Source organism: Euleptes europaea, chromosome 13 (assembly GCF_029931775.1).
Source record: "Euleptes europaea isolate rEulEur1 chromosome 13, rEulEur1.hap1, whole genome shotgun sequence".
Lineage (NCBI taxonomy): Eukaryota > Metazoa > Chordata > Lepidosauria > Squamata > Sphaerodactylidae > Euleptes > Euleptes europaea.
In genome coordinates this window covers 7,664,794-7,796,608 of record NC_079324.1, presented here as the reverse complement: position 1 = coordinate 7,796,608, position 131,815 = coordinate 7,664,794, and the positions used below count along the sequence as shown (strand labels likewise).

At 46.3% G+C, this 131,815-nt stretch overlaps 2 protein-coding genes across 2 annotated transcripts; one reads left to right on the top strand and one right to left on the bottom strand.

The window, feature by feature from the left end:
* Positions 1-19,269: 19,269 nt before the first annotated feature.
* On the top strand, positions 19,270-74,411 carry LOC130486467 (pre-mRNA 3'-end-processing factor FIP1-like). Its single transcript, XM_056859736.1, has 16 exons — positions 19,270-19,354; positions 28,263-28,299; positions 36,539-36,620; positions 37,289-37,395; positions 42,005-42,063; positions 44,152-44,262; positions 46,777-46,907; positions 55,112-55,236; positions 60,424-60,529; positions 61,929-62,127; positions 63,650-63,676; positions 65,571-65,628; positions 68,465-68,520; positions 70,339-70,507; positions 73,066-73,224; positions 74,261-74,411. The coding sequence occupies exons 1-16, from the start codon at positions 19,270-19,272 to the stop codon at positions 74,391-74,393; spliced, it is 1,644 nt and encodes a 547-aa protein (XP_056715714.1). The 3' UTR covers positions 74,394-74,411.
* A 5,365-nt stretch (positions 74,412-79,776) lies between these two features.
* LOC130486367 (ligand of Numb protein X 2-like) lies at positions 79,777-109,388 on the bottom strand. The gene is made up of 9 exons (XM_056859630.1): positions 109,000-109,388; positions 100,070-100,296; positions 98,457-98,653; positions 96,466-96,822; positions 91,422-91,601; positions 83,207-83,381; positions 82,762-82,993; positions 80,371-80,529; positions 79,777-79,912 (listed from the first exon to the last, which is right to left on the bottom strand). The coding sequence occupies exons 1-9, from the start codon at positions 109,386-109,388 to the stop codon at positions 79,777-79,779; spliced, it is 2,052 nt and encodes a 683-aa protein (XP_056715608.1).
* Positions 109,389-131,815: the final 22,427 nt, after the last annotated feature.

Below are 131,815 nucleotides of genomic sequence, written 5' to 3'. Positions count from 1 at the left end.
AGTGGCGACAAGGAGAGCAAGTGGCCCTTGTGATCCTGGCCAGCAGAGGGTGCACAAAGCTCCATTGCACCCGTGCAGGAAGAGAGGCCCGGTTCACGGTGAGAACATCTCTTGCCTGTGCAGCATTGCCACGGGATGCAGATGAAGCAGGAAGCTGTTGCTCCCTAGGAGCTCTGGGTGAGCATCGGAGTGCCTGTGGAATCTTTGATCTCATATCACTGGAGGGTTCTTTAGCACAGCTGCGAGTGAGAAAGTCTGTAATTTAAACAGAACGGCCAGCTTTGAAATGGGAGCCTCCTAGTATTAGCATAACACACAAACTTCCTGTCCTGGGGCAAATTCCTGATGGCAAACTGACCAGTTGTTTTTTTAAATGGAATGTCAACGATTAAAACTGCAATATGACCTTTCTAAAGTCTGAGCTGCTGTTTCTGCTCACTGTTCTGACTTCTTTTGTATAACGTGGCCATTTGTGTGGCATTAAATGCTCCGTTGAACTGTTCCCAGTATTATACAGAGGAGAGCTAGAAAGCAGAGCAGATTCTTACAAAGCCAAATATATGGTGCAAAATAGAACTGAATAGTTCTACAATCATTATCAGTAGTGTTGAGAGAGTTATATGTTGCCAACCATGGTTAAATATAGTTTCTTAGCCTCCTAATTTCTTGATGCTACTGCTGATTGAACTATCACTTCCAAATAGCACATAAAAGCCACACAATTCTCTGCCTTTTTCCATGGCAGAGTGACTCTCTTGAATAGTCATCAGTGAGAAGGACAAGTGTGTGTTTGATACACCTTGCGATGAGTTCTACCTGTCCATTTGTTGTTGTTTGTAGCTATAATTTGCAGTGTCAAGATGGTGTTGTTCACTAGTTACAGTTGGATTTTCTGTATGGGGTTTCAAATAATGTAACCACTGTTGAGCCAGGCTGAACACGAGCCAGCTTTACTCATTCCGGCACTATGTCTTAATCGAAGGCTTGCACCTTCAAAAACCAAACTGACTGCAAAGCTCAAACCTAAGCAAATTCTGCAGGCATTACTGGGAATCGCTTCCTTAAAAAAGAAGAAGAAGAAGAAGAAAAAGAAGCTCTTTCGACTGGCCAAGGTTAAAGCATGAATAGGTCTTGTGACTTCTTTAAAAACTCCATTGATATAAAAATGTTGTTTACCACAGAGGCCATACTAACAACCCACCAAAGTGTGCAAGAGCCAAATTCTTACAAGACATTTCCAATGAGGCAGACACGGTCCAATGTGGCTACAGGTAATAGCAAGCAGTGTTTTGTTATTGACCCAGTGAGGGTATCACATTTCACAAATGTTTTCCAGTCCATTTTGTGTCTTGGCTAGTATATAAGGGGGGCATAGGTAAAATGTAGGGCTTATTTATGCAGTATGACACTTCCCCCCCCCCACACAAAAAAAAGACCCTTGTGATTCATCAGCAATGGGAAACCATGTGGAGTCTTCATTTCCCTGTACTTTGCAAGGGAAATAGAGTACGTCTATAATGCATACCTCTGCTAAACTGCACAGAATGTAGTTAAGATCCAAAAGACTCCCGTCAGTGCAGTTAATGACCTGGTTACCTGTTTCTTAATATCTCAGATTTTGTTTTCCAGAACAGAGCAGGTTGCCAGCAGGCTAAATGATGTTCACTGTGCCAAGCTGATGCATCACACGATCATGAGGTTTACCCCCCAGAGGATTTGCTGCACACACCAATTCACTTTCGCTTCCTCTGTGATGCTGCAAGGGATTCTGGGGCTCCCCTCTTGGATTTCTTCCTGCTCTGTTGGCACCCTGTGTTTCTGCAGACAGGCTCCTTGCCCCCTTCCCTGGCAACAAGTTTTTTGCTTTCTTTTTCATAACCTCACTTTGTCGAGTAGATCTATAGAAACACGCCTAGTTAGCAGAGGAAGAAGTGCCTTGTGTCATTCCATCTAAACAAAAAATAACGTAGAAAGCCAAAAACCTAATGCTGTGGCATCACTTCGGCAGAGCGGGAAACCCAAACCATTTTTTTATGTTGATTCCCTACAAGGCGTGGAGCATTTTTAGGCATTCCATAACATGCTATAGCTGTCAAGTCTTGGCAAAAGCAGACTTATGGGCTGTACCACTTTAGGCTGCAGGTGGGGGTGCTGTATGAACGCTCAACGTTAAAAAAAAATCCCTGCATGTGGTAATGTGTGTATGGGTGGGCATATTCTTCCCGTTACACTATTTTACTATATGCAAGATTTTTAACAAGCACGTGGCGTAGTCGAATGGCAGTCCGTCCCCCCCACTGTTTGAAGTGGCACTGTCCAGAAGCGTACCATCTTGTTCTCTGTGTTGTGTTTGGTGATTTGGTTTTGACTCAGTCTTGCAGAGGTGGGAGACGGGGGAGGGGGCATTGTGGGGCTAGCAGCAATTTGCCAATGCTCTGATAGTCCTGCTCATCAGGGACTCTCAGCATGTCAAAATACTGTGAAAGAGACCGCTTTGTTTCTTCTCTCTCCCCCTCCCCTTCAGACTGCAGTACGTAGTTCTAGTAAACTTGCTGCACTCTAATACAAGCAGAAGTCTATGTTCTCATGCAGAAGAAGTATGAAACTCCATATGCCGAACTGTGAATATTGCATCTTAGTGTCCTGACATTGAACTATAACCTTAACCTGAAAACACTAGCATTGAGCAATAAGGGGAAAAATCAATGTGTTGATACTCAATGTATAATCATTTTAGTAAACAGTGTTGCGTATAATATGTTCATGTTCTCCAACTTTTGTGCACTTTTGTGGTTATGGTTAAAACATTCTTTGTAACTTACCATGCTTCTTGGTTTAAACTGTATACATTTTTAATTAAGTCCTTAACACTTCTGTTCTGTTTACAAAGTAAATAGCCACTTTTTCAATAGAACCTCATGCCTTGAAGTTTTTGAAATAAAAAAATCTAAATAAGTTTTGTGTCTACAGATTCATGCATTGACTGGCTCTTTGTCCAACATGGGGATATATTAGACCTTTTTGTGCAGGAATTGCTTTTAGGAAACAGTTTGGCAGTCAATCATATTAAAGAGGAACACATCTGTATGGTTACATAGGGCTCCTTGATGAACTCAAGGATCCAGAGATTGTGTTCAGGTAGCAATCCCTGTCGAATTAAATGTAGCTGTGTGCAAGTGATGTGCCCTGGCTGACTGTGTCCAGCAGGAGTGGTCAGCTGATTAGATCCAGCTCCAAAGCAACATTTTTGGTGTTACCTGTTTTGATTCAAGGCGCAGTGAGCCTTTCTGTCAGAACAGCAATGAATCATCATATGTATTTCAAATACTCATCATTATATTGTTTCTTCATGAGCAATAGGTTGAGGGGGGGTTGTTCACGGATAGAGCTTTTGCTTTGCATGCAGAAGGTCCCATTTTCAGTCCCCAGCTGCTTGAAAGTGTTAGTGAAAGACCTACCCAAGACTCTGGAAAACCGCTGGTAGATGGAGAAGCCTGACCTTGAAAGACCAGTGGTCCGACTCTGTAGAAGGCAGCTGTTGAGATCAGCATAAACACACTGACAAATGAAGCTGCCTTTAACCATATCACGCCGCTGGTCTGTCAAAGTCAGGCTTTGCCAGCTTTTCAGAATCTCAGGTAAAAGTCTTTCACGTCACTTCCCACTGAATCCTTTTAACTGGAGATGTCAGGGATTGAATGTGGTATCTTCTGCATGAAAAGTTGATGCAAGTGTCACTAAACCGTAGTTCAACCAGGGGTCTCAGTACAAATATTCTTGAAAGGTAACTTGTTGCTGGTAATCTTTTCTTAGGGGAAATCTTGCAAGCTACCCATTCTGTTTTTCTCCCTTCATCTCTGACCTCAAACATTCAGTGCTACATACTCTTTAAGGTCTTACCACTAAGTGATACAGGTTTTCTATACTGAGCTGGCCAGATTCTTCTGGCCCCAGGTGAGTGAGTGGAGAATACTGTGGCCCTGAGGATACAGAAGTTGTACTGTAAGTAACTCTGTACTTCGTCCATCTCTGAATATCAGCAATAACCCAGGTGATGTTCAAGCCCATCCGTACTGCTGTATGGAATCAGTGAGACCAAAGATCCACTTACCCAGCCCTTGGAGATCCTCTTGTGACCCTCAACGAAAACATGTTGACTGCTTGGGATAAGATGCCATTCAACAAGGCAACACTTCTGTTGAGAGAGTACTTGGTTGGCCCAGGAGAACTCAGTGGTTAAGTCCAGTTTTCTCCCCAGCTTGCTTGGCTGCAATGATTTGGAGCACAGTCTTGAACGGAGTTGTTGGTGGCCTGTTGAGACAAAACAGGAAACCGGTATATGGAGCTGAATAATGCTGAAGCCATATCTCCTAAGTAGGAGCATCCCAGATGTCATAATGTAATAGGGTAGGCTCTTGAGTTCCCCAGATCTCTTCATTACAAACACGGGGAGTGATAAAGATGTTTCAGGGCCCCAAGGATGCAGTTTGTGGCATTCTAAAATGAAGCACAGGAAGTATTGTTTATCTCCCATCAAGTCACAGCTGACTTATGGCAACCCCATGGGCTTTTCAAGCAAAAGATGAGCAGAGGTGTTTTGCCATTGCCTGTCTCTGCATCGCAACCCTGGACTTCCTTGGTGGTCTCCCATCCAAGTACTAACCAGGACCAACCCTGCTTAGCTTCCGAGATCCCATGAGATCAGGCGAGCCTGTGCCATCCAAGTCAGGGCAGAGACAGAGATGGTTTGCCATTGCCAGCCTCTGTGTAGTGACCCTGGACTGCCTTGGTCGTCTCCCATCCAAGTTCTAACCAGGGCTGACCCTGCTTGGCTTCTGAGATCTGATGAGATCAGGCTGGCCTGGGCCATCCAGGTCAGGGCAGAAGTGTTATAGATGTCATTTTAGATGGACCTGGATGCATTTCCATGCTTTGTCACCTTCAGTCTCTTTGCGAGCAGAGCGCTTCCCCCTCTCAGCATTGTATCGTGCTTTCAATATTTAAAGCAATCCTTACTCTAAGATAATTCACAGTGGGTAGCCGTGTTAGTCTGTCTGCAGTAGTAGAAAAGAGCAAGAGTCCAGTAGCACCTTAAAGACTAACAAAAATATTTTCTGGCAGGGTATGAGCTTTCATACCCTGCCAGAAAATATTTTTGTTAGTCTTTAAGGTGCTACTGGACTCTTACTCTTTAAGGTTGGCCATTTTAACATTGTTATTGTCCCCATCCTTCAGATGCAGGGGACTGAGGCTTCAATGCAGTGGTTTGCTTATGGCTCTCTACTAAGCTGATGGCAGAGGCAAGATGGAAAGCCCCAAATGCAGCTCAACCTCTCAGCCGTTGTCAGATGCCAGCAAGCAGGCGTGGGATGGCATCGTCCAGCTTTCTCTGAAGGAGGCCGGGCCTACAGCACACTTGACTTCTTCCCACCCCATTGTACATGAGCTGGATATTGCACGTTTCTGCTCAAAGAGGATTGTGCAAAGTTGTGTGTTTCAAGTGCCACTAAGTGACAGCCAATTTATGGCGGCCCTGTAGGGTTTTCAAAGGAAGAGACCGAGAGAGGTGATTTGCCATGGCCTGCCTTTGCGTAGCAACCCTGGACTTCCCTTCCAAGTACTAACCAGGGCTGACCCTGCTTAGTTCCTGAGATCTAATTAGATTGGGTGAGCCTGGGCCATCCAGGTCAGGGCTGTGAAAAGTTAGGCAAGATTAAATATGGGAGTTATCAATAGCCCCTGGGAAATCTTCCTGTACAATGAGACTGTGTGAGAGCCCTTTCTTGATATTTATTCTCCACGTCTTCTACCCAGAGGGTATATAGCCTGTAAACATGGCTGTTGCAGCGGCTGGTCACGATCCTCTTGTCAAGAACCATTTTGAATCTTTGCTAACTCGGCTTCATCCATTTTGTCTCCCTTAGATGCAGCATTCAGTAATTTTCCACTCATGCACTGATCAGATCGCTCATAACGCCAGGTGCAGCTCGTACCATCAACAAGGCCTGGTCCTCAAGGTCACTCACTCACACCACGCTTAATTGACTCAGTGAACACATCTGTGTGAGATGGGAAGGGTGAGACAGCTGCTTTCCCATGAGAGCCTGATTCTGGTTTAACCTGGCCTGAAGCACCCAGAGAGTTCTCCCCAAAGGTCATCCTGATTGGGAGCTTAGGGTCACCTGTCCTTAGTTCACTTTCCCATAAGTTTGAGTAGGCCGAAGTGCTGCCATTCCTTCTCCATCCTCGCTTGTCGGCGTGTCGCTTGGTCTCTCTGAACAATGCTTAGCTGAGCAAGATCTATAGCTTTAACATCCAGTATTTATCATGTAATGTTTCAGTAAGTAAGAAGTTAGCCAGACTTCCTTGTTTTGTCTTGCTATTGCTTCTGACTACGTAACTTGTGTTTTTATGTCTTTTTGAATACTTTTCTATGAAAAAAGCTTTTTGAGCTATTATTGTGAGTTTACTGGCCTAACCCAGGACCACTCGGTTATGTTACCAGCATGATGGCAGGGTCTCTGCCTTCATACCTCTGTATGCTTTCTCTTTACAAAAACAGTAAGCTATGATGATAGCTGTCCTAACCGCCTCCCATTTACACTGGCTGACAGTTCCACCTGGATGGCTCCAAAACCCAGAGGTGGGAGACTATCTGTGCTCCCCTAAGAGAGCCAGCGTGGTGTAGCGGTAAGAGCGGTAGACTGTAATTTGGAGAGCCGGGTTCGATTCCCCACTCCTCCACATGAGCGGCGGACTCTAATCTGGTGAACCGGGTTGGTTTCCCCACTCCTACACATGGAGTCAGCTGTATGACCTTGGGCTAGTTACAGTTCTTTCCGAACTCTCAGCCCCATCTATCTCACAAGATGCATGTTGTGGGGAGAGGAAGGGAAGGAGATTGTAAGGCGGTTTGATTCTCCTTAAAAGGTAGAGAAAATCGGCATATAAAAACCAACCCTTCTTCTTCTAAGCAGAGTTTCACCTTTCTAAGCCCACTGACTTCACTGGGCTTGGAAGAGTGCAACTCTGCTTTGGATGACACCTTGTGTGAACAATTCTCTTCTTTCTTCAAAGGACCTCTCCTCATTCTGCATCTTTCAATCTCTCTGAGGCTTATCTGTGAGTTGAGGGGCTCGCATTGGCTGATGGAGAGAGCCCCCTGAGTCCTAGGGGGCTGTGGGACAAGATATTTTGGACAAGATATTTCAATCCTCCTCCAAGGAGAGAATGAGGACTGGCCTGTCTGCAAGCCTTGCTATATCTTCCTCTCTCCCACGCATGGGGGGGGGGCTATGGACCAGCTGCTCCCTTTAAAGACCCTGCTACTGGCACTAGCCCCAGGGCTCTGTGTGTGTGTGTGTGTGGGGGGGTAATTCCAGGGGCCCTGGTGTACCGGCTGGTTGTTTTTTTTATAGTACCTCTCTGACCTTTTCCTTGTGGAGATAATATGCCTTTCCCCTTATAGAGATCTGAAACAAAGGTCTGGAGACTTGTTTTTTAAAAATGAAAGCTACGAATTCAGAGAACCTGGTACACATATTTGCTATAACATTTTACTGCTACGATAATATTCTTGTGGCAATTTTTAAAACATTTCAAATCTCCTGGGGGTGGGGAGAGGAAATGGCTGTTGCGGTGACCATCTCAGGGAAAATTTGGGGGGTGTTGGCTATGCTTTCTGTGGAGGATACGACTGACTTTTCACATCCCAAGGGATAAAAGAAATAAAGATTATATTAGAAGACTTTGAAAGGTGTTCAGGGTTAAGAGTCAATATGGCTAAATCAGAAATTATATATGTTAATGTGAACAAGGACAAAAAAAGAGAAAAATAAAATTACAAATATAGGAATGGGAGCTAAAAAGTTTAAATACTTAGGTATAGTATTACAAAAGAATATTAATAGAATATCAGAGGTCAATTATAATAACATATGGAAGAAGACAGAGAAGGATATGAAAAGATGGAGAATAAAACTTTAGGAATCTCCTCTAGAATTAGAAGTACTAAAATATTCTGGGTGCCTAAGTTAACATATTTATTTCAGACGATACCACTAGGAATTAGTACAAAAAAAATAGAACACTGGAATAGAATGATAAGAGGGTGGATATTTGATAGCAAAAAATATAGAATTCAAAAAAGGTTGGTATATAGCCACAGATCAGAATTGGGTTGGGGAGTCCCTGATTTGAATAGCTACTACGCCGTCTTTCAATTAAAGTCATTATTAGAGAATGACTTTAGGGGAAGAAAGTGACCAGAAATGGGTTAGATTTGAAAACAAGATCAACAGTGACATAGGAAGATTTGGTATTTTCTCAAAAGTTATAAGTAAATATTTAAAATTAACCATAGGGCCCAGACGCTCAGTGCTAGAGGTATGGAATAAATGGCAACTTTTATGGCTAGAAAGGACTTCAAGATGGGCACCGCTAGAGACTATGCACACCGAAATGAGGGAATGTAAATGGTGGGAAATCCTAAGGTCAAAAGGATACTATAGACTGGGAGTTATGTACAGAGGAGGAACCCTAAAACCTTTACAGGAGATAGTAGAAAAGATAGGCAAGCAACATTGGTTAAAAACAACAGGCCTCTACAGAAGGGTTAAAATTATCAATGAAAAAGGGGAAATATGGTCAGAGGAACCAATGGAAGAAATATATAAATAAATGCAAAAATCAAAACAAGGATTGGCAGGTAAAAATTTATAGGAAAATGATATCAAAAGTGAGGAGAAATGTCTGTGCGTTTTATGGAGCGAATGTGCGCACAGAGCCGGCTGGGCGCACTGGAAGGACGCAAGCCGGCTCTTTGCGCCCCATTCCAGCACGCCCAGCCGGCTCTGTGCACCCCGGGACGCACAGAGCCGGGTGGGCACGCTGGAACGACGCAAGCTGGCTTTCTCCGCCCGCCTCCCAGCTGGGAGGCGGGCGGGACGCACAGAGCTGGCTCGCATCATTCCAGCACGCCCAGCTGGCTCTGTGCGCCCCAGGACGCACAGAGCCGACTGGGCAGGACGCACAGAGCCGGCTGGGTGCACTGGAACAGCGAGCCAGCTTTCCCCGCCAGCCTCCCAGCTAGGGGGGGTGCACAGAGGCGGGGTGCACAGAGCCGGCTCGCGTTGTTCCAGCGCGAGCCGGCTTTCCCAGCCCTGACGGCCAGCTGGGGTGTGTGTGTTATGGTCAGGTGCGTGCTATGGAGTGAAAAATATGGTATACCGTTGGATATCGTCGAGACGGTGCATCAGAAGACTTCATGGGAAGATAATAACAGGGAAATCAGGAGTAGATGGAAGATCTACTTAGAGTGGATATCAATGGAAGGAAGAAAAGACATTCGGTGGAAGATCCAGACTTTGTGCCCATGGCTGGGGTTAAGAGACTAAAAATTACAAGGAGAAGGAGCGGGGTTAGGGAGGGGGTGGAAAGGGAGGGGTGGAAAGGGAATGAGAAAAGTACGATATACAATGTATGTTGAATAAGAAATATATATTTGAAACTTGTATAAAAAGAAATAATAATAATAAAAAAAGAAGGGACCCCTTCCTTGATGGATGAACAGATACCCTCTCATACCGAGGATATGCCTCTGAGGGGAGAGGGGCTTCTTGTAGTGGGAGATTCGATCCGTAGAAATGTAGACAGCTGGGTTTCTGGTGGGCACATGGACTTGCCTGCCTGGTGCGATGGTTGCAGACATAACCCATCATTTAGGTAGTCTGGTAGATAGTGCTGGGGAGGAGCCAGTGGTCGTGATGCACGTTGGCACCAACAATGTGAGGAAGTGTAGTCCGGAGGTCCTGGAATCCAAATTTAGGTTGCCCAGCAGGAAACTAAAAGCCAGGACCTCCAAGGTTTTGACAATTACAAATAGGAAATTTATATAAAGTGTCAAGAAGTGCAAATAAAGTGATAAAGGACAAATAAATTTTCTTACCAACAGAAGAATAATCATATAAACCACAATAGGTATCGTCTCACAATGGACCAGAGATACTTCTTTGTAGGTCTCAAGAGGACAAGATAAGAAGTTAAAGCACATTATCTGCAATAAGGTTTGAGGTACAGGTGTAAGTAATGAGCTAGCAATTCAAAGGCTAAATGGAGCTGCAGAAGTCTTAAGGCCATACAAATTTTATAAGAAACAAGAGTAGTCAATTTCATAGAGCTTCAGGGGACAGGGTTCTAAGAAGAAAAATAAGCTTGGTTTCCATTTGATGAAGAATTTTTTGTACATTTTGTATGTCATATGGGCAACCCCAATACTGCCATAAGACACAGAATAGCATGAGACCTACAAAGAAGTATCTCTGGTCCATTGTGAGACGATACCTATTGTGGTTTATATGATTATTCTTCTGTTGGTAAGAAAATTTATCTTTTTACGTATGATCGCATTATTAATGTTATTATACAACATAAATATACAATGTTTGGTTTTATATATATATATATTATTATGCACAGAATGTGTAGCTGATGAAGCCCATAGCGAAACGTGGTCACATGATCTAGACGACACGTCCTGGAACATCTCTTGTGGCTATGGATTATTTGTCAGTTTGCTTCCAGCCTATATATTGATTCCTGTTGGAAAAGATAATAATAACTTACTGATTTATTACTTCAGGACTTTTTAGTCTAATCAAGAAAAAAAACTACCTGTTGTATTGGGATTATTATATGAATGGTGTACAACGTGCTGGAACAACATATTTGTCTGCATTGTGCATATCCTATTTGTATATTTTGTACATAGTTATTTGTCCTTTATCACTTTATTTGCACTTCTTGACACTTTATATAAATTTCCTATTTGTAATTGTGTGCTGTTTTTGCTTGTCAAAACCTATTATACTGCACAGAGCCTTTTTGTTTGTTGGTTAGGACCTCCAAGGTAGCTTTCTCTGAAATGCTACCTGTTCCATGTTCAGGACCGGCTAGGCAAGCACAGTTGGGGGGGTCTCAATGTGTGGGTGAGATGGTAATGTAGGGAGGAGGGCATTAGATTTGTTAGGAACTGGGAAACATTTTGGGTCAAGCTGGGCCTATACAAAAAAGATGGGCTCTACTTGAACCAGGATGGAACCAGACTGCTGGTGCATAAATTAACAAGGTGGCAGAGCAGCTTTTAAACTGAACCTTGGGGGAGAGCCGGTAGGAGCTGAGAAGCATTCGGTTCAGACAGACTCAATGCAAATGGACAAAGGGAAAATTGCTACTGATTGCTCACACAGGAATGAGGTAGACATGACGGGAGATGGTAAAGTAAAGCAGGATAGCCACTTAAGGATAGCCAAGGGTACATGTTAGGCAAGTTGAAAGAGAAAGACAGTGTGGAAGTGTTTCTATGCTAATGCTAGAAGCCTCTAAGCGAAAATGGGAGAGTTAGAGTGCATAGTTTTAAGGGAAAACAGATATAGTGAGCATTACAGAAATCGGGTGGAAGGTAGAGAACCAATGGGATACAGTCATCATTTCTATAGAAATGATAGGGAAGGCTGTATTGGAGGGGTTGTTGCTATGTTTATCAAGGAAGACATAGTGTCTAATAAACTAGAAACCATAAAAAGTGCAGACTCGTCCACATAATCCTTGTGGTTGACGATTCCGGCCCCCAAAAGTAATTTAGTACTGGGGATGTTCTATTGGACGCCTGACCAAAAGGCTCAAGGTAATCTAGAGATGGAGAATGAAACCAGGGAAGCATCCAACGGTGCTGAATTAGTAATAATGGGAGACTGTAATTACCCTCATATTGACTGGATAAATGCATGCTCCAGTCAAGACAAAGAGATAAAATTTCTAGACACCCTCGAAGTGTTGGTCATGGACCCAACCAGAGGGGAGGCGATCTGTGGTGCTGCCAGAAACCTAGTGTGGGATGTGGATGTAGTAGAGCCAATTGGCAGTAGTGACCACAATGGCATCAAATTTAATTTATATGTATGTGGGAAAGTGCCTGGGAAATCTCACACAATTGCCTTTGTCTTTAAAAGAGGAAACTTCTCTAAAATGAGAAACCTGGTAAAAAGGAAGTTGAAAAGAACAGTTAGGAGGGAGGGTTAAATCTCTGGAAAAGGCTTGGGGGTTACTCAAGTCCACAATACTAGAGGCTCAGCTAGCTTGTATACCATAGGTCAGGAAAGGTGGAATTATGTCCAAGAGGTCACCACCATGGCTAAAGGGTAAGGTGAAAAGGGCAAGAGTCCAGTAGCACCTTAAAGACTAACAAAAATATTTTCTGGCAGGGTATGAGGGTAAGGTGAAGGAAGCTATTAGAGAAAAAAGAGCTTCCTTCAGAAACTGGAAGGATTGGCCAAACGAGGCAAACAAAAGCAAACACAAACTTGCACAAAGGAAATGCAAGCAAACGATTAGAGATGCAAAAAAAGATTTTGAGGGACATATTGCTAAACACATCAAAACCAGTAATAAGAAATTCTTTAAGTACAGTGGGAGTAGGAAACCAGCTGGGGAAGCAGTTGGACCATTGGATGACAATGGGAGTGAAGGAACAATAAGGGAGGATAAAGCAATGCTGAAAAACTGAATGAATTCTTCTCATCTGTCTTTACTGTTGAAGATATAGGGCAGATACCTTCTCTTGAACAGAGATTTTGGGGAAGGGAGAATTAGGAACTGGGGCAAATAGTGGTAAAAAGGCAGGAAGTCCTAGAACATCTAGACAAACTGCAAATTAACAAGTCACAGGGACCAGATGGTATTCAAGGACTCAAATGGAAAATTGATGAATTTATAACAATTATATTTAACATGTCCCTTAGATCAGCCTCTGTACCAGAGGACTGGAGAATGTAACATCCATTTATAAAAAGGGTTCCAGGGGGACCCAGGAAATTACAGGCCAGTTAGTTTAACGTCTGTTCCAGGTAAATTGATGGAAAGCATTATTAAAGATAGAATTGTCAAGCATATCAAAGGGCAAGCCCTACTGAGCCCAACATGGCTTCTGTAAAGGTAGGTCCGGTCTCACTAACATATTAGCATTTTTTGAAAGTGTCAATAAACATGTGGACAAGAATGAGTCTGTGGACATTGTGTATTTGGATTTCCAAAAGGCTTTTGACAAAGTCCCCCACCAAAGACTGCTAAGCAAACTTCTTAGTCATGGGATAAGAAGACAAAGTCCTCTTACAGATTGAGAGATGGCTGAAAAATAGGAAGCAGAGAGTAGGAATAAATGGTCGGTTCTCCCAATGGAGGGATGTGAGTAGTGGGGTCCCTCAGGGATCTGTGTTGGGACCAGGGCTTTTCAACCTGGAGTTTAATGACCTGGAGTTGGGGGTGAACAGCAAGGTGGCCAAGTTTGCAGATGACATCAAATTATTTAGGGTGGTTAAAACAAAATTGGACTGTGACGAGCTCCAAAAGGATCTCTTCAAATTGGAGGAATGGGTATTAAAATGGCAAATGAGATTCAATGTGAGCAAGTTAAAGTGATGCATATTGGGACAAAAAATCGGAAATTTCACATATACACTGATGGGATCTGTGCTGGCAGCGACAGACCAAGAAAGGGATCTTGGGGTAGTAGTGGTGGGTTCGATGAAGATGTCGACCCAATGTGCAGCTGCTAGCCATAATTAGACAAGGAATAGAGAATAAAACTGCACAGCCCTCAATTTGCAAGACCTGAGCAAGGCTGTCAAAGATAGGACATTTTGGAGGACGTTGATTAATGGGGTTGCCATGAGTCGGAAGCGACTTGATGGCACTTAACACACAACACACATCATACTGCCCTTGTACGAATCTATGGTGAGACCACACTTGGTATTCTGTGCACAGTTCTGGTTACCACACCTAAAAAAGGATATTACAGAGCATGAGAAGGTGCAGAAAAGAGCAACTGCCCTATGAGGGGCAATTAAAATGCTTAGGGCTGTTTAACTTGGAAAGAAGGAGGCTAAGGGGAGACATGATAGAGGTCTATAAAATTATGCATGGTATGGAGAGAGTGATCAGCGAGAAGCTTTTCTCTCTCTCTCATAATACTAGAATGTGGGGTCATCTGCTGAACCTGGAGGGTGGGATTCAAAACAGATAAAAGGAAGTATTTTTTCACACAACACATAGTTAAATTGTGGAACTCTCTTCCCCAGCATGTGGTGATGGCTGCCAGCTTGGAAGGCTTTAAGAGGGGAGTGGACATGTTAATGGAGGAGAGGGCTATTCATGGCTACTAGTAAAAATGGATACCAGTCATGATGCATACCTATTCTCTCCAGGATCAGAGGAACATGCCTATTATATATTATATGCTGTGGAGCATAGGCAGGATAACGCTGCTGCAGTCGTCTTGCTTGGGGGCTTCCTAGAGGCACCTGTTTGGCCTCTGTGTAAACAGACTGCTGGACTTGATGGGCCTTGGTCTGATCCAGCAGGGCTTTTCTTATGTTCTTAAGTCCAGCAGCAAAAATTATTCTAGCACTGCTATGCAGATTTTCTATATGTGGGGTGGTTTGAAATCAAATCTGGGCCTGGAAAACTGGTTTCCTAGAGATGTATAAAGGGAGCCAACCCACCAAAATGGCTAAAAGACTCAGCTCATCACTGCTTGAGGTCTTGTTCATGCAAGGATATTTGTTCTTAATCAGCCTGGTGTTCATCCTCATAAAACCCCTGTGAAATAAGTTAGGCCCAAAACTATCCAGGTAGCATGGCCAATTATGTATTTGAACCTGGGTCTCTTATGAAGAGCTGTGTCAGAGCATCTGCTTTGCATGCAGAAGATCCTGGGTATCTCCAGTTAAAAGGTTCAGGTAGGAGGTGATGTCAGAGACCTCTCCCTCAAACCCTGGAGCAGGGGTCCCCAACCTTTTAGAGCCTGTGGGCACCTTTGGAATTCTGGCCCAGAGCAGGGGGCACAATCACAAAATGGTTGCTGCAGGAGTTTGAGCAAATCATAAAATGGCTGCTGCAAGAGGTGGAGTCAACCCCAAAATGTCAGGGAGTGAGGTTATATATAAAACTCTAAGGGTACCTCATCAACATTTCAGGCAGGAGCTCTATTTAACAGGATGCCTTTTAATCTGCACAGCCAGTCAGAAGCCCTGCTGGACAAAAGTTTCACCTTGCCCCACCCACTTTCTTAAAGCACTTAGTGGGCACCAGGGAATGTGTCCATAGTGTGAGGGTTCCCAACCTCCCTGTGCAAACTCCATAAAATCACTTGCTCAGACGGTCATGCAGAAACAAGGAACTTTATTGGAAGCTTCAGGTTAGTACAGGCCTTACACTGGTAAAGTTGCAAGTGCTCACGATGTCACAAAGACAGAATTATAACCCCTACAGGGAAGCAGATGTCAAACGTATGTTATGGGAACCTACGAGATAATTGTGCATGGTACAAGAACATCAAAGACCTCAGGGAGCTCGTTATTGCTATCTACCCACCAAGGCCACAGCTGGGGGGAGGGAGTCAGAGAGAGCAAGGGAGGTGGACGTGGGAAGAGACATTCCAACCTGGGGCCTGTCAGACGCAGCGCCTGAACCAAGGAAAGGCAAAAGGCCTGGACTGCTTTTACGAGTCCAGGGGGGGGGGGAACACACAAGGCAAAGGCGTACAGACCCTCACACATAGGTGCCATGGCACCCACGGGCACCACATTGAGGACCCGTATTCTGGAGAAGCCCTGCCAGTTTGAGTAGACAATAATGGCCTTGAGAGACCAATGGTTGGATTCAGTAGAAGGCAACTTCATGTGTAAGATCTTAATCTGACCTGCTAACCCTTACCCAGGCAGCATAATATTGATCTACCTTGCAACATCAGAGGAGAGTTTTATGGATACTATAAACCCCCAAGTGAGTTCTAGATCAAATGTAGAGGTCGGGCCATGGTGGTCTATCGTGATTCCATCCATCTATTGAGGTGCCTCCTCCAGCAGTCTGTCAGTTTTTAGCATCTGCTCCTGAAGGTGGGTGACTGAGACAGGGTAGGGATTCTGCTGGTGTAGCACTCACCCCACTGCCCAGCCATCTCTCTTCCTGAGCTAGCTGAACTGTTCTCAGGTGTTCTGATGGGGACCCCCAAGACTGGTAGTCTTGGGTGACTTTAACATCTATGCCAAGGCCAAGCTGTCAAGAGTGGCTCAGGATTTCCTGGCCTCCGTGATGACCATGGACCTGTCCTATATAATCACTGGCCCTACACACTTAGCAGGGCACAGAGTGGATCTGGTCTGTTATACTGATGGGGATGCTGGTCTGGAGGTGGGGGCGTTAAAGCTGATGATGGAATAAAGGGATGATTCCTCTTGTCCCTTGCCATGGACAGATCATCCCGATAGAGGACTTACTGCTTCCTCCGCAGGGGTGCTGGACCCTTAAAGATGGTCCACCCCAGGTGCCTGATGGATCCCGATAGTTTCCTATCGGTGCCTTGGCTGCTGCTGATTCGGTTGAGGCCCTGACTGCTGTCTGGAATAAGGAGATGGCCTGGGCTGTTGACACATTTGCCCCTAAGCACCCTCTCCCCCCAGGCAGAGCCAAGGAGTCCTGGTTTATTGGGGAAGTTACGGTGATCAAAAAGGCTAAACCTCTGCTGGCCGAAAACTCAGAATGAGACTGATTGAACCCAGCATAAAGGTCGTATTAGAGCCTGTTCTGTGGCGGTGATAACGGCAAAAAGGCAACATTTCTCCACCACCATTGCGTCTGCACATAATCATCCAACTGAGCTGCTTTGCATAGTTGGGGGATTTTACATCAGAGCTCCAGGGAACTGGATTCTGACCACATGACGGCCCGCTATGATCAATTTGCTTCTTACTTTGCAGGTAAAATAGTCCAGATGCACTCTGGGTTAGATGCCAGCGTGGATGCATGCTCGTATGATGTACCTTTGGCACCTGCTTGTCCAATTTATATGAATATCTTTCAGCTAGCGGAGCCTGAGGATGTGGACAAGATCCTTGGAGAGGTTAGACCTATCACTTGTGCCCTTGACCCTTGCCCTTCCTGACTGATAAAAACTGCAAGAGGGAGGCTGGTTGGGTAAGGGGAGTGGTCAAAGAGAGCGGGTATTGTGCTCCCCGTGCTCAAACAGGCAGTGATTAGAACCGTTTTGAGGGGGGGGGGAAATCCTCCTTAAGTCCTACTACATGGAAGCTTTTTACGACCAGTCTCCCTTTCTTGGGCAAGGTGCTCGAGTGGGTGGTTGCTTCTCAGCTCCAAGGGCTTTTGGAGGAGAGTGATTTTCTGGCCCCTTTCAATCTAGCTTCAGGCCAGGGTTTGGAACAGAGACTGTTTTGGTCTCCTTGATTGATGACCTCTACCAAGAATGAATGAATGAAAAACCTTTAATGGCATAAGTAATATTACAATTGTTACAGAAGGTATATAAAATATGCAGTCATTAAGATACAAACATAGGCCAGTAAATTCCAAAAGTAGAAATTACAAACTTTGGGCTTTTTGAACTTTCATCACATCCACTAGAAAATTGGCAACATCTGCAGTAACCTCAGGATCGGAGTCATTTAATAAAAATTGACATTTTGCTTGGTGATATTTGGAAAGAAGCCAATTTTTTAACCATTTCCCACGGGGTGTTTCATATAGAGGGCAGACCAACAGAATATGATCAATTGAGTCCAGGGAATAGGTATCACAGGGACAAGTCCTTTCCTGGATCGGTATTTGTTGATACCTTCCACATAGCATCCTTGAAGGAAAGGCATTAACCCTAGCGCTCTACCAAGAATGGTTAAACTGCTGGTTGGGGCCAACTAACAGGTGAACATAAGCTCAGTTTTACAGCAGTTACATTGATCTGCTCTGGAGGCCAATTCAAGGTTTTGTTCTTTAAAGCCCTACATGGCTTAGGACCAGGGTATCTAAAGGACTGTCTTCTCCCATATGTCCTTGCCCAGGAATTAAGATCGCAGGGAGAGGCTCTCCTGACTGTCCCTTCAATCGAAGAAGCTTGTTGGGCGAGTACACAAGAGAGGGCCTTTTCAGTTGTTCCTCGATTTGGGAACCACCTCTCCTGGGAGGTGGGCCTGGCCTCCTCACTTTCAATCTTAAAGTGGCAGCTCAAAACGGTCTTATTTAGGGTTGCATTTAACTACAACCGTCCTAAACTGTGGTTTTAAATTTTTGTTTTAATACAAGGAACGGCAGCTAATAAATACTTTAAACAAATAATTAAATTCCGAATTCTTCCTAGAAACGAAAGGGACTAAACGGAGGCTATTGTACTCTGGTCCCATCCCAAGAAGGCAAGAGCCGCTGGAAAAGACAACCATGCTACGAAAATGTGAAGGCAGCGGGCAAAGAGGAAGAGCCAACGCTAGATGGATTGAGTCCATCCCGGAAGCCCCGGCCGGCCCTCATTTCGCAAGACCTGAGCGAGGCTGTTAACAGGAGGGCATGTTCGAAGTCATTCATTCGTAGGGTCGCCATAAGTCAGAGGGCAAACACACGCCTCGTATGTGCCTAGCTATTTATACAGCCTCATTCTAACCTCTTCCATTTGGCTCTTTCCAAAACCCTGGGAGGTGGGTTAGGTTCAGAGCAACGGGTCCCAGGTCACCCACCGAGCTTGTGTGGCGGAGCAGGGCGTCCGACCTGGTCGGACGCTGTAACCATTCTACCACCCTGCCCGGTGTGAAGGACACCGCCCGGGAGGCGCCGGCTGAACCAGGCCAGTCCCTCCAGCCGGGCGAGCGGCTCCTGTCCCCCCCCCCCCGGACGGCCCGCGGGATCCGTCAAGCGCGCCAAGGCCGGCGGGGCCAGAGCGAGATGCGCGTCGCGCAGGGGCAGAGGCGCGCAGCAGCAGCAGCAGCAGCAGGCGGCGGCGGCGGCGGAGGACCGGGCTGGCGGCCGGCCGCATCCTCGCAGCTCGGGGAGCCGCTCCGCCGGCGCGGGCGGAGGGGGGTCTGGCCTGCCGCCGGCTGCTGGGCGCTAGGACCTGGCCGCTCCTCTGGCCGCAGCAGCCCCGGCCGCCTCCCCGGCTCCCACGTTGCGAGGCGCCCCCCCAACCCAACCCAACCCAACCCACCGGCCGGCCGACCCTCCCTCCCTGCCTGCCTGCCTGCCTGCCGCGCCCCATCCTGCGCGCCTCTCCTGCGGGGGGGAGGCGAAGCGCGGCCGATGGCGGGGCGGTAGCCGGCGTTGCTGCCCCCTGGGCCCGCGCGGGATGGGGCTGGCGGGGGCGCGGGCCGGCCTCTGACCCCCCTCCGGCCGGGAGGCCGCCCCCTCCCCACCTCCCCCGGCCCTCGGCCCGCCGCCATGGCCACCGAGCTGGAGCCCGCCGGGGCCGGAGGCGCCGCGCCGCTGGAGGCGGACGAGGACGAGGAGCAGTGGCTCTACGGAGGTAGGCGGGCTCCTCGCGAGCCGGGCAGCGGGCGGGCGGGCGGGCGAGCGGCGCCCCTCCCACCCCGCCCCCCCCCTTTGGCCGGAGCCGTCGGGCCGGCCCAGCCCAGGCGGCCGCGATGAGGCGCCGGCCCAGCCCCGCTGCAGGTGGCCCCTCTCCTCTCCGGCCGGCGGGCGGGCGGGCAGGTGGGCGGGCGAGAGGCGCGGCGCTGGGCGCAGCGGGGCTTGGGTCCTCCTCTGCGGCGAGCAGCCCTGTGAGGCAGGCAGGCAGGCCGGCGTCGGGGTAGGGCCGGGGCATTGGTAGCCGGGCGGGGGCTTCCGAGGCCAGGCAAGGGAGGGGCGGGTGGGGACCCTGCGGCGGCGGCGGCAGCTGCAGCCCTGGAGCCAGGCTGCGGCCGGCGACCTGGGAGGGGCCGGCTGCGCCGCAGGCCACCCCCCTGGCCCACCGCTGGGCTCGGCTAGCCAGCCAGCCGGCCGCTCCCTAGGGCCTGGCCAGCGAACAGGCCAGCGGGCCCAAAGCCCCCCCACCCCACCGCACCCCAGAAGCGCTGCTCTCCCAGTGGCCCTGGGAAGGAGCCCGCTGGGGGCCCCGTCTGGGCGCTGGATGCTTTGCGGAGGAGCGCACGAAAAGAGGGGCGCCCGCCCCGAGGAGCGTACAGCCGCCGGAGTCAGCGGGGATGGGGTGGGGGTGGGGGGCAGCCCGGGGCTCCGTTCCACGTGCTTCGTGTTCAGTTGAGGAGGAAGGTTCAGCCACAGGAAAGGGGGGTCTTGACCAAGGTGGGCTTGTCCGGTTTTGGAGGAGATCTGAGAGGTGTAAGAGACAGCAGGAAGCAGAGGCCGCGCTTAAGGGAGGGGGCAGGGGCCCCCTCGATAGGGGGGCACAATACAATCAAACGCCAAGCCTGAACTGGTGTAACGTTTTCTTCTCAGCGTGCCATCGTTCAGCTGGTTTTCAAGATGATACCAGTTTGCTCAGAGGCTTAGTGAGGGCAGCAGGCCAAGCGTGGTCACGGCTTCTGATTGGCTTCTTTCTGCATTGTGTATTGTATAGTGCAGGTGAAGCAGAGGTGTTGGATGGCAGCACTCTTCGGGTATTTCTGTGCTCGTGAGCAGGACTGGGCTGGCCACATTGTAGAAATGTCTGGCTTCGGCACCAGCACTCGTAAGGGCCCGCAACTGGTCTTTATTTGCCCTGATGCTGGTTTTGGCCTGTCGTGGGCATGGACATGCAGCCAGCCTCACACCCCCCCCAACAAGCCCCATGTGGCCACTGCCGCCTCTCCTGCCACACGCCTTGATTGCCCTTAGACGGGCAAATGTGAGCCCAGCGAGTGATATTTGAGGGAGGGGGGCTGGGGGCCTCCAGTTGCTGATGCCTAAGCCAGAGGGGCCTTTGCCATAGGTTAGGCTGCTGCACGTGTTTCTCTTGCTGCAGCGAAGATGTTTCATGGGGCTGATTTGGTGCTGGAAGACCTGGCCGTGTTTGATGGCATCTGAGTCAAGGGCGGAATGCAGCCATTTTCTGTTCTGGGCACAGAAGAGTTTATTTGAGTGCTTCCCCACCCCCCACCCCCCGCTTTCAAACTGGGCCTCCTTTGTACATGCTCACGTGGTACAAAAGAGCATGGGATTGCCACTGCTTTTCTACCTTGTGTGAGAACTAAGCAAAAAAAAAAAAAAAAAATCGCCACCAAGGTTACAGTCCTGTGTGTGTTTACATGGGAGTGAGTGGTGCTGAAGTAACCTTATCCAGTGGCCATAGGCCAGTGGTCGGCAAACCGCTGTTCCCGAGCCACATGCGGCTCTTTGGCAACTTGAGTGCGGCTCTCGAGGAGGAGGCGGCGGCGCACTGCGGCTCCTCCCTGCATGTGGAGGCGGCGAGCGGCAAGCAGTCGCCTTGCCTCTGCTCCCCCCTGGCTCGCGGCTCTCCACCAGGGGGCGGAGGTGTGGGGTCACGGGGAAGCACGCCCCCTGGAGCCAGAGGGCGAGGAGCCGCAGGGAGTCGGCTGCGGCCGAGGTAGGGGCGGGGCGGGGACACGGGCTGGGGGCGCTGCCTTCTGCCTCGCCCTCCACTTCGGAGTCTCCCTCGCCGTGGCAGGGCTGGCTTCGTGGAGTCCGAGAACGTTTGGCCGGGCGTGGCTGCGGGGCACCGGGTGTGTGTGTGTGTGTGGGGGGGTTCATGTGCAGGTGACGATGGCTTTTCTCCTCGTTTGTGCATTGCCGTTGATGCACGGGAGGTTTTGCCTTGGGTTTGCTGCTCTGTAGATGCACATTACGGATACCATGGATCTCCAAAAAAACAAAAAACTAAACAAAAACAAATCAGTGGGTTTTAGATCAAATCAAGCCTGAACTGACCCTAGAAGCTAAAATGACTAAGTTGAGGCTGACGTATTTTGGTCACATCATGAGACGACAAGAGTCACTGGAAAAGACAGTCATGCTAGGAAAAGCTGAAGGTAGCAGGAAAAGAGGAAGACCCAACAAGAGATGGATGGACTCTATAAAAGAAGCCACGGCCCTAAGTTTGCAAGATCTGAGCAAGGCTGTTAAGGATAGGACACTTTGGAGGACATTGATTCATAGGGTCGCCATGAGTCGGAACGACTTGACGGCACTTAACACACACACGCACACACACACACACACAGAGAGAGAGAGAGAGAAAGAGAGAGAGATGCACATTTCCCCCCATCCAAATTCTCAAAACTCTGCAGGGGGGCTTAATTTTGAGTTTGGAGGATGCGCATGGGGGAAGATGTGCATCTACGGAGCGGCAAAGTTTAAGTTTAAGAAATTTGGCTCTCAAAAGAAATCTCAATCGTTGTACTGTTGATATTTGGCTCTGTTGACTAATGAGTTTGCCAACCACTGCCATAGGCCTTTTATGCAGGGACGTTTCCCTGCAGTCACCCCCGCCGACTGCTTCAGGGTTTCCTTTTGATTATGTATGCCTTTTCCATCCATCAGAGGTCACCTTGCTCTCCCCGTTCGTTTTGCCTGCATTTTCAAGATTCTGGCTAAAACAGCATCTGGAAAACACGGGCAAAATGCGCAGGGAGAGCGAGGCGACCTCTGACAGGCAGATAAGGCATGCATAATCAAAAGGAAGCTCCGAAGCAGCGGGGAAATGTCCCTAGGCTGTTTTTCCTTACAAACTGTCAGTGTTTCTGCATGTTTCCCACACTGGTTTGTTCAGGAAACCGTATTGAGGCTACAAAGTTAGGTTGTTGTTTTCTAAATGAGTAGATGGGTCGTTTAAAACGTTAGCTGTGTGGATCAACTTAATCAGTGAGGTCAAAATTCTAAGTGATTGGATTATAAATTGTGAGCACGCTTACTTAATTTTTGAAACTATTTCAGTCTGTTCAGCTTAATGCAGTAGATAATGAGCCAAAAGGAAAACATTAGTAACTAAATTAGAAATATAACCTGGGCCACCTAATGAGTGTGGTGTAGTGGTTAAGGTGTGAAACTAGGACCTGGGAAACCCAGGTTCGAATCCCCAAGGAAACTTGCTGGGTGACCTTGGGCCAGTCACACACTCTCAGCCCTGACCCTGGCTAGTATTTGGATGGGAGACCTCCAAGGAATACCAGGATCATGAAACGGAGGTAGGCAATGGCATACCACCTCCCAACGTCTCTGTTCTTGAAAAAAATGAGCCTGTGGTAATAAGAAAAAAGGAACAAGATTAATCAGTTGAAAATTTCACAGCCAGACATTCCCCCAAATCTTTTCTAAGTAGTTTGGATCTTTGTATCAACGTATGACCCTTTGATTTTACCTTAATTGGGAACGAGAAGATTTCAGGATGGTCTCTGCTTGCCTGCTGCTTACCTGGGTTTAAGTAAAGAATTGTCTTTGGGCAACTGGATGGGTAACATTCGCAGAAGTACTTTTTTCTTGGGTATTTAACATTCAGGCCACAAATGATTCATAAGATGGGCTGTTTCATGGCAAAAAGAAGAAAAGCTGGTTTTTATATGCCGATTTTCTCTACCTTTTAAGAAGAATCAAAGCTGCTTACAATCACCTTCTCTTCCCCTCCCCAGAACAGACACCTTGTGAGGTAGGTGAGGCTGAGAGGGTTCAGAGAGAACTGTGACTAGTCCAAGGTCACCCAGCAGGCTTCATGTGTAGGAGTGGGGAAACCAACCCGGTTCTCCAGATTAGAGTCCACCGCTCTTAACCACCACACCACGCTAGCAAGGACTTGTTCTTTGTTCTTCTGGGTGCAGACTAGACTAGATTTAACGGTCTTGGAGAACAATCCTAAGCAGGTCTCCTCAGTGCCAGGAAAGTGTTATTTGGATGGCACTGTATGTTGTTACCCAGTTGGGTGGTGGATTCCTCCTCACTGGAAGTCTTCAGGCCGAGGTTGGGCAGCTGCTTGTCAGTGTTGTGCTTGCTTTGGATTTCCTTCACTAGTTTATCAGCCACTTTCCAACACAACGATTCTAAGATATCTCACATGGTAAGAACTGGCTAGTGAGGATTTTGTGGCATAGTCGTTTGGGTGGACTGATTTTCTTGGCTGTGATAGTATTTTGGTGTTTCAAATGCCAGTCTTCCAGCGCTGTTGGATAAGCGTCTGCTGGAATTTGAGGATTGCGCTCCTGTGGGGATGCTGTTAGGACTTTGGCTGTGCCTAATTCTCCACTGGCCTGTTTGGCTGGAACTTCTGCTGCTGGTTTCCTAGTTCACACTTCCTTTACGCATCTGCCTGCTGAGCAAGCTAGTTCAGCTTTGGCAAAGTTCCTGTGTCCCGTATGGGCCAATCATAAAAGACCAGAAAGGAGAGTGGTGGGCTACCTACCAAGGTCAAAAATTTGTTCCTTGTAGAAAACTTGGTGTCAGGGAAAAGAGCTGGAGCTTAACTGTGTGTCTGTACAGGGGATTTTTTGGAGGGGGGCACTTAGGTGGCCTGTACGATTTGAAGTGCTACAGCACAGACACAGGTCTATCATCTCTGTGAGAACTAGGCCCCATCTGTGTTTTATAAGACAGTGAAGAACACAGTCCATGTAATACCTTTCATTAGGGCCAACCCAGTGACAAATAACTGTGTGCAAGCTTTTGACTTTCCCAGAACCCTTCATTAGACCAGGACACGTTTATCAGAAAATGGGCTGCTAAATGACAGCCAAGCAGAAGGCAAAGATAGTTATTCCCGACGCTTCGCCTCACGGTAGTTGCCACTGTGGTGAGGAATGCCCTGGCTAACCACTCCACCCTCGCTCATGTCTTTCCCCCCCGCCTATCACTCTTTGCACCTTCCTAGTTCCTGCTGGTAGTTCCACTCTGGACAAATGCTTGACGTTAGTTTTTTCCACCTTTCCATCTGTGTCCCAGGATATAGTGTGCTGAGACAAGCAGAGAGTACTTATGGGATATTTTACCTTTTGAGTTTGGAGCAAGTGTCAAGTTGTATTCCAGGTAGGTAGCAGATTGGGGCAATCCATGGTTCAGAGAACAAATTGGGTTCTGTACTGGCTAAATAAAGACGGGTCTTCTGCTTCTGTATACTTGGTGTATAAAACTGTATTCACTTCTTTCTACCATGCCCCTTTCCAGAGGCTCAAGGAAGGTAACTGCACTTGTTTCTAATGCTCGCGCACATGCAAATGCAGTATCTGATTAAACTTAAGTCATCCCACATCTGCTAGCTTAGTTCTGGCCTTTGACTGCTAGCCCAGGAGCTGGCAAAGCACTCTTTCACTCCTCGTATAAATGGCAGCATAGGCTGTGGCAGAGTTCTGTGATTGGTGGCCTCATCTGTTCTCCCAAGAGTTCAAACCACTGCAAAAGCAAGCGGGAGGGAGCAGCTGTGTTTCATCAGGAGAGGACCTTGTGCTAAAACCTCCATCACTGTTCCCTCTGGCAAGGAGGGAGTTAAGGAGTCTTTTGCCCAAAACTCAGCACACACTGAGCGAAATTGTTGGTCCTTTGGCCCTTGCTCAGTTCAAAATAAGCCTTCGTTAAAACTGAACTGCCGATTAATATGGTATAGGAGAACCAAAAAATGAAGCTGTGATCCACTACTCATTACTTTAAGCACTGAGTAGGGCTGTTGATTCGGTTCGGCCCGAACTGAAAAACAGCCGAATTTCTCTCAATTCGGCAGTTTTTCGGTTCGGACGAACCGAACTCAAAAAGGGGGGGACCGGGGAGCCGAATTGGCCGAGTTCGGGGTGTTCCCGAATAAATTCGGCCGATTCGGGCCCTTTCCCCCACCCCACGCGCCTTCAGGGAGCTTCCCTGGAGACGCGCGGGGTGTCCTTTAAAGGGATCTGCGCCTCCTGGCTGGGAGGCGCAGATCTGTTTAAAGGGCACCCCGCGCCTCTCCAGGAAAGCCCCCTAGAGACGCGCGGGGTGCCCTTTAAACAGATCTGGTCCTCCCGGCCGGGAGGCGCAGATCTGTTTAAAGGGCACCCCGCACCTCTCCAGGAAAGCCCCCTGAAGGGGGCGGGGTGCCCATTAAACAGATCTGCGCCTCCCGGCCGGGCCCTTTCCCCCACCCCACGCGCCTTCAGGGAGCTTCCCTGGAGACGCGCGGGGTGCCCTTTAAAGGGATCTGCGCCTCCTGGCTGGGAGGCGCAGATCTGTTTAAAGGGCACCCCGCTCCTCTCCAGGAAAGCCCCCTGAAGGGGGGCGGGGTGCCCTTTAAAGGGATCTGTGCCTCCCGGCCGGGAGGCACCGATCATTTTAAAGGGCACCCCGCGCCCCTCCAGGAAAGCCCCCTGGAGGCGCGCGGCGGGTCCCCGCCCCCCCAGCCCTGCCGGGACTCCCGTCAAGGCTGGAAGGGGGGGTCTGGAAGGGTCTGGGGGGGAGGCTTTAAGTAGATCTGCGCCTCACAGCTGGGAGGCGCAGATCTGTTTAAAGGGCCCCCCGCGGGCCTTCAGGGAATCCCCCTGAAGGCGCGCGGGGGGGCGAATTTTCCCCCGAACTCCGGATCCCCCTGAATTTCCGGGGATCCGAAGCGGTGGAGTTCGGACTTCGGCACGGCCCGAATAAAAACGGGCTGAATTCAGCCGAATCCGAACTATACCGAATTTTTTTTTTCAACAGCCCTAGCACTGAGTACTGCTGTGGAATGTGGTAGGCCCACTCTGGAATGTGTGTTGTCCAGTGTGATTGTGGCACATTTCTGAAAATAGAAACATTGCTGAGTTCACTCTGCGGGAATGTGCATAGCAGGACCTTTTATGTTGCGGCACCACAACTTCAGAATGCACTTCCTGAATGGCAGTGCCCACCCGGTTATGCCGCGCTCTAGTGAAGGCCTTCCTGTTCCATTTTCTAGTGGGATTCATTTAGGCTGCTGCCTGAGATCTCATTTTTATACTGTTATTCATTCTTTTGTATTTAAAATCTCCAAATTTTTAATTTTTTGCCTACTCCTGTTGGTATTGTTAGATGAATAAGTGGTCTTAAAGTTTTGCAAATGCGATAAAATAGCAGTTATTCACACTCCAGACGGCCTGTCTTCTGTAAGTGAATGCTGAACCTCCTCCATAGCTGCCTTTCGATGTCTTTTGTCATGCATGGCGTAACATTTTTTGCCTATTTTAAAAAAAGAAGTGATCTGGTTTCTCTCCTTCAGAAAGAAGGCCTTTGTTGTTTTCAAACTAGCTGTTTATAAGATTGAGGAATTTTGAAAATTGGGAAAACAAAACCGCAAGACAAGCTCCTCAGTTCTTAGCAAACGTTAATGAAAACCATTCATGTGTTCCCAAGATGCCGAAGTCAGTTTTGAGAGAGCAGTTTTCCCTGTTTCCAGTTGAATAGTTCCTTCCTGTACAAAACTTAACTCTGGTTTTAAGGTTTTTATTAGGGCATTTCTATGCTTTGTGTGTGTGTTTGTGTGTGTGTGTGTGTTTGCCCCAAAGTGACCCAAAGCAGCTTTTGGGGAATTCACAAGTACAATAACTCCCACTTTAATAATACAATTTAAATAAATAGATGAAAACAAAGAAAGCATTAATGTAGCCTGGGGCTGCTTCTGGTCTACCAGGCTGCCCAATGCAGGCCTTGGACTGCAAGCAGCAGCTTCCCAGCCAAGGGCTGAAGGTCCTTTGTCTGTTGCCCTTTGGCTCACACCTCTGCCTGAAGAAACGAATTCAGCCCAAATGGTACTCAGCTGCTGCTCCCTTCCCTACCAGTAGCAGTGCTGGCTCAATTTTATTGGTAAACCCAACCATTTTGAACTTTAAGGGGAAATGGTATGAAGTATCTTAAAAAAAATAACTTGGTAAATATCAAAGTCTGCTGCCTTCTCCAGCGTGGAGCCAATGGGCTCAGCTGGCTCTCAGAGTGGTTTCCACGCATCTGCTGCCAGAGATGCCAGGGGTTGGACCTCTGATATCCTAGGTGCCACACATGGGCACCAGTTCTGAAAATAGAGTGCAGGGAGGGTTCGGGCACCCCCTTGTTTGGAAAATTACTGCAATCTAGGATTTGCCGCTGTTGCACAGGATGAGAGGGTCTGGTTTCAGATCCCTAATAAGTCCACGCAGCCAGATCTTTTATCTAGGGCAGATAGCCTGTTTATGCTGTTTTGCACGCAGGTCAGCCTTGTGTGTTGGTATCACTCGGCCAAATTGCATGAAGCTGCAAATGTGTTTTAGAGCCTGAATTCACCCACCAGAGAGGAAGACTGGGAAGTGTGGGGCACACACCAGCCGGGCCCAGGGGAGGATGGCCTCTCGTTCTCTGGGGCCCTGTTCCCTTTACCGGCCAGCTCTTTGAGGGGTGTCTCTGGCCTGAGGATTGGCGTTGCCAGTCTGTGGTGCGTTTTGCAGGTAGGAATGCGTGCCACCATAGTGATCTATTGTAAGTGTTTGGAGCTTTCCTTTTTCCGATAGTTATGTGTGATTTCTCTCTTTTTTTCCTTGCTGTATTTTCAGATGACAGTGGTAAGCAAGAAGATGGACCAATCCCTGGGTAAATATTAAAAATTATTTGTTTAGCCAAATGTACATTTGTGGGAATGTCTTAGCTATGTAGCTCCACTGCTCCACGTGGCCCTGGCTTCTAAAAGATTCGAAATTCAGATATTCCAGAATGCTGGACTAGGATTTGGGTGACCCAGGTTTGAATCCTCGCTCTGTGGTGGAAACTTTCTAGGTGACCTTGGGCCAGATGCACATACTCTCGGTCTAGCGTACCTCACTGGGTTGGTGTGCGAATAAAATGGGAGGACAGGAAAACTATGTAAGCCACTTTGGGCCCTCATTGGGGAGAAGGGTAGGGTGTAAATAAAGTAAATAATAGAAATAATTATGACAATAAACCCTTTCCTCCTCCTAGCCATTGTAGCCATGTTTGCTAGTCATTGTGAGGGGAAGGTGGGGCCCACAGGCTCGGCATTACAGGGCGAAGGTGTCTGGTGCATAACACTGCAGAGCACAGATGAAAGCAAGGTCCGGTCCAAAAGATCCCACCGGAGTTCTGTGGACCAATCCTAATTGAGCAAGAGGGTTTGTGTAATTTAACAATATTTGTGTGCCGTCAACTTATGGCGACCTTGTAAGATTTTCAAGTGAAGAGATGAGCTTTGCTATAGCAAAGAGGTGCTTTGCTATTGCCTGCCTCTGCGTACCAGCCCTGGTCTTCTGGGGGTGGGGTGGGGCAGTCTGTTGTCCAAGTACCAAGTCTTCTGAGCTTCCAAGGCATTACAAGATTGGGCTAGGCTGGGCTATCAGGCTGCAAAGGTTTATGTACAAAGGAGCATTTTTTTTCCTGTTAGGGTGCTGGGAGCTCCCACTCCTTCTTGTGCCCCTAGTCTGCTAGTGTCAAATCAGGATATGTCTTTCAATTCAGAAGCTTCATAGGAGTGTTGCACTCCTGCTTCTGGGGGTGCTGAGCCTTCTCACCACTCAGTAATAACTCCCCCTGCCCTTCTTCTCTTTGTACCCACGTCCATGCGTCTGTCTGAGTCTTGGCACATGAAGATTGATGTCAGGAGCAGGCCATGAGGATGGTATGTGGTAGTGTTGTTGTGCTGCTTCCAGGTGCTGTTGTGCTATTCTGTCCAAGGCCAGTCTAAGCCCCGTGTTTAGTCTTCATAGATTCCCATACTGTGGGAATCGCCGAGTGCTCCTTCCTGCCTGTTGGGGGTTGCCTGGGTAACCGGTTATCTCCTTTTGCTCTCCCATATATACTGTGTGCCTTGCCTTTGACCCTTACTAGTGTCCTTTTGAATATGGCTTCTGAAACCTGTCGATTCTAACCAATAAAACTGCTTTCGTGGATTTGCTGTCTGCTGAAATCTGTTTATGGGTTTGCCGCAGGGCTAGAGCTTACATTAGGACACTAGTCCTATCCTTACTTGTTGACCTTGGCTGGAGCCCTGGAGGGTTCGCCTAGACACTCGTCTCCTCGGTTTGGGGCGCAGGACGAGCTCCCCGAGGACCCCGACTTTCTGCGTGCCGTCTTGGAGGAGGCGCAGCGGACTTACGCAGAGTCCACCAGGCTGGTTGGGCTGGTGATTGATCCGTGGCGTCGCCTGGCAGCGGCGACCCCCTGGAAGACTCAGGACGCTGATCTATGTGCCCACAACGACCTTTTGGGGCTAGATACTTTGCTGGAGGAGGCCCGGTTGGCGCAAGAGGACTTTGCTCTCCTAACTCAGTTGTTGGCTGAGCTTGCGCTCCGCGGGACGCGACAGGAGTCAGCGGCCCCAGTTCAGGGGCCTGAGTTCTGTTTCCCAATGGCGGGGGCTCAGGGGGGAGACGTTCCGCAAACTGTTCCGGATCCCGCCCTATGCCGCTGGGGAGTACAGAACGCTGCCGCCAGGACAGTCCTGGTTCTTATGGATTTCACTCCGACCATGGCGACGTCGGTCGACGTCGAGAAGATACTAACTCCTGAATTCGGTCCTGCCCCTGCGGATCTGGCTCAACAGGTCCAACCGCTTTTGGGCCAGCACAAGGAAATCCAAATGCTCTTGGAGTAAGCGGCCGAACCAATTGTGACGGCTGCCGCCGCCGTAAACTCGAGGCGGACCGAGCACTCGCTGACCGGAGGCGGGCGGAGGAGCAACTGTTGCGGCCGCCGCTTGGGCGCGGGTGATGGCAGAAACTGGAGCACGGTCGATAGTTAGCGGGGGACTGGACTGGTCTTTCCCCTCGTTTTCTTTGGGCTCCCCGGAACCTGGCCTGCCCCGGGAAGTGGCGCGCAGGCAACGGCTCACCTTTGCTCCTGATTTGCAAGAGTATTCGGAGGAGGAGGACTTGTATGCAGAGGAGGGCGACTGGAATACGAACTACCGAGTCAGCCAAGCCCGACGGACTGGGGGGGCTGAGGAGGAGATCCATGCCTTGAGGTTTCAAAACCGAGAGCTGTTGGATCGTATGGCCCGTATGCAGGACCAAATGGACGTGTTGATGTGTGAGTACGGTTGCCTACAGCGAGCTCAAGGGGTGCCTGCACAGGCACCGGTCCCAGGCCAACAACCCCCGGGCCAGCAGCCTCCGATGCAGCCGGCTCTGGCTCAATTGGCTCCAGGGCAACCTCTGGTGCAACCGCCTCCGGGGCAGCCGGCCCCGGCGCAACCGCCTCCGGGGCAGCCGGCCCCGGCGCAACCGCCTCCGGGGCAGCCGGCCCCGGCGCAACCGCCTCCGGGGCAGCCGGCCCCGGCGCAACCGCCTCCGGGGCAGCCGGCCCCTGGTCAACCACCAGCAGCACCACCAGTGGGACCGGTCCAGCCTTTGGTCCCGGTCATGCAGTGGAAGCAACCCCGTTTGCGAGTGACATTTGATGGCTCCGCGGATGCTTTGCCCTGTTTCCTACACCAGTTAAATGAGAGAACAAGGGCATTCCTTTCCCACGGAAGACAGCCGAGTAAGATTCGTTTCCTCACTTTTGACTGGAAAGGCTGCAGAATGGATGGTCCTCCAGTTTGATACCTGGGCCCGCTCCATACGGTCGCTTAATGAATTCATGCGAGCATTGAGAAGACGTTTTGAGGATCCATTTCAAGGGGAGAAGGCCAAAGCGGCCCTCCTACAACTCCGTCAAGGATCCTCCTCAGTCCGAGAGTTTGCGGATGAGTTCCAAAGACTCGCTAATAAAATAGTGGATTGGACTGAAGCTACCCAGGTGCATTACTTCAGAGCAGCGTTGCATCCTGAGATTCTAAACTGGGCATACATGCAGCGAGACCCAGCCACCTTGGAAGAGTGGATTTTACTGGCGGAGGAAGTGGAAAGCTGCCGCCAGCTTATTTCCCTTGCCCAACGGCAGGCCAGGGAGGGGGGAAGCCAGAGAAACCCTCCCAAACCTGCCGCTCCTCAGGCCCTGCGGAGGCCTGCGTTGCGGTTTCAAAGGGGAGCCTGCCTCGTTTGCGGTGCCATGGGTCACTTCGCTGCCACTTGTCCGTCACGTCTGGGACTGCCGAGTCCCACTCCCCAGCCAGAGGGGACTCCTCGCGGGAGAGGACGCGCTCGGGGGAGAAGCACCACAGCCGAGCAGAGCATCGCTCCAACACAAAAAGCGCCCCCAGCTCTGCACGCCAGAGAAGTGACAACGGACCTTTCGCCAGAGGACCCGTCGGGGTCCAGGATTACAGTTACTACTCCTGGGGAGGGTAGCTCCGCTTCTTCAGAGGAGGGTGACCACTGGAGCTCCCCAGCCCTTAACTTGGATTCTCCCCTTGAACAGCCAAAAAACGGACTGGGTCTGCGGTAGAAGGAGCGATACCGCAGACCTCCGCAGGTGTTCCTGCAAAACCTGAGGCTCCTTTCGTGGTGAGTGAAGTAGAAGAGACTGTATGTAGATGTGATATTATGACATTATAGAAAAGGTCCTCAATTACAAGTTAAGGCCTTAATAGACTTTGGATGTGCCCGCTCGTTAATTAACTAAACCACCTTTAAGGCGCTCCAAGTGAAATCAGTCCCTTTGCCGGCACCTGTTCAATTTTCTCAAATGGATGGCAGTGATTTCAGGGGGGGGGCAGTCGACCGTCGCACTGACGGAGTGGCGATGGGAGTTGGCCACCATTGGGAACAAATCAACTTTACTATTGTGCCCAATGTTCGATATGCTGTGGTGTTAGGAGCAAATTGGCTCAAAGGACACAGTCCCACCATAGACTGGGAAGCTGAGACTTTAACGTTCAATAGCCCGCTGTGTGAGTTACACCGACATGAAGTGGCCATTAAAACCGTAATCAAACCAACTCCTGCCCTGGCCTCGGACACCTCCAGTCCGACCCAAGTGCGGCCCGAATATCAGGACTTTGCAGACGTGTTTAATGTGCAGGAGTGTGATGTGTTACCCCCCCCCCCACCGCTGGGCAGACTGTGCTATTGAAGTGGTGGGGAATGGAAAACTGCCAAAGAATAAGATCTACCCAATGAGTCCTACGGAAAGGACGGTGCTCCGCGAATTCTTAGACAAGAACTTGGCTCGCGGTTTCATCCGACCTTCCACCGCGCCCTATTCGGCACCGGCTTTCTTCGTGTGTAAGAAAACAGGAGATTTGCGTTTGTGTATTGACTTTCGAAAACTCAATGCTGTTACTCAAACGAATGCTTATCCCATCCCCCTCATTTCTGATCTCTTGGGACAATTGGAGGGACACATTTTCACCAAATTGGACTTAGTTGAGGCTTATTACAGAGTCAGAATCCGGGAGGGGGATGAATCTTTGACAGCCTTTTCCAGTTGCTTTGGGATGTTCGAATGTATGGTAATGCCTTTTGGATTAAAAGGGGTCCCGGGGGTCTTCATGCAACTCATTAGTGAGATCCTCCATGATCTACTGTTCAAAGGAGTGGTGGTCTATTTAGATGATATTCTCATTTACTCTAAAACCGTGGATGAGCATGTTGCCTTGGTTCGAGAGGTGTTGCAATGTCTCAGAGACAATCAGTTGTATGCCAAAGTGTCTAAATGCGAGTTCCATAAAAAGCAATTGACTTTCCTAGGATATATTATCTCGCACCAGGGACTGACTATGGATCCTGAAAAAGTGCAAGCGGTGCTCGGTTGGGAACCACCCTCTACCCGTAAATAGGTCCAAAGATTTCTAGGGTTCGCGAATTTTTACAGGGCGTTCCTCCCATATTTCGCTCAGATTGCGCTACCCATCACGAACCTCCTTAAAACTAAGGGAAAGGGGAATACAGCCACCTTACCCAACGCCCGGGTGGAGTGGACCCCCCAGTGTCAAGCCGCCTTCGATAGTCTTAAGCAGCTTTTTACATCTGAACATGTTTTGCAGCACCCAGACTGCAATCAACCATTCGTAGTGCACATAGACGCTTCCGACGTAGCGATGGGGCTCCTGCAGTGGGGGGAGGATGGGCACTTGCATCCGTGCGCTTATTTTTCCAAAAAGTTCACTCAATCTGAACTCAATTGGGCCGTTTAGGAAAAGGAAGCCGCTGCGGTAAAGCATGCCCTGACAGTTTGGAGGCAGTTTTTAGACGGTTCCAAGGTGCCTTTTGAAGTGTGGTCCGATCACTAAAACCTAGAGGCCCTAACGGGGGCTCGCAAGCTGTCCGCGAAGCACATGCCCTGGGCGGATTTCTTTGCCCAATTTCGATTTGTCCTAAAATATGTACCAGGGAAGCAAAACCTTCTGGCTGACGCTTTATCCAGACTTCCCCAATATCCCACCAAGGTTGATCGGCCCACAGAGTCGCTCTTCACCCCTGCCCAACGAGGTCTATTGCCCACCTTAGCCGTACAAACCCGTTCTCAGACCCAATCCCCACCGCCGCCACTTTCGGTGGGAGTGGAAGCCCCACGCCCGGATGAGCCGGCAGTGCCACCCGCCTTGCTTCCTCCTCCCCCTGAGCGACTGACAGCCATGGTTCCCGAGGTGCGGGGGCCTGAGCGCACTTGGACCTGTGTCGTCTTTGTCCCCTGTCCAGCTGCCCGCCGGCACAACACCGGAGGGGGTGGAAGGACTGATTCCTTTACGGAGACTCTTTGCAGTTACCAAGCGGAACTTTCCTCGCAGGCCCTTCCAGCTACTCTAATTAAACACAGGGAATTTTGGTACAAAGATTCTAAATTGTATGTTCCGGAAGTGTTGTGGGGGGAGGTTTTGGGTTTGGTTCATGGAAGTGATTGCAATGGACTTCATGACGGACCTACCCCCTAGTGGGGTAAAGACAGTTCTTTGGGTGATTACTGATCTGTTTTCGAAACAGATGCATCTTGTACCCTGCGCAGGTATCCCTTCCGCCCCGAAATTGGCCCGCCTCTTTGTGTCGCATGTCTTCCGTCTCCATTCCTTTCCACGCAAGATAGTGACGGACAGGGGTTCAAATTTAGTGGCCAAATTTTGGAAAGCTTTTCTCAAATTGGTCGGAGTAGAACAAGGGCTGTCTAGTGCCTTCCATCCCCAAACGGATGGTCAAACTGAACGGGTGAATGCGGTGTTGGAATGCTATTTACGCTGTTATGTTAATTACCATCAAGATGATTGGGTAGACCTGTTGCCTTTTGCTGAATATGCTTATAATAATGCGGTTCACCAATCCACAGGGTTCAGCCCTTTCCCGGTTGTCCATGGTAAAGAGTGGCCCCGCTGGTCATGTTGATGTTTCTGAGGAGGAGGGGGGAGCTGACATGGTCGGATGGGTGCGTTCCATTCAAACAACCTCGCCATGGCTGGTTAAAAATCTGGAGCAAGCCAAACGAAAATACAAGGCTCAGGCTGACAAACATCGCTCCCCCAGTAAGAAATGCAAGGTGGGGGATCTCGTCTATCTGTCCACCAAGAACCTGCGATCCACCTGCCCATGTGATAAACTCAGTGCCAAGTACGTGGGTCCGTTCCCCATTTCCCGGATTATTAATCCAGTGACTGTAGAACTCTCCGTGCCCAAGTCTCTACGGAGAATTCATCCTGTGTTCCATGTCAGTCTTTTAAAACCAGTCTTTTAAAATTCCTTCCCAAAAATGGCATTCTGAGCCACAACCCGAAGTGCCTGAAATGGTGAGGGGGGAGGAACATTTTGAAGTAGCTAAAATACTAGATTCTCGCATTCGCTACGGTACCCTTTAATACCTGGTCCGCTGGAAACATTTTAGTCCTGCACAGGATGAATGGGTGCACGCCTGTGATGTCTCCGCCCCCCGCTTGGTACAAGAATTCCATGCCGCCTACCCTCACAAACCCACGGTGGGAGGGTGAAGGGGGGTCTTTAGGGGGGCAGAATGTCAGGAGCAGGCCATGACGATGGTATGTGGTAGTGTTGTTGTGCTGCTTCCAGGTGCTGTTGTGCTATTCTGTCCAAGGCCAGTCTAAGCCCCGTGTTTAGTCTTCATAGATTCCCATACTGTGGGAATCGCCGAGTGCTTCTTCCTGCCTGTTGGAGGGGGGGTTTCCTGGATAACCGGTTATCTCCTTTTGCTCTCCCATATATGCTATGTGCCTTGCCTTTGACCCTTACTAGTGTCCTTTTGAATATGGCTTCTGAAACCTGTCGATTCTAACCAATAAAACTGCTTTCGTGGATTTGCCGTCTGCTGAAAACTGTTTATGGGTTTGCCGCAGGGCTAGAGCTTACAGTTGATGCTATACCTTTTTGAGCCTCTGGGCAACTTTGAATTCTCATACATCATGGTGGGTGCATCCACAAAATGGCTGTCACAAAATGGCTGCAGCAGCTTTTCTTCAGTTATACAAGGAAGATGCTGTGATGCCAAAGCAGAGTTTTAAAAAATTTGCAGTGAAATCTCCAGTGGCCAGTCAGAAGCCTTGCTGGGCCCCACTTGGCACTTGGCACTGCCCACTTGCTGGGCCCCACTTGGCACTTGGCACAAGCCCCACTTGGCACTGCCCACTTTCTAGAAACACTTGGCAGGTACCTGGAAAGGTGTTGATAGGTGCCATGTGGCACTCATGCACACCATGTTGGTGACCCCTGCTATAACATGTCACTAGATTGTAAGTGTTGTATGAACTGAGAATCAGATGAGGCATAGGGCCACAACTCTTCATTGCTATGCAAATTGAGCATCAGTATAACCAACCCTGAACTGCCTTTCGTATTCAGGAAACTGCCCTTCCAGAATGATGAATATTTGGGGAGGCATCTCCCACAGCTAAACACTGCAGATGGCACTGTATTGACCTGCAAATTGTTAGCCGTTATGACTGAAATGCTTTTCAGTAGTAGGCGTAATGTGGGCCTGTTTTGTCCGTCTCTTTTGCCAGACACTCTGAGTCGCATCCTTTGCAAGATGTTCCCCAGGAGAGCAGGATTGTCAGCTGTGAAGACCGAGATCTGTTGCAGCAGGTAAGTGGGATAAGCAGAGTCTGTAGGTTACAGTCGTGGTTCTTAAACCTTCTTGTGGTCCCCAGGATGGGAGGATGCTGTGGAAAGAAGTGTGAAAACTCAGTTTGGGGCCAGCCGGCAGCCTGTCACCTCCTCCCACTGCATGGGGTTCGAGGCAAGCTAAGCCCACTCAAATCAGGTTCGTAGCAGTGTAGGTTTGGGAGGGAATTCTGTGGTGAGCACAAGTGTGGACAGAAGAAAGTGTGTCTCATACATGCCTCCATCCAAATGGGTTTGCTTTCCCATTTGGTCCCAGTTTCGCACTACCCTAACCTGAGGGTAAGGAAAAAAACCTTCTTTCTGCTGTCCCTTTCCGAATTGCTGCCAGCCGACTTGCTGCACACCCGACTTAAAGGGACCTGCTCAGTCTCAGCAAAAGATCATAAGCAGCGCATCCCGGGGTCTTTGACAAGGCGATGAGGTGTCTTACTCAACTTCAGAGGAAGTAACTGAAACCTTAAACAGGGTGAAAGCAGAGAGAGGGTACTGGAATTCTGAATACATGGAAGCGGTCCTGATAATATCAGGCGTAAAGCAGTGCTATCAAATACTACAATGCCGGCATTGAGATGCAGATATCAGAGAAACAAGGGATGAGGAAAAACACGCTTGTTGTGTGTCTGTTTTAGGCTCTTCCCAGTGGCGAAGATGACGAGGAAGACAGTGAGAGTGACAGTGACGATGATGATATCCGAGTCACCATTGGTAACATCAAAACCTGCGCCCCATCTTACATGTAGGCACCTTGGCCTTCTTGCCTGTTCTAGGTTCATTCTTTACTTCTGAGTTTAATTTACTTCCTGTTTATTTCTCCACCTCATGAACTCAAGGCATGTTACAGCTTTTTTTGTTTTTCCATGTAAGATGCAGACCTGCCTCCAGGATCTGTTTGGGGAGGTATCCCTGCCTTGCTTGCAAAAGGTCCCAAGTTCAGTCCCTGGCAGTTAAAGGATCTCGGCAGCAACTCTGGCAAAGACGTCTCTCTGCCTGAGAGCCTGGAGAGCAGCAGCTTGGAGCAACCAGGGCTGAGTCAGACTCCAGATCCTGTGTGGGTGGATAATGTCCACTGAAGTATATGGATGCAGGGTGGGGGCCTAGTGATCCAATCCAGTAGTTCTGCCCCCTCCCTATCTCCAAGTCTCACATATTTTTCCTGTTGGTCGCCCAGGGTCCTACACACCAAACATGCATCAATATGAATGTTTTCCCACTTTTCAACAGTGAACATGCAAAGACACTCTTGGAAACAGGATCATGCATGTGCTGTGCTCGAGGTCAGCCAAGGGACGGGGTCCGGGGTCCGGTGGGTGAGATTTCCACCATCACCACCCATTGCCCATGTATATTTCTACATTCTCTGACCATCTGCTTGGGATCTGGAGAACACAGTTATGTGCATTTGTAAGGAAGCCATGAACTGAGGGCTTGTGGGGAGGGAAGTGATTTAGAAATGGTGTCGCTCTCACTAAGCAAGACTGTGCTGGTGCTGATCTTGTGGGCTAGACAAGTAGCTTCCAGCTGAATTCACTTGGAACCTTGGAAGTCTGGTGCTTTGGCCCACTTTCCCAATAAGTTTCGGACTAGGTGGACAGTACTCAGCACTCAACTTCCCCCAGCATTTCAAGGCTGCTGGACAGCAAAAAGCAAGCTCACTCTGCTATGGGGAGGGGTAGTTTTACATTTAAAAACATTTAATTGTGTCTGGTGTGTTCAGAGGAATCTCCTAAGGGGGATGGAACACCTTCCCTAAGAAGAAAGGCTGAAGAATGTGGGACCTTCCAGTTTAGAAAAGAGGCAACTTAGACTCATAGAATCATAGATTTGGAAGGGACCATCAGGGTCATCTAGTCCAACCCCCTGCATAATGCAGGAAATTCACAACTACCTCCTCACCACACCCCCAGTGACCCCTACTCCATGCCCAGAAGATGGCCAAGGTGCCCTCCCTCTCATGATCTGCCTCAGGTCATAGAAGCAGCATTGCTGACAAATGGCCACCTAGCCTGTGCTTAAAAACCTCCATGGTGGGAGAGCTTACCACCTCCCGAGGAAGCCTGTTGCACTGAGGAACCGCTCTAACTGTTAGAAAATTCTTCCTAATGTCTAGACGGAAACTCTTTTGATTTAATTTCAACCCGTTGGTTCTGGTCCGACCTTCTGAGGCTACAGAAAACAACTCGGCACCATCCTCTATATGACAGCCCGTCAAGTACTAGAAGATGGTTATCATATCCCCTCTCAGTCGTCTCCTCTTCAGGCTAAACATATTCAGCTCCTTCAATTTTTCCTCATAGGACTTGGTCTCCAGACCCTTCACCATCTTTGTTGCCCTCCTCTGGACACATTCCAGCTTGTCTAGATCCTTCTTAAATTGCAATGCCCAAAACTGAACACAATACTCTAGGTGAGGTCTAACCAGAGCAGAGTAAAGTGATACCATCACTTTGCGTGATCTGGACACTATACTTCTGTTGATACAGCCCAAGATCACATTTGCCTTTTTAGCTCCCCCATCACACTGCTGACTCACGTTCAATGTTTGGTCTGCTAAGACCCCAAGATCCTTTTCACACACACTACTGCTGAGACAAGTCTCCCCATCCTAGAATTATGCATTTAATTTTTTCCTACCTAAATGCAGAACTTTACATTTACCTCTGCTGAAATGCATTTTATTGGTTTTAGCCCAATTCTCCAGCCTGTCAAGATCATCCTGTATCCTGGCTCTGTCTTCTACCATATTTGCTACCCCTCCCAATTTAGTATCATGTGCAAATTTAATAAGCATCTCCTCTATTCCTTCATCCAAATCATGTATAAAGATATTGAACAACACAGGGCCCAGAACTGATCCCTAAGGCACTCTACTAGTCACTCCTCTCCAAGTGGATGAGGAACCATTAACAAGCGCTCTTTGCGTGCGATCTGTCAACCAATTACAGATTCACCTAACAGTAACAGGATCTAAACCACATTTTCCCAATTTGTCAACAAGAATATTATCAAAAGCCTTACTAAAATCAAGATAAACTATGTCTACAGCATTCCCCTGATCCAGGAAGGTAATAACTTTCTCAAAAAAGGAGATAAGATAGTCTGACACGACTTGTTCTCGAGAAACCGGTGCTGGCTCTTAGTAATCAGATCCATCTTTTCTAAAGGCTCAAGGACTGACTGTTTGATGATTTGTTCTAAAACTTTTCCTGGTATAGAAGTCAAGCTGATGGGTCGGTAGTTACCCAGATCCTCCTTTTTCCCCTTCTTGAAGATGGGGACAACATTTGCCCACCTCCAATCTTCTGACACTTCACCTGTTCTCCAAGACTTCTCAAAAATAATGGACAGAGGCTCAGAAATGGTATCTGCAAGTTCTTTGAGTACCCTTGGATGCAATTTATCTGGCCCTGGGGACTTTGTTTCATTTAAAGAAACTTGGTGTTTTGTGCACAACCCCAATGCCAATCCTAGGCTGCAAATCCCTTCCCTGATCATGTGTTCTGTTTATGCCATGTTGAGCACCGCTTCCCTCGCAAAAAAAGACTGAGGAAAAGTAGGAATTGAGGAGTTATGCTCTCTTCATCTTCTGTTACAATGTCACTTTCCTGTCCCTGCAGTGGGCTTATCTTGTCCTTGTTCTTATTCTTACCTTGTATATAGGAAAAGAACCCTTTTTTGTTGTGTTTAGCATCTCTCGCTAGCCTAAACTCATACCGAGCTTTAGCTTTCCTAACCTTCTCCCTACAAGCACTAGTTATTTGTTTATATTATTCTTTGGTTATAAGGCCCTCCTTCCACTTCCTAAAGGAATCTTTTTTATTTCTCAACTCTTTAAAAAGCTGTTTATGGAGCCACCCTGGCTTCTTTAGGCTCCTCCCATTTTCCCTTCTCATCAGAATGGTTTGTGATTGCGCCTTCAGTATTTCATTTTTAAGAAACTCCCACCCTTCTTGAACTCCCTTTTCCTTAAGTATTTCTGACCATGGGATTTTACCCAGCATAAGTTTAAGTTTGTTAAAATTTGCTCTCCTAAATTCTGACCTATATGTCTGACTATGTATAGTTTTTCCTTTCCCCAAGATTGTAAATTCCAAGAAGGGACATGATAGAGGTTCATACTCTATGCACAAGGTGGAGAGAGTTGACAAAACTTTTCTCGGTCTCTCAAAATACTCGAACTTGAGGGGGTCCAATTAAGCTAATGGGTAGTAGATCCAGGACAGACAAAAGGAAATTGTTCTTTACACAGCAAGTGATTAAAATGTGGAATTATCTGCAAGAGAATGTAGTAATGGCCACAGGCATAGGTTGGCTTTAAAAGGGGATTAGCCAGGTTCATGTAGGAGAGGTCGATCAGTGGCTACTACCCATGGTTACTAAAGGGAACCTCCCTATTTAGAGGCAGTCAACCTCAGAATACCAGCACCAGGAGACAACATCAGGGGAAGGCCTCGGCCTCTGTGCCTTGTTGTTGGCCTTCTAGAGGAACTGGTTGGCCACTGCGTGAGACAGGATGCTGGACTGGATGGACCCTCACTGGTCTGATCCAGCAGGGCTCGTCTTATTTTCTGATGTTCTTATCCCTGAAGGTGATCTGTGGGTAGCCTTATTTTGCTGCCGTGCGACTATGGTGGGAACACTTAAGTTTGCCTCTGGATGGTTTGGTGCTGTTTTCACAGTCGTGGACAGTGCTAAACTGAAGGCGGGGTTATGCTGCAGTTCTGACCCAATTCTCCCTGCGGTGGTCAACCTTTGCTTGGGCCGCACCACTTCAGACTACAGGAGGGAGAGGTTGCATGATGGAATGTTTTTCTCTGCTTGAAGGCTCCCTCCAAACTGAAGACTTACCACGTCAGGAAGAAGGGGCGGAAGGGCTCAATATAGATGGATCTTCATGCATGGAGGAGCAGTTCAAAAAGCAGTTCGTGCTGTGAGCCAGCATGGTGTAGTGGTTACAGTGTCAGGGAAGACCCAGGTTTGAATCCCCGCTCTACTGCGGAGGCTTGCTTGGGTGACTTTGGGCCAGTCACACACTCTCAGCCTAACCTAACTTACAGGGTCATTGTGAGGATAAAACAGAGGAGAGGAGAATGATGTAAACTGGTTTGGGTCCCCATTGGGGAGAAAGGTGGGATATAAATAAAGTAAATAAAAATAACAGTAAAATGGCATGTCCCGGACCCGTGCTGATCCTCATGTGGAAGAGCCGTGTTGAAGGACCAATTAACCTTCTAGCTTCAGTACCCTGCTTGAAAATACCCCTCAGTCGGTGCAAAATATCGTGGCTCACCATGTCAGGGAACCAGCAGGCAACCCACATTTCCAGATTTGTTTTTTCCTGTTTCTAGGGGAACTCCGATGAATCTGAATCTAAAAACAGGTCGAGGCTACGGAGCATCTGCTTCAGGTATTGGTCACGTTATTCTGTCTTCATTGTCACCCAGTTCTGTCCTGTTGGGCTCCATCTAGCTATCCAAAGAAACTGTTCCCTTCTGAACCACACAGCATCATGGGGGCACCTTCCTGAAGTGGGGGTGAACACCTTTTGGGGAGTTTCCTTCAGTCTCTGCTTCTCCAGGAATGTTCCCACCCTCATCCTAGGTTACAAAATGGTATGTGGGGGCTTGCAGGGAGCCAGCTGACCTTGAGCGTGATCCCAATAGATCTATTTGGAGGTGCAACATTTTCTGATTTCCTTCTCACAGAGATCAGGAATGTACCCTGGGCTCACATTAGTTCTCTTCCTGCTGTCTTCTCACACAGATTTCCCCCCCTTTCTTCTCTTGGAGCTAACTGTGGCAAATGTTACTTGTGCACTGATTTTAGCACTAACCAGGGTTAGCCATAAACCATTGTTTGCATTATTGACATTGTCTTAATGCTCTTTTCTTGCTGAATAATCACTCTCCTGCTATACTGGAGAAAGTAGCACGATTTCTGAGACTTGCTATGAACGCTCGTCAGCAAGTTAAGTAGAGGGATTTTATTAATTCGGCCATCCTTTTATTTATTGTGCTGTATCCTTGTCAGAAATGCTCAACTGCAACAATTCTATGTTACTATGCAGACACCCCATATTTTGATTTTATGCCAATAAAGGAGATTATTTTGTTATTGTTGTTGAGATTGATGGTTTACATATGATATTTATCTCCAAGAACAGAGGGGAATGAAGGAGGGCATTGCTTTGGGGATGAGCGGGTTAGTGAGGCCATTCCCAATGGTTCACTGTGGCTAGATGAATCACGGTTACATCTGCCCAGTGTCTTTGACATCAATTTTGCTGCTCCTCATGTGTCGTTGTCTCCCAGAAATTCTGTTACCTTCCCTTGATGCAGTGTCTAAGGCCAAACTAAATGTGACAGGAGCGTCATGGCGGCCACAAGAACGTTGTCATGTTTAGTTTGGCCCGATGAATGAGGGACAGAAAAGTCACTGTGGGGGAGGAAGTTCCATTTTCTTCTCTGCCGCTTAACTCCCTGCCTGCCTTAGGTGAGCTGCGCAGTTTGTTTGTGTCGGCCTTAGTCCTGATCTTGTTAAGTGGAGGAAGATGGCATCTTCTCACTTTCCTGAGGTGTTGAGCAAATTGCAACTGTAATCATCATTTTACAGCTTTTTAATGCTCAAAGTGCATCACATAGATTCCTACAGTTGCAAGAGCTCTGCCAGTGCAGGTACCACAGAGTAGGGTCCCACAGAGCAGGGTCCTACTAGCAGATCTTGGGTCACAGGCAGGTTTCTTGGTGCTGTGCCCTTTAGGGTTTCATAGGTCAGCCCCAACACTTGGAATTAGGCCCAGAAACAAAGTGTGTCACCTGGGAAGTGGATGGCCTTAGGGGCTCCTTGCCGTGGGTCCCCATGACAATCCTTGGCTGCCTCATGCTTGTAGGATTCTCCAGGCATGAATTTATTGCAGGAATCCTGTACAGAGCAGAGTCTGTAAGGGTGTTCCTCTTAGGGAAGAAACCAGAAATAGCTCGTTCAGTGCTAAATCTCACTGGGCTGCCCTGTGACCAGTTTGCTTCCGTCTGGTGCATTCCTCAGGTTTTGGATGCATCTATTTGTAAAATAATAATAAATCTTTATTGGTGGTGTATTGTGGTGGTTTGGCATTTCTAAGCAGAGAGGTCCCTGCCCCCCAAGAAGCCTGCAGTCTAAAATGAACAGTGGGAAAAGATAATAGAGGCTGTTTCAGGATGCCTGACCATGCCAGTTAGCCCCCACATGTTGCCAGCCTGGGACCAAGTTTCTCTCTCCCTCCCTTCCTCTTCTGCTGTCAGTCAAACCCAAACCCACGGTTCTTTTGAATAATAAGCTGAGTTGGAGAAGAACTTCAACAGAAACCTTGGCTGTGGTTGAGCAGGGAAATGGGCAGAAGGTCCGTATTGGGGGCCTTGCCTTGGGTGGGCTTTCTAAAGTGGAAAAATGTGTCCGCTGAGTTAATGGCTCAGAGGCGAAGTCTTAGCACTAACAGTCTGTTTCTCTTTCTTCAAAGCCAAGCTGCAACCCAAAGGTATTGATTTAGAGGCTGCGGGGAATATAAGCGGCTTGCCTGTAATAGAAGTGGATTTAGAATCGTTTGAAGACAAACCGTGGAGGAAACCAGGTGGGGCCTCAAAGTTTCTTGTGGTAAATATTACCAGTAGATTTCTTTTTTTGGCTGTGTCTCATCACTGGTACTGGGGGTGTGGGGAGGGGGTGGATGGACAGGAAGATGTGACTCAGAGACCTCCTCCAGAATCCCCTCAGCCAGTGAAAGTCAGTAGCAGAAGAACGGGTTGTAACTAGCAGAGTGTGCTGGATTTCCTGCATTCCTCTCGGCTCCTGCAATCCCTGCCAACCACTAGAAAGATCGTTCCTGGGATGGTGAGACCCACACAGAGGAATAGTAATGTGGGTTGGGAAGGGGGGAGCCTGCAGTGAGCAGGGAGACAAAACCCTCCTCTCTTCCCTCAGCCAAAGACAAATATTTTTAAGGCGCTATCTTCAGCAAGATAACTTTAAGCATCACCTGGGTTTGATAGTAATGTAGGTCACAAAAACACATTAGATGATCATTGACAGTAAAACAATGACGTTAACTTCTGAACCATCCAAAACAAGTTGTTAATGTCTTTTGACAGATCGATGAGGTTTTGTGTAAGTTTTGGGGGTTCACTGGGCATTTTCTTTTTTGAAAAAAAAAATTCTGTTTTGAAATTACTAGCCAAATCAAGTCTCTCAAGTTTTGCAAAAATAATATTATAAGGAGATATTTAAGAGGGTTGGATGCCAAAGCTCAAGCTGGTTACTTGGTCAGGACGCATCCCATTTGAATCAGAGAAGCTGCAGCCTTTGTGCACACTTTTTAGCTTTTGTTGAGGCAAGTGTGCCTGACCTACCCCCACCCTGGACATAGCCTGGGACCAGCCACTGGTGGGAAGCAGGGGGAGGGGGCTGGAACCCCCACTGTTAGTCTTTCAGACCCCACCCTTGATTCTGGATGGAGAGATTCTTCACCCTGGCCTGTATATCAGGATTAAAAGGCAGTTATCAAGGACATTACGGTGGCTCTACTTAACAGCCAGCCAGTGAAAGGGAAAAAAGGAAATTTGAGGGGTGAAACCTCACTGTGCCCCCCCCCACTCCATCTAGCCCAGTTAGGAGTAGGGGGAAAGTACAATCTTGAGTTACGCCTGGTGTCTCAGAGTGACAGGTGGACTAAGAAAGCCCGATCTCCCTGTTCCCTCTGGAGTTGCTGCTGACTGCCAGAGGAGCAGCAGCCTTGTGAAGCCATGAATCCCACCTAGAGGGATCCAGTCCCCAGGGAGCTTCTTGTTGAGCTTGGTGAGGTGGAGCTTGTGGAAGTGGAATTCCTCATGTTTTTCCAGTCTGTGAGTGTGCTGAGATGATTGGTCAGGGCAAGGCGAGGCAGCTCTTCTCATGACTTGCTAGGAACCCCTGACCCTCCAGGCAATGGATGGTCTTCTGGTCACTGCAGTCCCCAGCTGCTGTGTTGGAAAGCGCAAGTGGAGAGTGCCCCAGTGAGAGGACAGTCTGAGCCTGAAGAAGGAGATGAATCCCCAAGCTGACCATAAAGTCTGTGAAAACTACATGGAGCCGAATTAAGATCAAATGGAAGGGCAGGGCCCCATACTGTTAGAAATGTGGGCTGCTTGAACCCTACACTGATCTGCCTGTTCTAAGGGACTTTCCCCCGCAAACAGATGTCATCCCTAAGCGTTCTTCCATTCTTCCTCTTTTTCTGTTGCCTCTTTTTTTGTTGGCTTGCTCTGACCTGGATGGCCCAGGTTATCCCGGTCTCATCAGATCTTGGGAGGCTAAGTAAGGTCAGCCCTGGTTAGTACTTGGATGGGAGGCCACCACAGAAGCCCAGGGTCAATATGCAGAGGCAGGCAATGGCAAGCCAGCTCTGAGCACCTCTTGCCTTGAAAACCCTCTGGGATCACCATACGTTGGCTGCGACTTGACAGCACTGTCCACCGCCACCAATAATCTGACTCAGCCTATTGTTTAAAATGTTAAACTTAAGTCGATGCTTTTCCAGTCGCCAAATTTCCACAGCCCCTGCTACTGTAATCAACAAACTTATCTTATTTGCATAACCCCACCTCCGTTTTCCTGTGGATGTTTTTGAGCTGCTTCCGGCATTGAAACTTCCCAAATGATATTCACTTCAGATAAGAACACTGTCGTTGTGTCAATGGTGTACCACAGTAGTTTCTTGCTATTTTCTACTGTGCCAAGTCCAGGATTAATTTCCCTGCACTAGCTTTAAATTCTTTAGGAACAATGTGCAGACTTGAGAACAGATCTCCGTATGTAGGAGCATGAGGTGGTGGAATAGACTGTGGCAATTCAGGAGGGAGACCAATTAATTGATTGAGAATGTTTAAAAAGTCACTACAAGTAGAAAATGACATTTTAGCATCATCCTATTAAGTTTCCACTTGCTTAGGCTCTGCCTGTTTCCCTCCTGTGTCTTAACACAAGGGATTTTTAAAGTGTTTTTCCTCTACAAACTGTAACAGTACAGACCATGCTGTAACAGTACACCCATTCTTCTTTAACTCAGCCCTCGGGCCACTTCCCCTTCCTCACCTTTCCTGCTTGTTCCCAGGTGCTGACCTCTCTGACTATTTCAACTATGGGTTCAACGAGGAAACGTGGAAAGCCTACTGTGAGAAGCAGCGTCGGCTTCAGCTAGGCCTGGAGCCCTCGGCCCCTGTCAACACAGAGAATAAGATCATGGTAAGAAGAGAAGCTGGAGGCAGCCAGTCCGGAGGGGTTTTGTTTCCAATCCTCACTGGCTAAGAAGTGCGCGGGCTCACTTGGCGCATAGGGGATCACTGGCTTACAGATTTGAAAGTGGTGTAGCAGTGGCCTGGGAGGCTGTAGCCAAGTGGAAGGGTGCATGCTTTGTGAGCAGGCAGTCCAGTATTTGACCCCCAGCATTTGCAGTGAAAGGAACTTGGGTAGCAGCCGTGAGGGAAGAATCGTTCTCCAACAGTCATAAAAGACTGTTAAAGGCTGGGAGGCCAAAATCCCCTTGAGCAGAGAAGGACGGCAGGTGCCATTGGCTGCAGCAGAAGCTGCTGAGAATCAGCTAGCAGGCAAGGGATTACTAATTGGTTGATTTGATTACTCTTGGCTATCAAGGAGCAAAAACTATAGCTAAACAGAGCCTTTGGGGCACCGCCCTCCAAGCTGACAGATCAAGGGCTCACTCAGTTCCCGTAGTGGAGAATCGTATTAATTTTTTGGCTCCTGCAAATTATCTCTATGCCTTAGATTACCCTAAATATCGGAGAGCCTTTACTTTGGCCCGCTTTAATGCCCTCCCATCTGCTCTTCTTGAAGGGAGATATGCCCGTCTCCCTTATGGACTCTACCTCTGTCCATGTCAATCTGGAATGGTGGAAACAATTGAACATGTTCTTTTACACTGCCCGTTTTATCAAGACATACGTAAAATGTTCATCGATCCAATTTTGTCTAGCTTCCCAGATAGAGATCGAGTTAGCCATGCTGCTTTGTTATTAGATGATTCTGTTAAAGATATTCTGTTAAAGATATTACCTATCAGGTTGCAAGTTTCTGTGCCAGGGCATGTGTAATAAGGCAGAAGAAGCTGTCATAATGTCTTTTATGTTAAACAGACCTTTTTACCAAGAGTTGTTGTAACTAAATTTTTGTTTTACTTGATCAAATACTAGACATTTTTAATTATTTATTATATTTCTTTTTGTGTAAGCTGGTCTTTGACCGTAATAAATAAATGATGATGATGATGATTTGATTACTCCACTGGGCACTCTGGCCCAAATGTTCATCTTGGTTTTTGAATGTCTTTCTTTCTTGATCAAATACTAATTTTTAATTATTTATAATTTCCTTTCCAGAGAAGGGTGACCAGAATGGTCAAAGGTCTGGAATCCATGTCCTATAAGGAGAGACTTAGGGAGTTGGGTTTGTTTAGTTTGGAGAAGAGAAGGTTGAGGGGAGACATGATAGCCATGTTTAAATATTTGAAGGGATGTCATGTTGATGAGGGAACTAGCTTGTTCCCTGTTGCTCCAGAGACTAGGACACGGAGTAATGGATTTAAACTAATAGAAAAGCGATTCCACCTAAACATTAGGAAGAACTTCCTGACGGTGAGGGCTGTTCGATGGTGGAATGCGCTGCCTCGGAGGGTGGTGGAGTCCCCGTCTTTGGAGGTCTTTAAGCAGAGGCTGGTGGCCATCTGTTGGGAGTGCTTTGATTGTGGGATCCTGCATGGTGGGGGGAGGGTTGGGGTCACTGGGGATGTGGGGGGTAGGTAGTTGTTAATTTCCTGCATTGTGCAGGGGGTTGGACTAGATGACCCTGGTAGCATCCCCAGCTAAAACCAAGGATAAAATGGCAAATCCTTTGGAGTTGGGCCTTGGCTACACACTGGCTTCTGTGTAGAACAGGGGTCTCCAACCTTTTTGAGCCTGTGGGCACTTTTGGGATTGTGACACGGAGTTGTGAGCACAAGCACAACATGGCTGCCAGAAGAGGTGGGGAAAAGGGAAAAGACTGCCCTGAAGTTCTTGGGGGCCAAGCTGAAGGGTACATTTATGAACGTGTGACTGCTGCCTCAAATGGTAGCTGTGCCTTAGTTCTCCTCCCGAATGTCTGGAGGAGGTGGGCAATGGGAGAGGTTGTTGTGGCATAAGAATAAGTTCAGTGCAGCATTATGGGTAGAGAGAAAGAACTCAGTGTCTTTGCTGACATTCTTTGGGGGGGGGGTACAATGGATTGTGCCATTTCAGACTGTGAGGGGTGTGTGGGTTTTTTAAATGTTCCTGCATATTTCTAAAAAAAAAAATGCAACTTCCTTGAAATCAGACCTTTAGCACAATAGGGAAGGATCTGACCTGGAGCCTGGTGTGCTAGTTTGCTGCTTGTAGGGATCCCTTTTTTTTTTTTTTTTTTAAGATTGCCAGTGTGGCTTAGTGGTTAAGAGCAGTGGTTTGGAGCGGTGGACTCTGATCTGGAGAACCGCGTTTGATTCCCCACTCCTCCACATGAGTGGGCGGAGGCTAATCTGGTGAACTGGATTTGTTTCCCCACTCTCTCACACGAAGCCAGCTGGGTTGTCGCGGTTCGGGCCTGAAGTCCCTCTCCTTAGGATAGAATGAGGTTAAAGCTTCCAGCTTCTCTTGTATATGGAGCTTCCATCATACAGACTCACTGATCTTTAATTCTTTTTCCAATGGCATTGGAATATACTGTAATATACTAAAGCATTATTTCTTGCTTCTTTATCATAAAGCATTTATGCTAGTCTTGCATTTTCTTCTTGGATGCAAAGTATATGAAAAATAGTTCACTGTACCTTTATCAAGGCTGTCTTCAATCCTTTGTTGAATGACGAATATGGTTGATATGGTTGTTTCTTCCATATTTCTTCTGACATGAATATTGATTCATCACATTTATGGTATCATCAGTTCCTCCAGCCCATATAAGTTTGCATTTTAGACAGTCTCTGGGGAGTTTGCCTCAAACTCATAAAGGTCTATCATGAGAGTCCTTATCTCAAAAGTCCTCCGTGCAAAGGTTTTGACTTGCTGCAATCCGATGTACACATACTGGGTGGTATCCCAAAACATCAATTGCTCACAAGCTTAGAGGTATACTTGCTTCTGAGTATATAAATGGGTTGGATGGATAAACAGTTGTTTTCACGCATAACATATATCACATCATTTTTCAGACATCAATACCTGCTTCTGATAATTGGTGTAGATAACCATTGTCGAGTCACCAAGCAGGGGTAGGTTCCAGATCAGAGTTAGTCACTTATTCTGGGGGGTGACTTTTTCTGCCAATTCAATCAGAGACTCATCAGGTTAGTCTCTGTATATCCTCTTCTTCAGCTGCACATCTTATGTAGCAGATGGATTCCAATACAGTTCAGATACAGTAGGCCTTAGACATCTGTCTGTTGTTTATAGCTGTGGAGTAAATACAGTTTTACTTACTTCTTTAACAATGATCCCTTTGGGCTGTGTTCCACCATATTATGTTCCACTATGTGGTTTTCACAACTCTTCAAAATATTCTCTTCAGATCATTGTTCAATTATTTTCTTCAAACATATATAGTCCATTATTCTCAGATGACCTCAGGCTGGTGATGGCATTTCACCAAATTCTTCTTTCACATCTGCTGGAAAGTAAGATCTAGAACACTTGTACTTTCTGAAAAGTATAGCATATACTTATATAAAATATCTTCATGTTTCTGAACATTATTATTGGTCTGAGTAACATCAGCTGAACCTTATCCAAATTCCTAGACACCAAGATTCCTTTACTCTATTTGGAGATAAAAACGAAATATTTTTACAATGAATCATTGTATATTTTCTTTCAGTCATATTTATAATGCATGATATTTACTTAGTAATTACACATTGGGGAACAAATAGGAGTTCAATCATACTACATGTCATTCTGTCCTTTTTTCGCTCCACTTACCCACTACTTAGGGTGTGACAAACGCTCCTGTAATTATGATCATAATTGCCCAGGTTTCAGTTTGTCTATCCAGCAGACAACTGTTTGTCCTTAGTACAATAATCTCATAATAGCATAATGAGGAACAGAAAAGTGAGTAGCAGACATCCCTTCAACCACCTGAACACTCGTGGGTTAAGAACCAAGTAAAGAAACATACATTCCATTTCATTAATATTCATTTGTATACATCATGTCTTACATTCTCTTATATAAGTACATGTTTCAGAAATTCCAGATATTTTCTAATCTGGCATATAGCATTGTATGTGTACCTTAGTACTTCAATTCAACATATCAATACATTTAAAACCTTAAGTACTTTAGTACAATCATCAATATATCTTAATGTATCTTTATATATATGACTGCATATCATACAGTTATCACATAGAGTTGCTTACTTGCTCAGCCACCTATAGGCTGTTATTGAAAAGGCTAGTACAGTATAGTAGCCTTCATTTCTCTATAAGTACTTAGAGAAATGCCCATTGGTTTAGTTGTGCCCTGGCTCAATGTACAGTATACAAAGGGCAGTAGATTGCAAAGTAATGTTACCTTTACCTTCACCTTATGAAGTCAGTCAATTCCTGACTGTGGTATTGTCATTGTAGTCACTTCTACAAGCTTTGCAAATATATAGAGCCAAAATCTCCTAAGCCATGCTTTAGGATCCTGCAGGAATAAATACCAATGGTTTAAATTGTGTGCTTGCAAAACACTCTGAATTCGAACCCACGTCTGGATTCAAACCCTTCGCTCTGTCCTGCCGCGGTCGCCAACTGTCGCGGTTCGGGCCGTTAAGTGCCTACACTCTTAGAATGTACCATTTACTGAGAAATGGAGTTATCTATTCAGCGAGACACCACTAGACCGGAATCAACGGTTCCTAGAAACTTGTTATTGCTTCTAGGACATCTCTTGAACACGCCAATAAATTTATAATAATGGACAAGAGTAGAAGTATATAAAAAACACATTTATTTACATTATACAATATATGCTTTCTGGTTGCAAAGCCTTAAAATATCATATAAGGATAGATATCATTAGTCTTAAACATGTTTATGTAGCAAGTAATCATTCACATTCTCTATGCCTCCATAAAGGAGTATTTTAGTCAGAATATACTCATAAAGTATCCTTAGTGCAATGCACCTTCATTCAGAATATAAGGTTACAGAAATCCTGTCAAAATATGGTTAATTCTTTGGAGAAAGATTTGGTTAGAAGCATCCTAACTTAAATCATTCAAAACATCATAACATTTCTGTACAGAAGACACACTATACCTTGCTGTGTCATCTGGAGTCCTTTAAAGACTTCTATTAATATTCTTAACTGATCATCATTAAGATCAGGCATTGTGTATGTACATGCTATGCATGCTCTTTCTAGTTTTAGACAGCAATGCTGAATATATAAATACTATGTGTTAGCTTAAAGCTGTTTACAGTCTCTTTGACTGTACCAATCTGTGTATGTGCATTGTGCATATCTCACAGAGTACAGAAAGTCTCCTTTCCCTTCTCTGGTCTCTTGCTCTGAGGAGGTTCAGAAGTCCCTCTGTTAAGTAGAGGACGTTCTGACACAATCTCAGAGATCTAGCTATTAGCCCTGTATTCAGGATGCTTCTTAGCATTGGTAAGCCAAATAGGCTTAGTTTGTAAGAATCCATAAATACAATGGACTCTCAGTGTTCCAATACATGGAAAGATCACTGCACTTAGATTCCCATTCAAAGAATAGGAATTCTAAGGGTCTCTATCCTCTTCTAGGAATAGAGCAGTCTCACAAGAAGACTGTAAGTAAGATATGTTGAAATATCCAGATCTTGATACTTCAAGATATCTGAGAACCACTGTCCACGCAAGAACAGAGTTTCAATGTTTTACATCTCAAGCCTTTTGAGATGGAGGTGCTACACCAGACAGCTGCAGTCTGCCAGCCATAGAACTCTAAAGTGCCAGCTGTACTGTGGCTGGTATTTATACAATTTCTAGACCCATTAAGAGTGAAGAGTGTTCCTTTTCCCCTCTTCCTTAGTCTTCAAAAGGGTACCTTTATTCCCCTTTCTTATCCGATACCAGGAGCTTAGTGGCATCTGCTCCTGTCTTATGTCCTTATATGGATTTCCTTTTCTTTCACTCCTCTGTGCCTAAAGTATAAATACTCATTTCTGAGTTACATGATCAAGTTACATATTTAATTTCTATACCATCCTCTTTGTTAGGACTATACGCATTAAATGAGACTACTTAGAAATCTGTAGCACAACGTTTAACTATATAACTAACAGAACACAATTTTAGCTGACATTGTCACTTTGCAAAGTGTTTTGTTTACATTAGTTAGCAGGTTTGCATCTAGCAAGATTACAGTAGAGCAAGGAAGCATATTACTCTTATCTTGAGAGAACTATAATGCCTTTAGGCTATATTTTAAGCACAATTTCAACTATTAATGCACTCTTAGTACATTAAGATATCTTAAGACCTTGAAAAGGCCATTTAAGATTCTGACATCTGGCAGCTAAGTCAGAAAGATGACTTTTACGCTGCCCCTTCAAGGACAAAGCCAGAGTAACTTTAGTAGTTAGCTTTGATAGAGCTAACCTTGAGCTAGCCTGTCAGCATGACACAGACTTTCATTATACATTACACAAACCTCTGTATGTGTATGATGTGTTTAAGCTCCATAAGGAATTAATTCTGCACATGTTCACAAGATACCATGATCATGTCAGGGCCTGTCATAGGGTGACCTTGGGCTAGTCACAGCTCTCTTAGAGCTCTCTCAGCTTCACCTACCTCACAGGGTGTCTGTTGTGGGGAGGGGAAGGTGATTGTAAGCAATTTTGATTCTTCTTTAAGTGATCGAGAAAGTCGGCATATAAAAACCAACTCTTCTGAAAATGTGAAAATAGGCATTCTGAAGTCAGTACACCTTAGGATTCTGACAGGAATGGAGGGAGCTGGTTGCAGATCTTTTTGGATAAAGATAACTAAATTATTTTGCATTGCCCTGATGAAGAGCGACTTGCTCAAAATGCATTGGGATTTGGAATAATTAGTTTCCTTTGCCTGTCTGAGCCTTGTCTTTTACCTGTTTTTGGTGCTTCCCCTTTGATATGCTACATCATCCTGTAGCCTAAGACCACAGTCCATGTTATTCGCCGGTACTTGCTGTACAGGGTATTGTTGTCAGTGTTCTGTCATTGTGAGGCAACTCTGGAATCCAGCTCTAAGGTGGCTTCCACAGGTGCAGTGGATGGTGAAGTGCTAGTGCGCCAGTGCATGCAAAGCACCCGTGAGGTTCTATAGTTGTTTGAGCATGTCTACAATGGTTTGGATCAGACCATTCAGTCATTGTAGATGGAGTAAAATGATCCACACTCAGAAGAAAGTGCCCATCTTGTTTCTGTATGAGTCACTGCTCTAGCGCTTCCATTCAGGAAACAGGCTGAGTAGTGAGTCATGCAGAAGGGCACTAGTGGGTTCCTCTGAGGGTGGATAATTCTTACTTTTGCATACTCTAGTGGTAACTTTTTTTTTGGTGTCAGAGTGAGACATGCATTCCATTTTAATTTAGAAAAGCACCTGCCTAAGCTACTGGGAACTTGGAGCACTAACCTTGTATAGATCTGTAGTTCGGTTGTATTTGGAATTTGTGTTCTGGTCTGGTTGACCCAGGATCTGAAAAGGGGTATCACAGAGTTGGAAAAGGTGCTGAAGAGGGTAACCAAAACAATAAAGGGGCACCTTCCCTGTGAGAGAGGCTGAAGAATTTGGGGTCAACATTGTAGAACTTGGTACAATTGTACATGGAGTGAAGAAAGCTGATACAGATGACTTCGTCTTCTTCTCACAAAATACTGGCATTCAGAGGCACTCAATGAAATACTGGAATTCAGAGGTACTTAATAGATTCAGGACAGAGGAAAGAAGGTGCCACTTCATGCCAGGCATAATTAACTAGTGGAACTTTCTGCCATATATATAATTTTGAAACTGTATACGCCTTTCTGGAGACTTCGTTGAGGTGGCTCACAAAGAAAAAAAACAAATTAAATAATCTTATAAGAACAAAACTAATGTTGGCCACTAGGTTAGATGGCTTGAAAAGGGAATAAGGCAAATTCATACAACACAGGTCCCTCAGTGGCTCATAGTTCTAATATCTGGATGGAACCTCCCTGTTCAGGAGGAGTATACCTATGAATGCCAGTTTCTGGGGGCAGTGGGAGGGGGAGATTCTGGCTTCTATAACCTCGTTGGTGGCTCCTCTGGGGCACTTGGCCGGTCCTGGGGCACCTGTCCATGCTGAAAACCTGGAACCATTGTTCTGATGTCTTGTGAGTGCTGCATTCATACTGTCTCGCTCTCTGTCTCAAATTTTGCTCAGGTTCAGCAAGGAAGAACAGGAAATACAGAAAAAGAACCAGAGAACAATATTGTCAAGATGGATTTTAAAACGGATTTTGTGGCCCTTGTTGGTGGGCGGATAAAAGCTGGGCCTCCCCCTAACAGGTACACAGATTGTGCTTTGAGCCATTCACATTACATAAATGTAACAGCAAGCTTATTTTGCTTGAGGTTTTTGCATCAGTAGATTCTTAACTGCTTTCATCTAGGCTTCCTTATTGTCAAGAGTGTTTTTAGCAATGCAGACTGACCTACATTTATTTGTGTCTTCCTGTTCCTCCAGTACTCCTTGTTCATCCCCCCCCCCCAATACAAAGGAGAGCCTTGTTGGGTTGGACCAGAGGTCCATCTAGTCCAGCATCCACAGCAACCAACTGGATGCCCTGGAAAGTCCATAAGCAAGACACGGAGGCCAAGGCATCCCCCATTGTTTCCCCTCCACAGTCAGAGGTACCTTGGAATGTGGAGGTTCTATTTAGCCATAACTACTAGTACCTGTTGATGGCCCCGTTCTCCATGAAACTCTACTGATGCTCTTGTGGAAATGTTGCTTCCAAAAATCTTGCCTGCTTACGTTGAGGTGACACCTGTTTATCCATTGTGTATATTGATCCAGAATCTCACGTGAGACAAGTCTAATTAAGGCTAAGGAGAATGCAGAAACCAAGTGGTGGTTTGGTGGAAGACTGGCATCCTGCAAGCAACCCATCTGCTTTGGGGCACCAGTAACCTCTTTGCCCTCTGGAGACAGTTCTTCAGCAGACGTCTGAGGCTGTGAATATGCGTCCCCATCCTCATCTCTAGGAGGCACACACAAGCAGCTTTCTGTGCCAAGGACCAGGGCAGGGTCTTGACAACAGACTTAGAAGGGGAAGAAGAGTTGGTTTTTATACCCCACTTTTCTCTGTCATAAGGAGTCTCAAAGTGGTTTAAAATCGCCTTCCCCTCCCCACTACAGATACCTTTTGAGGTAGGTGAAGCTGAAAGAGTTCTGGGAAAACTGTGACTGGCCCAAGGTCACCCAGCAGGCTGCATGTGAAGGAGTGGGGAATCTAATCTGGTTCCCCAGGTTAGAGTCTGCTGCTCATGTGGAGGAGCGGGGACTCCAACCCAGTTCTCCAGATTAGAGTCTGCTGCTCTTAACCAGTATACCACACTGGCGCTCAAGGAGAGGCACAAGTGAGGTTGGCAGGTGGAGTAGGTGGAGCCTGGTAGGGGTGGAGCCCAATAATGCCTGACTGTACATAGTGCCTCAGGGCTGGAGCCTGTTAAAGCCAAAGGCTGGAATCAGTAGCAATACTGAGATTATCCTGTCCTCTTGTTCCTAACAGCTCACCTTTAGGGCTCTAACCTTTTCCTGGAAGCTCTGAAAAATCATGGGCACCTCAGATGAGGCACGAAGACATCTCTGGTCCCTGCCACAACTATCATAAAATGCTAGTTTGTTCTTTGAAGCTTTGACTTGAGACCTTTCCCATGGCGCTGAAGGAACTCATTTTTATGCTATGGTGGCTAAAGAGAACCTCACATTCAGGTCATTTATGCATGGGAGTTTTACCTGAGGTTCGTTGCTGGCTGGCCCCACTCTTTCCAGTTGGGATCTCTGCAGCAAGCTCTCTCCAAGCTCAAATCAAGTCCTGCCCCTTTAAATGCTGCTTTGTAATTGGCTTACTTCGCAGTGCTCACTGTGAGAGAAGATTCTCCACCCCAAAACCCAATTGCCGCTTAAAAAAATAATTTTAACGGAAAAACAAACAAAAAAAAGGAGCAATCTGAAAGAAAGGGGGGAAGAAATCCAAGCCTCGGTTTTAAAAAGCCTTTCTTTTGCTCAGAAAGAGCCCCCGGGAAGCAGGAAGCATTTGAATCCCCACCTTTTTACATGCTGCTTTGTGATTGGCTGTTCCCCCCCCCCCAATAGCGGAACCTTGGGCGGAGGTTCAGGATGCCACTCAGGCGTGGGCGCATACTTCTTAAGAAGGCTGACGTGAAAGACAGAATGGATTCCCCTCAGGGCTTTGGGAAGACTTAGTCCACCGTGACATCATTAATGATCCGTGAGACTGGAAAAAGTCCCACATATTTTTCACTCAGCTTTTTGCCAAGGGCAGAAAGAGCGTAGGTTTTTTGTGGACAGATAAACCTGATCCCCCACCTGAATGTCCCACCCCGGAGAACGATGTTTGTCTGCTTGTGCTTTGTACTTGCTTTTGGCCCGCTCCAAATTCTTTTGCAACCAGGGCCAGGTGTCTCGTACCACATTTACCCAATCAGCTGTTTCAGCATCCTCCCCTTCCCCTGCCAAATCCACATTACCAACTGGCCCGAACTCTTTACCATACACCACATGGAACGGGCTGAAACCTGTGGATTGATGGGAGGCATTATTATAAGCATACTCTGCAAAGGGTAGAAGATCCACCCAATCGTCTTGGTGGTAATTCACATAGCACCTCAAATAACATTCTAACACTGAATTGACACGTTCTGTCTGTCCGTCGATCTGGGGGTGGTACGCTCTAGACAATCCTTGTTCTACTCCCACCAATTTCAAAAACACTTTCCAAAACTTAGCCATGTATTGTGAACCCCTGTCAGAAATCACTTTGCGTGGAAACCAGTGATATTTAAAGATATCTGACACAAACATTTTGCCAATTTTTGCGCTGTGGGAAGTCCCGCGCAAGGGACGAAATGCACTTGTTTGGAGAAGAGGTCCGTAACTACCAAAAGAACCGTCTTCCCCTGACTGGGAGGAAGGTCAGTAATAAAGTCCATGGCAATGACTTCCCAGGGAGCCGAAGGTGTCTCAAACGGCTTCAAAAGTCCGGGTGGTTTCCCCACCACCCTTTTGGCTGTAGCACACGTAGGGCAACTGCTAATGAAAGAGCCCAAGTCCGTTCTCATCCCTGGCCACCAGAATTGCCTGCATAACAAATGCAGGGTCTTTACGAACCTAAAGTGCCTGGCTATTTTGGAACCATGGCCCCAATCCATCACCTCCCTCCGCAAAGAAGCAGGCACATACAGCTTATTTTCTTTAAACCAAAACTCCCCCCTTTGCGTCAGTTTGTCTGGCAGACTATTTGTGGCTCCTTCCGCTTGACAGGCTTTCACTAAAGCGACCTTAAAGGCATCCGGTAGCCCCTCCGAGAGGGGGGACTGTGGCACAACTGTGGAAGGGTTGGGTACCCCCTGTAAGGTGGTGGACTCGGAAGAGTCCGGCAACCCCTCTGGGGTTGGAGAGTTCTGTACTTGGGAACGAGTCAGGATGACTAAACTAGGTACAACCCCCCGCTGCTCCGGTGTGAAAAGCGAGTCCATGGGGCGCTCCACTTTGCTTTGATACTGGGGAAGCTGGGAAAGCGCGTCTGCCAAATGATTTTGTTTCCCAGGAACATGTGCCAAATGGATAGTCCCAAAGGCCCTCTAGAGCACCGGATCTCGCCTTGCACCACCGCCTGGTGCTCACGGTGGAAGGCAACCCCTCCAGGGGCTTTCAAGGTGGGGCAGCGGAACCTGTGACTCCCCGGTCTTGGGGTTCTGCAGGTGGTCTGGACGCGTTTCCCCGACGGCATCTGCCTCGGTTGGTTGGGGAACCCCCGTTCCCGTGGCCCGACAGAAATTCTCGTCGAGCGGCTGGACCCCTTGCTCGGTGAGTCCCCTGGACTCCTCCCATGTGCGCTGGTCGGCTTCCTCTGTAGCAAGCCATCCAGCAATTTTGGCAGTGGTCTGCTCTGCCTCCTTGGCAGCAATCCGCGCTGCCTCCTCCCCGGCGTGCTGCTCGATCTTTAGTCCTGCGAGCCTGTTGTCCTCCTCGTGGGCACAGTGCACGGCTACCAGCCCGGCGAGCTTCTCCACGTCCTCCTGGGCGAGCTGTGCCTCTTCCAGGAGAAGGGCGAGCCATCTAGCCTCCTCTTGGGCGCGTTGTGCTGCTCCCAGCCTGTTGAGCCGCTCGGCTCCCTCTTGGTCGAGCTCCCTCAAGAGCAGCTGGTCAGCCTCCATCTGGGCACGTTGCACGGCTACCAGCCCAGCGAGCCGCTCGGCTTCTTTCTGGGCGAGCCGTGCTTCCCTCAGGAGCAACTGTCGGAGGTCCTCCTCTGGTGCCCCCGCCATAGTGTTGGAAGGGAACACGACCCCAAGTCCAAAGGTTAGAGAATAGAGGGATTAGCAGCCTAATGCTAATCAGGCGTTTACCTCTAGCATCCCTTAAAAGCAAATTCATCCAGGCAGGTGGTCCTGAAGCAATAATACTTTATTAGGAGCAAAAAGGTAAATTGAAAGAACTGACTACAGAACGAAGAAGGCTGCTAATGGCATGATACGGGTAGAATACATGGTTAAAAGCACTCCAGCCAGAGAAAGTGAAACAATTCTGAGATAACAGTTCCAAGGGCAAGGTAGACAACACAATAGCTGTGGATTGCAGGCTGAGTGAATAACAGGATAACAGGATGAGAAACTATACACAGAGTTAGTGACATGTGAACCAATAACTTGACCTGAAGCCAGAGCCTGGCCTGGTCCTGCCAAGAGCCCTTCTTCAGGTGACTTTAGTCAGGACCTGACACTGTGAGAGATGCCAATCTTCCTGTGGCCCGTGCTTTGCCTTCTCTTCTGCATGGAAATTTCAGCTGGGCTGAGCTCAGGGCAGATGGAAGAGTCAGGTTAACAGAGGAATGGGAAGACACGGACATTGCGAGGGCTGGCAGCAAGGTAATTTTTAATGGATGGAAAACACGTGCAGAGCTCCAAGGAACAACCGAGTCAGCCGGGGCGAATGTGAATTCAAGTACCCACGCATAAATGACCTCAGAGGCAGTAAACCTCTGAATCCCAGTGCGAGGAGGCAACCTCGGGAAGGCCTCGGCCTCTATTAGACCATTGGCCTGTTGTTGGACCATCAGAGGAACTGGTTGGCTACTGAGTGAGGCAGGATGCTGGACTAGATGGACCACTGGTCTGATTCATCCCAATAACCCTTCATCCCAATTCACCTACAAGCTTCAGTTCTGCTTCTGCAGTTTTGCACATGCAGCTGAAAAAAGTATATCTGTGGCTTTTTTGCAGAGAATCCCTCAGCTTGGAGAGGTTGGTGCGCTGTGGCCTGGATCCCAGCACTCTTGTTCTCTCTCTTGTGCATGTTCTCACACACATACCCCTCCCACACTCTTGCCCAGGGAGAAGCATGGGGTGGGAGAGAGCAATGAGTGCCGGCATGTCGTTGCCAGGCTTGCAGGGTGCCGCTTTTTGGTGCTGAACCTGAGAAGCTGTTTCTTTTGCCTCTTGTACCAGGAAGCTGGGTGGGACCATCGATGTGATTGGTGGGCAGGCAGGCACCATCCGAAGGGTGGAAGGAAGGCGTCGCGATAAGCATGCCTCTGAGGAGAACCCCATTCAGGTAAGGACTCCTTTGCAGAGAACCTGTGAATGTCGGGTTGGTGGCTAACTTGGTTTTTGGATGAAAGCTGAAACCATGGTCTGGGGTCCTTGGCAGGCAAGTCTTCACAACCACCTCTTGTGTTTTGTATTTAAAATTGTTCTGTGTATATTTTGTTAAGTTGAATCGCATCTCATATGTGTGAAGGTGAGCAAGAAATGTTGAGGAAATAAAGCCTGGATTGTGAGCTGGGGCACATGCGTGCATCAGGATGCATGTATTTCCCCAGCTAAGACTGTCCGCGTGGCAGGATTTTGCTTCTTTGTCTTCTCCTGAAATCTTCCATCTAGGCTTCTGCCCATCCTTGATTTATTCATTGCAAACATTTCTCTCCTGCCTTTCATCAATATTGGTTGTCCAGCCCTAATGTCACACTGCCTGAGTGGTCCATTTTTGAAAGAGAGTTCCAGAATTCCAGAATCTTTCAGAAGACTCTCTCTGATGAACCTAATGTCCCATAGCCCCAAGAAAGGACTCTGCCTTCACCTTTCAATCCATGCAGAATAATTTCTCGCTCGGGCACTCCTTAACACAGGCTGAGGACATTGCAGGGCAGCTGCTGATCTCTTATAACTGGTATGAATTGGTTGGAATAGCTCCATTCTCACCAGTTGCAGGTTCCAACCAGTGAGCTCCTTCAGCATCTATTTGCATGGGAGAATGAGTTGAAATTCCTGGTGTTGACTACAAACAAAATAAAAATTAAATTTAAAGAATTGCTTTCCTTTTATTAACACATCTAGTATAAGGTTTGATTAGTATGGATATTCCTTTACTGTTATAGGCAATGTTGTGAGTTGGCTACTAGAAAATAATGGCTGGCTGCCAAGCACAGCCCCACTTTGTAGGTCTCTGCCCTTTGGGAAGAAGCCATATGCAGCCACTGCATGGAGGTGCGAACCCTGCTGCAAAAAACGAAATTCTGGGCCAATGCCGTCTCTGTGATGTGCATAGTGCAAATGAAGCTCATCTTGCATCATTTACTCTGGCTCTGCTAGTCACCTGGCAGGGCAAGGACTGAAGCCCCCCCTCCCCCCATTACAGGCAATATTGTTCAGCCACCTGTTGGCCTCTATGATTCCAGCAGATGTTACTCCTCATTCCAGCAGATGTTACCCCTCATACAAGCGGATTGTCAAAACTGTTGTGGCTAAAACCTTGATTTCTTCTTCAACAAAAGCTTTATCCCAAGCCCTGGGCTACCCCATGCGGGTTCCTCCTGTTTCTTCAGCCTCACAGCAGACTCGCATCCCTGTTTGTAGCAGATGTGCAAGTTCTGAGAGAGGAAATGAGTGGGATTGCAATCCGTGGGAAGTATTTGAAAAAGACCCTTTCCTCCTGGCCTTGTGTGGTTTTAAAGGTTCTTGGGGATCACGGGAGCAAATCGCAGCCCCTGCCGCAGCCACAGCAGCCATCGCAGCCTCAACAGCCTCCTCAACAGCAGCCGTTTGTGCCACCAACAGGACCTCCACCACCCATCGGTGGTCGCCCTCCTCCGCACTTTCTCCATCCGCCGCCACCGCCAGTTACTTCCGTCCCGCCCCCTCTCCATCCTCCAGGTAGGTGCTGGGGAGCACGGGCAGTTTACTGATGTAGCCAGGGCCTGAAGAGCCCTCTGAAATCCCTCATGGCTCTCTGCAGGAAGCCAGTCAGGAGAGAGTTGGGTGGGTGTCCTAGGGCCCAACCAACCCTGTGTTCTCCAGAGTGTGCTTCCCTGTGCTTTTGATAACTTTACTTGCAACTCTAAAATTGGAAGCGTGCTTCTTTGCTTCCAAACTGCGCACAGGTTTGCTTTTGAATATGCAAGAATAAGACTGACTTATCCTTTAAGAAGCCCAATGCTCTGTCTTGCTGTGCATTGTCACTGTGGGTATACCTCTGAACTGGAAGATGTTAATCCAGAGCTGTGACTCATTCAGATATGCAAAGGGCAGGCTCCTCTGAGGGTAGGTAATTCCATAGTGTATCTGAATAAAACAGCCAGTCGAGATAAGCAGTAGAATTACCTGGCCTTCGAGGAGGCTGTTTGGAAGGAAGCAAAATCAGAGCAGTGACTCATACAGAGTTACATCAGGCAGCCTCCACTGTAGATGGGGGCTTTAAGCTCACAAGAGCTTTTAATTACTGTGTTTATTTCTCGTGGCATGTTAACAGTTCTTGCATGGCACTTGTGTGCGTCTCAGTATACTGTTGGGGAATTAGAGCTGAAATGGCTCACAGTCCCCGTCCTGTTCCAGCCAAGCCGTTCGGGATCCTTGTCTTTTGTTACTTTTAGGCTGGATTCTCAGGGTGGGGGGTGGGGGAGGGAAAGCTTTATTTATTAATGGTATGTCCAAAGGTGGTTTGAGCTTTGCTGCCCCTGATCCATTGTGTGGCTTACAAGCCAGCATGGTGTGGCTGTGTTGCATGGATGGTTCTTTGGTTAATGCAAGAAGCTGTGTGGGTGCAGAATCCCATGAGAGAACAGCATTTTTTGTCCTGACAGCATCTTTTTTCTAAATGGAGCCTCAGGCTTCAATCCCATAAGCACTTATTGGGGAGATAAAATCTGTGGAGAGCTATGAGTTTTATGCCTCAGGACAAAAATCATGAATACCTTCTCTTGTTCCTCTGCTGTAACAGAAGGGGAAGGGGGCCAAAGTTCTTTAGTAGAATCCAGGGCTGGAATACTCCGACGAAGAAGGTCTTGCATCACGGGACTAGACAAGACCTCTGCATGAGAGATGCTGCCTCTGGGACTGGACGGACCACAGGTCTCTTTCTGAATGAGGCAGCTTCACAGCAGATATTTGTTTGTTCTCCAGTTAAATGGAATCAAACCCATCTGACTATGTCATTTCTCTCAGGGTTCTGACTGTTGTGCCATAAGGTTTGCTGTTAATGTCTTTATCCAGCTTTTTGGAGGCTCATGGGACTCAGAACCCCATACACATGGTCATGACAGTGTCCCACACATGTTGGAGGGGATTCTTAGATGGGGTTGGATCCGGGTGTAAGGGAGGGGCTCCCCAGTTGTTGTTTTTTGCAAGGCGCACAAAAGGCTTGTTGCTGCCCTCACTTCTCTTTTGTTGCTTTGTGTAGGTCTTCCACCACCAGGCCCCATTCCAGGTACAGACCTCTGTGTACTTCAAATGACAGGAGCAAATTTATTTGTGTCTGAGTAGACCAGGGGTGGGGAACCTTTTTTCTGCCAAGGGCCATTTGCACATTTATAACATCATTTGGGGGCCATACCAAGTGTAGATCTCCCGGTGGGGGAGAGGCTAGGATTGCCAGGTCTCTGGCCACCACCTGGAAGTTGGCAACCCCAGGGGAGGCCACGCAGAGAAGGCCTGGAGGGCTCCCCCGGTCCTCCCCCCTCCCAGGCGGGAGGGCAGCCAGCGGTGGGCCCGAGCAAATGAGGCGCCAGGGAGGCGAAGCCTGCGGTTGATTGGCAAGAGAGGAAGGGAGGAAAACAGAGAAAGAGGAAAAGGGAGAGAGGGAGAAAGAAATGGAAAGAGGGGGAGAAAGAAAAGGACGGAGGGAGACAGACAAAGAGACAGAAAGAGAGGGAGAGAGAAAAGCCTTCCCACCCACCCACCCACCCACACGCACACCCGCCAGCCTCACGCGACCTGGCCCCAGGCTCCATGCCCTCCCCACCCCAGAGTCCACAAAAGGCCCCCTGAAGCCCAATCGGCTCCTGCGCGCATGCTCTGTCACCGGGAGCCGTGGGCCTCTCCCTCCCCCGCCTCACTGCTCAACAGCCGACAGGCAGCAAGAGGGGCTTGCAGTGTGCCCTGGCATTCCTGCACACTGTGGCTATAGGGGGCAACCTTGGGGAAAGCGTCCCTCCCCCTCCTCTCGCCAACCAACAGCCGTCAGTTGGCGAGAGGAGGTCCAAAGGGTGCTGCAGCACCCCTGCAAGCCATGGCCCCAGGAACACCCTCAGGGAGGGCTGCCCTATGCCGCGCCTCCGCGGAGGGGCCCCAGAGCTCCCAAGGGCCACAAAAAATGTCCTCGGGGGCCATATGCGGCCCCCGGGCCTGAGGTTCCCCATCCCTGGAGTAGACCTTACTGGGGAAGGCAGCAGCTCAGTCTAAAGTATGTGAATTGGTGCTGGGTAGCGATGGGCTTGGCAGTGATTCTCAAAACTATGGGGTGTTCCTCCTCCACATGGAATAGGGTTGCCAACTCTGGGTTAGGATGTTCCTGGAGAAATGCGATGCTGACTGTACCCGCATCCCCAAGTAATTTGGGAAGAAGGGTGCTCCTATTTTCATCTTCTGGGTGTTTTCCTGTGCATGGTTTTAGGAGGAGGTTGGAGAGATTCCTTTCTAATGCCAGGGCCAAACCCCCTAAAGTGTGCATCGGGACAAGCTGAATGTACACAGCTACATGCAAGAATCTTTGCACAGTCAACTATGGAATTCCCATGTGGGGATGCAAAGTAGACTTAGCTTATAAGGAGTGGGCTGATTTCAGAACATTTGAGAAAGGCTGGGTTACTTTTTTTTTTAACTGGAGGAGTATTTCAACTAAGTCTCAATGGCATCCCTCTCCTGAGCTTCTGTGGGGGCAAAAAGATCCTTTAAAAATAACAACGGAGCATGCAGGACCTAGAGGGCTCGTCTGCAGGCATCTCTTGTAGCCGCGTCTCTGAAGCTGTGCAGATCTGGTCCTAGTAGATATGTGGATGGGAAACCACCTGGCAGGCCTGGAAACGCAGCTCCGAAGAGAGACTGACATCCCAGCAGGGACTCTTATCTCCTTTGCCCCTCCCTATGATGAGAAGTGAGGCCTACTCTGAGTGCTTCGTCACCAGATTGCATGGTTGCCGGGGGCGGGGGGGGGAGGGAGCCTGGGGAACTGCACAACATGGTGATGTTGGGAGACAGAGAGAAGCTTTCTGCCATGCTATCCAAGGATGCAGAGATTATTTTCCTCTGGAGGAATGAGTTAAGTAATTACTGTGCAGTGCCCAGAACGCTGCTCAGTCTTCAATGAATGTCTTTCTTTACAGGGTTGTTCCCTCCACCTCTCGCTCCACCACCAGCCCTCCTCATCCCGACACTAGATGGGTAAGTAAGAACAGCACAGAATCGGTTGGACTACTATAATAAGAGCTTGTTCTGGAGCCCCCAACTGGTTGGCATCTCCATCCAATGTTATCCCCTCAAAATGCTGCAGGATTTCAGCAGCTGTCCCTGTGGCCACATGATTAGTTTAGTGGGGATGCCTGGGGAACACGGAGAAGAAGTGCCATTTGTAGGCAAGTTTATATGTTCTCTCTCCCCCCACCCCAACAATATGGGTCACTTCCTTGTCAGCTAAATGGTCTAGAACAGTGATAGGGTGTCCTTTGGGACTTCTGTTTTTCTCTTTCACAAATGTTGTTCTTGAAGTTTCTCCTGTGGACTTTGCCCACAGGTTCTTGGAGAGCAGCACTAGGGGAGCCTTCTGTTCTCTGCCCCTCTCCAAGGTCGTAATGTCAGTCCTGCAGTTTCAGATCTGGCTCCCGTGCATTTTAGGGGAAGGAAACTAGGGGCTACGCAGGAGCCAAATGGTTTAATATGAGGCAAGGAGTATCATGTGGCTTGTCCCAGACTATTGGTGCAAGGAGGCATCTTGGACAAGTCTGGTTGGTCTCCGTGTGGTTCCTTCCTCATGGCCAGAGTCAGCTGGTGGCAGCACGCAGTGTGAATCCTTGCCCATTGCCTCTCGGGTCCTCAGTTCATGATCTGCTGTAGGCTTGAATCCTGACAGTCAACAGCTCATCCTAATGCCCAGTCTAAATCATTTTGGCTGCTGTATGAGCCTGTTTCGTTGTGTCTCAGATTCTTCAACCTGCCACCATCTAGTTCGACAATTAATCATGTGAGCCAGTTTGATGTAGTGGTTAGGCAAGGACTGTGGGAGACCTGAGTTCAGATTCTAACTCTGCCATGAAATCGGTGGGCTGACCTCGCTTTCTCAGCCTCACCTGCCTCCTAGGTTGTTATGATAATAAAATGGAAGAGCCGTGTAAGTTGCAGGGATCTCCTCAGAGAAAAGATGGGATGCAAATACCATAGCTCTGATGGAGAAAGCCCTACATGTAGTAGGAGGATTCATTTGTTTATTATTCAGAAACTGCTTATGCCGCCTCTCCAGGGACTGCTTGAGGTAGCTCAAAGAGGGAAAGCGACACAATAAAGTAATAAAAACAACCTTCTAATGATCAACAGTAAAAGAAGACTGGGGCATAAAATAACAGCATGCAGCCAACATTAGGCAGCCTACAATGATATTCATAAAGCAGTGATAGAAGCTGGCCATAAAAACAGCTAAACAAGATGGAACCCCTCAGGTAAAAGAACTGCTTTGGCCTGGTGCCAAAAGAGCAGCATGGTAGGTGCTAGGGGAATGCGAAGGGGGCGGGCATTCCACAACCGAGGGGCCACATCTGAGAAAGCCCTGCCTCTGGTTTCCACCTGTCTCACCTCCCAAAGAACAGGGCTGGAGAAAAGGATTGTAACTGGTAGGCTGAGTACAGGAGGAGGTGGTCAGCCTTGCAAAATAAATGGGGCTTATAGTCTTGCTAGGATGGCGGCATCTAACCCAGGCGGTGGCTGTGTATCCTGGGGCCCTGCTCCTTCCTGCATGTGTTTTAACTTTCCCTAGAAAGCAGGAGTGTAGCATACAATGTAAGAGGACAGGGAGCAAAGAAAACTTGTCTTGGAGGGCAGGGCTGTTAGTGCACGGTTACTGCTTGTAGCCCCTTCCAGATGTGGTCATTCTTGAATTTGATCTCCAGTTTACAGTTCATGTAGACCAGGAGTCCCCAACATGGTATTTGTGGGCACCATGGGGCCTGCTGATATCTTTCCTGGCACCTGCCAAGTTTTTTAGAAAGTGGGTGGGGCCAACAGGCTCAATAAGGTTGGGGACCCCTGCTGTAGTTGATGCTATTGAAGACACCATCCTGGAGCCTCAATTCCCGGCCACAGGAACCCAGAGGGTGGCTTGGTGAAGGGCCCTAGGCATGCCTTCTGCCTGAGCACTGGAGGAAGTTGGCGCTTCCCATACAGAACCAGCGAACAGTTCCGTAGAATTAACCCAGAAGGATTCCTGCTGCCCTGGTATTTGTCTCCTGTTTTTTGTTGTTGTTGTTAGTTCAGCTCATGCTACAGGTGCTGTTTCTAAATTCATGTTTTATTGTTGAATGGCTAACAACGATTTGTTCATAAAGATTCCTCTAAAAAAAAAAACTTCGAAAGGAGTGGATTAGTTACAGAAGGGGACATGGCGGCAGCTGCTGCTGAGCCTGGCCTCTCCTCCTGCTCCATCCACCGGTAGCCTCTAGGAAAGTGAGAGCCGCAACGTGTTTCCTCCCTGTCCTGATACGCAGCAATGAAATGAATTGGGCTAGAGTCAGGTGAGGCAGAGGTGATCCGTTTAGAACAAGAGCAGGTCTCCTAGTTGCTCAGTCCTGTGGGCGAGCTGTTATACAACCCAGGGAGTAACCCTGGACCTAGCCTGGCCTACGGATGGCAGGAGGCTTCCTGGACAGCTGGAGCTGGTCTCCTTACGGTTCCACTCTTTGGCTAGACGCAGGTGGCCGTGGCAAGCTGTACCCCTGCTGAGGATCTCTTGGGACACAAGTCTGTGTCCCTCTGCAGGCTGATTTGACACTTTACGAAAACGCTGAACAGAGGCATTGTTGTTTCTTGTGACAAGCTGAGAATGCAAAAGGAAGAGGGACTCGATAGAGAACCTGACATCTCTTGACTAGAGAAGGTGGCGCTTGGGCATAGGTGCCATACAGGAAGCCAGGATGTTCCATTTGAGCAAAGTTTTTTTCATCCCCAGGGTTGGTAATGGGCATTAAAGAGTGCTAACCGGCGTGTTGTGTGTGTTTTCTCTCTTTCCTCAAAGCCAGCCTGCCAGCTACAACAACCGGCAGCCACCTCCATTTGGCTACAGTTCCACAGGTGAGCCCCCTTGGCACAGCTCCTGCCCTGTGCCACCCAGTGTTGGTCCATGGGATTTGACTTCAGGGGGCGGGGGGAGAAGCAGAGACCATGTCATGTTCTTCATAGTTCTGGCTGCTCTTGGAAATGACCTGTTGCCAGCAGCTGCTCTCTGTGGGTCAATGCAGGTAGAAGGGGGAGCTGGATGGTATGGTTTCTCCAGGGGTTTCTGGCAATAATGATCTGGGTGGAGCATCCTTCATTTGGCTCTGGCTTTTGTCCTTAAGCTGCTGGTCAACCTTTAATATTTTGGACTATTCCCTTTCTCTGCATCCCTCTGCCCACCTACCTCACAGAGTGTCTGTTGTGGGGAGGGGAAGATGATTGTAAGCCGATTTGATTCTTCCTTAAGTGGTAGAGAAAGTCGGCATATAAAAACCAGCCAGTGTGGTGTAGTGGTTAAGAGCGGTGGTTTGGAGTGGTGAACTCTGACCTGGAGAACCAGGTTTGATTCTCCACTCCTCCACATGAGTGGCAGAGGCTAATCTGCTGAACTGGATTTGTTTCCTCACTCCTACACATGAAGCCAGCTGGGTGACCTTGGGCAAGTTACAGTTCTATTAAGAGCTTTCTAAGCGCCACCTACCTCACAGGGTGTCTGTTGTGGGGAGGGGAAGGTGATTGTAAGCCTGTTTGAGACTCCCTTAAGTGGTAGAGAAAGTCGGCATATAAAAACCAACTCTTCTTCTCCTCCCCCTTCCCCTCCCCCTCCTCCTCCTTCTCTTTCATCTCTCCTTTTGCCTGATGTCCTTAAATTCCCCTGCACTCTCCTGCGCCTTTAATTAAAACCAATTGCTGAGATGCACATTTTCTATGGTGGCTTTACCAAATGAAAGAAGCCTCGTCAAATGCTACAGGCTCTGCTGGGACCTGGTGGAACCCTGAGAACCTGGGGCTGTCAGTTGGTAGAGAGGATGGTGGGCTGAACATTCCAGTTGCCAGCCCTCCACGCTCGCCCCCAGCCTCCAGCTGCTTCTACGAGTCGAGTGTAGCCATGCGCAGCTGAGAGGGTGTTCTGGGAGGGAAGCAAAGAAATGTGGTCTGCACAGTGCTGTCCAGCACATTTTTTCAGAGCAGTTTGTGTGTGTGTGAAAATGCCATCAAGTTGCAGCAAACCTACGGTGACCCCATCAAGGGGCTTTCAAGGCAAGTGAGAAGCAGAGGAGGTGTGCCATTGCCAAGTACTGACCCTACTTAGCTTCCGATATCCGACAAGATCGGGCTATCTACCAAGCGGCCTTCCCTCTTTCACAGCAGATAGAGGACTGTTAATAACCTCGTTCCCAGTGGGAACAAAAGGACCCAGTGGTAGTCCTTATTGGTTGGCGCTTGGCAGCTAGTACTGGCTGTACGAAAACCGCTTGCCAATATCAGCAGTCGTTCTCTCCCCTTTTGAGGATTGAAGCAGGGACTAGCTGTGCACAAAGCACCGAGGTGTGGCCCTGCTCAGCACTGAGTGTTTTGGAGAGGTTTGATGTAACCTCAGCCCTTGCCCGTTGGGTCTGGTCAACTTCCTGGCCTGGTGCTGGAGGTTTGTGGCTCAGCAGGAGAGGGGAGTCCCATCCCTCTGCCAGGCGTGTAAGGTAAGTGTGTGGCTGAGGGTGATGTAGTACACTAATCTTGCCTGTGTGTGAAATACACAAGTTCTGAGTGTGATGGAGCATTGTAGGACACCCACTCGTTCCTCTGCCGGACAAACGGTTGTGTTCTCATAGTTAACGTTTGAAGCAGCCAGTAGAGGAGGGGGTGTCCATGGAAGCCTCTCTCCCATCTCCACAGATTCAGGTTTCATCAGCTACCCACCCATTTCCACATCTCATGCGCCCTGGGTGACCACAGTGGACAAGGCCTCCAGCTCTTCTGACAGCGGTCACTGGGAATACTCTGGATCAAGGAGGGAGAGGGAAAGAGATCGTGCCCGGACTCCCACCGCCAGTGAATACAACAAGTAAGTGTGGGTGTTGTCTTGGCACTTGGAATGGTGTTGCCACAGCTCTGTGGCCACCGGCAGTCTGCTGCTTGAACGTGAAGTTGGCATCCGGAGCAAGTCTAACATCTTAGATTAAGTTACTGATCTAGTGTGGTAACTAAGAGCTTGAGCTATCAATCCAGACATCTCTGGTCTTTCTGGCGCCATGGAGTATTCCTCTCACCCTCATCCCTCCCATCTCCAATATTTGTTTATGTATTTGAGTTCATGCCCCGCCTTTTTCCCTATTGGGGACCCAAAGCTGCTTACATAATTCTCCTCTCTACCATTTTATCCTCAAAACCCTGTGAGGTAGGTTGGGCAAAGACACTGTGACTGGTCCAAGATCACCCAGGAAGCTTCCACAGAGGAGTCATGATTTGGTCTCTGGAATCATGATTTGGTCTCTGGCAACAGATGATCTTGGTGGAGCATCCTTCATTTGGCTCTGGCTTTTCCCCTTAAGCTGCTGGTCAACCTTTAATATTTTGGACTCTTCCCTTTCTCTGCATTCCTCTACCCACCTACCTCACAGAGTGTCTGTTGTGGGGAGGGAAAGGGAAGGTGATTGTAAGCTGGTTTGATTCTTCCTTAAGTGGTAGAGAAAGTCGGCATATAAAAACCAACTCGTCTTTTTTTTTTCTCTTGAGGTAATTTAAGTGGATAGACATGTTGGTTTGCATTTAAAAAGCTTGTCCAGAGTTTCGGGCTAGGTGGTCACCAGTGTCTGTTGATGGCCGGATGGCCAGATACCGTCCCAGATACCTTGGTTAGGTGTCTGGAGGCCGTGGCAAGACAGTTGAAACAAAGTTGACTGAAATTAAATCCATCAAAGACAGAGGTCCTATAGCTGGGCTGGGGAGGATCCGAGATTGGGCACCTGCTCCCAACTCTTGATGGGGTGCGATTACACTGGCACCTACCGTGAAGAGTCTGGCCATGATGCTGGATGCCTCCTGATCAGTGGAGGCCCAGGTCACAAACGTAGCCAAAGTGGCAACTCTTCTACTTCCACCAGGCTTAGCAGCTGGTGCCCTACCTGTCCTGCCTTGACCTAGCCACGATGATCCATGGTCACCTCCAGGTTAGACAACTGAAATTCGCTATACACAGGGCTACCCTTAAGGCTGCTCCAGAAGCTTCAACTGGTCCAGAATGCAGCGGCAAGGGTCCTTACAGGGACCCCATGGAGAACACATATTCAACTGGTGCTCTGCCAGCTGCATTGGTTCCAGGTTGAATACCAGATCAGGTTTAAGGTTTTGGCACTAACCTTCAAAGCCCTAAATAATGTGGGATGATCGTATCTACAGGACCGCCTCTCTTAATACACCTCTCAGAGAGCTTTACGCTCATCAGATAACAACCTGTAAGTGGTCCCCCACCCGAGAAATATCCGGCTGTCCTCAACCAGCCCTGGCCTGGTTGAACTCTGTCAAGTGAGGCCTGGGCCCTGCGGGACGTAGCTCGATTCCACAGGGCCTGTAAGATGGAGATGTTCCATCAGGCCCATAGCTGAGGGCAGCAACAGTTCCATCTACATCTGGCCTCCCGGCCTTGTTTCTGTTCCATCTTTGATTTATTGATCATTTATTGGGCAATCAGGTCCATTTTCCTCACCTGAATGTCCACTATTACTGCCACCTGGATCCTGTTATTGGTCTTATAAATTGTTCAATTTATATTGTATTGTAGATTTTAACTGTTATATGTTGTATATTGTTATGATGCAGACATAACTGGACGATGTCTTTGTAAGCCACTCTGAGCCCTATTTGGTAGGGATAGGGTGGGATAAAAATCCAATAAAGTATAATAAACAAAAATAGATTAAATTCCAGTAGCACCATTTGAAATGTGGCGTTGGAGGAGAGTGTTACGGATACCCTGGACCGCCAAAAAAACAAATCAGTGGGTTTTAGATCAAATCAAGCCTGAACTGACCCTAGGAGCTAAAATGACTAAACTGAGGCCGTCGTACTTTTGACATATTATGAGAAGACAAGAGTCACTGGAAAAGACAAGTCATGCTGGGAAAAGTTGAAGGCGGCAGGAAAAGAGGAAGACCCAACAAGAGATGGATTAACTCTCTAAAGGAAGCTGCGGCCCTCAGTTTGCAAGATCTGAGCAAGGCTGTTAAGGATAGGACACTTTGGAGGACATTGATTCATAGGGTTGCCATGAGTCGGAAACGACTTGACGGCACTTAACACACACACACACCACCATATAGAGACCAACAAGATTTTCAGGGTACAAACTTTTGAGAGTCAGAGCTCCCTTTGTCAGACATGGTATCTAACGAAGGGAGCTTTGACTCTCCAGTGCTTACAGCCTGGAAATCTTGTCGCTCTCTACGGTGCTTCTGGACTCGAATCCAGCTATTCTTGAGGTAGGCCTGTGTGTCCTGAGGGCCCATGGGTAACTCACGTGGCATTTCTTGGGGTGTGCTTTAAATTAGTAGGGAGGAGCTTGAGACTTGAGCATTGGATTCACCTCCTTTCTTTCCAAGCCCCACTGTGTTCTTTCCCTTTCAGTGATGACGAGAGGTATCGTTACTATAGCCGAGAGCGCAGTTACGATTTCGAGCGGGACTATCGCAGGAGCAGAGAGCGCAGTCGAGAGCGGGAAGATCGCCATCGGGAGCGAAGGCACAGAGACAAAGAGGAGGGCAGCAAACACAAGTCATCCCGGCGGTAAGCCTGTTCCTCTGCGGGGCATCGAGGGAGCTGAAACAAATCTGTGCACCAGAAAAGGGTGGTTCCAGACTGATTTCTAGTCCAAATTACCCCCTTTCAAGAGGTTTCTTGTGCCATATAAAGCTTCCAAACACCCATTAAGGGTATCCCCGTGGAGCGATTTTAATTATTTTATTTTTAATCCTGCTGTTCAGCCAAAATTCACTCTCAGATGGGCTCAGAACCCACCCCACCCCACCCAAACACGACAAAATCCAGTGCCGTGCTCCTTAGGGGAGAAGGTTCTCAGCTCAGCCGGATCCAGGCACAGCAGAAGGGTGCCTGTTTGCTTGTTGGCTCCATTAAAGGTGTTGGCAGGTGAAGGGAGGGGGCCTCTTATCCGGAGCCCAAGCCAGCCAGGCATGATGGAAGAGTACTTGGCTGCTACTGGCTCTCTTGGTGTTTAGTAATAGTTTTGCGCTTGGGTTATCAAAACGCTTGAATTTGAATGAAAGGATTTTGGCTTCCTCGCCAGGTGGAGCTCATAAGGACTCTCCAATGTGACCCATTCAGATGTACCTGTGGAACTGACACCGCTAGTTGGTCCCAGCCTGAGTGACCAGAGGAACCTGAACTCCCATCAATGATGGGACTCCCTGTACTTCTCACTTAAGGCAAAAATAGTTTGCTGGTCACTGTTGACAGTCTTGATTGTCTGGGATGTCTCTTCCCGAGGTTTTATCTGTGCATTCAGCTGTTGGGCTTTCAACACTCTCTGGCCGAGGAGCTGTTTCAGCTGGCTACGTTCCAAAACCAAAACATAGTTCAGATTGCTTGTTTTTAGCGTTTGGGTTTTTAAATGGCGCTACGGTTCTGTTTTGCAGCTTGCAGTGTTCTCCTCTGTTAGGTTGGCAGCATTACCCCTCAGGCTCTAGTGTGCATGCGCCTTCCCCTCTTGCAAAGCCACAGGGCCTTGGAGGGTCCTCTTGTATGCCTGAGCTCTGCAGCCAAACTGACCTCACTCTTTGCTCTCTCATTTCCCATCTGATCCCAGGAAACAGCATGAGAGTGAGGAAGGGGAAAGCCATCGGCGCCACAAGCACAAAAAGAATAAGCGCAGCAAGGAAGAGAAGGAAGTCAGCGAGGACGGGGTCCCCGAGGGGAATGAGCAGGACTCCAAGGAGTAGCCAGTCTGACTGTGGTCTCCAAGCAGCAGCTGCCGTCCGACCAACACCAGCCTGCCGCTCTCCTGTGACGTTTTCCTGTTTCCCAGGGAAACTACCTAATGACAGGGGAGCCAAGCGGATTATGGGTTGCCCACCAGCCCTCACTTGCAGCCACGCTTTTTGGAAAGGACAGCCCGGCAGGAACTGTGCACCAAGGGCTGCTTCATTGTGTCAGATGCTGTGGCCTCTGATGGGAAGTGGATTCAGCTAAAGTGAATGAGTGTAGATTCTTGGAGTATCCAGCAATTCCCCTCCCCCCCCCAAAAAAAAATCCCTCGGAGAGACACAGGTTAGGTCCTCTTAAGAGCCAGCTTAGAGCCTGGCTTCTGTGTGGTAGTCCCACCCCACTTCCTTGTAGCTGTGAAAATCTGCCCCCCAAGAAAAGCTTGGTGGGAAGCCAGAGCGATCACTGCAGCTGCCGACTCAGCGTGGACATCTATGGAGTCAGTGGCCAGTTTCCCTGAGAAGTGTGCTCTTTCCCAGCAAGCAGAGCCTTCCAGTGCTGAGCCGTCCTATTTTGGAGAGACTGAGAGGTTTTCTTGTGCACTAACAGGAGAGTCTCCTTCCGAAGCCTCTTGACTATGGAGATGGGATGTTAAGTTTTGATTACGGATTGACAAGGGTCAGCAACACTCCTTGTTTATGTGGTTGTTTTCCCTGTTCTGTTTAGACCCTGGGGATTTTTTTTTTTGTTGAGAGAAGGAAACCTCAAGAGCTCCTCAGATTCTCAAGAGTAAAGCTCACACTTCCATGTGCATCCCACTTCTCTTCCACCTGCAGAACTTATTTAAAAACACTTCCGGAAGCTATTTAAACTTTATATTTTTCTTGTGTTGTCATGCAAGTCTGGGTGTTTGTACGGAACTAACGACCTTGGAAACTTGAGCCTGTCTACCAATGTATTTTGATTTGTATGCTATGATGGTGCAGTGAGCAGGTCAGTAACTGAAAAATGTGTGGGGAATAAAGCAACTTCTTTTGGAAATGGGGCTGATGTGTGTGCAGTCTCAAAAGACAAAGCACCTTCATGGCAGGGAATAATGCCTGATTCATGTTGGAAAAGCAACATGATGTAGTGGTTTTCAAACACGGTGGGGTGCCCTTTGGAATATGTTGGGGGTTCCTCAATTAGAGGATCAATAGTGACAAGAGGCACACTTATTGAACATTATAGAGCTTCCCTTGGTGGAGCTGTGGTTGTCCTGACCTGGATGGTTCAGTCTAGCCTCAGATCTCAGAGGTTAAGCAGGGTTGGTCCTGGTTAGCACTTGGATGGGAGATCACCGAGGAAGTCCAGTGTTGCTATGCAGGCAGGCAATGGCCAACCATCTCTGAGCATATCTTGCCTTGAAAACCTTACAGGGAGGGCCATAAATCAGATGTGACTTAAAAACACTTTCCAACACCACCAACCTACATATTTTTGCCTTGACCTGGATGGCCTAGGCTAACCTGATCTCATCAGATCATGGAAGCGAAGCAGCATCAGCCCTGGTTAGCACGTGGATGGGAGACCACCAAGGAAGTCAAGGGTTGCTACACAGAGGCAGGCAATGACAAAGCACCACTGAATGTCTCTTGCTTTTAAAGCCCCATGAGGGGCTGTGACTTGATGGAACTCTTCACCACCAAACGCTGTAGTAGAGTTCCAAGGTGGCCTGGCCCGAGCCTGAATGCCTTTACCAGAACTAGTTCCAGAATTCTCTGGTGAAGACCCATTTTCCAGCAGTGGAGCTGTCACTCTGCTGTGGGTGTAGAAGGGATAAGCTGCAATTGACCACAAATGTTCAGAACATCGTAAGTAAAACATGTGTTTAAAACTATAATTCAGTTTGTATTGTATAATGGTGGAAAGTGTCGTCAAGTCGTAGCAAACCTATGGTGACCCCTTGGGGTTTTCAAGGCATGAGATGAACAAAGGTGGGTTGCCACTGACTGTCTCTGTGTAGAGGCCCTGGACTTCCTTGCTGGTCTCCCGTTAGACTAGTAACCAGGGCTGATCCTGCTTAGATTCCAAGATTGGGCTAGCCTGGACCATCCAGGTCAGGACTATTGCATGCTGACATTTAAAAAAAATAAATCTGGTTTAAAGCAGTAGGGGAGATGCTGGTGACTAGTAAAGATTTTTTGTTGGTGTGTGTGTGTTGTGTTAAGTGCCATCAAGTCACTTCCGACTCATGGCGACCCTATGAATGAAAGTCCTCCAAAATGTCCTATCTTTGACAGCCTTGCTCAGCTCTTGCAAATTGAGGGCTGTGGCTTCCTTTATAGAGTCAATCCATCTCTTGTTGGGTCTTCCTCTTTTCCTGCTGCCCTCAATGTTTCCTAGCATGACTTGTCTTTTCTAGTGACTCTTGCCTTCTCATAATGTGACCAAAATACGATAGGCTCAGTTTAGTCATTTTAACATCTAGGGTCAGTTCAGGCCTGGTTGTTGGTGGGGGATCTCAAAGTGCAAAAGTATAAGAAGGCTTGTTTTGGGGGGGGGGGAGGCTGCTGTGCTGCCTGTCACTATCCTGTTGGCTTTGAAGTCACTCCCCCCCCCCCAATAAGCTACAGAAGAACTCTGGACCCAGTTACTGACCAGTCATCTGAAGATATGTATTTTACATAACAGGAATAACAAGTTTCCAGTCTTTTTTCCATGTTTGGGGAAGGATCCACCATTGTCTGGTAAAACAAAGGCCCAGATTGAATAATTGCTCAGTGTTAAGGTAGTAAAAATACCCAAGAAATCCTTTACCTTTTTGAGATGGGTGGATCCATCAGGGATGATGCATGGAGTCAGAACAAACACTCCACAACTTCCATCAGTAACTTCAGAATAATTTATAAATACATTGAAACAATGATTGCTTGTTCACCCACTTCTACAAGTTCACTGGTACAAAGCATTCCAGCAATCCCTGGGCATCCTGTAGATCGAAGGCACCTTGGAAGAAGACAGCACAGAGAACTGGGGCTGCAGTTCACCCTCTTCTGTTTTCAGGGATGCAGAGCACAGCTCGCGCCCTATGCCGAGTCTGTGGCAGAAGGCAGTACCGATTATCCTGCATCAGTCCACCAGCCAGATGTAAAAAGACTGTTCTCAAGTATGTTGGAGGGATTGCTACACAAGGCCTCAAGTGTATACATCAGTCCTTCAGTCTTGTTTTCCACTCCTGAACTGATATTTTACAAAAAGCCATGAATAGCCTGACTTCACAAACACAAGTTTCAACAGACCCCACCTAGAGTGCTGACCATTCAAAAACACACTGCTGTCCTGGCAGGCAGACAAGGCACCCCTCTCTCCTGAGACATCCCCCACCAACATGCAGCAATCCAGGGTCCTGCAGAGAGCAACCTGCTTGCCTGACTTCTGGTTGGGGGGTGAACTGTTCAGACTGGGCCCAAGACTTCCAGCTGCCTACCAGTTCCTCCTTCCAGGTCTCTGAAATCCCTTAATAGATCAAATGTTCAAGGTCTGCTGATGCAAACTGGTTTATTTTCAGATGAAACAGCTTGAGAAAGCTGAATGTAATGGAGCCTCTCAGAAACTAAGTGGGAGTGCTGGAGCTTTCCTTTGAAAGAGGAATGAGTAACTTCAAGGGGAGAACTGCGCCCCTTAAACTCTGCCATGAGGGGTTTATGGTTGCTGCTGCCCCCTCCTCTTGAATTTCCGTGTATATAGAAACTGCATGGTTGAATTCTATCTACCACTTTCACAGCAACGTACGGTTCTGTACCACAGAACTGTTAATAACCCAGAGACCCTGGGGAGGGGGCCAGAGAGGGGAGAAAAAGGGTGATACGCCCATCTAAAGGAAGGAGCCATATTCAAAAGCGGGAGAGGATGAGAGCAGAAACTGCTTTATTTTTTCCAAGATTCTCACAAGGACTAGCTGCTTACCACTTCTTTGCAGAAAAGGCACAGTTCAAGGCCACTCAAGTGCTAGCTGTCGGGATGGGTGTAGATAGGTAGCTGCTTGATACTGAATCAGACCCTCAGTCCATCAAGGTCAGTACTGTCTACTCAGACTGGAAGCGGCTCTCCGGCAGAGGTCTTTCCCATCACCTCCTCTCTGATAGCTTTAACTGGAGATGCTGGGGATTGAACCTGGGACCTTCTGCATGCCAAGCAGATGCTCTACCACTGAGCCACGGCCACACCATAAGTGTAAGAAATAACAAAGAAAAATGGCTACACAAGGTTACAGGGAGGGAGTCCATTCACCTCTCCGGCACGCCTATATGATGCTTTCCATTACCCCGCTGTGGCTGTTTACAGGAATGGGGCAGGAGTGGCCCTGATTTTCCAGCTGAGTCTAGCAGGCTACAACTGTCTGTTTGACATCAGTAGTCCCCCCGCAACAATTTCTAGCCTCTAGTGAAGAGGAAAGAGGGGCATGAAGCCGTGCTTTCCTATGCTTTCCTATGTCAACTTGGAATGCAGCAGGTTGAGAGAAAAGGCACTGAGAATTGGGGGTAATTCAACAGCCTCAATGAGCAAAGCTTTGCAGATAGAAGGGTGCATACTGATATTTCACCACACTGTAGGATGGTGTGCTGTAATGTTCAGCCCTGAAGACCTGTTTAGGTATCTACCCATTTTTGACCACTCTTCCATGGGCTCTTTCCATTTCCAGCAGTGGCACAGCCGGTGCTGGCAACTAGAAGAGCTGGAGGTCCAAATCAGAGCACTCGAGGCAGGTGGAAAGTCCAGTGTGGCCCTTTCTTAGTAGTACTCCTTCCTACAATTTTTCATTAGCTGGCTGATGCTGAGGACAAGTATGAGAAATGAGGGACGAAACTCACTGTTATCCCAGCCAGTGGAGTTCTCACATACACGTTCAATCTACAGTTTTTTTTAAAAAGGGGGAAGAGCAGAGATAGCTGGGATAGTTCCTGTAAGGCACACCTTTAGTGGCCACTTCCTGCAGATAGATTGGTGTGACTACCGATGTCACACAAAGTTAAATACTAGCTACTAATATAGCGGGTTCTGGGCCAGGTCATCATGAAACCACCAGCAGGCTTTGTTTGTGCTTGTGTTTCAGAGCAGGATTAAGACAGGGTTTAAGGAGAGAAGCAGGCTGTGGCTCAGGCCTCCCAAATGTGCCATGTGCATGGAAGGTTGTAAGGAACGTCACCATCCTAGTGAAATAATTCTAATGGCAGAAACCCATTTGTCTGACAGCTTGGTGCAAGCGACGTTTCCTTTGGCATAGTAACGAGTCCAGAAAAGGCCTTGAGTAGCACACAAGGTCCCATTCACTGTCCCCTCGATTCATTCATTGTGCCAAGATGCACCATCTGTGTCTGGAGGGATTCCTGGATTCGACTGTACAGGAGGGCTGATGTCCTACACCAGGCTGCCGGGCCAAGACACCACCGTCAGAGTGACCTTGTTGCGCTGTTCCTTCAGCATGGGAATCAGCTCTGCATTGCTCATGCCCACAGCAGTCACACCGTTGACGGCCACAATTTCATCTCCACACCTGGTCAGCAGAGAGGAGAGGAAACACTCCCGTCAGGATAAAACTCTTGCTTGGTCATTGCTGGCACAGCAGCAAAGGAAGGCTCCACTGGGTTGAACACCAAGGATGTTACTTAACAACCACAACAAAAAGTTCACACTTGCTCAACCACTTATTCCCAAACTGTGGGCTGGAACACTAGCGCACCCCAAGAAATAAGTTGAAGGGTCAGAGGTTTCTGTGGGCCCAAAGCACCTGCTCACACAGGAGGCTGCCCACTGCATCTCTGCATGGCTGGCGTATCTTTGGGTAATTTTTCTTTATGTTTGCATTTATTCAATCAATTGGGGAAAAGAAATGCACTTGCTGGCAAAAGCGGCTGCTGATAAAGCCAACTACTCTTTGAAGTCCCTCCCCAAGAGCCCTCCCCCATGCTTATAAAGTAGGCAAAACAAACTGACGCCCAACAGTGTGCATACCTCAGTCTTCTGTCCCAGAAGGCAGGTGTTCCAGGGACTATGGTTTTAATGAAGAAGGGCTGGCTCCCTTTATTTTCTTCAAACCCACCGACTATGCTGAATCCCCAGCTCTCTGAGTTGCTTTTGTGCAAGACAATATCTTGGCAGAAGTGGAGGTGGCTGAAACAAAAAGCACAAAGCGGTCCACATTCTAGCTGTCTTTCCTGCAGAACGGCTCCAAATCAAAAGGGAGCAGAATCACCTGGCCAAGATCATCCTTCATCCCTAACCAGAGGGAGGGATATCGGGCGGACCAGCCGTTCAACCCACCAGGGATGTCCCTGGTCGGGCCGCTGTCCTGAGGGCCAAGAGGAGCCTGCACCAAGCAGGGGCCTTGCAGGGGCCGCTTGGCTCAGCTTTCTCTGGAGCTGGCTGATCATCCCAAGTCGTTGCTGAGGAATACTGGAGTGTTACAATGAGCCACATGAAATACAAGGTACATGACCTTTGAGCACCCCTGGCACAGAAGACAATTGTGCGATCACCACCAGCGGCGCAGTGCTGCCACCTGGAGAACAAATATTGAGCTTCAAATGGACTGTGTATCAGGAAACGCGGGCTGTATGCCACAAAGAAGCTCTCTGGTGGAAAGCCAACATCAGGTTAGGGAAGGCAGCTCTGCTTCCTGGGACTGATCAAACACAGATTGAGATTATTTGTGAAGGAGGGTGGGGGTTTTTTGCCCAAAATTATATAGTTCAACACTCAACTCTCATATGAAGGAGCAAGGAGCGTTTATGAAGAAAGGATCCCAGCGGCATATTTTCAGAAGTAAAAATCTATCTAAATTAACTCCAGTGTAAATCTGAGGGCAAGGCACAACTGATCAAGTGCACTCAAGCCAAAAGATTTTTCTTAGAAGCCTCTGGTGTAGATGAGACGTTGCTTATCTACAGCAGAGGCTTCTAATGAAAAGGGATGTTTTGGATTTATACTTTGGGAACCTTGGCTCCAAAAGGCTTAAATGAAGATACTGACTGGCTTTGTCTTTAATGGATTTTTTCAAGTTTAACAGTATTGTAATCTACTTGTAAAATCTTTTGGCTTGAGTGCACTTGATCAATTGTAACTACACTTCTCAAAGAGATGCAGGGTGATTGCATCATCCTAATTACAGATGTGCTGAGTCACAGAGCTTACATCACCCTATGGACACTATTTAGAGTTGTTTAGGATCATCAGTTTCACATTGCTTTACTAGGTTGATAACTGCACACATCGTATAAGGGAGACATATGTAAACCAAGTATGTGTATACATTGGTATATTTAATATACATATAAAAGTAATTATTGAAGACAGATTAATAATGAACTCAGTTTGCCAATCTGTTTAATTATGTTTTACAGTATTACAACTAGAGTCAATCTTACCAGATGTTTGAGTAATTGGTAATATGGTATGTAAGTATTTTTCAAACATCTCTTTTAAGATTTATATAATTGACTCCTTAATATATAGAAACTAAACTATTATTATTCTATTTTTTCAGACAACCTATATACATGCCTGGTTTGATTTAAACTGTTTGTATATGTATATATTTCTGTAAATGTGTGCAGGTTTAACATGGATTTTAATTGACCACTGATGAAGGCCAAATAGGCCAAAACGAATCTGGCATGTGGTTAGAGACAGCAACCTCAGGAAATGCCATTGTGCTATATAATTCTACCCAACCTTGGGTACCCTGCAAGGAGATCCAGCAGTTCTTGTGTTCTCTGGGGGATGGGGAGAATCACAGTTTAGGGGCAGAAATCCTTGTGCCCATGGAAACGTTAGTCTGGATCCAACCCACTATGCCTAGTTCCAATTTGTTTCTTAATCTAAGGAAGCAAAGTCCACACTAAAAGCTTGCTATTGCTTATGCTTCCCGGAATCCAAGCGGCTCCGTTCAAACATCACTCCAAATCAGAGTTTGTGCTGACTGTAGTTCCATGGACTGAGCTTCCAAAACCACAATTCAGAGCCAGTACCAACTTTGATCTTCCACCTTCTCACCACTCTGTTGTTTTGTGTCCCCTACCATTTCTACAGTGCAGTAGCCTAAACAGTCGTCAACCACAGTTGGTCAATGCCATGAATAGGTTTCCCTAATTACGGTCTGAAACAATATCTAAACAGAGCCATTCACTGACCTGGAAGGAAATTCAGGACTCCTCTCAATGTTCACATTTCAAAATCATGGTGGTTAAGGGTTTTTAAGTGCCTGGTCTTATTGATAATATGACCACCCAAAACAACAGGGAGCCACGCAAAGTAAAGAGCTGGATCACCTCAACCAACCCAACTGTAAATGGCACAATGCCACGCCTGTACAATTCGACACTACCTGCTCACAGACAACCTTACCTAGGTAATCCAAGCCACCTGACCCACAGAGGAGCCCAGCTAGCCCAGCTGAACCCACCGCCGTCTCTGCTTTCTGGAATCTCCACTGACTCAAATGTCTTTTCCGGCACTACGATCTCCAAGGCCTTCAGCACCACCGTGTGCAACGCTGCGTTTGATTTCAATGCCGAGACGGCTTCATTGTAGTTGAGATGAGTCAAATCAATATTGTTGATACTCAGAAGCACATCTCCTGTCGTATAAATAAAGGACAACCTTCTGCTATAATGCTCAGCACGCTCCTTTGGGGATGTTATTTCCGAATACGAAGCCTTTATTGGCATTAGTTATACAGACAATGTTATTTAGACAGTGACAGTTTCACTGTGGGGGGTGGGAAGCTAGGGAATCAAGTACCAAATGCTAAAGCCTGTAAATTAACCAGGAAGGTCTCAAGGGGTCTTACCTTTCCTAATCCTACCATCCCTGAAGAGGCACCCAACAGGTTGGACACTGGTCACATAGATAGGGAGCCTGTGTTTACTGTCTCTTCCACCTCCAATTGTTATTCCTAGAGATTCTTTTGGCTCCTTTTTTATCGTAACCACTTTGTCCTGGCTGAGGTATCCATGAGGGAGTGCCTGGAAAAAAAAAGAGAGAAAGAGAGAGAGAGAAAGAGAGAGAGAGAAAAAGAGAAAGAGAGAGAAAGAGAGAGAAAGAGAGAGAAAGAGAGAAGAGAGAGAGAGAGAGAGAGAGAGAGAGAGAGAGAGAGAGAGAGAGAGAGAGAGAGAGATCATATTAACCAATGTGGATGGGGAAAGGGAACCTTAGAGTAATAAGCCCCAATAGGGAAGTTCAAGGGCATTGCTGACAAATCCACACAGGGTTTAAAAATGTTAGAAGATAAATTGTATGAGGAAAGATGAGGCACTCTGCCAAAAGGAGAATACTGAAATGAAAGACAGGGAAAGGGTCTTTGTGGTATCGACTGGCGGTCAGTTTACATTGTGTACATTACTATGAGAGTGGCTGAAGACGGGCAATGGCCTGCCAGGGAAAATGCCGAACCTCCTCCTTCGGATGCTTTCAAGAAAACTTTGGGCAACAGATATCCTGGGTGTGAGCTTCAACTGTACGATCAACTGGGACCAGACTCTAAAGCGCATATGACATGTTTCTATTTTTACAAATAAATATAATTGAAACGTAACTGCACTTTGACCTGCTACAACAGTTACAACTGAAGCACACATATTTTATTTATTGGATTTTACATAATAATATTTCAAAAATTATTTTACAGAATAAAAGTTACAGAAGTGAATATTTCCTTGTTATCACAGGACATTAAAGAATCTATAAGGTCTAATCTTACCAAATAACTTTATAATGTCATGCCATTACAAACACTGACCATTTCTCAATCTGATTTTTTTACATTTTATTTGTAAGCTGCAGAGTCGAGCAGGGCTCTGGAGAGGCAGCATACACATCCCCTTAATAAACACATAAATATTATCATAATAATCCCACCACAGGCCAGATGCCATTCCCCACTGGTTCCCACCCTTACCCCATTTCCCCCAGTCACTTCCAAAGAGAACAGAAGCTTAATGAAAACCAAGCACATTGAGAAGGTCGAAGAAAAAGAGAGAGGAGAGGCAGAAAACAAGAGGAAGGAATTAAAGAGGAAGGACATTTAACATTTCTGCACCTTGCTTCTGCTCTAACGCAGGTCCATGATTCAAAATATGCGTGGTTGGGGAAAGTGCCATCAAGTCGCAGCCGACTCAAGGCAACCCCACAGGGTTTTCAAGGCAAGAGTCATTCAGAGAGGGTTTGCCATTGCCTGCCTCTGTGTAGCAACCCTGGACTTCCTTGGTGGTCTCCCATCCAAGCACCAAGCAGTACTGACCCAGCTTAGCTTTCAAGATTTGACAAGATCAGAATATCCTGGGCCATCCTGGTCAGGGATCAAACTACCGGTAAGTATGATACTGGAAAACTTAGGAATTCTATGTGGAAGAATTAAACCACCACAACAGAACAAATGGAAAAAGATAAGGTTGACAGCAAACCCCAACCATCAATATACTACCCATCCTAAGGGCCTTTCTGGTGGAAGCACCATCTCATATGGCTACTCGTGAATCCTCTTCCTAGACCTAGCCAATGCAGGGCTTTCGAAGGTTAAAGCCAGCACTTTGAGTTGGTCCTAGAAAGTAACCAATGCAGTTTTTGCAGAACCAGAGGAACTGGCTCTGTGCAGCCCCCAATAACACCCTGACAGCTACATTCTGGACCAGCTGACATTTCCAAACCCTTTCTAAGTCAGCCCCACACAGGTACAGCAGTCCCCCTAAGGGGAATGGACAACCTTCAGGCGTTATTGATAAAACTACTTCAGCTCTGCAGTAAGTCGACTGTTTCCAAAACTGTTTCAAAAAAACGTCTTCCCCGATTTCTTCCAAATTTGTCAACACTGCCTGTCACCTCTACATGACCACTCTGTTATGTTGCCAACTCAAGTCTTATCTCTGTCCCTCTGGTGCATACGTGGAAGAAATAGGAAAGAATTAATTTATTTAGAAAATGTACAGGCTGCTTGTCCAGACACCTGTTCAAAATTATCCAGAAGTGCTGTGGAAACTGATTTAGTCACTTCAAGGGCCATGTGGATGAAAGCAGGGTATAAAAGCCCCCAACAAAATGCTTTAAAAATAACCAATGCATTACCAGACTCTACTCTTTTTGAACAATATTTTCTCACTTCTTTCACAGAAGGGCCAAGTTATCTTTGTCCATTAGAACAGGCAAAGGGAAAAGAAACCTGCTCTTACAAAAGGCAGGCGGAAACACCCTTGATAACAGCCACCAGCAAACAGTGTCTGTTCGTTGGGTTAAAGATACACTAGAACAGGGGTGTCAAACATAAGGCCCGGGTGGGGGTGCAGATGCGGCCCCTTGAGGGCTCTTATCTGGTCGAGGAGCCAGCTGAGCCAGCCACACACGCACACACACACACGCACTCCTGATCTGGGCTGGCTAGCCCGCTGCAGGCTCTCCAGCCAAGGCAGCCATCTTCCCCAGTCCCGAGGTGCCAATGATCAAAGGCAGTTAGACAACAGAAAATACTGTAAGAGTGTTTATTGTTTTAAGCATGTTTGTATTTCAAGTATAAAATAAAGTAAAATATATATATAATTAACTGGGGTTGTCTGTATCTTCTATAAAGTTTGTATCTCTGGTACCTGGCATTAAATTTTATGGTACACATGGCCCGGCCCGACCAAGTGACAATTATGTCCTGTCCGGCCCGTGTAACAAATGGTAGGTACAGATTTATTGCATACAGCCAAAGGCATCATGATCCACGTTTTATCTTGGTTCCAGTTCTTTTCCTGTTGCCGGCAGCTGTGACTGTTTCATGTGTTGATGATTTACGGAGCTGTATTAAACATGTTTTTATTACCACAGTGCAGTCGTCTTTCAGAGGAATTTTCCCTGGCGACGAAGGTGGGGTACTCCTGAGACATACAGAAGGGTTTTTTTTGGTGGACTAAGGAAGCGCAGAAGTGGGCTGAGGTTATTGTTTGGAATGCATGGAAACTACTTCAGAATATCTGCAGGTCAGTTGGCAACCCAGGGACATTCGTAAGAATTTAATCCTGCCTGCTCCAGCAAGTGGGAAAATTATGCAGCCAGATTGGAGTTTTATCTAGCAGCTAATGGAATTGCAGAGCCAGAAAAGAAAAGTGCTGGGTTGCTAAGTGTTTGTGGAGCAGATACTTTTGACTTAGCTCAAGCTCTCGTAGCTCCAGATAAGCTGGCTGAAACATCGTATGGAGATATTGTGACTATTCTAGGAGGACATTTTTCACCATGGCCTTCAGAGATAGCATGACGAAATGCTTTTTATAAGTGTAATCAGAGTCCACAGGAAAGTGTTTCTGTTTATATTGCTAAGTTACAACAGATGGCACAGCATTGCAATTTTTCAAACTTAGAGGAAATGCTGCGAGACTGTTTGGCACGAGACTTCCGCTAGGGACGCTGATCTGAGCGCCACGTTTCTCGGGGGCTCCCGAGAGAACCAAGAAACGTTTGAACTTGGGGGCAAATTTTTGCACCCCACCCAGGTTCTAATTAGTGGACCGAGGAACAGGAACACCCCTGGCTGCCTTCAAGAGCGGTCTGACCCCCAGTTTTGCTGAGAGAGTCTTCGGACGACTCTCGGAATCCTTGAAGAGGTCCCGCTGGGCCTGAGGGGGAAACACTGCCGAAAAGGTCTCTTTGGAATTAGGCTCAGATCTCCCCTATCTATTACCATCTAAGCAACTACACAGAAGCAAGAATACCTACTCTCCTAAAATCTGAGTAAGTTAAAAGAACTCTTTTGTTTTACCTGGATCTGGAAGCACTGGGAGATTGCTAAATACATCTGCCGAATCTGTCTCTCCCCACTTAATGTTTAAATGACTCTTTGAAAATAAGAAAAGATCAGATAAATCGGCAGGAATCTTATCAATTTGATCGGTGGGAAGACACAACAACTAAGATTTTTTGAACGACGTCTCTGCTACCAATCAGAAACTACAACATATAAAAAGCAGGGAGGAGGAGTAATCCCTCCATATAGCGAGGTGTCGTCTTTCTAACTACACTAAGTCTTCCTGCCATGTCCTTCCTGGAAATAATCTATCATCGCGAGAGTAGCAGAGAACTTGGAATCGGAAGTGTGGCATCATCGTGCAACTGACAAATACCTCCCAAGTTCCTGAACAAAAGGAAGACAGAAGGTTTACGACACTGATTCCTGCAGCACCTCTCTGCTATTTATAACACCGGTCTTTGTCGGGACTTTACCAACTAAGTCTCAACGGAACTTTCAGAAGTAGCAACCATGGAACGTTTGATTAAACAGCTGGATCAATTTTCTGCTGTGATGAACCAAAAACTGGATTTTATCTTAGATGACCTTAAAGATATGAAAATTCAAATCATCACAATGAGGTCGGAGGTGAGATCAGAGGGTTCTTCAGATGACAAGAAAGACGAAGAACAGAAGAACCTCGCAAAGGAAATTGAGAATGACAACAAACAAACTGCAATAGTCCAGCTGGCAACAATGGATCTGAATGTGAGCGACTTAGATCTTTGTTTTTATAATCTTCCTGAGGAACTTTTTAACACCTGCTTGGAGGACTTAAAGGGTAGAAAAACTGGAGCTATGGGGATCTCCTTTATTGACTTTGAGATGGAAGAAACTGCAACGCAGATCTACTATGAAGATCATTCACCAGCAGAAGAAATCTTACCAACAACTTCCAAGGATGCTCTTCGATGTCTAGCCTTAATGAAGAAAAAAATGATGGAAATTCCGGACAAAGGAACTGATTTAAAAGAGTCTGGCTTGTCTTTTGGAAGGGATTAAACAGGAATTGGTTAAAAGGCTTGGTTTTAATGGAAATGAAATAACATAAGATATCAATATACTAGAAATATAATTTGTATTAAAATGAGTGTTTGGGAGAAATGGAGGGTTTACAAAATAATTAATTTTTAATGAAAACAACTTAATGTTTCCTATTGTTCTAATCCATTTATTATTAGTGAGATTTACTAATTTTTTTCTTTTCTTCTTTTTTATGATTGTATTAATCATTAATCATTCTCTCTTTAAGGAATATAAATGCCAAAGAGATTGATAGTTATTAGTAATAATATTAGGATTAGAAGTTTATGCAAAAGAGATTACTAATTAATAAATAAATGGAGGGAGGTGTAGGGGAAGTCAATATATTTTTGATCATACTTAATGTTTTCTATTGCATTTTATATTTTATTCTTTGTTTATACTAACTCTTGAACTTTGTGTTTAATAATTTTGAAAAATAATAAAAAAATTATTTTAAAAAAAGAGACTGTTTGGCACGTGGCCTCTTTGATGAAGTTTTGCAGTGGCGTTTGTTTGCGAAGAAACAGCTTACATTTCAAATTGCACAAGAGGAGATATTGACCTATGAAGCTGCAGCTGCTAGCATGCAGGAGGTGTGGTTGGCAAGGAGTCCACCTCATTCTGAAATCCATTTGACCAAGAATCTTGATTCACAGAAGGTGGATGTTCATATGGAACAGCGAAATACCCTCCCAATTAGAATGAATGCTGCGGGAAATCAGAGGTCTGTTCCTGTACCATCTGTGAAGTGTAACAGTTGTGGGGGAGATCATGAAAGGCAGTTCTGCAAGTTTAGAGATGTACATTGTTATTTTGGTAAATGCTTGGGACATATTCAGCAAGTGTGTAGGAATAAAGGAGAACTAGCCATTCCTAGGAAAATCACAGAAAGATTCAGAATTATTATACAACACACTCTGTACAAGCATCATGTGATGGAGCAGAGAGTATTGTTAATCATATTCAGCCACGTGTACAAAAAAACCTGGCAGTAACTGGACAGTATCCAGTGTGTTCCATGTGTTATGGAAGTGAACTCTGGGTCAAGTTTCTCTATTATTTCATCAGAGACTTATCAGCAGATTTTTCCACACAAGGGCCATGAGATTATTCCTTTTGATACCCAGCTTACTGATTATCAAGGAAATAAGGTGACAGTACAAGGTATTTGTGAAGCTGAAGTGCAGTACCACATGTTTAGCGGGACTTTACAGCTATTGGTTGTTTATGGTCATTGTACCAGGCTTCTTGGTTTGGACTGGTTTGAGCCGCTGGGGATTACAATTACTGGTATCCATCAAGTAAATGACTCACTTTTTAATGATATTATCCTTGAGTTTAAAACTATTTGCTTAGGGACTTGGGCAGTATAAGGGTCCGCCTGTTGAAACTAGGATCCTGTTATAAAATTTTGAATAATTTAACATGTCATGGTAATATTTACACTTTGCTTCAGTTCTGTTTTTAGACTTCTGGTTGGCTCTACAACCCTAATCCTATCACATTGTTTATTGAATGTCCCAGTTTGTTGATTCTATTGCCCCAACTCCTATATGGAGTTCCTATTTGGGTAAGTGCCTTTAATCAGGACATTGAGAGGATTCAGTCCACCTTCTTACGCCGCATTCTTGGTGTCCCCAATTGCGTAGGGTATGCAGCTCTGTGCCTTGAGACGGGACAGGGTTTTTTGGAGACTAGAGCTTGGATCCAGACCATTAAGTTCTGGTTACGTCTGCACTTTCTAACTGAATATCCTGGCTATATTCCTGCATTGCTGGGAGATTCTTACATAAGCCAGTGGTCGAAATTAATTATCAGGAAAATCAAGTCTGTCGGTATCCCATTTGATTCTCTTTTGATGCTTGGGAAAGAGCAAGCATTTAGATTGATACGTCAGCGCCTACTAGATATAGAAATGCAGACCCTAACCTCCCTAGCTAATAGACACTGTTCCCCCATGTTTCATGGTATTACTCCGGCTTATGGAGCTGCAGCTTCCTACTTGTCTTATTTAGAGTCACCGGACATTCGCAGAGCTTTCATGCTCGCCAGACTTAACATTCTTCCCTCAGCTATCCTACAAAGAAGATACAAAGGAATCCCTTTTATTGATAGGTATTGTCCATGTAAGACTGGGGATCCTGAACACTTAACTCACGTGCTGTTGTGCTGCCAGCTTTACATGAGGCCGAGGAATACTTATATTAAACCCCTACTGCCTAGTGAACAGAGTCTTTCAGATCAGCAATCGGTGATGTACCTTTTATCTGATAGAAACCCTACCATTACCCAACAAGTAGCTAGTTTTCTCCTGTCTGCACAAAGGATTCGTGAGAAGTTTGTACGTACTTCTAAGTAATGTCCTTTTAATGTAATCTGTTTTAACCGATTTTGTAATTCTGTTCATGGTATACTGATGTAAATGCCTAATAAAGGTAATGATGATGATGATGATGATTCTATTGCCTCACTGTGTTGGAATCTGCCTTAAGTCCAAGTGAAAAAGCCTTGTTTTAAGCATTTACTTGTCACCCGACTTCTTAGCCAAAAAAAAAAGGAATGAAAAAGAGCTTTCACTAGAAGGGTATGAGGAGGGAAATGAGAAAGGCAGTAAATGGTGAATATTCTGTTCAGGCTGCTTCAGTGAACAACAAAGCATGTATTTGAGAAATTAAACCACACTCAAAAATTCCAAGCCACCATGCATATGAAGAATTTTTTTTCACACATATGAAAGCTTAAATACAGACCCATCTGCCACTAGCATGGGAGTGACAATCTTTTCAAGTCCCCTGATGCAATAAAAACAGACCAGGGACATGCAGGGGTTCCTCAGCAGAGGTAAAAATGAGGAGAGAGGGATCCTTAAATGTAAAAATATGCAAATATAGAAAGTACGAAAATGCAGAAAGTATGAAAATGGAGAAAATATGAAAATGTAGAAAGTATGAAAAACATGGCTTTTTTAGATTTTTACCTATCCCTATCACAAACTTTGCTTAGGAGCCCAGAATTTTGGGCTCTAACTCAGCAGATAAGGTTGCTTAGTTGCCCTTAAATTACTAGCTAAAAATATTTCTATAAAGTAATGCATGACAATGCAATGTAAACCTAAATTCCATTGCACATGGGCTAGTCCAGCTCCAAGGTGCTCTTCTGCCCGCAGCTGAACTAGTTAAGGAATTGAGACCTCCCCAAAACCAGCACTTCCCACAAGACCCACCTTCTGAAAGCACGACCTCCGTCGATAGTGATTCCGTTCGGTTCTCCTGCGATGGAGCACGGGACTACCCCCGTTGCTGCTGCTGCTGCTGTTGGTGGAGATGCTGCCATCCTCAACAGAATCTGGCAGCTGCATCCCCGACCGACGGAGAACGACAAAGTTGACTCTTGCTTCACTGGACTGTCAGAAAAAAAACAAAACAGAAAGCTTAAAGAAGACATTTCCAAATACTCATAGATTCCCACAAAGAAACAGGAATACATGCTAGCATACCCGAAGCTGCCTCATACTGCCCAGAGCCTGAGCTCGGTTGGGAAAGGATGGGGTAAAAATCAAATATATAAACAAACAAAATACTGAATCGAAGTCTATCATGATCAGTATTGCCTACCCAGACTAGCAGCAGCATTCCAGGGTCTCAGGCAGAGGCCTTTCAGTATTTATTCCCTGCCCTATCAAATGCTAACAAAACAGCAGAAGCTACAGGACACAGACATCACAAGCTTCCAATAAGTTAAAACCAGTATGGAATTAATGCACAATGTTAAAAGCCAGAACACAGAGAACACCACCAGAACACTTTGCCTGCCACCAAGCAGCCTCTAGAACAAAACACGCCTTGCACATCTCCCTGGATGCGGGAAGCGAAAGCGCCTGCCACACCCACTCTGGCAGGCTATTCCAGAGGAAAGGCCTACCACAGAGAATGCTTAAGACCTGGCGTTTGCTATACGGACCATCCTGGGTGAAGATACTACTAGGAGAAAGCTGACTAAGGAGTGCAACTGTTGCACAGGAATATACCCGAAGATGCCGTTCGAGAGGACTTTCAGGTCACCTCTCTTTGAGCTGAAGCTGCCGGGGGAATATGGACCGAGGGCCTGACCCCCATGCAAAGCAGAGGCTCTGCTATAGAGCCACAGCTGCTCCCTATTCTCTCCCCGCCCCCAAATTTCATTACATTTATTGTTTATAAAATTACATCAAGACAATAAACAAAAGGAAAAGGAAAGAAAGGGAAAAATAAAAACACAAACAGAGACAAAAACATACTTCCGTTTTTGTTCGTATCAAATATAAATCTAATTAAGAAATTACAACCTGTTTTCTAGCTACATATACAAAATTATTTTTAATTATTCTTACAACTAAAAAAAATCAAACTTTTCTCTATCATGTCTACATTGTTATTCTTCTACTCTTCAAACCCACAAATCATCAATTCCTTTTTTCCATATTACGCAAAAAGTCAATAAATAGTTTCCAATTTTCTACAAACTTAGATAAGTTATTTTCTCTAATCAGAGCAGCCAGTTTGGCCATTTCCGCAAATTCCAACATCTTGACAAGCCATTCTTCTATTGTAGGTATATATGAAATTTTTCATTTTTGTGCATATAATATTCTTGCTGCTGAAATCATATATAAAAACAAACATCCATTTTTTTCAAACTGGCTATCCATAAAACCCAAAAGATACATTTCTGGTTTCATTTGTATATTAACCTTCAAAATCTTCTGAATTATAAAATATAATTGTGACCAAATTTTTTAAAATTTTTTACAGGTCCACCATAGGTGAAAGAATAAGCCCCTATTTCCACACAATAAGCCCCTATTAAAGGCCCAGGATAATATTCTTCAGGCCAGCTAGCAAGCCTACCTTCAAAGCATCACAACTCAGCTTCCCAAACAAGATCTGAAGAACCACACAAGAAGTTTTCCATCCACCAATGGAAGCCTTGGGCTTGTTTCATTCAACCAGTATACTGCTTAGAAATCTATTTTTTTCAGATGAGATTAATCCCACCCCTACCCCAGAAATCCACAGCTCCTGTATGCCTCTTCATCGTATTAACAAATATTTGTGCACAGTTTTGCAGCATTAGGTGTGTTGTGAGGACAACATGGAAATTGGGAAAATCACATAAGCAGCCCAGAGGTCTTTGGAGGAAGGGTGGGATAAAGGTACGTGTGAATGTGTGTGTGTGTGTGTTTGCACACGTGTGAGGGCAGACAGACAGAGAGAGAACAGCACTGCATTTAGAACAGGGGTGTTCTTTCTACTGCCACTGGAACAATGCTATGGAAAGCAGTTTATCTTCATTTCCATTTGCCTTCCTAATCCATTTATTAACTGCTTCTAATAAGCTTGGCTAACCCTGTGTTCTGGGCCTCACAGTCCTTCCTCAAAGCTAGACAATCATTAACAGAGTGTCCTCATCCTTTCAAATTACTCTCTGCACTGGTATTACAAAAGAGGAACTACAGAGCGTCTGCATGCTTATCAAAGCTGGTCTCACCCTTTACTAAGTTTCAAAATCTGCCAGCAGCCAAACTAGTTTCTGTTCTACCTCTTGATCTGTCGCAGTTCCTTTTTTAGTTTAAACAGCACTCAGGATCCCCATCATAACCTTTCCTGGCACCCACCAGAAAGTGGGTGGGGCCAGGTAGAACTTTTGTCCAGCAAGGTCTCTGACTGGCTGCGCAGATTTTTAAAAAGTTACTTAAGTAGAAGCTGCCACCCCAGAACAAGGAGCTTCACTGCATGACTGATAATAAGCTGTGTGAATGCAAAAAAATATGTATTTTAAAACCGTATGTTCATTTCAAAAAGCATCCTTTTAAATACAGCTTCTGGTTGAAATGTTGAAGAGTTATAGGGGGTTACCGCACTTGTATTCCCAGCGATGTATTAAGAGTTTGAAAATGTTATAAAAAATACTGTTCGCACTTTCTATGTATTCCCACCAATGTATTAAGAGTTTGAAAATGTTATAAAAAAATACTGTTCTCACTTTGTTTGGCCCCTTTAGCTGTGAAGATGTCTTCCAACCATTTATAAGCTGTGGTATCCAAAAACCCTTTTAAAGCGATGTTTTTATAACATTTTCAAACTCTTAATACATTGCTGGGAATTCAAAGTGTGGTAACCCCCAAAGGGCGCTTTCACACATGCCGAATAATGCACTTTCAATCCACTTCCACTGTCATTTGCAAGTGGATTTTGCTGTTTCACACAGTAAAACCCAACTGCAAAGTGCTTTGAAAGTGCATTCTTTGGCATGTATGAAAGAGGAGTTAAACATGACCTCCCTCCCTGCCATTTTGTGGTTGGCTCCACCTCCTGTGACCGTCATTTTGTGGTTGCTCCCACCAACCTGTGCCAGAATTCCAAAGGTGCCTGCAGGCTGAAAAAGCTTGGGGACCTCTGCTTTATACAAAGGAGCAAAATACGCCATAAGTATTTCCAAGGAGCGAAAGGTGGTGGAGGTTTTGCAAATTCAAAGCAGCTGGGTTTGTTGAGGGATTTTGACACTTGAAACACCAAGTCTGTACACATCCATTCTTAAAGCAACTCTGCTTTATCAGGACCTCCTGTTACTCAAGCAGCCAAGTCAGTCTTCTAAAGAAAACTTCCAAGAACATCCGCCAAGACTGTAATTGCCGTATGAGATGCGGTTGCATAAGCGAGACAAACTCCTCTTGAATATAGTTTGTGATGTAACTTGTGTCTCCTTACCAGAGGAGAACTCCCCCTCTTCCCTTTCATCCGAGGCCAGGGAAGCAGCTGGCGAGGCTGTTCTGTGACTGGGGCTCTGAGAGGGCCAGGCCTTTCTCGCTGCCTTGGTGGGCCATGGTACTGGGAAGTCCCTGGGGTAGTGGCCCTAGTAGTTGCCCTGGTTCCCGCTAGGGTGGTCCTCTGGCTCGGGGGAGAAATCTCTCTGAGAAGCCTGAGAGTCCCCATGCAGGGAGGCTACATTGGCTGCTTGCAGGAAAGGGAATTCCGCCCTCAGGGCCCACCTCATGAAAGCCAGCAGGTTTTTGACCTGCTGCCCGCCCCCGGTCTCCAATTCCCTGGGCCTCTGTGCTAACCACTCCATTGAGGTTGCAGGGCCGGCTGGTCCCGAAGGAATCCTGGGGCCTGCAGAGCTTCCCAGCGGTCCTCACTGCCCGCATGGGCCGAACAGACCTCTCCAGGAACAGTTTCCTCTTGACACAGCTGTTTCGCGGTCTTGCTGGTTGCTGCTGCTGCCTTTCTGTTAGAGCTTGTGGCCCTGGGCTCCAGCACTTCCACGGGAGCCCGTTCGGCTGCCTTCCTCCTTGTAGCCTTGGAATTGCTGGGCTCCACCGCTTCCGCGGGAGCCTGGGCGGCCGCCTTGCCTCATGCCACCTTGTCTTTTGCCGCTTTGGAGGCACCGGGCTCCATCATCTCCATGGGATCCCAGTCAGAAGCCTTCTGGTTTGGCAGCTGCCTTGAAGAGGACTCCGTCTTCCCAGCCAAGGCCTGATCGTGGGACCTGGTAGTGTGCTCCGCCACCTGCCGCACTGCCGAGAGGAGCCCAGCCACGTGGCCCTCCAATAGGAGAAACCCATTGGCTCCCGGGTCTGTTGCCGCCATTCCCCTCTCCTTTCTGCTGGGAATGGGGAGGGGATGAAGAGGCAAAGAGTGCTCAATTTCCTACGGGCTGGGAGATTTCTTCCTCATGCTTGGGTTGCTACGGAGCAACCCCTGAAGCTGCCTAACCTTAGCAAGGCAGGAAGGAAACTGGAGGCAGAGGGCGATTCCAGGCAGGAAACAGAAAGTGGAGAAAGTTTAATTAGTTCCTGCCTGCCTCAGAACAGGAAAAGGAATCACCCATCTGTCTCCAAGATGCCCTCCTCCTCAGAGTGAAAACATCTGGTATGGTTGCTCTCAAGGATTCTTAAGCAATTTGCTTTGCTTTGTTTAGTTTGTTTCCCCCCTCTGGGGAGGGGCTCAGTGGAAAACTGCCTGCTTTGCATGCAGAAGGTCCCAGTTCCTATTCCTGGCATCTCCAGTTATGCAGGCAGCAGGGCTGTGAGGAGAACAAGATTGGAGACCTTGGAGAACGGCTGAAAATCAGATCTGGGTGAGAGACTGACTTAGCCTAAGGCCACTTAATGTCTTCATATGACAGATGTTTCCCTGTACTTCATGTCTTCATATGACAGATGTTTCCCTATTACAAAACATGAAAACTCCTGTGATTACAACGTGAGCTGTTCCATTATGTAAAGTTACCTGGATTATCTGTGCAGCTGTCTCAGGTGTTCCCTGCCGTAGATCCTGCCCATTGATGGAAAGGACTTTATCATTCCGACTCAGTTTTCCATTCTTAGATGCCAAACCTCCATCTAGCAGGTCCAGAATAAAAATCCCAGGCTCATCAGATTTTCTGATCAATTTGATGCCAAGGGGTTCGGACTGCTCTCTCTTCACGAGAGTGACATGGATCACCGTAGTGCTGGAATCTGGTTGCCCAGGCCTGGTGGTGAACCCTTTCTCTTGCAGCACTAGGAGGTGGAGTGCAGCACAGGGCTGGCGCAGCAAGGAGATGGCTTGGCTATGAGTCACACTGCTAATGTTGACACCATTCACCTTGGCAAAAGGATAAAAACATTGCTTAGAAAGGCATCACTGGTGGCTCATGACACCTCCTATCCCTCCCCAGCCTCCAGCCCTCACATGCAAAGAGAAAACAGAGGCCACAAGCACAGCAGGAAGGCAGGAGTCCACAGGTAGAGCTTGCTTCCTTAGGTGTTTTTTTTGTCATAGCTAAAGCAAATCAATATAAGAAACAGCACAATACACAAAATGTGTAAGTGAAGTATATTAGTGACAAAACAACAAGTAACAATACAAATGACATAAAACCACAAACCAATATATACAATGTAGCCAACACAGGTAGCAGCTAACTATTCATGATGAAATAGACATGAAAAAATGTCTATCAAAAAGGTAAGTACTGAATATGATACAATGTCATAAAGATATGAACAATTTGTTTTCCCATAGGAAGAACCGGAGGACTGGGAGCAGAACCCCGATCAATCCACAGCTGCAACAGCATTTCAAAGGACATGTCGTCTAGATCATGTGACCACATTTCGCTATGGGCTTCATCAGCTGTATAACCTGTATTTAACAATGGCAATAAATACAAAAGTACAAAATACAATGGACTACAATGGTATTCATAAAAATCCTTTAGCCATCATATAAAAATTCTTACCATAGAAGACAATTAAAAAAAACCTCAATGGGTATTTGCAGTGGACCCGAAGGTTCCTTTCCAAGAGATCTCGTCAAGAAGGATAGGCTAAACAAACCTTTACTCAAATAAGACTAGAATTGCAGGTGTTCGCAAGGTTTATTTTGTACTTTTGTATTTATTGCCATTGTTAAATACAGATTATACAGCTGATGAAGCCCATAGCGAAACGTGGTCACATGATCTAGACGACATGTCCTTTGAACTGCTGTTGCAGCTGTGGATTGATAGGGGTTCTGCTCCCAGTCCTCCGGTTCTTCCTATGGGAAAACAAATTGTTCACATCTTTATGACATTGTATCATATTCAGTACTTACCTTTTTGATGGACATTTTTTCATGTCTATTTCATCATGAATAGTTAGCTGCTACCTGTGTTGGCTACATTGTATATATTGGTTTGTGGTTTTATGTCATTTGTATTGTTACATGTTGTTTTGTCACTAATATACTTCACTTGCACATTTTGTGTATTGTGCTGTTTCTTATATTGATTACTTACTTTACGGCACAGAGCCTTTTTTGTGTTATAGCTAAAGCAAAGGCAAAAAGAAAATCTAATGTGACTTTAGGAATGAATGTAGGGTAAAAGCCAGTGACGGAAAGCAGAAGTAGAGTATCATCAGGAAAGAGCTGATAGTCCTTATCAAGATCAGAAGAAACCAAATCAAGAAAAGCCCTCGCTCCTCCTCACTTATACATGTTTGGAGGTGCCTGCAGAAAGCCCCACTACCCAAAACTATGAAATACCACGAAGCTCTATGCAAGAGCCAGTTCAAGACACCCCTTTACTGTGGCTGGTTATATCGTGCCTGCATTCCCATCCCCCACTCCCCCCATATACCATCAACTCCTGTACCTGCTTAATTCCAAGGTTTGTCAAAATAAACCAATAAATTTTAAAATGGCAGCTGATCTTTTACACTGTTCAGTATTTTTAACTTTACCTAAACCCTCACCTCCAGGATATGGTCTCCAGGTGCTATTCTACCATCTGTGCCAACAACGGAATCCCGAAGAACTTCTTGGACAACTATGTTGCCAAGCGGCGTGTCTTTACCACCAACTATCCGCATCCCAAGGTCTTCCTCAGGGTCGTCTCGGTGAATTTCAATCAAACTAGTCTCTGCTAAAAGACTAGCTCTCTGAGGCAAATCTGATTGTGAGAATCAAAGAGAGATGCAATTGCAGATCAGTTCAAGAGGTTTTAAAATGCTGGGTGTCCATTACTTATTGTACTGCTTTCAAACAGCTTGATATGGGAAACCTTAAACATGAAACTTTCAAACCTTGGCCTTCATTCTTTACAATAGTTTACTGCCATGGGAATACATAAAATACAAGCAAATAAAAACAGCAAATAAAAAACGGTGAAGAAAGGGCATTCCATGCTAGGGACAGAATAAAAGAGCCAGAATCATAACACCTTTACATAAATCTATGGTACAGTTACATTTGGAGTACTGTATACAGTTCTACTCATCCCATCTCTAAAAGGCAATCACAGAGCTAGAAAAATTGTAGGGGTAGGACCACCTCCCCTAAGAGGACAGGCTCCAGAATTGCAGCCAGTTCAACTTAAGAAAAAAAGGCAAGACGACTAAATGCAGACATGATAAGAAGTTTATAACATCATCCACAGTGTGAAAAAGTGGCTACAGAGAACTCCCCCAATAATAATAAAAGAACTTATGATCACCCAGTGAAATCGATTCATGACAGGCAAAAAGGAAATACTTTTTCATACAATGCATAACTAACTTATGTTGTGGAGCAGCACTAGGCAGAGGCTGAGGGATCAGTGCTCTGCAGGAGAGATGACATTTGGGTGGGACACTTTGAAAAACAGGGTGCTGGACCAGCAAGGCTTTTCTTGTATTCTTAACTACTTGAGGCTTCTGAAAGAATACTCGTGTCTCTCGGTTCCTCCATGGGTACTTTTGAGATACGGATACGGTACATCCTAAAGAACCTGTACTTATTATGATCAAAATCATTAAGTATTTGCTATACAGAGCAATAAAGATGGCTGTGTGCTCTGCAGTAAAAAAAATAAAAAAAATTGTGCCTAGACAATCTAAATTCTGCTGTCTGTATACATTACACAAATTATGATTTGAATAATCTTTATTTTTCAAAATTTATTCATCAAAGGGGAGAGCAATTATGCAAAACACTGAAGCCCCACCCCCAAACCACAGAAAAAGTATTTGGCCACCTCTTTGCCTTTCAGGATTTCAGGACTGCAGCAGACATTGCCTGCCCCATACACTGACAAGCATAACTTTGCAGCCATAAGGGATAGAAACTCACTGCTTTTTAAAAAGAAAGCTAATGTTTTGCACCTTTTTTAATCCCTTGTGAAAATGCAGCATAAACATAGCCCTGCATATCAAGCTGCAAACTTTCATCTCTTCTTCAAGGCCAGTGAATTCTTCTGAATATGTCAGATGGGAAGAAAACATACCTAATTTTGGAGCGCTTGCCTGCAGCGTGCAGTTGGTTTCAAATGTAGGATCACTTTCCCTAGTCACCAAATTCCAACCTGAGACAGAGAGAGAGAAATGCATACCTTCTTCACTCCCATCAAAAGCTGGATTAACCAGCCCGGGTTCTGTGGTTTCCAAGGAGACCACAGCAGCAACTGAGCTTCCAGCCACCAGTGTTGACAGCCCATTCACTGTCTCAGGCTCTTTCAGAGTATTTGCTTCCAGCCTCGAAAGGGAGTCTCCTTGCAACCTGGCGCGAGGATCCTTCTTGCTGTCTACTTGAGCTTTGTATTTTCTGAAGCCAGGGCATCTGCAGGGGGAGGCAAAAGATCACCTGAAAGGAGTTGTGTGAAAGGAGCACGCAAGCGGTTTTTCAGACACCGCTGTGCTGGGGAGGGGAAGGGGAATGGCATGATTTAGGCTTCCCATCTGCTAGCAATGCCCCCCCCCAATAAAACAGAACAACTGGTTTAATAAACTAGAGCTTCAGCTACATCACAATTCTGACTCATCCAGTCTTACTCACCAAATGCTTGCAGATTTTAAATTTTCTAACTGGCTATTTTATATTGAGTAAAAAATTAGATCGGTTGGTCTACCTTTTGATTTGCTTCTCATGCTCTCGGCCACAGATGCATTCCAAATGATAAAACATAGACTTCTGGAGATTGAACACCAAAATCTTAATAGTGCTGCAAATAAAACTTGCTCCCCCCTTAGCCTGGGGATCTCTTTGGGAGGAGGTCAAGGAGCCCCTTATTTCTTTGCTCTGCAAGCCCCACAGCAATGCAGTCTTCTCCCTCACGAGATTCAATGTCTTGCCATCTGTACTCTGTACGGAAGATTTCAAAATCTACCTCATTCTGCTAGGACCTACCCCTGTGGGAGGAGTTGTATTGAAACTATCTCACACACACTATTTTACTGTCCTTACTATGCAGAAACTCGATCAAAATTTTTAACTTCCATCTTGGCAAACAGGACAGGACTTTCTGATGTCCTTTCTCCTGAATAATAGCTCTTCTAGTACAATGGTGAAAGGTGGCCAAATACTTGCAGTGTTATAAAAGTGTCTTTTGATAAAACTCAGAGATGAGGGCTTTTCTATAACTGTAATAGTTTGGCTTATGCAATATTTTTAGTGTCTGACTTGTATATTTTATGCCATTAAAGGTTTTGGTATTGGTAATAAACCAGAGAAAAGAGAAAGGTCTCATATTTTTTTAAAAAATTACTAATCAAGCCTTAATATTTCAAACAAATGCAAGGCTCTTTTTAATGCTGAAACAAATGCTTTGACTCTGCAAAGTCAGAAGAACAATGGGCACGAATCAGGCAGCTGGGTCACCTATGAATTTAGTCTTTAAGAGAGACTTTGGATATGCCCAGATGTTTCCTAATGGTTTTTGCCAGGCTAATTACATAAAAGGTTACCATGATTATTTACTTGGCTTGGCTCAAAGAGGCTTTCCCAACATGAAACTCCCCCTAGGGCTGCCAGGGAATGAATGAACATGTAAATTAACACTCCCTGCAACTCCCAGAAGCATGACAGCCCAACCTAAGGGAGGGTTGAGGAAGAAGAATGGGAGTCATTGATGAGGGTCAAGGAGGACATTTGCAGGCTCTAAGCATCAGTGACTTCAAAAGGATTTTTCTTTGTTGGCAGGGCAGGCACCTCTTAGAAAACATGATGACGGTGGCAACCTGGGGCAACTGCTCAGTAAAAAGCATATAGTAATATTTGCAAAAAGGTGCAGTGCAGTGGTCAGAGTGTTCGGAATCAACTGGAGAGACCCGGCTTCAAATCTATTATGCTCACGGGGTGACTTTGGGACCGTTGCTATCTCTCGGCCTACAACAGAGTTGTGGTGAGGATAAAAATCATGTAACCATTTGTTACATGGTTGTTTCTGAGTGCTACATTTGTATAGATAAGTTGTATCCTTTATGTTATGTTTGTCATTTTTGTTTGTAATTGTTCTATTAGAGTTATATATAGTTGAGAATAGAGAATCATATAGCTTACAGAGTGAGCCTGCACACTGTTTTTTTGTATAGAGACCATCTAGTTCAGGGGTGGGGAACGTCAGGCCCGGGGGCCGTTTAAGGGTCATGGCAGCTCTCTAGCTCAGAAGGATCTAAGACAGGCAATCCGCCCCCTCCTGCGGACAGGAATAGCCTCTATTCAAGACAGATGTGAGTTTCTTTTGCTGAGAAAGGGAACCTTTTTTCCCCCTTGCAGAAGAGTCGTTAGCGATGGAGCTGCTAGGACCACCCAAGAAACTGTGTTAACCCTTTCCCACCTGGGCCATGGAGAAACGTATTCCCACTGTACTACAAGAGGGCTGGGGGCAGAACTTGCAACAATGGAGGGGTTAAAGAGGGCAGGGCCAGAATGCACACGCGCGGGGGGGGGGGTGCGAGTTAAGTTGATAATTTTGTATGGCCCGCAAATGATGTTATAAATATCCAAATGGCCCTTGGCGGAAAAAAGGTTCCCCACCCCTGATCTAGTTTATACCTGGCTAAACCTCCAAACCTCTCCACTAAAAAATGTATACACAATCCCTACTCCCTACCCCAGATCTTCATTTGGTTCCACTTTCTTCCCATAGATCAAAATGTAACTCAACCCTCCTCAGTTCAGTCATACTAGAACTTTGAAAGTCTTCAGCTTAGTAAATATGCTGAGGAAAGATATCTGATAGCACTCTAGAATGTTCGTCACTCAAGAAAACAACCTTCTGCTAAGTACATGTGAAACTGGCCATCTCACAGCACATTCCTGAGCCTCAAGGGCGAAAGCCCTTAGGAGGCCAGGAAGGTGCTGCACTGGTGTTCAGGCTCCCCAAGCCAGTGCCCAGGCTACCTACGTTGGCGTTAGTGGCCCCAACGCCAGCATGGAGGCCTGGACACCAGTTGCTGGGCATGGCAGCGCCACCCCGGAATGCCGGCAGGGCCATCGGCTGGTATTCCACCGGTGTAGAAGGCCGGCCAGCGTCTCGGGAGGTGTCCCAGTGTCCTGGAAGGTGTTCCCGGGGTGGGCCTGGGGGAGGAGCTGCCGTCAGACAGCTTCCTGTCCCCTTACACCCCATGAACACCGGAGTGGAGAAGAGCGAGGCTGCACCTGCTAAAAAGCAGGCACGGCCTCGCTGTTCTCCATGGGGTGAAAGGGCCCTATTTTACAAAAAAAAAAAACCCCGCTTAAAAGCTTTTTCTTTTGTTTTTTGGCATGCAGGGAACGGCTTCAGGAGGTGGCGCAACTGCCACAAATTCCACAAAGGACCACAAATTCTGCAAGGATTAAAAGCCATGTGGAACAAGGGCCCATCTAACCCAGTATCTCCTGTTTGTAACAGTGGCTAGCCCGGGGCATTTTCTTGCACAAGCCACTGAAGGGGCTGGTGTACCCCGGGACCTGGCTGGCTCTCAGCCATCAGCAGCCCCAGAGGCATTGAGCATCCCCTCCTGGGCCTGCACCCCCACTGGCCGGATCCAAGACAATTTCTGCAATAATGCCACAGGAGCTTGGCTTGGACTTGGCCAGTAATAGCACAGGTGGAGCCAAGTATACCTTGACTTAGGAGACAAAATACCTTGAACAAGACCTTAGCCAGCTAGATGCCCAGGAAAACCAAGGAAAATTTGAACACAGAACTAATTATGTGTGGCGTTATAGCTCTGCCTTCACACCCTGACTTGAACAGCTGAGTACAAGATGGGATTTTTGTGCTGTCTTGCTCGGAAGAAGTGAAGCACATCATCTGGTGTCACAATTTAAGAACACCACAAACAAAACCCTCAAACAGAGCTATTCCACCAGGCCTATGGTTGAGGCCAGCTACGGTTTTCCCATCAATGTTGGTCTCCCTGCTCCCCCCTTTACTTACATCTAGATTTATTAAGAACTATGTGGGGAAATTCTGACTGCCCACAGGCCCTGCTGTGGCTTTTACGCCATTATGGAGAGCTATCTCATATCTATTGTGGATGTTTTATTGATTACGTTTACGGGGCCATTTTTTATAAGTGCTGTTTTAATATAATCTTATTGGAATTAATGGAATTTGTAGGTGTGCTGTGAGAGCCACCCTGAACCCAGTTTTGCTGGGGAGGGCAGGATATAAGATTAAATAAATAATAAACCACATATTTCAAAAGTGTGCCCCACTGACAACAATATGCACCACCTGGAGTGTGTTACCATTTCAATGTTCGTTTCACATTCCTGCAGAATCATAGAATCATGGAGTTGGAAGGGACCTCCAGGGTCATCTAGTCCAACCCCCAAAGTACCAAAGTTTTGACTGGGTTCATTTGTGTTTCCAGTCAGTAGCAGAGGTGTTGCTATCTTTGATCAAAAATATTAGTTAAACTTCCAAAATAATAACTGAGGATATTCTTAAACGTTTGTTACTGTTAACTGCAAGACTGATATGCTTTCTTGTGACATGCTATGGTTTGGCTCAATTCAGACCAAATCATGCTGTTGGAGATGTACCCATGTTTGCACATAACATCTGAACTGATCAGCTGTAGTTCACTGATCAGAAGTGGGTTTGCAACTATGGTCTGGAATAAGGAGTTCCAAATGCCGGAAAGGTTTGGCATGATGTCCACGTACCTACATAAGTGCTGTCAAGTCACAGCAGACTTATGGCAACACCAGTAAGGGGCTTTCAAGGCAAGTGAGAAGGTGGTTTGCCATTGCCTTCCTCTGCAGAGTCTTCCTGTTTTGTTTTAAGTCCAGTTGGACTTAAGAGCATTAAGGACACTTGCTCAGTATTGCAGCAAGGAACACCTAGTAATAAATGATCAAAAACCCAAAATCAGGTCATTGGGCAGGAGACCTATAATCTGGGTATGGAGTATAAGTGAACAGAAGATAGAGCAGGTGACTAGGTTTAAGTATTTAGGGGTGGTATTACAGGCCTCAGGATCAAGGAAAGCCCACTGTCAGCACGCAGCAGATACTGGACAAAAATCCGCCCATACTATAATTAAATTTTTACGAACAAAGGATGGACACTATGTCCCAGCTGCTCTTAAATTATTCTAGGCTAAACCAATGGCCCAACTTCTATATGGGACCATGATAGGTCTGCCTTCTTTCCTCTTTGCCCCATTGGAACAGGTGCAAACGAATTTTTTGAGAGCAGCTCTCCAACTTCCTTGCTGAGTGTCTCATTCTGCGCCTGGAGACTGGCAAGATCAAAGTAGAGGCTAGGGCATGTCTTGCTTCAATCTATCTCTGGCTCAAGTTAAACCTAAAACCTCAAGGCCTAACCCCCTTGATTCTCTTAGATAATTACCAATCTACATGGCTGAAGGCAGTCACAGGCAAGTTAGCTGAAATGGGCTTTTCCCCTCAATCTGCCCTGGAAATGGGATATAATCAGGCAAGGCAAACAAAGGATACTGGATACTGAGCGCCAAAAAGTTCTAGAAAAGGCACCGACTTTCCTATCAGCCGAACAGTCCAGATATGTAGCCTCTCCTGCCGCCTACCTCTCCCAATCAGAGATCTTCAGGTATAGGAAAGCATTCACCCTTGCCAGATGCCAAGATCTTCCCTCAGCGGTTGTGGATGGGAGATACAGAAAGGTTCCCTTGGAGGATAGGGTATGTCCCTGTGCTCTAAAGGAAATTGAAACAACGGAGCACGTTCTACAGCGCTGTCCACTGTATCAAGAGGTTCGTTCTAAGTTTATCTCCCCCTGGCTTAGTCAGCATTCCAGCCATACAGGTCAGGAGTACACTAAAATGTTGCTTATTGTCAGGAGCAGGCCATGAGGATGGTATGTGGTGGTGTTGTTGTGCTGCTTCCAGGTGCTGTTGTGCTATTCTGTCCAAGGCCAGACTAAGCCCCGTGTTTAGTCTTCATAGATTCCCATACTGTGGGAATCGCCGAGTGCTCCTTCCTGCCTGTTGGAGGGGGGGGGGGTTGCCTGGGTAACCGGTTATCTCCATTTGCTCTCCCATATATGCTATGTGACTTGCCTTTGACCCTTACTAGTGTCCTTTTGAATATGGCTTCTGAAACCTGTCGATTCTAACCAATAAAACTGCTTTTGTGGATTTGCCGTCTGCTGAAATCTGTTTATGGGTTTGCCGCAGGGCTAGAGCTTACACTTATAGACGAAAATCCACAGGTTACAGCAGGAAGGGCTAAGTTTTGTGCAGCAGCCTGTAGAATCTGTCAGATGCTGCTGAGAACATTGATATGTCAATAATTTTAATGGGTAATATATATAGTTTGCAAAGAGTGCAAACAATTATTTTTTTTTTACTATTTGTATAAACTTGTGGGTAGAGCCTAATACTAAGAGTTTTAGTGGTAAATTGTGAAGAGCTGTGCTGGTCTATGGCTGTTTTTAATAAAGATGGATTGATTGAATCTACTTCACAAATAACTTAATTAGAAATGACTGATATGGTATTCATAACCAACAGATTATCTGCTCCATTGCAATACCACTTTAACAGGTTGTAAGTTGATTTATTCTTTAGTTATGAAACCAGCTTAATCACAGAGTCATAGACACATGAACACATGAAGCTGCCTTATACTGAATCAGACCCCTGGTCCATCTAAGTCAGTATTGTCTACTCAGACCAGCAGCGGCTCTCCAGGGTCTCAGGCAGAGGTCTTTCACATCACCTACTTGCCTAGTCCCTTTAACTGGAGATGCCAGGGATTGAACCAGGGACCTTCTGCATGCCAAGCAGATGCTCTACCACTGAGCCACGGTCGTTCCTGTCATGTATTTGTATTTTTCAGGACAGAATTAAAGAATTAATGCTATCATCATTGTTTGTGAATTACATTATACAAAAGCACTAGGTATTTTTTTCTTTCTGTATCCTATTACAATAACACTGAAACAGAATAAATGCTAAATGTTTTCTCAGTACGAACCACAACCTGGTTATTTTTTGCTTTGAATTCTACCGCAGAGTTGAGGCATACCTGCATGTGGTAAAATCTACTATGTCACCCCCTTAAGACTGACTAGTTATGGCACTGCTGAAACTCCATCATTGTATCTAAGTTGTATCTCAATAGTTACGACAGCAAGCATGAGAAGGAGGCGTGTGTGTGACATTGAAAATGTATAACCCCTCAAATTATGGCAGCACTTAAAATGCAAAATTCATTAAGCAATTATATTATTTAAAGCACCTACTATATCTAGGCACTATATATAAAATGAAAACATACATACACAGTAGGGTTGCCAGATCCCCACCCGGGGAAGGGGATCCCCCAATTTGGACCTCCTCCCCCCTGCGCCATCCAGCCGGCTGGTGGGGGTCTTACTTGGCTTACAATCCGGCCCCAGCCCCACAATGATGTCATCACATTGGCAAAGTCAAGGGAAATGCTTTAGTATTTGGGCAAAACTCCATGATAAAAATAGCCTCTACAGCCTCTACAAAAAACAGTTTTTGCCCAAATACCAGAGCGTCTCCCTCAAAGTCGCCAATGTGATGATACCACTTCCAGAAATGACACTGGCTTGATGGTGCTGGCCTCCTCCACAGCTGGTAAGTCCCCCCCATGCCTCCATCACCCGCTGGTTGCCAGGGGGGACCTGGCAACCCTAATACACAGGCTGGTACTGCTTACAATATAACAAAAAAATCAGCACCTTGCAAGCCGGGAATATGAACAGCAAAAGCACAACTTAAGGGAAACACAAAAGCAGTCTTCACTGGATCAGATCCAAAAACTTAAATTTGATTGCATTCATGCTTGTGGAGAAATTATGGTATGCCACACCTATTTTAATTAGATGGTGTAGCAAATTAGTAGTGATGCCTCTTTAACTGAGCACGATTTAGTCATCTATGCACATGGCTTCAGAGTAGGGGGCTCACTGCCCGCTCGCCGCCTGTTGCAGATTGGGGGCAGACAGGAGCCGGAGAAGTCTCTGATGAACTTAGTGGAGGCTGTGGGTGAAGGAGAGCAGTGGCTACTGCTGCAGGCGGAGTCTCCAGCATAGCTGGGTGTCACGGCTGACAACTGCAATAGCCGAATACAGTAACCGCAGGCAGTCCCATCCTTTCCCATCTGTCACCTACAACCTCTGATCAGTTTAGAAGTCCTCTCTACCAGCTGCCTACTGTTTATAGCGAGGGGACATGGCCCCCTTTTTCCCAGACTGAACAGGATTTTATCACCAAAAACCAACTTAAAATAGCATATGCATGTTTTGAGGTTGAATTCACTGCAATGGTTTCAGTGGTGACATCACACTATTTCCATGCTACTCAAGACATACCTGTCCCAAATAAGAAGCCTGGCAGGGGCAGCATAAAAAGATGACATAAGTCTGTAAGGTCAACTCCATAATCCCATCATGAGCTATAGCATCTGTAGGTGGTCATACCTGCAGGTGGCAGGGGACCTGGCTACGGTTCTGACTTCTAACACAGCCGCCATCTCTGTCAATTTGACCATCTGTTCCCAGTTCATTTTCATGAACCTCCCATGGCTTTGCAAAGTAATGCCAAGCTAGATCCAGCAAAGGGAGACCTTGGAGTGAATCTCCCACAAGCATTCTAACCTTGCAAGCAGCTCCAGAAAGGCCTTGATTCAGACTGGGCTGTGGCACTGGCGGAGGTGTGTGTGTTGGTGGGAGGGGCTCAACTATTTCTCCTTTCATTGTATTTTTCCGATACAAATCACCTTCCACTCCCTACAGTACCTTTCCCCCCATGTGGCAGTTCCAGGAACGAGGGGAGCAACTTGCATTGGGAAAACAGATCAGAAGAGGAGGGGGTGATATTGTGCTCACATGAGGTGGGCTTCCAATTTGAAAACCAGGGGGGTTGGAGGGGGTGCTGGCATTCACTGTCACCACCTGCTCCCACTTCTCTGGTTCTTCCATTTGCAACTCTTCACAGCAACAATTCAAAAGCTAGGAGGGTTCACCACTATCTGTCCTATCAAAGGGTCCATAAATATAGACAGGCAACATGCAAGGTGAGTTAATCACGTACGCACCTATTCTGTAAGTGAGCCTCTAACTCGCATCGCTGCATAGTCTGTTTGCATTCTTCTTGAAAGGGGCAAAGAACAATGAGCTTGTCCAGCAGGTTCTGCACCAGCAGGCTGGACTTCCGGCACTGCTGGAAAGAGAGTTTTTTCCGATCCATAGGACAGAAGCTGTACTCCTGCATGAAGTTTTCCAGGCACCTGAAACAGTATGTGTGTCCACAAGGCGTGTCCATAGGCTGGAGCAAAGGCTGAAGGCAAATGTGACAAACCAGCTCATCGTCCACTTCGTCCTGGAAGTTATAGAGATGATTGTCTGGCAACAAGTGGGACTGTCCACACTCACGGCAGAGTTCTTGCACTTTGGAGATGGCCTCTTCTCCTGCAGGCTCAGCCATGGTGCCCAGCATCTGGCCAGTTTACATCAGGGGAAGGAAGGCAAGTCCTCTGGATCTGCTGAGAAGATACTGGCAGAAAGGCGGGGTGTTTCTAAAACAAAGGAAGACAACAAAGCAATCAGTTTTCTGACATTCAAGCCCAGATGCTTACTGGGAGGATAGAATTTAATCAGTCTTTCAGGAAGAGCCACAATTTCCACTCTTTTCTCTCTGCACCCCGACTCTTCTGTAGCTTTTTGATTTTAGCTTTCATGATGATAAAAGACCTCTTTACCTAACAAAAACAACAAAGTGGCTTTTGAATTGTGCTCCAGGCTCCATAGAAGCCTTCTGAAGAATGGGAGGTAAACATTTGCAAACCCAGGAAACCATGGGTGTATTCTACAGGACACCCACTGTTGACAATGCGTAGCTTGCGTACTAATAGCTGCCCTAGTCAGGTGGCTGCAGCAAGGAGAAGGAAGGGAAGGAGACTGCCTTTTTCTGCCTCTTGTGTGCCAAGCAAGGACCCCAGGAACAAGGCTTCCTAGGACTGAAATGGCTTTGGAGGGAGGGGAGGGGAGGGGAAGAAAGATCCCAAAATTCTGGCACCCAGGGATCAAAGAATCCAATCCATTCAAGCCCTCAAGACCATTCCTCCTGAGACATTAACTGTTCAGATGGATTTAGGCAAGACACTCTCTGCAATATGATTACAATAAAACTGACCTACCATGCAGGGGTTTTGTAAGGATTACCAAGAGTGAGCGTGGAAAGTACTCTTTGAAGCATACAAATGCATGCAAGAGAACACTACCAGTATTTCTACTGGTATTAACGAGCATATAACATTGTTCAAGCAATGAGTATTTATAGGACATAAGACAGTAAGGAGGAGAAAAAAACTTTGATGGCATTTCTAGTCTTGATTCCCTTACAGTACCTTAATTTTGTGTCCACAATTTCAAGTACTGAGTGAGAAAGCACTTTATGCTCGGAGGCAGTGGATGACACTTATTTGTCAAGCCACCAGAAAAGCCAGCAATTGATCCACATTTTAACCATTCAGCATGATATCATTGTGTTCATTTCTGCTAACTGTGCATCTTGTAATGCAATTCAGAATTTATTTTTAGTCTGCTGACATATTTATTACTTGGCAGTGACAGGCCTGTCTGAGAAAGGGTGCTTATCAGACTAGTAATTTTGCAATTAGAGACATCAATTGGGGATTATTAAAAATGGCCTATTATCTATCTCATTTCCCTAGACCTAGACCATTCCTAACAGACACCGGGAAGGTAATTTTTGGTGATCCTTTAAGCATGACAAATTCAATTGTCTTTGTTTTACCAGCAGTCATTTCTTTCACCAGGGACAGATGTGTGCAGAAAGTTATTACTGCTGCCTTTAGGTATTTATTGTGGTGCTGCTAGAGGGTGCTTAATATATAAAAGTCCTGCACTTGGACTGATGAAATTAAATTAAATTCCCAGTCTGAACCATCCCATAATTCAACAATTGCTTCTAAAAAAATGGTCCAATTTCATTGATGGCAACACAAAACAGGAATCTTTGCACATGTTTATTTTCCAATAAAGTGAGTTTTTTTTTCTTGTTAAGAAGAAAAGGCACCAAGGGAGAAAAAATGAAACTCGAACCTTAGCATTTTTTAAAAAAATCATTTATTTTTATCCTGACTCTCGGTACAGCTATTAAGGAGACAGCTTCCAGTATTAAAAGCAGTAACTCAGTAATTGATAATTACCCCCACCACCCTAACTGTAAAATGGATTAGCAGCACACACACCCCTTAAAGCAACAGTACATGCCCACCACTCTAACCCTGGACACACAGAGACAATTGGCACACGGACCAACAGGGCGGACATACACACAAAAATTGGCACCCCAAAGCTTGGTAAGCTTGGTGCTATGAGAATTTCTGTAGGGAGAAGTTCCACAGCCAAAGCTCCGCAACAAAGAAAGCCTCATCTTTGGCTATCCACTAAAGCTGACCTTCATTTTGGGGCAGGGAATGTACAGAAATACCTTGGATCCAGGCCACTCAGTAAGTAATAAACAGCATCCTGACCTGTGCACGGAAATAAACTGACATGTAGAAGTATACAGAAGTGGAGAGAAAGAAACTGGGTGGGGTAAGGGGAGCATGAAAAAGGATTGGAAAACATGCCAAGTGAGACATTGCCAATAAGGGAAGGCAGACCGAGAGCCTGTTTAGATTTCCAGATATCAAGTACAGGCCAAAAAAACAGCTTGCAACCAAAGTATAGTGTCCAGATCACGGGAAGTGATGGTATCGCTTTACTCTGCTCTGGTTAGACCTCAACTAGAGTACTGGGTTCAGTTTTGGGCACCACGATTTAAGAAAGATGTAGACAAGCCGGAACGTGTCCAGAGAAGGGCAACAAAGATGGTGAGGGGTCTGGAGACCAAGTCCTATAAGGAAAGGTTGAAGGAGCTGGGGATGTTTAGTCTGAAGAGAGGAAGACTGAGAGGGGATATGATAACCATGTTCAAGTACTTGAGGGGCTGTCATATAGAGGAGGGTGCCGAGTTGTTTTCTGTTGCTCAAGGTCGGACCAGAACCAACGGGTTGAAATTAAATCAAAAGAGTTTTCGTCTAGACATTAGGAAGAATTTTCTAACAATTAGAGCGGTTCCTCAGTGGAACAGGCTTCCTCGGGAGGTGGTAAGCTCTCCTTCCCTGGAGGTTTTTAAGAAGAGGTTAGATGGCCATCTGTCAACAATGCTGATTCTGTGACCTTAGGCAGATGATGAGAGGGAGGGCATCTTGGCCATCTTCTGGTCATTAGGGGTGTGGAGGGGGGAGGTAGTTGTGAATTTCCTGAATTGTGCAGGGGGTTGGACTTGATGGCCCTGGTGGTCCCTTCCAACTCTATGATTCTAACCAAGCCTTCTAACAGAAGCCAATGGGCCTCAGCAACCCTCCTAATTTTACGCCAGTCTGTGACTGCGAAATGGGTGGCAAGTGCCCAACAAGGCAAGCCACAAAGCATGGACTCAAAGAATCACAAGCAGTGCTGGTTAAGTTCATTGTTTTAGCCTTTTCAAAACAAAACAGCAATTGTTCTGTTTTAAAAAGCAAATTTAGAGTGTTGTGTTTCTGAAAGGGCTTGCTGCCATTCAGCCTTGGAGGCTGTATTCTGCCTTCCAAAGAGTAAAAGGTCACCAGGAAGCCTATACTTCAGGGGTCCCCAAACCTTTTGAGCCTGCTGGCACATTTGGAATTTTGACATGGCATCTCATCAGATCTCGGAAGCTGAGCAGGGTTGGCCCTGGTTAGTACTTGGATGGGGGACCTCCAAGGAAGTCCAGGGCCGCTATGAAGAGGCAGGCCTCTGAACAACTCTTGCCTTGAAAACCCCAAGGGGTCACCATAAGTCATGACTTGACAGCACTTTCCCCTACCATACCCCTCCCTATGTTCCACGCAATTCCTGCTCAATCATCACAACCAATTCTAGGAGATCAAGCATATCTAAAATTAAATCACTGCAGTGTCAGATTTCTAAGTGCACCAAGGAACGACTGAATGTATTTCACTGTTTTGTCTTCAGTACATAAAAGGAAGCTGCTTCAGCCTTTTAGAAACCCAGACTCGACCTTTGTGATGACAATCCACACCTGTCTGCAAGACAGTAAGGTGAACAGCTCTTCTAGGGGTGGCAAGCTGGGACTAGTCTGTTGTGTCTTCTGCGACTCGAATCACAAAGCACATGTTCCATGTAGGACACAACAGCATAGCTTTACTCAATAAACCTCAGACCCGCAGAATAAGTTTCATGGAAATGTACGTGTAAATTGACCAACTTCATTATTCTGAACCTCATTTGTATCCCACTTCAAAATGGTCAGACCATCCCAGCTCAAGACAAAAGAAGACAGGTTTCCACATAGAAGAATAAGAATTTGTTTTTATATGCCAACTTTCTCTACCACTTAAGGAAGAATCAAACCGGCTTACAATCTTTTTCCCTTCCTCTCCCCACAACAGACACTTGTGAGGTAGGTGGGGCTGAAAGAGTTCTGAGAGAACTGTGACTGGCCCAAGGTCACCCAAGCAGGCTTCATGTGTAGGAGTGGGGAAACAAACCCAGTTCACCAGATTAGAGCCTGCCGCTCATGTGGAAGAGTTGGAAATCAAACCTGGTTCTCCAGATTAGAGTCCACTGCTCCTAAACACTACACCACGGTGGCTCTTATGGTGTGAACAGAGCTGCAGCAAGACTGTCCAGGATGGAACAAACTCGGTAACGTTGTCCATCTTGATTACACTCTCAGAGACTGTGACCTTGCTAATTTCTTTCCCACCACAGCAGGTTCACAGAATCAGTTTTGCAGCAATAACAACCACCACCCCAATGTTAACAGCAGAGCGCTGCATGCAGTTTGCTTCCAGCCATATCAAGCCAAGTTAGGCTCTATTATATTGTATAATCCTGCTAATTTAAAGTTATTCACTAAAATGCAAGCAAGTTGTCTCCTCTTGTTCTCATCATGTCAAATTACAGTGCTTTCACCAGTTGCTGAATCACAGACATTCTACCCACATTTGGACATCTGTGGCTTCCCAGAATGATAATCACTTGGGTATCCTGCCAAATGCAGATACAATGAGTGTTTTAACTAACTCTACATTGCATGTAATCTTTAAATCTACACGGATACGGAGGAATGGAGAAAAATGCTGACTAAAGTAGCACTCTTCAACTCTTCTTGGCTCATAGGCAAAATATTGAGCAAGTAGAATGGTAAGCTGCAGTACTGCAGTCAAAGCTCTCCTCATGACCTGACTCCAATCCCGAAAGAAGTCAGTTGCAAGTAGCCAGCTCAAGGTTGACTCAGCCTTCCAACCTTCCGAGGTCAGTAAAATGAGTACCCAACTTGTTGGGGGTAAAGTGTAGACAACTGGGAAAAGCAATGACATACCACCCCACAAACAAAGTCTGCCTAGTAAACGTTGTGATGTGATGTTACCCCATGAGTCAGTAATGATCTGGTGCTTGCAAAACCTTTACCTTTAAGATCCTACAGGCAACATCATATCCTGTTCTATCTATCTACAAAAGAAATAACCCTCAGGGAAAAGCAAAATAAATAGGACCCTGGCTTCAAAAGATAAAATAGATAAGAGGCCTCTTGGGGAAGATGTAGCTTCTCTGCCTGCATCAGTGCAGGGCTAACAACTGCCATCTAAGAGCTATGGAGGAGGGAAATCCACTCAGTGGGGCCAGCTACAGCTACAATTCAGGGTTCTGCAAATCTGAACGGGCCCACCAGGTTTGCAGAAAAATGTGATTAAAAAATAAGTTGGGGATATAAAAAGACAAAAGAGTAAGAACCTAGAGTCTACAACGCATTGTGGGTAGCTGTGGCAACCAAAAATGGTGCCTAAAAGAGACACAGAGGGAAGGAAGCAGAGCTGGTGCTAACAAGAAAGGGGTAGGGGTAGGGGAACCAGTCCTGGGAAGAAATGGGACTGTTAGAGGAATGCATCTTCCATTCCCACACAAATTCTGCAGTCCTCTCTTTTATATTTATAAGAAAAGCAGTGGTAATACAGGAACCAGACCTGAAGGAAACACCACACAAACAAATCTTAGAAGAGTTCAATAGCATCGTTAAGATCAAGTGAAAATATTTTTAAATGAGCTTTTCTAGGCAGTAACTTCACCAAATGGGATAGAATGGAACCCTTAAACTCTTAAGAGTCACACACAAGTTATTACATTCCTTAGTTATGTCACCTATGTAAGAGAACAGCATGCTGCATATGGACAGGATTGCCAACATTCCAGCTTCTTGGCTGGCAAGAAAGCAAACAAGACTAGCAATTCCTGTGCTTGTTGTTTGCATTGATCAAATGATAAGCCCAGAAAAAGGATTGGCCAGTTGATGAGCACGTAAGAGGTCAGGTGTCTCATGCCTTTTCACAGCACAGGTGACAAAGAGCTTGACAAAGAGATCAGACAGAGTAACCACAACAGTATGAGACCAAGCTCTGCCTCCTACATGAAACCAGAAAACCAAGGAAAGCATAGGCAATGGAATCCGGATCTTCCCTAAGCAGTAACCTTGTTTGAACAATTTCACTATCATCCCAGGTTCTTCCAAAGCAGTCCACAGACATTACCATTAAAAACACTTGGTAACTATCTTTCCCACTCCCACTTACCACTATCATTTGGGTCTGAAAGTTGAAGGGCAAAAAACAACAACTCTCTGCCCAATCACAGACAACTAAGCAAGCAGCATTTACAAATGTAATCAAAGCAAAGACTTTTCAAAGGCAGTTACTCGTATTTGGTCTGACCCTCAAAAATGTTTAACGTACATAAGTTGAGATCTACCCACTGGACTGCAAACAGTTCACCCTCACTGGGAAGAGCAAAACACTTCAACACTGAGTGGTGTTTCAGCCAGGCAGTTTATATCGAGTCTGTACCATCTCCTATAATTTTCAATGGTTTGCCAGAGTCTCAGGCAAAGAAAGGTCTTTCCCAGCATCTGCTACCTAAACTCCTTGGACTTGGCATAGCAGGGATGGAACCCGGGACCACCAAAATGTATTTCTCCCAGCTCTCTGCTGTGGGGGCAGGGGCACAGTGGCTACTTCAGCCAGCTTCTATAATGGCTGCCTTGAAGTATTCACACCTTTTTGCTAGAACCAGGCAGGGCCAGCACACAGGCAGTGATCTGATGGGCCTCCAAGTATGGAAGTGTTAATATGTGAAAGACCACCTTCTTCATGGCCAAAGACACACAAAAAGACAGCATTCCCCTGTAAGAATATTTGTGGAGTAGCCAAGGAGTTTTCCCCCAATCACTCACACTTCCCAAGTCAAACACCGCCTAACAAGAAACAGGTGCAACCGCTGCATTATGTTGCTCCTAGCCAGGCCACAGTGTGGCACAGTGGTTAAGATCAGCTGACTCTAATCTGGAGAACCAGGTTTGATTCCCCGCTCCTCTACCTGCAGCCTACTGGGTGACCTTGGACTAGTCACAGTTCTCTTCGAACTCACAGTTCTCTCAGCCCCACCTACCTCACAAGGTGCCTGTTGTGGGAGAAGGAGGGAAGGTGATTGTAAGCCGCTTTGAGAATCCTTTCAGTAGAGAAAATCAGGGTATAAAAAAACAACTCTTCTTCTTTTTCTCCTGCCAGCAACCTGCTTTTTCACTTGGACTCCATCAGCTCTGATGCTTGCCCAGGTGAGACCAGATCCCAGCAATCATGAGCTGGAAGAGTTTCAGTGGCTCAGAACCCAAAGGAATGCAAGACAACAGAGCAGCTCCACATTGGGAAATACGGGAACATTATAGTTTGGGGTTGTTGCGACTGTTAAAGCCACAGAGGCTATGTGCGCAGCCTCAACATGGAGGGATAAGTTCTCAAACACGGCACCTCTGTAGTAGAAAAGGGCAAGAGTCCAGTAGCACCTTAAAGACTAACAAAAATATTTTCTGATAGGGTATGAGCTTTCGTGAGCCTCTGTGTGAGTGAAGTGCAGCTCCAAATCCAAAAATGACCCGTATACCTCTACAGGTACTTCTGAGGGAACTGCCATAGAGCGAACCAACTCCAAGAATATAGTAAGGGGATGATGCGATCCCATTGCTGGATGCTGCTTTCCCTTTTTGAGAATCCACCCCCAAAAAGTTCTGCACACCACTAACACAAAGAAACAGGACTGTGAGACAACAAGAATTTTAGTTTCAAATTAAGCCACTGAAAACAATTTGTCAAAAACTGCTATAGCATAAACAAAATGCATACCTATTGTACTAAAAAAAGTTTGACATATATAAAACAAATATCACACAATCCCATCTAATTGCGCTCTCTCCCCCTCTCTCCCCTCCTCCTCCCTCTCCCCTCCCCCCTTTCTCCCCCTCCCTCCCCCTCTCTCTCCCCCTCCCCCCTCTCTCCCCCCTCTCTCATTGCTTATAAACCTGAGAAGGATCCTCAGTCACTCGTGTCTTTGTTAACTATAATCAGATCTGGACAATTTCTCTAAAAAAACAAGGAAGCATCCATGCATAGATTGTCTCATCATTGCTTGGAATGCGAGTTGTCTTGTCTCAATATGGTATTTATCTGGTTTTCTACACTTTTTAAAATATGAAAACCAAATTCATACTTCAAGAATCTCCCAAAAATGAACACGGTCCTCATTGTAAAGCATTGCTGTTCCTGGAATTTGTTTTATTTGACATACCTGTGGAAAAGATCTAGAGCACATTAGAACTCCCAGTGACTCTGACTAAAAAGAGCAGAACATTCCCCCCTTGTTGATCTTTAAAGCTGCCCATGGACTGCCCACCATGACCTGGATAGCCCAGGCTAACCTGATAGCAACAGATCTCAGAAGCTAAGCAGGGTCATCCCTAGCCAGTGTCTGGAACACCAGTGTCACAACACAGAGGCAGGCAATGGCAAACCACCTCCAAACACCTCTTCCCTTGACCTCTACAGGGTTGCCATAAATTGGCTGCAACTTGCCAGCAAAAAAGGGGAGTCTGATCTTGTCATATCTTGGAAGCTAAACAGGGTCGGCTCTGGTTAGGATTTGGATGGGAGACCACCAAGGAAGTCCAGGTTTGTGACGCAGATGCAGACAATGGCATACTACCCCAAACATCTCTTGCGTTGCAAGCCCCATGGGGTCACCATAAATCAGCTGTGACTTGATGGCAAAAATAAAAACATTAAAATGAAATGTTAAAGGAGCTAAAATTCCAGTTTGGTAGTCATCTTTGTTGCAGCCAAAAGAAGAGTCCTATGGTGCCTTCAAGATTCACAAATTTATTATTCCGGAAGTATCTGTTGGTTTGTGTTCTCTTTGTAAGATAGGGTGAAATGAATCTTCAGTCAGCCAGAGTTTTTACACACAGAGAAAGAAAAGGAAAAAAACTGTGAACATTTCACTTGTGACTTCTCTATGCAAAACTGAGAAGTATAAAGATAAGCACAGGGATCATTGCAGCTGGGGATAACACTGACAGCATCCACTGTTTCTAATACTCTGGCCCAGATGCGCACACTCTTAATTTAATACCTAGAGAGCATGTGAAAATCACCACATCTGTTGGAACTCCTGGCCAACACTGTCAAACCTTATAATTAAACAACTGCCCACAGCTTAATGTTGAAGGTTTTTTGTTTAAGAATGCTGAGCTTCAGGCCAACAACCAAGTGTTCTAAAAGACTGAAATATTCACCCACAGGTTTATGAATTTTGTACCATTTATGTCAAACTTGCGTCCATTTTTTTTTTCTTTTTGCATAGCAGCTAATCTGTCTGCCTTTTGTAAAACCGATCACTATATATGCCATGCCGGAAGATCTGCGTCAAATAAGCCCCTGATGGACTGGCTGACATTATTAGGTTTATTTTACTTACTTACTTCATTTATACCCTGCCTTTCTCCCCAAAGCAGCTTACATCATTCTCTTCTCCATTTTATCAGCACAACAACCCTGTGAGGTGGGTTGGGCTTGGAATGTGTGACTGGGCCAAGGTCACCCAGCAAGCATTCATGGCAGAGTGGGGATTCAAACCTGAGATTCCCAGATACTAGTTTGACACTGTAAGTACTACGCCACACTGTTCTATAATACTGTTGGTGAGTAACTGTTTGATACTGTGGGACTGTCTGTAAGTAAGTAAAGATTTACCATCGAGGGTCTGGGAGAGGAGAGCATGATTTTCCAGATCAGAGATACACTGGGGTGGTTTTATTCACTGGGACCCAAAAGTGGCAAGTATTCTGTCACTTATACTTTGGGATCTGTCCTATAGCAGTCTGTCCCTAGGCTCCAGTCTGGCCTTGTTGATCTGGTTTTCACTTTATTTGGGTGGATGTACTGCTTTCAAGAATGCCTGATTACAATCCCGCACGCAAGAGAGACTCTTTGTAATCTCTGTAGTGGCTCAGAGCATCAGTTTGGGGGGCATGAATGATTACGCCTCCCCACAATGCACATACAGCTGAACATGTGGCTTAAACACATATTATTATACAGGTACTGTTCAATGGCTCAATTGCAAACTGTACACACATTGGCTCTTTCTCTCAAACTGATGTAGCACATACATGCCAGATGGACATATGTTTATTATAACATGTGAACAGGGCTTGTGTTTCCTCCCAATGGTGCTCACACTGAATTGTTTCCACTATTAATTTGTGCAGCAAGCTATTAACACATCTTTTCCCATGTTCTTAGAAGTCTTTCACATACCAGCATGGCCACCTTTTCTGCCTTTTCAAAGTTGATAGCAGCACAGAGACTCTACAACGCAACTATTTGGTCCAACTGATTCAGATTTATGAAGCATTATGCTTCAGATGTGCATTCAAATGGTTCAAATTGTTCCTCATGACTTGGACTCAAAGGATTGCTATTGAAAACCAGTCATCATTGGTGTGGGACCTATCCTAGGGGTTCCACAGGGTGCAATTATATCCCCCGTGATGTTCAATCTCTATGTAAAGCCCTCAGGACAAATGATTCATATTTTTGAAGCTAGTTGTCATCAATGTGCTGATGATTCTCAGCTCTGTATACCCTTATCTAAACCTCCTGGTGATGCAGTAGAGGTCCTGAACTCACTGCCTGGCTAAAAGTGAACCAACTGAAACTAAAACCTGAAAAGACAAAGGTAATGCTGATTGGGAAGGTGGCGGTCTTGATGGACATTGTTCTCCCCACTTTTGATGGGTGTTCAACTGACCCTGCAGACTCAGTTAAAAGCCTTGGGGTCTTAACTAGATCCAGCTTTATTACTGAAGAAGCAAGTTAATGAAGCTGCAAAAAAAGGCTTTCTACCAGCTCAGCCTAGCCTGAAAGATGGCCCCTTACTTTGATATGGCTGACCTGGCCACCTGGATCCACACCACAGTAACATCAAGACTAGACGATTATAATGCATTCTCCATTGTGGTAAAATTAAATCTATTGGCCTTAATTTCGACTCCTTACTTATGCTTACTGAGGCAGCAGCTTTCCAAAGGATAAAATGTAGACTATTAGATATAGGACTTCAAGATCTAAATAGTGCTGCTAATAAAACCCTTTGATGTTTACGTGCCCTCCCTATACTTATCTCACCTGTGTGATCCATCTCAACATAGAACTATCTCTCTGGCCAGATTTAATGTTTTGCCATCTGCGCTACTCGAAGGCAGATTTCGGAAAATCCCTCTGTCTGACACTAATTGTATTGAAACAGTTGCTCACGTTTTATTTTATTGTAGTTTCTATACAGAATCTCGTAATGAACTACTAAGCCCCCTGTTGGTAAAGAGACTGAATGTCTCAGACTCTCTTAACGTTTTCTATTTATTGAACAATTGTTCACCCCAAATACTGGAGACGGTGGCACAGTTTTTAAAGTTTTAAAAGCCAGCCAAACAGCTAATTAGATGGCAGTATCAACAAACAGTATTTCTCAACGTAACTGCCTTTTAACCATATTATAAAGGGCACCTCTTAATATTCCCATTCCTTTTGTAACCTTTTGAATTGTAATTTTTATGCCAATAAAGGAATGATGATGCTAGGATTCTAAGATTTAAAAGGGAAAAAATAACTGGAGGCTACTTCATTTTCTAACATTACCAGTCTTTTCATTGAAAAAATCACTTATTGCAGAACCTCCGGGTTCCACAGAACACCATTTGAAAACTAACCCCTCTAATATAAATAAAGGAAATACCGCATTTAAAATAAGATGCTCATTACAGCATCTCCGGAAACAGGATTATTTCATCAATAGGTCGATCCAGATGGTGGACAGTCTGTAAAAAAAATGGAGAGTCTTGGTTTTGCACCTCAATCCCTCTTAGAGCTAAAAAAGAGAGCAAGCAAAGCTCCTGGTTAGACAAAAGATCTTTGATACAGAAAGACAAACAGAGCTTATGAGTTCCCCAGCTTACTTGGCTCCTATTAGAACACGCTATCGTTTAGCGCCAGCCGAATATCTGTCTGCTATCGAGCTAAATAAGCAAAGGAGAGCCCTAACCCTGGCTAGAGGGTCGGCCCTGCCCTCAGCAATCCTGGAGGGAAAGTACAAGAAGTTAGCAAGATTTGAGTGGGCATGCCCTTGCGGGTCAGGTGAAATGGAAAGCACTAGTCATGCTCTATTTAGATGTATCTACTATGAGGGAGTTCATCAGAAGCTAATTCTACCTCTTATTAGCACAATGGAAGCCAGTTCAGAGGAAGAGAAAATTAAATTCCTCTTATGGGAGGGAGACTCTCAGCGATCTTTGCAAGTAGCCAAGTATTGCTCTGCAGCTATTAAAATCCGCTCGGAGAAGGGTATTAGTGATTTTTAATTGATATGTGCCTATGTGAACAAGGTGATTTTTAATTGATATAATTTTATCTGTATTTTGTATATATATATTTTTTTTATGTAATCGGTTTTACTGACAAGGTTTGCAGTTTATCTGGCTATTGCCATAATAATAAATTATTCATTCATTCATCAATAGATCTACCAGCTGGGTTAGCAATTTGCTCATTGAAAAAGCCTTAATATAGAATCATTTCCAAAGTGTGAAGGTTTTAATGCCTATCTGGAAGTTTTAACTCAATTAAAAAGTACTATACATCACACTGAAACTTCATCACCTGCTCTCTTTCTCTCTCCCCCTCTTAGATTGGATGAGCCCGCTCTCCCCAGCAAGCCTGCTCAGGGCAGGTGACATCATTAAAACATAACTCACAATAAATAGTCATATAAAACAATAAAACAGCACTAAAATCCTAAAACCCCATAACAAACCCCTTAACAGAGATGGCACACAAAACTAAACTGAGCTCCATACAGGTGGCACCCCTTCCAATCAATATTATTTATCCAAGTTGGAGGGGGGAAGTAGGGAGGCCAGCATTAATACCACCTGCAGCTGTCCTCAGTTGTAGGCCTGGTGGAAAAGATCTGTCTTACAGGCCTTGTTGAACTCTTTAAGGTCCCACAGGGCCCTGATGTTACCAAGCAAAGCATTCCACCAGGCTGGAGCCACTTCATGGAAGTAAACATTCACTAATTTAAATTAAAGCCTATGAAATCTAAATCAGTGTCTGTGAAATGATACTTTCAGGAAGGAAGGCACTGCAGTAATGAGAAATAATTAGAGTTATGGAGAGAAACATGAACAAGAAATGGTGGACAAACAGGAGTTGTTAGCTGATGACAAATCAACATTTCTCCTTAGACTGTGCTCCCAAACAATTATCTTGTCCATCTGAGAGTGGGAGTCTTCCCTTACAAATACATTAACAGCTGTCCATGGTACCCACAAAGGTATATGGCAGGAAGGAATTCAAATAACAATGGGTGATAAAGTGAGGAATTACGTAAAGGAAAAATACGAATGATACCATGCCGAAGCCGAAGCAAAACCACAACGTGGAGACAGTTCCAGCAGTTTCTGCTAATGTCGCTATGTGAAGCAAACTAAGAAAGAAGGCACCTTCCCTGCCCCCAGAGGCATACGCCCACTGTGTGTGTGGAGGATTGTTGGTATCCTGGTTAAAGCTCTAGAACAGCAGTCCCCAATGTGACACCCACCAACATGTTTCCTGATGCCTGCTTCCTTCTTGAGTCTTGTGTATAAAAGCTAAGGGTCTTGAATTTTTAAAAAAATCCCTAAGGAGCTTCAGGTGAGTGAATTAGCCAAATCCTGTACTCATCCTGGATAAATATGTCACAGCCTTTCATTCTTGGCTTGATACAGACTTTATTACATTGCTGGGCATGAAAACTTGCAAACTGTAGTTGCGCAGAGAGAAAATTCTCTTCTCCTTTGAAACCTAAAACTAAACAGCATCTCTTACCCACAGCAAATAGCCAATCCCAGCTTACCTCTAACTCCTCAGTGCAGAAAGTATGGCAGAAGAGGCCAGGGAGCATCAAAAGCAGCTGCCTCAATAGAAGGACATTCGACTTGGAAGCTGCCAATATTTCATGACTGGCTGCAACAGGGTCATGATACCCACTCACCTTTCACAAGATTTCCAAAGTACTCACAAGGTCAACAAGGTTGAAAGGGTTGCCAACCTCCAGGTAGCACCTGGAGATCTCCTGCTTATGACTGAAGAAGAAGAGTTGGTTTTTTAATGCCAACTTTCTCTTCCACTTAAGGAAGAATCAAACCGGCTTACGATCACCTTCCCTCCCCCTCCCTGCAACAGACACCCTGAGAGGTAGGTGGTGCTGAGACAGCTGTGACTAGCCCAAGGTCACCCAGCTGGCTTCATGTGGGAAAACCAACCTGGTTCACCAGATTAGCCTCCGCTGTTCATGTGGAGGATTGGGGAATCAAACCCGGTTCTTCAGATGAGTCCACTGCTCCAAACTACCGCCAAACAGCTAATTAGATGGCAGTATCAACAAACAGTATTTCTCGATGTAAAACTGCCTTTTAACCATATTATAAAGGGCACCTTTTAATATTTCTATTCCTTTTATAACCTTTTGAATTGTGTTTTTATGCCAATAAAGGAATGATGATTATGCTGGGGTTCTAAGATTTAAAAGGGAGAAAATAACTGGAGGCTACCTCATTTTCTAACATTACCAGTCTGATACTGATCCTTGCAAGAATCAGCAGCTAACTCTGACTGAAAGTCAAAATGTAACAGATGAACAGATTTCCTCTAGTCATCCCGGAAGCAATCACAGTATAAGTGATAAAGAGCAGCAACACCTTGAAGAAACCTTGCAGAACCAATGGACATTAATTGCCAACTTTGCTATGCTGGTGGGCGAAACTATGAAGTTTCTAGTCCACCACCTAGGGAATACATCCTCCCAGCTAGAACTACTTACTTTAACACCAAATGTACGCGTTGAGAATACTGCCTACGCAAACAAACCTTTATTTCCACAAAATCAACACTCTCAATACCAACTGCAAAAAAATAGAATAGCACTCCTAATTGAAGATGAACCCTGGAATAGAGGCAAATGGAAACATTACCAGTCTTTCTGTTGAAAAAAATCATTTATTGCAGAACCTCCGGGTTCACACTAGACTTCCTAGTAGTGTTCAGTCCTTGCCCTCCACAAGCAACTGTTTGTACAAGGATTACTGAGAATGAAATCATTTTGAACATGTACCCCTTTGTCAAGGAGTTGTCCCAGTCATAGAACCCCAGTGATTGACGGAGTTCGAAACGAATTCTGAGACTGGCAGTGAGAACTCTGGCAGTGAAGAACCGACAGCTGACTGGGAGAGAAGAAAACAGATAGCGGTTTGGAAACAGTGGTGCAAGCTGTAAACTGTCTGGTGGAAGATTTCTCCTCAGGAGTCAAAAGGAACACATTTTGGGTTATTGAATCAAGGCGGGATCCATAATCCACAATCCATACAAGGAAAATAGCTCTAAGGTTTCTAGAGTGATTCATAGGATTTTAATGGGAGATAGTTCTGTTGAAATGAGTGATCCCAGGCCAGTTTAAGAAAGAAACTGGGGAAGTGTGTTAATGTTCCTAACTTGTACACATAAACACTGTGTAAAAGAAACTTTTAAGGAACAGAACAGAGACTGCTGAAAGCCCTCCCAGTAGAAAATGAACATTCAAACACTTATGTGAAACACCTTGATACCTTTAGAAGTATAATATATCCCTTGAACGTAACCATCTCAAACTTCTGTTATTCCGTTAACAATCTACATTTTGTGTCATGAACTGCTAGCCTGATTTTTTTAAAATCCCACAAAAAAGAGACAAATATTTTAAAGTTGTATTTCAAAAAGACTCTTAAATGCCAAATATTTCTGACCATGTTATTATTAAAAATAACCCCCACTGTCATAACCCCATAAAAGCTAAGCACAGGGTTGTTACATTAGTCGTGCAAATGCCTCCTCTTGCACCATGCCACCTCACCAATTCCGTGGAAGACGTCTCTAGCTGATAAGGTAGTTGCACTCACATTTTAGGTTATCAGCAGAAAACTGAACTCCAGTAAAAGACTGCTTGTTTTCTGAATGCCACCTCCCTCCTGTGCTGGTCACACTGGGCCTGCGAAAACGTAGTAGTTCGTTCTTTCCAGTCGATGATAGGACTATGACCACGTAGCCAGTTCATTCCCAACACTATGGGGTACTTAATAGTGGGGGCTATGGTAAAATGGAGCTGTTCCCAATGCTCCCCAACTCCCAAAGCGACCCGGGCTGTCCTATGTGTGCCCGCCCCCCCTTAAAGTCATTACCGTCCATCTGGGCAAACTGGATGGGTTCGGGCAATTCCACCTTCTTTACCCGTAATTCACGTGCAGTCTCTTCATTAATCAAAGTCCGAGCACAGCCTGAATCAACTAGCGCCGATACTCGTAACACGGGTCCCCCCCGGGGTAACGCGAGGGCGACCTTAATGAACACATTGTCTTCATGATCGCTTACCATCACTGGAGCTCCCTGCTCAAGGTCCGGAGTGGCCTGCTGCGGAGCTCCCTTTACAGCAGACCGGCGGCGTTTTTTGCCGGCAGGCTCCACTCTTCCTCCTCGCTGGAGGAAGAGGAGTCTTTATTTGTAATCCGCGGTTCCGATGAGCCGGTAGCTTTTGGCAGTTCTTGGGTGGGTTGAAGCTGAAGAGCTGTGGGTGTCCCCCGTTGTCCCGGCGGGGTGCTTCTGCAGCGCGCCTGTCCCTCGGTGCGCGCCTTCTCCGATTCCACAGCCGCGGGCTGGACTGGGGCCGTTTTTTCTGACCAGGATGGGCAACGAGCGGCAAAATGTCCCAAGCCTCCGCAAACGAGACAGACACCACTCTGGAAATGTTTAATCCGTTCCACCGCTGACAGACCCCCTCCTTGCAGGGACCAAAAGTCTTTAGGGGCGCCTGGCCTGTCTCCACGGGGCTTGGCCTCCCGCGCGGTATGCTGCTTCGAGAGCTGCAAAAGTTGCCTACGGTTTTCTATGTCGGCTGCATGTTGCACCCATCCCTCTATGTCCGGAGGATTCCCTTGCATGAAAGCCCAGTGCTGCAATTCAGGATTGAGCCCCTCCCGAAAGTACTGTACCCGGGTGGCCTCGCTCCAATCCAGGATTTTACTCGAGAGAAATTGAAACTCGCTAGCATACTGCACCACCGACTTAGTCCCTTGGCGCAGCTGCAAAAGAGCCGTCTTGGCCCGTTCCCCCCGGTGCGGGTCTTCAAACCGGTTTCAGAGGGCTATCATGAAGTCATCCAAACTTCTCAAAACTCGGGAGCGCAGTTCGTACTGTTGCACCATCCACGCCGCCGCTTCCCCATGAAGCAGCGATGCAACGTATTGAACCCAGCTTTCGTCCGAGGTGAAGGTTGCACCCTGCTCCCACATGAACACGTCCACTTGGATCAGGAAATAAGACAAAAGGTCGCTTGACCCATCAAACGTCACCTTCAACTCACGTTGGTTTGGAGGCGCTGGACCCGGCTGCCCCGGCGGCGGTGGCTGGACTGGTTGGTTCACAGGAGCCGCTGGTTGGTTGTCGGGAGGGTGAGGATGCTGTTGCCGCAAGTTGTTCAACTCATGCCACATATCTAGCATCAAGGTTTGCATGGCATCCATCCTTTCCGCCATCTCCTGTTTCTCGAGGCGGAGTTGCTGGCGTTCCTCCTCCCACTCGCGCCGCCAGACCGATTCCCTATGGGCCGGGTCTTCCTCAAACCCCTCAAGCATCCCAGAAATCACTGGCCTCCAGCGCCTACTTTCCGCCCCCGACCCCATCCAAGGTCGGGGAGAATCCATCCAGGATCGAATACGAGAAATCTTAGGTACCGCACCCTTCCCGGTTCCGCTTGGTTTCTCGTCCACTGGCTTGTCCCCCTTTGAGCCAAGATCGGGCTCGGCCGGAGGCACCGTCTTGTCCTCCTCCTTCTTGTCGTCTACATCTCTCGCCATAGCCACCCTCACGTTGGGTTGGGAGCGGAGAACGGAGCAAAAAGATTAGCAGCTTAATGTGAGGTTCTCCAGCCAACCTCGGCAATCCCAAAAAGTCACTCGCTCAGACAGGCAGGTCTAAAGCAGGTAAACGTTTATTCAGGAGCCGCAGGTACAGCATAAGCAATCAACAGGTTCAACGCTGCTAATGACCATCCATTCTACAAAGCATAACTTTAAGCACAAAGCAACCCCAGGTGCAAGATCAAGCAGGCCTGGGAATTGGGAGATAACAGTGCCTGATGGGAAGCAGGGAGTAAGCAAGCCAAAATACTGAAGTTGCCTGCTTGCGACTCAAGGTCAGAGCGTGGGGGGGGGGGGGAAGGCAGGGAGCGGGGATAGTTTGAACAGCTCAGGGAAACAAAACCGAAAGATGCTCTTGAACAGAAATGGGCCTAACTCATGTCAAGAGCCTGCCTGGACCGCATGACTCCTGACTCCTGACATTAAGTCACTTAAAAAAACAAAAAATAAAAATAAAAACATCCGAGTTACATCTGCCATTTGGACTAAGAGACTACTCTGTGGCAACGAGTTTTCATTGCAGCCGTACAAAATTTTGCTACCTGAGAGGTGATTGAGGGATTATCTCCTTGTAGGAGCTTTTCTATCTTTTCTCTTTCCCTGTCGAGTCCCATTCTCAGTATGAGGGGCTCAATAAACTTAGAACGGGGTATAGTGTAATAGTTACAGTTCAGGAGATCATGTTCAGTGGTTTCTAAATCCCCGGATTTGCAGGGGCATAGTCTCTCTGCCCTGGGTATCTTCTTGAATTTCCCCTCTAACATAGCAGAGGGTAAGGCTGCGCACCTAGCCAAGGTAAAAGCCCTCCTATATTTGTTTATCTCTAAGTAACGGAGATAGGCTGCTGGTGCAAGGATAAATTTGGAGTGGGGGGGGAGCCATAAATAGGGGCACTCTTGCTAGATCTACTTGTCGCTCAATATCTTTAACTCTTTGGTTTATAGTTGACTTAGCTTGATCCCACCCTAACTGAAGTAGTGCTAGGGGGGGCAAAACCCAGGTTATTTAATTTGTCTTCAATGGCTATTATCCACTTTGACCTAAAGGTATCACAAAGAATCAGTGGAAGAAGACCTTTGGGGTTGAAATTAATTTTCAGCCAGAGATAAAGTGAGGACAAGACAACCCTTGCCTCCACCTTCAACATGCCAGTTTCTAAACGGATCATAGATTTGATACACATCTTGGCAATTGCAGGGCAGCTCTAAGAAACTTGGATTGCACTCTTTCCATGGGAATAAGACATGAGGGTGGAGAGTCAAGTTGTGTTCCATATAACATTTGTGCTAGAGTTTTCGCCTGAAAAAGTTTAAGAGCGGCTGGAATATAGTGTGCCCCTTTGGTCCAGAGAAAATTTATTATTGAACGGGCTGATCTTTCCCCTAAATTGGCAACATAGGTATTATGGGCCAGATATTATATCCTGCTTTGAATCCTATTGTTATTTGTGCCTTCACAGGAGAAACAAAAAGAACCTAAGAGTGCAAATTTAAGGAGAAAGACTCAACAAGCCACATCTCCTGGAATTAAGACACAAATCAAAAACGAAAGTTAAGACCCAGGCTTTACCCAAGCAATTGAAGAGCTGTTACCAGCATAATCATTCTGTTTCAAGGATCACGGCTGAGGTTGAAACTGGAGACAGCCTATCACCTACATTATTTAAAAACCAAATACACATATCATCCCATATGCTTATCAAGAAATTCCATTTCACTTACTTCTAAAGGAGATAAAGCTAAATAATTGCTGCATCTTAGGGAGATTTATTGAAAGTATAATGCCTACAGCCACCATTTCAGCATGTGTTTTCACTCTAGTCCTGTCAGCTACTCTAGGGTTGCCAACCTCCAGGTGGGGCCTGGAGACCTCCCAGCATTACAACTGATCTCCAGGCAACAGAGATGGTTACCAGGTCCCCCCAGTCACCCGCAGGAGATGGGGGGGGGTGTAGGGTTGCCAGTTCCAGGATGGGAAACTCCTGGAGATTTGAGGATGGAGCCTGGGGATGACAGGGGCCTCAGCAGGGTACAATGCCATAAGGCCCACCCTCATTTCCTCCAGGGGAACTGATCTCTGTAGTCTGGAGATGAGCTGTAATACCGGGGGATGCCCGGATCTCACTTGCAAGCTGGTATTCCAGAGATCAGTTCACCTGGAGAAAATGGCTGCTTTGCAGGGTGGACTCTACAGCATTATACCCAACTGAGATCCTGTTCATTTCCCAACCCCTCCCTCCCCAGGCTCCACCCCCAAAATTTCCAGTCATTTCCAAACCCATAGTTGGCACCCTACACAACACACTACAAGCAGTCTACTTCTGAGCTTTGTTTTCTGGCTGAAAAAGTGTTCTGATGCCACAGATGTACGTTCATTTCCACCCTCAGATCCCTCTCCAATCATTCCAGAAGACTGCATGGCAAGAAACAGTTCTTATTAGATACAATTTGGAAATGTTAATGAGAATGTCTAGCCAGCCAGTCATTCGCATATCAGCAATAAATAACGTCTGCTAGGAACAGTGATGACAAGAAACAGCACTTTCCATTTTGATTTCCAATGAGATAGGATATCAGATCTAAGAATGTTTCACCAAAGGTTCACTATCATACTAAGCTAATTTTGTTTACGAACATGGGGGATTTTCCATATGATATTACAGTACTTAGCATTTGCTTTAAGCGTTCAAAGCACTTCAGACAGATCATTCTGTTCTGAATTATTTACTACAATATTTATATCTCATGTTTCTCTAAGGATTCCAAGTGGTTAACATAATGCAGAAACTCACTAAAATCAACATGGGAGGTGGGGAGCACACGTCCAAAAACCAGAACGCTGCCAGACAACTTGGCCCAAATACAACAAACTTTTTATCCTCAGCGGTCTCAGCTCAAAACACCTCAACTAAAGGTCCTCTGAAATAAGGAGGCAGTAAGCAATGGTACCCTCCACATGAACACATGAAGCTGCCTTATACTGAATCAGACCCTCGGTCCATCAAAGTCAGTATTGTCTACTCAGACCAGCAGCAACTCTCCAGAGTCTCCTCAGACTTCTTCTGGGCCTCAAGGTTGATCCAATGGCCAAGACAACTATGGACAGCAGAGAAGACCAATGTGCAAGGGAGCAACGCAAGTAACAACTAGCTAGTAGAGTGCAATTTGGGTCTGCATTCCATTCTCCCCATATTGAAGAAGAGCAGCTGAAGGTGAACAGGGGTGGTCTTAGTGATTATGGGGCCCTGGGCCCAGAATTGCTGCCATCACCAGCCCCCCCCCAGGCCCCCATAATGCCTATCTCCTGCCACTGTGATCCGAGCAAGGGGTGGTCCTCTCCCCATGTAAGGCAGGTAGAAGCCACTAATGCCACCATGAGCTGTGTGCCTGAACTGTGGATGGAGCGGGCACAAGCAGCTGAGGCTGCCATCTGGCTGTCTCCCACTATAGCTGGAATGGGATTGTGGGCGGTTGCCCCCACTCCAGCATGGGGCCCGGGGCAGCTGCTCGCCTCTGTCAGTGAACTCATGGAAAAGTTAAGATGTGAAGCAGAACCACCGCTCCCCATCTCTTAGCCGCTGTAGCATACTATTTTCCCTGAATGTCTATCCAGACCGTAATTAGTGTAACATATCAGCAATAAACAGGGAACAAGAATTTTCAAATTCTTATCTTAACAAGCTACCGCTAGACTGAAATTGTTTTAGGCTCCTTAAGCAAAGCAGAGACAAAATAAAAATATGCTGATTTCCTGGCACTGTGTATACATGGCCTTAAGGTAACAAAAAAAGTTGTATGAGTAAGATTTAAGATGCCTGACAGTGCAATCATATACAGAGTTACCCAAAACTACATTTGGAGAAAGCCTTAGACTGGAGAAACTGCAAAGAACTGTACTGAGATAAAATGAATTTTTTAAAAAATGCATGTAGTGTGAGAAAGAAATTTTAACTTTAATATTATTTGGGTGGGGGGGCTGAAACCATTTTTCAGGTGGGATGTAGACATCCTTGCAGATCTTTCTTGAGTAGCAGCTACTGAGGGCATCACAAATAAATGCACATGATTGCATAATCTTATTCCAGTTTTTCCTCACAAAAACTCAAGTCAAGCCCTTGTTCAAATGCAGTGACAACCCACACAATCCAGTCTGCAGTGTGATACAAGAGGCACTGGTACCTTTAACTGTGATTAATTCAAGCAAGCCAGGCCACATAAGGACTTGTATCACAGCTCTAACTAGCAAGGTTGCCAACCTCCATGTGGGCCCTGTTGATCTCCTGGAATGACAACTGATCTCCAGACTAGAAAGTTCAGTTCCCTGAGAGATAACGAGCCTGGCTAGTTGGGTGGGAGACCTGCAAGGAATACCAGGGTCATGAAGCGGAAACAAGCAATGGCAAACCACCTCCAAACATCTCTTTCCTTGAAAAC

Bases quoted from the DNA above. Each gene is read 5' to 3' on its own strand.
- LOC130486467 (XM_056859736.1), top strand. From the start codon at position 19,270: ATGGCCACCGAGCTGGAGCCCGCCGGGGCCGGAGGCGCCGCGCCGCTG. The intron at 28,300-36,538 runs GTAAATATTAAA...CTCTTTTGCCAG, and splicing joins GAAGATGGACCAATCCCTGG to ACACTCTGAGTCGCATCCTT. The intron at 73,225-74,260 runs GTAAGCCTGTTC...ATCTGATCCCAG, and splicing joins AAACACAAGTCATCCCGGCG to GAAACAGCATGAGAGTGAGG.
- LOC130486367 (XM_056859630.1), bottom strand. From the start codon at position 109,388: ATGGCTGAGCCTGCAGGAGAAGAGGCCATCTCCAAAGTGCAAGAACTC. The intron at 98,654-100,069 runs GTATGCATTTCT...TCTCACAATCAG, and splicing joins TTTTGATGGGAGTGAAGAAG to ATTTGCCTCAGAGAGCTAGT. The intron at 79,913-80,370 runs GTATGCACACTG...TCTGCTGACCAG, and splicing joins TTCTGGGACAGAAGACTGAG to GTGTGGAGATGAAATTGTGG.